Consider the following 144,179-nt stretch of genomic DNA (forward strand, 5'->3'; position numbering starts at 1 on the left):
GGTAGCTAAACACCAAGTTAGGGCCCCTACCTTACTAAAAAAAAATTACTCCCAATATCCTGACTAACCTTTTTAAAACACTATGATGGAATTTTTGTTTCTATCTTTTCACAGGTGGATCTCTCCTTTTTCTAAGGACAGCAGCATGTCAGATCTCTAAAAGTAATACTGCCATTCAATTGGGAGGAAGAGGGCCTTGGAGTGGATTTATTAGCATTGCCTGTGACAACTGATATTTTACAACTGGTTTCCTGGCACCAAAGGGGCCTGGAGAGCCCCTCACCTTTTGTGGGGAATGTTTATGATGGCCATGTGGAACGTTTCACTTTAATGTCTAACGGAAGATAGCCATGGGAATCTATGTTTATTCAGCTCTCAGGGCAGTTGATAAAGGAAACATCATCACACTTGTGTATTGGCTAAAATCTGCATTCTAACCAATGGGAGGGTCTCTACTGCTTTAATTCTACTTGCATTGCCTAAGGGGATTCAGATGTTGCCTTGAATTCAATGGCTGCCATTCTACTTAATAAAAGGTTCCTTTTGAAATACTCAGTTTCAAGAGTCTTCACTTTCTTAAGTTAGGAGAGGAGCCCTTATAGGGACCCACCTAGATTTACAGGTGAAACTCGAAAAATTAGAATATCGTGCAAAAGTTCATTTGTTTCAGTAATGCAGCTTAAAAGGTGAAACTAATATATGAGATAAGACTTATTCCATGCAAAACAAGATAATTCAAGCCATGATTTGTCATAATTGTGATGATTATGGCATACAGTCATGAAAACCCCAAATCCACCATCTCAGAATATTACATGCAATCAATAAAACAAGGATTGTACATAGCACAATATCGGACCTCTGAAAAGTATAAGTATGCATATGTACTCAGTACTTGGTTTGGGCCCCTTTTGCAGCAATTACTGCCTCAATGCGGCGTGGCATGGAAGCTATCAGCTTGTGGCACTGCTGAGGTGTTATAGAAGACCAGGAAGTTTCAATAGCGGCCTTCAGCTCTTCTGCATTGTTTGGTCTCATGTCTCTCATCTTTCTCTTTCTCTATGGGGTTCATTTCAGACAAGTTTGCTGGCCAATCAAGCATAGTAATCCCACAGTCAGTGAACCAGGTTTTGGTGCTTTTTACAGTGTGGGCAGCTGGAAAATGAAGTCAGCATCCCCATAAAGCTCGTCTACAAAAGGAAGCATGAAGTGCTTCAAAATCTCCTGGTAGATGGCTGTGTAGGCCCTGGTCTTAATGAAGCACAGTGGTCCAAAGTCCTGTTGCTCAGTGGTCCAAAGTCCTCTTTTCTGATGAGAGCAACTTTTGGCAAAAGCACCAAAAACTGGTTCAATGACCATAGGATTACTGTGCTTGATTGACCTCTCCATTCTTCCTCCATACTCTGGGTCCTTGGTTTCCAAATGAGATGCAAAAGTTGCTCTCATCAGAAAAGAGGACTTTGGACCACTGAGCAACAGGACTTTGGACCACTGTGCTTCATTAAGACCAGGGTCAACGCAATTATGGCCATTTGCAATGTCCCATGGTCACATGACAACAATTTATAAAGTTTTCGCTGAAAACCAGCACTTACTTCCAGTTTGAGGCAAAAACATCCCATTTGTTTAACAAGCACTGTAAAAAGGCTTGTAAAATTAGGTTGGTCACATGATAATCTACTTTAGGGCTGTCATAACTTACAACCATAAAAGGAAGATTACATTATGGTCATAAATTGAAGACTACCTGTACAAATACATTTCACATTGATCCGGTGGACTAAGTGTACACATTACATTAGTGAAAGTTGCTTGGCCATGCTGATGTCAGCTGTTCAGCAACAGCATCAAGTGGCCTCTTTCTAAGTCGCTCAGCAAGGGAAGAGCCTGTTCTGGAGCAGCAACAGCCACACTCAGCTGGGCTGCAAAGTGGTGCCAGGGATAAGCTGTTCAGCAGTGGTATCAGGGCAATGCTATCACCTTAGGAAATGCAATCAGGCTGAGTCTGGGGTGGCCAAAAGTAGTGGCAACAGCAGCGGACACACTTAGCTCAGCTGCTTGGCAGTGCTGAAGGTCAGCTATTCAATGGCAGCATCAAGCTGAAGCTACACCCCTGATGTTCAATGGCAATATCAAGCCGAAGCTGGCTCCCAAGAAAACTGAGGGAAACCAGGAACAGAAGGGAAACTAAACCCGGAGCAAGGATTGTGGAGGCAGGACAAGACTACGATAGCAACAGTGAGAATTGGGCTGTGTATCTGAGTGGAAGGTAGTATTGAGACTAGATCTAAGGCAATGGGGTTTGAGACAGTGGCTGAAGTAGCAAAACACATGGAGTCAAACCCTGTGGTTGAGCACAAGGCCAATGGCTATCAGGGTTGCATGCTGCAACATTCCACTCAGAGTAAGAATTGGGTACAAGGCAGTGGTGGGTTTTAAATTTTTTTTACTACCGGTTCTGTGGGTGTGGCTTGTTTTGTGGGTGTGGCTTGGTGGTCATATGACTGGGTGGGCTTGGTCAACTCAATGTCACTCACATCAAAGGGAGCCTCACCTGGGCCCTCCCCTCACAGCCATTCTTTGTCACACCCAGTATCAACATATCTATAGTTGTAAAAATGTTCACCTTTTTTCGATTTTATTATCTACATACTATAGATGTACTTTCATGGACCACTGAAAGGAGGAAATGGCTCATATGCTTTGCCCAAAAGTGTGATAGGCAACAGGCTTTTAAGAGCCGAGGTGGCGCAGTGGTTAAATGCAGCACTGCAGGCTACTTCAGCTGACTGCAGTTCGGCTGTTCAAATCCCACCAGGCTCAAGGTTGACTCAGCCTTCCATCCTTCCGAGGTGGGTAAAATGAGGACCCGGATTGTTGTTGGGGGCAATATGCTGACTCTGTAAACCGCTTAGAGAGGGCTGAAAGCCCTATGAAGCGGTATATAAGTCTAACTGCTATTTTAAGGGGTTGCCACAAAGAGGGGGGGGGCAATGTATTTTCTAAAGCAGCAGAAGGCAAAACAAGAAACTGAACAAAGAGAGAAGCAACCTAAAACTAAGGAGGAATTTCCTGACAGTAAGAGCAATTAACCAGTGGAACTGCTTATCTCCAGAAGTTCTGGGTGCTCCAACACTGGAGATGTTCAAGAAGAGACTGGACAGCCTCTCCCTCCCTCCCTCCCCCCTCTCTCTAACACAGACACAGAAGTTGAATTGGGTATCTCGCACCCTCCTTTCCTCCCTCCCTCCCTCCCTCCGTGTTTCTCTCTCTCTCTCTCTTTCTCTCTCTCTCTCTCTCTCTCTCTCTCTCAAACACACACAAACACACACACACAGAGAAGTTGGATTGGATGTATCTTCCACCCTTCTTTTCTCCCTCCCTCTGTCTCTCTCTCAAACACACACACACACACACATTCATGCACAGGATTGAATATCTCTCTCCTACCGCCCTTCCCCCCCCTCCTTCCCCCCCCCTCTCTCACACACACACAAAGTTGGATTGGATATCTCTCCCAATAGCTTGAAAGCAGCTCCTCCGCCACCCCCCATTCCCTGCTGCCTTCCCCAAACACTTCCCCCATTGCAAATTCAGTGTGCTATTCAGGTGGGAAATGCCATAAAACCCATGCACTCACCTCCTGCTGACAGGCTGGGGAGAGAGGAGAGGCAAAGAAGCGAGAGGGGAGCTGATCGGAACCCTCCAAAAGAAGAGGTGAGGGAAGTGTGTGTGCTACAGCATACCTCTTTGCCTGGCTTCCCTCTTTCTGGGATCTCCCCTGTGCTTGCTCTTGCTCCCACTCTCCAGCCTAACTTGATTGCAGGTGGAACCACATTGCTTTTTGCAAGCCTGCAGTCTGTGAAGCTGGGAGCCGGTGAGGGCTGGCTTTTTGTATAGCTTTAGCCAGCTGTCGGGGGGGGGGGGGAGGGGGAATGACTCCCTCCCCATGCCCCTGTCACTTGAAGTGTTGTCAAATGGACCGTAACAAATGTCAATAAGTAAGACAAAAAATCTGAATGGTGAATATGGCAGTACCTGGAGACAGCAAAAGAGAAGAGAAAAAAACTAGAGAAGATAACAAAATACAGAGGTCTGCAAATAGAAACAAAATGACTGTAGCAAAAGAAAGCAAATAGGCACCTTGGGTGCAATTGCAAAACAACTGGAGCACTACTTGAATACTATTGGTATTGACAAAATGACCATTGGACAATTCCAAAAGGCAGTTTTACTTGGAACAACCAATGGTGGTGATTTAATTGTGCATTGCTGCCACTAAATTCCATATGGAAATATCTGTAATCACTAGGGGTGGAGTATAATTCACAGTAATATCTTTTGTATCTTAGCATATGGCATACCATTTTACTAGTTGATAAACACATAGGCTGTGGAATGTGTTGTACCAAAGGGGGAAAAATACTGCATATAAAGTTTAAAACAAACTTTAAATGGCCACTTTTTAAAAAACTGTCTCAGTTAGAGGTGATCATAATAAAAGGCGGTATTTCTAACCTGTACTTTCCTGTTCTTCAAAGAGAAATAATTCCAACTAATATTTCTTGCTCTTCTCGGAAAATGCTCCATTAAGTCTTCAATGATCCATGTATCACATAATTCAGGGCCATTGTGTTTTTCAAGAAGTGAAGCAGCCTTACACTGTGTTCGCAATTGAATTACAGATCTGATTTTTTTTTAATGGCACTATGCAGAAGGATGGCAGAATCAATAGACCTAGAATTTTTTTTCTTATATAATTAGCAATCATTCTCAAAAACAGAAAATAAACTGTCATTCCAAAATATCATTGGACCTAATCATTTATTGCTTGATCTTCAAGAACTCTAGACAAAAAATATTTTTCTATCATAGCTTCATTCTATATTCCCTTTTTTATTGCAAAAACCTCCATATGTATGGCAAACTTTTGCCCACTTAATCATGGTTACTGAAAGAAACAATCAGCTGAGTACACATTGCTAAACGATAAATAATGGTTATATTCTATAATGTCTGGGGTCATTCAATGTGCTAGATAAAGTTATTACAACTGCAACTATGTCTGCACAAAATACAAAACTTTGGTTAATTAATCACAATCGCTGGATGCACAGGAAGCTAAATTTAACTACCACATTTTGTAATCAGAATCTACGAACTATGCACTTTTTTTCTACACACACATCCTCCTCCATATATAAAACAACTTAAATTATTGTTCTATGCAGACATAACATTCCTAAAAAAATAGTTGCTGGAATATTTTTATTTCCTTTTTATTTTTCCCTTTAGCCAGGAAATACTTCTATTTAAACTTCCTCATAATTCCTGAATCTTACTTATGTTCTCTCTAAGTGGTATATCTTTTGAACTTTCCTCCCTATTTCTGCTTATTCAACTTACACATCAAATACACATCTCACCATTAGAAAGTACAAAGTCTGAACCCTAGCCCTTTGCTGACTCTCCTCTCTCTATCCACTTACTTGGGTGTGTCATTGAATTTGCTAAATTGAGATGTTGCGCTAACACTTACTGTATTTTATTGCATTTGGCAGAGTTGGTATGTGAATCCAACCTCTGAATTAGAAACTTGGTTTTATCAGTGACCCAGATCTCCATGTATTTTTCAACAGAGCATGATTAGGATAAACCATACTTACCATAGAGTTTTAACGGAAGTAGTTCAATAGGACTTAGGATCCAATAAGTAAACATGCATAAACTGTAACTGCACTTGCTCAATTGATAATCAAAGACCTTCTCTTTTGGCAAAATTATTGTGACTTACAGAAGGAGATCAATGCAGAGGTACTTCTAGCACCTTCAATTGTTGTAAAACTTAAAAGCTAGTTTGTTTAACAGTACTTTAACGAAATTGCATAAACAGTGAATGTTTTTGGTGGTATCTAAAAGAGAATACGAAGAGAATTGCATCCACACCTATTCAGACATTGTACTGAATACAGTGCGGTTTATACTCAGATAAATTGAAACAATTGCAGGAAGTTAAATCCCCTGGACTTCTGGATTCGCCATGAATTGGATTGTATGTCTAGTCCATACTCAAGAGCAACAACCAACCCAGGCTGCAAGATGAAATATTCTGCAAATTCCAAAAAGTGCAGATGGAAAAGAAACAAGTGTCGGTTACTTATCGACGTCGACTACAATTCCCAGCAAGCCCCGGAGGAGGGAGTTTTTTGGCTGTTTGTGGAGGCGGGTTTGGAGGCGGGTTTGATTGCTTCGCCTATGTCAGTGCTTCATGGCCGCTGGAGGTTTCTTTGCCGCGGCCAATTGGGGGGATTCCTGAGCTCCTTTGCTCTGGGCTCTTTTTCGGCAGGAGCGCGCCCTCAGCGACTTCCAATGGCTGGAGCTTCGGCACCCTTGAAAGTGTGCATCGTGGGGTCGGGAAACTGGTGAGTGAGAAATGCCATTCGCCTCGGAGTTGGTAGGACGTCATCAGAGTTTGCACTTTGCTATGGCTGGTTTTTATGGGGAGAAATCCCCGCATATTTCATCCTTCCACGAAAACTGACAGCCTCCCTAAACTGGGCGTGGACAGATTTCCAACTAAACCCTCCTCGGGTGCTGCTTTGTCGGGCAGGTGGGACTTTTGCACTTCAGTCTTTTGCAGACGGCTTTATGGGTTGAAGGTTGCCCTTTCCCAGCTTAATTTGGAGATGTGGTTGTTCCAAGTCAGTCTCTTCGTTAGGAAAGGGGCGCTGAGCTCAATTCTCTAGTGATGGCGATGGCATTTCGCCTCCCAAGAGTTTAAACCTAATCCAGTTATCGACTATGACATTCTCTCTGTCCGATCCTCCACCTGGGCATGCTGGGTCCGGGAATGATTGTACATACTGATTGTACATAATGATTGTCTAACAGGGCCTGACCGGAGGGGGGGGGGGTTAAAAGCATTTCTCTTGCAGTGCAAAAAAGGGTTTCCTTGTTGTATGGCACAGTAATGTATTCATTGTAGTTACAGACCAATAACTCCAGAGGATACAGCCAATTACAGAATTGGAAGGGGCCTTTGGCTATAACACAGGCAAATCCCATTTTGATAACCATAAAAATGAACATAAAAAATTAACCTGTGTGCCCTATATAAATGTAAGTTATCATTTCCATCTGGAGCCCAATGTACTCATGTGGCACTGTGCTGAAATAATTCTTGGAAAATTTGCAATAGATTTTGGAAAAGATGCAAAAGTCAAAATTATTAGGAGTCTTGAACACTTTCCCTATAAATATTTTGATGTTTTAGCCTATAAAAATGTGATTATGGGAAAAATGCAATTGAGGTAGAAAAATCATGGGTGGCAACAAAAAAGAAAGGCTTCTCTCAAAACTTTAGGGCCCGAAGGCATCAAATGAAGCTGTTTGGAAAGGAAGCACTTCTTCAGGCAGGAATTCATTGCCACATAAGAGACATGATGATGGCAATAAACCTGGACAACTTTAAAAATGGATTGAATAACTTTGTGGAGTACAATTCTATCAAGGACTGTCACTTGTGCATACTCAGTTTAGTTTCCGGTGGAGCAACATCCCTTCAGATATCAGGAGCAATAAGCATTGGTGGAAGAGAGATGTGTCTGTGTTTCACAAGCATTGCAGAGACCTGCACTGGTTGGTCCCAGTAAGATACAGAGGATTTAGGCCTGGGACCAGTCTTTTCCTCACATATAAAAACTGTTCTTTTGTTCATCAAACTTCCTGTTAGAAATGAGGATGCTTGTTATCGAACACCACTTATCTTTTGGTGTTTTTCCCCAAAACTAAAAGCCTAATTGCTCCCTGTATCTCCTAAATCTGTAATATTTAAATTAACAGGATCAAACATTTGTTTCAAAAACCTTCAAAAGTTTTCCATTCTGCTTTTTCTCCAGCAACATTCTAAATGATGTTAAGAATACTTATTTTAGGAACAGTAAAACTTTCTATTCTTTCTTCCCCATTCTTTAAAGGAAGAGAAAAATATCTTAGCAGCTCATTCCATTCTCTTTTGTGTAGTTGGCGGAAGATAAGAATGGCCTGAACATACACAGGCATTTATATGGATAATACAGATAGATCTGAATTTCCATCGCTAAGCCATGCATTCATAAAGTACAACATCTTATAGTCCATTGAGCCACATAAATCAAGAAATATAATCCTAAAATATAAAGAGATGATTATTATTAATGCAGAATACAGAAAGCTCATACCAAATATGGTAGTTCTCTTGAAAGTATCAAAGGCAAGTTTAGTTGATTTAGAATCTGAACTATGAATTGTTTTGGAATACTTTTTGATCTAATTTTCCTTCAATCAGTCTTAATGAACCAACAAGTACTGAATATAGAAATAATAAGCCTAAAATTCTAAAAAAAATGATATCAATCAAAATATTTCTAGACAGTATTGGGGAAACTATAATCAGATTGATCATCTTGATAATCCCCATTTAGTTGTTTGGGTCTAATATATTTGATGAAATTGGAAAAATTGAGTAATTTTTAAAGTTAATTTTGTTGTCAGTTTATTTTCTATATATCACAAAAATTAAAAACAATTGTAACAGCCTAATGTTTTTGTTAAGGGCCTAATTGCCCTTTCAATATATGGAAATATATATTGTTTTCAAAGATGTATTGAACATCTTTTGTTCAGTAAAATGTTTGGGAAATTGTACCGATAGATCTCCACTTACGACTAGTTGTTTAGTGACTGTTCAAAGTTATTACTGATCTCCCCCTGGACTACTTATCATCCGGATTCAAAGTTAGCTCCCCTGCAGTCATGTGATCCAATTTAGGTTCTTGGCAAATGCCCCACATTTATAGCTGTTTCCATGTCCCATAATCTACTTTTGGTTTCCAGCAAAAATTACCCATTGTGGACAATGGATTGCCTTAATGACTGCAGCATTCACTTAACCAATGTGATGATTCACTTAACAACTGCTGCAGTCATAAAACCAGGCACAGTCAAGTGTGGACCCCCTTAAAATTCAGGGTCAGCAATCTTAGTCCTGTAATTCCAGGCTCAATTACAGTCATAAATCAAGGACTTTCTACTGTGTTCAGTGGAAATGAGAGAGAAATTAGGATTGCCTATGGTACTTTGGGAGATTAGTAAAAAGGGGTTTAGTTTACCTGCTTAAGCCTCCATTGGTTGAATATGTCAACACTTTTCTAAACATTTGATAACATAAGAGGCAGGTTCAGTCTTCCTAATGAATAAACATTCTGTCACCAGAGTAGACTGCCAGATGTTGAGCAAATCTAATATCCAATGCTAATCATTGGTGAAAGGAGTTCCAAAATGTACTTAAATTTATATTTTTGCATTTATTAGATTTTTCCCCATGGAAAAATTGATATTTAATTGTGTTGATTAATGTATTATCAGAAAGAGAAACACATAATATTTGAATAAATTGAGCAATTAATAGAAAGATTTTTTTGGTCTGTCTTTCTGACATTTCTATTCAAATGCTATTACAAAATATTTAAAACTTCACTATTGTCTTATTTGGGGACAAACTGAGGATGATAATGTAAACTGTTTAATATAATCAGTGGTTTGTTAGTTCTGACTTTGCTGCTTCAAAGACATAACATTATGTGAGTCCATTTACACATTTGAGGGCGGGGGGGGGGAGGAAGTATCTATATCAGTGTTTCTCAACCTTGGCAACTTGAAGATGTCCGGACTTCAACTCCCAGAATTCCCCAGCCAGCATTCGCTGGCTGGGGAATTCTGGGAGTTGAAGTCCGGACATCTTCAAGTTGCCAAGGTTGAGAAACACTGATCTATATGTTGCTATTTAGATCTTCCTGGAAGTAAAACTAGCAGAATACTTTCAACACTCAGGAAATGGAACAATCAGTTATTTTGCAATTCAGGTTCCCTTTGCTAGCTGTTAATTAGATCGTGGAATACAATAAATTACTTTACAAGGGAAGCACCAGTGTAGTGACTAAGAGACTAGGCTGGAAACCAGGAGACTGAGTTCTAATTCTGCCTAAGACACAAAGGCAGCTAAGTGATCTTAGGCCAGGGAAGGAGGCAATATTTCCAAGAAAATCAGAGACTAGACTAGGGAGTCACCAAGAGTCAACACTGGACAGAATTGTACTGTACTGCACAGAACAAAATAGGGGAGCTTTTTCTGCAAAAAGAGAGGTGAAAGAGTTGCAAATACTTGAAATCTAGGGCCCCTATATTGTGAGTGAGCCCATTTTTTATTATGTTGTGAGGTTTTTATTGTTCTTAGCTGCTATTTTATGCAGTCATATTGTTTATATTGTGAATTATTGGATATGCTTTTGTTAGCCATCCAGAATCATTATATGAGATGGATAACCACCAGGGGGCAGTATACACTCTTTCCTTCTGTTCAATTATGTTTGATTCTCAGAGACTGTCCCAACAAGTCCCTGAAGTTTTCTTGACTAGATTTTTCAGAATTAGTTTGAAACTCCTTTCTAGGCCTCAGAGATGGTGACTGGCCTAAAGTCACCCACTGTGCTCAAGATGGGACTGGAACTCATGGTTTCTCGATATCTAGCCTAATGTCTAAACCACTACACCAAACTGGCTGTAACATACATTCACTTTCATTCTATTTAAAACTTGTTGAAGTTAAATGGCCATTGATCTCACTGTGGTGCTGAAACACTCTATCAGGAATGGGACTGTGGCATTTGAGATGTCTATAAACAATGCATTAATTTTAAGAGCTTTCTTGGCCCTGGAGCTTAATGGTGTTATCCAGAGTTCAGTTCCCAACATAGAAATTATGTAAAACCTCATAAAATAAAAGTATGACATAAGATAATCTCTTTAAAAGGAAGATAGACAATGTACATCCTTATAAAGATAGACTCTACTATAAACCATGTGATTATTTGTAGATAGAAAACATGAAAAGGAGATGTGTGTCACAAGATTAAGGGGACGCGATGGCTCAATGGCTAAGATGCTGAGAAAGGATGGCAGATTGGCAGTTCGAATCCCTAGCACCGTGTAAGAGTGAGCTCCCATTACTTGTCCCAGCTTCTGCCAACCTAGCAGTTCAAAAGCATATAAAAATGCAAGTAGAAAAATAGGAACCACCTTTGGTGGGAAGGTAACAGCGCTCCGTGCACCTTCAGTGTTTATTCATGCTGGCCACATGACCACTTTTCTTCAGACAACACTGGCTCTTCGGTTTTGAAATGGAGATGAGCACCGCCCTCTAGAGTTGGGAACGACTGGTACATGTGTGTGAAGGGAACCTTTACCTTTTTATAACAAGATTAATGCATATTCAGCACAGCATAGGACATTTGCCTTGTGAATTTTTTGAATTTATATGTTGCTTCATAGCCTCAGAGAAATACTCTATGTGCTTAGCAAAGTAGTTTGAATCAGCACTACCACCAGGACATTTCTCTTTCAATGATAGCCCTACAATTGAAAATTATATGAATTAATTGGAGCTATTATCTGATAATTACATTTCTTTCTTCCTCATTCTTAAATTGCATATTTTATAGTTTGCATATTTTATAAAATGTATATTTTATAAAGCATATAATTATTATTTTTCAGGGGGTCTGCTGTGGCTAAAATAATAGGCAACAATGTAAAGACAATTCAGAAGTTTGCTTCTACGGTGAAAATGTGGGTTTTTGAAGAAACTATTAATGGGAGGAAACTTACAGATATCATAAATAATGATCATGAAAATGTGAAATATCTTCCTGGATATAAACTACCAGAAAATGTGGTAAATATTGGAACGGATATAAATCAATACACTTTCTCTTGATATCTTGTGACATACAATTTCTGAAAATAAGAAAAATTGAAAAATTTTGATCTTTCATGAATGTCTACCACCAAACCAATTATGGGGAAATTGGCTACCTATTCCCTCACTGAATTTCAGACTTGGCTTATGATTTTACCTCATGGGTATAAATTAGATATCATTCCAGAGATTAAAGAAAACAAAGCAGTTTCCATTGACATGTATATATGTTAAATTTCAAAAGAACAATTGCCATCTACCACAAAAAGTCAAACTTAAGGTTTCTTCCTCTGAAGAGATTTTTTAATAATTCAATTAGAATGTTGCGGTTATACTTTTAGTATAGCTTTTATTAAAATACTTTAAATCTATAATAAATACATTGAGGAAAAGATATAGTAAATGTCAAAGAGAAAAGAAAGGAAAAGAAAAAAGAGAAAAAAAAGAGAAAACAGAACAGAAAACATGAAAAATGTACAAAAGAAATAGTTTTGAAGCATCCTCTTTTTCCCCCGTGTCAGCTGCCTTTTTTAAAAATTTAATATAAATATCAAGGGCAACGTATTCAAAATCTATATAGGATTGAAACTCAAAAAATTAGAATATCATGCAAAAGTTCATTTATTTCAGTAATGCAACTTAAAAGGTGAAACTAATATATGAGATAAGACTCATTCCATGCAAAGCAAGATAGTTCAAGCCATGATTTGTCATAATTGTGATGATTATGGCTTACAGCTCATGAAAACCCCAAATCCACAATCTCAGAAGATTAGAATATCATGAAAAGTTGCAATATTCTAGGCTCAAAGTATCCCACTCTAATCATCTAATTAAGCCAAAGGAGTCTGGTTCAGTAGGAATCCCAATCATGGGAAAGACTGCTGACCTGACAGTTGTGCAGAAAACCATTGACACTCTCCATAAGGAGGGAAAGCCTCAAAAGGTAATTGCAAGAAAAGTTGGATGTTCCCAAAGTACTGTATCAAAGCACATTAATAGAAGGTTATGTGGAAGGAAAAAATTTGGAAGAAAAAGGTGCATAGCAGCAGGGACTACGGCGGCCTGGAAAGGATTGTCAGGAAAAAGCTATTCAAAAGTGTTGGGGACTTTCACAAGGAGTGGACTGAGGCTGGAATCAGTGCAAGAGCCACCACACACAGACGGATCCTGGACAAGGACTTCAAATGTCGTATTCCTTTTGTCAAGCCGCTCCTGAACAACAAACAACATCAGAAGCGTCATATCTGGGCTAAAGAAAAACAGACCTGGTCCATTGCTGAAAGCTACTATTGAAGCATCCTGGTCTTCCATAACACCTCAGCAGTGCCACAGGCTGATAGCTTCCATGCCATGCCTCATTGAGGCAGTAATTGCTTCAAAAGGGGCCCAAACCAAGTACTGAGTACATGTGCAAGCTTATACTTTTCAGAAGTCCGATATTATTCTATGTACAATCCTTGTTTTATTGATTGCATGTAATATTATAATTTTCTGAGATTGTGGATTTGGGGTTTTCATGAGCTGTAGCCATAATTATCACAATTATGACAAATCATGGCTTGAACTATTTTGCTTTGCATGGAATAAGTCTATCTCATATATTTCACTTTTAAGTTGCATTACTGAAATAAATGAACTTTTGTACGATATTCTAATTTTTTGAGTATCACCTGTAAATAGTATGTTGTCTAGTTAAAATTCTTTTCAGTAATATTCATCATAGTAATAATAATAATGTTCTCTCATAATGATAATTCTTTTCCTTCATAATGTTAATACATATTTATTATTAATACTAATCAAAATTAATAAGTTATAATAATCAACCCTATTAGTAAAATTAATTGTTTTCTTGTGATTTTAGAAGTTCTAAATTCTGTTTCTTTTATTTAATCATTGATAGAACAGATTGCATATCTCAAAATATTCAGTGTCTTCCTTTTCTTTAATTTCTTCTTCTTTTTTCTTTCCCAATTTTTTTTCCAGGTTGCAGTCCCAAATCTGACTGAAGCTGTGAAAGATGCAGACTTGTTGGTTTTTGTCATTCCCCATCAGTTCATTTATAAAATCTGTGATGCAATTACTGGGCATTTAACAAAGCAAGCTGTTGGTATAAGTCTTATTAAGGTACAGCAAATAAGATACAAATGTTTCTTTTTGTGTACAAAATAATACCCTAAATTATTTACTTATGTATTCAATTTCTGTAACTGCTCTTAACTGAATTATGGAGTGCAACTCAACTAAAGTCATTCTAGGCGACTTATTAAATAACAATTCAATAAAGGTGCAGATAAAAGAATTCTATAGAAATATAAACTAGGGAATCTTGGTGGGGAAATGTTAGGAGTAGCCTCAGGAATGCCCTTTGGCCATAATGATTCAGACTATGAGTTGAAGTCTCATTCACCCAGCCCACAGAAGCACCAAAGGGCAGCCCTTCCATGTTAAGAGTAGGAAGGTGGAAGGTAGAATATATTCAGGAGCAGCCAGATGCAGGGTAATAGACAAGGTGGGTTCCTACCAGTTCGCACCAATTTGGTAGAACCGGTTCGTCAAATCTACCAAACCGGTTAGAAGAGGTTCCACCAGTGGACCCGGAAAGCAGGCCACAACTACAGAAGAGGTTCAAAATTTTTTTGAAACCCACCACTGGTAATAGATCAATCCAACATATGCTCAGGAAAAGGCTGACATTCCTATAGTTATATTCCCACTTGTTTATAATTTATTTATTTAAAACATTGCTATAGTCACCCATCTTATATTCATCTCTGGGCGGCTCCTAATCACACCAAAACAACATTAAAAAAACCATACTATAATTACAATAACTAAATGCAATAAAAACAACAGAAGCCCTATTCTGTTGTGTGGTCATTGGTTATTGGAATTGCTGTCCTTGACAGCCAAACCTTAAATGCTTGGCTGTGAAATGTTCTATATTTTTACTGTACATTTAACTTTCCTTTTACTCAGATAATGAATTGTCCAATGCACTAGGGCTACTGATATGAACTCTGTTCCTTTTGGGCTTGGACTGTAAACATTTTCTGCTGAATTTACAACTTTAATGTTGCTTAGCTAACTGATTTCATCCCGAGGGATTCAAGACAAGACATATCTAAGTTTTATTTGAAATTGAAATTGAAATTGAAATTGGAATTGAAATTGAAATTGAAATTGAAATTGAAATTGAATTGAATTGAATTGATTGAAAAGTTTATTTATAGGCCGCCCTTTTCCCTGGGGGGACTCAGGGTGGCTTACAATTCATGGGGAGGGGAATACAAACAGTGACATAAAACAATACATAATTAAAAATAGAACACAACATTCATCATTCGGGTGGGGACGGATTACAATCTAACCCCAGGCCTGACGGGATAGCCAGATCTTAAGGGCTGTGCGGAAGGTCTGGAGGGTGGTGAGGGTACGGATCTCCACGGGGAGATCGTTCCAAAGGGTCGGAGCTACTACCGAGAAGGCTCTCCTCCGCGTAGTCGCCAGTCGACACTGACTAGCAGATGGGATTCGGAGGAGGCCTAATCTGTGTGATCTAATTGGTCGCGAGGAGGTGATTGGCAGGAGGCGGTCTCTCAAGTACCCAGATCCACTACCATGAAGGGCTTTATAGGTGGTAAGTAGCACCTTGAAGCGCACCCGGAGATCAACAGGTAGCCAGCGCAGCTCGCGGAGGATAGGTGTTATGTGGGTGAACCGAGGTGCACCCACAATCGCTCGCGCGGCCGCATTCTGGACTAGCTGAAGTCGCCGGATGCTCTTCAAGGGCAGCCCCATGTAGAGCACGTTGCAGTATTCCAGCCTTGAGGTCACAAGGGCACGAGTGACTGTTGTGAGAGCCTCCCGGTTCAGGTAGGGTCGCAACTGGTGCACCAGGCGAACCTGGGCAAATGCCCCCCTGGTCACAGCTGACAGGTGGTAATCAAAGGTCAGCTGTGGGTCCAGGAGAACTCCCAAGTTGCGAACCCTGTCTGAGGGGTATAGTGTTTGACCCCCCAGCCTGAGTGATGGAACACTTGCCAAATTATTGGGAGGGAAACACAACAGCCACTCGGTCTTATCCGGGTTGAGTACCAGTTTGTTAGCCCTCATCCAGTCCCCAACGGCTTCAAGGCCCCGGCTCATCACATCCACCGCTTCATTGAGTTGGCACGGGGCGGACAGATACAACTGGGTATCGTACGCGTATTGATGGTATCTTATCCCGTGCCTCCGAATGATCTCGCCCAGCGGTTTCATGTAGATGTTGAATAGTAGGGGGGATAAGACCGAACCCTGTGGCACCCCATATGTTAGGGGCCTAGGGGTCGATCTCTGCCCTCCAACTAACACCGACTGCGACCTGTCCGAGAGGTAGGAAGAGAACCACTGCAAGACAGTGCCTCCCACCCCCACCTCCCACAGTCGTCGCAGAAGGATACCATGGTCGATGGTATCGAAAGCCGCCGAGAGGTCAAGGAGAACCAGGATGGAGGCATGGCCTCCATCCCTGGCTCTCCAGAGGTCATCGGTCAATGCAACCAAAGCGGTTTCTGTGCTGTAACCAGGCCTGAAGCCGGACTGAAATGGGTCAAGGTAACTAGTTTCCTCCAAGGTCCGCTGAAGCTGGGAGGCCACCACCTTCTCAACAACCTTCCCCACAAAGGGGAGGTTGGAGACTGGACGGTAATTGTTGAGAACGGCTGGATCCAAGGATGGTTTCTTCAGGAGGGGTCTCACCACCGCCGCTTTAAGTGCGGAGGGGAAGAGTCCCTCCCGAAGAGAGGCGGTAACAACCACCTGGATCCAGCCCCGTGTCACCTCTCTGCTGTTGGCAACCAGCCAGGAGGGGCACGGGTCCAGTACACAAGTGGACTGGGCTTCGGTTTTGGAGCTACATGTAAAATCATCAACTACTTCTCCAATGTACAGTATATGTGGATTCCTTTTAATCTCATCACTGGATTCTAAACAATTTCTAAAGAAAAAAAATCATAGTTTTGCCAAGTCTCCCTCGAATCATGAGAATCTACTTCAGAAAGGAAAAATTGGCTCCCACCTGCTATCGTATTTCCCTGAAAATAAGACAGGGTCTTATTTTCTTTCGACCCTAGAAATAAGCATGTGACCATATTTTGGGGAAGGTCTTATATTGTGTTGCAATATTTTCAGGGAGGGCTTATTTCCGGGGAGGGCTTATTTTGGGGGGGGAAGGGTACAAGGCAGGTTGCACAAATTTCCTCTGATCAGATTCCTTTGATTCAACCTAAAGTGGAAGATGTGATAAATTATTGGTACAGCAAAGCAAGATCTAGATGTTAATTAAATTTAATTAACACTAAATATAGTCAGTTTGATTATTCTCAATCATATATTTAAGAATATTTTTATGCTAAAAGTTTACTAGTAGCTCCTTGAAGTTTCTAGAGCCATAACTTTCAGAAACCTTAAATGTTCCTCTATGCCCTGAATATTGTACACCTCTTTATTTCACTTATTCAATAGACTTGTTTAGATTTTGGTTTTTATTATATCATGGTGACAACTTTGCATTTATTTTAAAAATCATATTAATGGGTTTTGGGAAAGATCAGTATAAAACCTGGTTATAGTTTTCCAATCTCTATTTTTTAACTAAAATAAATAATGTGGAAAATATTTTTTCTTTCTATGTTTTGCTGCCTTTCACTAGACTTTAATATATGCCCTAACTGATAAATTAGATAGGCTCAGAAATAGCTATACTTTTGCCAGCCTTTCTAGTAAAATAATGCAATACGCTTCACCTTGTTTTTGAATAGTGATTTTAAAATGTTGAAAGGAAAACATGCTAAATGTTGATTTAGTACAGGACAGAAAGATATGTAAATCAGGATCTAAATTCTAAAGACTGTGCTTAAAATATATCATAAACTGAACATGTCTGATTGTAAGCAGACACTGCATCAACTGAACATGTCTGATTGTAAGCAGACACTGCATCAACTGAACATGTCTGATTGTAAGCAGACACTGCATCAATAAAGATTAAATAACTCTGTATGGCATGAAAATGCCATTGTAAAGACCATCCAAATCAACTGTAATCTCTGCCTTCCTATGTTTCTTGTAGGGTATAGATGAAAGCCCTGAAGGACTCAGACTCATCTCTGATGTAATCCGAGAAAAAATGGGGATAGATATCAGTGTGTTGATGGGAGCAAACATTGCCAATGAAGTAGCTGCGGAGAAATTCTGTGAAACCACAATAGGTAAATTTCAAAAAATAACATGATGCTTTTCAATAAATGCCTTCATTTCAGTTTTTCCCAATCCTCAGTATCTCCTGAATTTGTTCATATTTGATCTGTAATTCTATCCATGGATTAGTAGGTATCATTGAACCTAGTGATGCTGAAATTTATAATATGATATTGCATACAATCCTCTGTAACAAAAAAAAGTAGCAAACATTTCCTTCGTGAGGAAAGAAAGGATACCCATCTGTTATTCTCCTTTTAAAAAAAAAATCCTAAATTTTGAGCTGTGGTTTTAAAAATATCAGCAGAGTTGCTGTTCATAATATTTGGTGGATTAAGGAATATCTATAGCAACAATCATTGGCTTCAAAATGATAAATGCAGCCGGGTAATCAAAGCTCTGTTTCTTATAACTGACCATTGCATACAATATATATGTATAAAGAGAATCAGCGTTTTGATTGCCAAATCATGCCTCCCATTTTAAAGCCAATGATTATTGCTGCAGATGTCTCTTTCACTGCTCTTCCCTGCCACTGCAATAACCTTTTGTTCTCAATAAAGTTGCATTTTGTTTTTCATTTCAGTAACATTGTAAAGCTAGGGAAATGATTGAAGACTGGAAAAGGGCCCCTTGTCGGTTAACAAGAGTGCTGATTTACTACCAGCTTATCAAGTACTTAGGAGTCAAGGGCCAATCACCAGCCACCAACAACCAATCAACCAATAGGAAGGCACCACATAAATATGACTCACAGAATAGCCGAAAACACATATTCCAATAGAAAGCAGTTCCCTGAAGATGGGCATGTAGTCCAAAAGCTCGGCAGAGTAAATCTCTGTCCCAGTGACCAACCCAGATTGTGTCTTAAAACAGATTTCTTCAAGCAGAAGCCCTCCAAGTATTTTGCGAATTCTAGAATATTCAATTTCAGGATTGAAATCTTAGAAGTTGTTGGACCAAGGCATCCAGAGAATATCAGATTGAATTATATGAGGAATAGTGTAATCCAAAATATATCTACTTAAAAAGAAATTGTATAGAGGCTCAATGAGTCTAACTATCAGACAAGCAGTAGCAATACTATACAATAGCTTGACATATATCAAGGCCTTCCAAATTCTGCATGTGTTTTTTGTCTTATAGCTGAGAAATAATGTCTTATGTATTGCCATTGTATCTCAAGTTTGCCTGTTTTGTCAGTAGTATGATTCTTTGATAAGATAAATCAGGATGCTAGAGATATGCCTTGGCTGTTTCCGTATTAGCCAAAGGGTAAATTGGTTTTCTCTGTATTTTATTCACCATAATATGCAGATACAAAATAAAGAGGCCTTTATTAGTAAGAACCTACATCAGATGTAACTAACAAATAAAGTATGACTAGACAGCATAGAATTGAACATATATACAAGAATCATCAGGTGCTAATCTCTATACTGTATTTTTGGGATTATAAATCGCTCCTGACTATAAAATGTACCTAGCTTTTGGGGAGGAAAACAAAGGGGAAAAAATCTGCCTCTGCCTCCCAGCAGCCATCCAGTATTCATCTGACTTATTTGCAGTAGCCTGTTCGCCACTGCCCATTCGCCACCACCTGTTCACCACCACCACTGCCCGTTCACCAAAGCATGTTCACCACTGCCCATTTGCCACCCCTGTTAGCCATCCCCCATTCACCACTGTCTGTTCGCCACCCCCCATTGCTGCCGCCTGTTTGCGTGCACCTCCGCCAACCGCCACAGTCCATTCTAGAACAGCTGATTGGCGCCACACCAACCCGTCTGCAATATTGAGAGTATAATGCACAGACATTTCCACCCATTTTTGGGGGGAGGAAAAGTGCGTCATATACTCCAAAAAATGTGGTAGATTTTCCCCAAAGATGCTTTTCCAAAAGGCAACTGGACATTTTTGGTTTTTTTCCTTGAAAACATTCCATTTGTTATCCAAAAAACCTTTTCAGTTCTGACTCGTCTGAACCCCCTTGGATAAGAAGTGAAATATTTTCAAGGGAAAAACCAAGAAAGTCCAGTCCAGTTACTTTTTGGAAAAGCACCTTTGGAATAACCATGACCTGAATGATTGAGAATCTCCATAGACCTCTAGAGATTTCTTGGTTCATTTCTCATCTCTCAGTAGAATCCTATCTTAACCATTCTGGTATGAAATAACAATTGCTCTGGAATCAGGAAGGATTTTGAAATACAGCATGCTAAAGATTCAGTAGATTCATTTTTTATTGTGTTGTGCAAGTTTTCTTTTGTTACTTGCTTGGAAATGCTGAGATGATAACTAAATGATATTGGCACTTTTCCCCCCTTTCCTCTCCCTACTTCCCAACAAAAACAGGGTGCAAAATCTCGGAAAATGGCCTCCTTTTCAAAGAACTTCTACAGACCCCAAACTTCAGAATAACTGTTGTGGATGATGCTGATACAGTTGAGATTTGTGGTGCTCTTAAGGTACTTTTTATTTTATTTTTTTATTGGCATTTAAATAATAAATTGCCTACGACCAAAGACTAGAGAAACACTTGCTGAGGAGTTTGTTACCAGAACTGATTTTAGTGTTTGCTTCCTCTGCAATCTTCAGTAACACGTTGGTGCCAAAATTGCCTTATTGAATTAATGCAAAATTTCTCTCAGTACACAGGCACTTACATCTTCTTGTTTCAAAAGCATTTTGAAATAGGAGTTTTAGATTGTAATTGTTGGTTGGTTAAATGGTAAGCAACAAGAACTAGGGCAGCATTTCCCTTTCATGGATAAAGTTGAAATTGTACTGAATTCATGCAAGATTCACATAGAATTAAGACAGGTAGCCAAGATTTGTAAACATGGTGAATTAAGATTTTTTATATCTTGGTTTATAATCATCTCTGAATGGGTTTCTAGACAAGATACAAGGCACTGAAACTTATCATTCTTAAAATTTCAGCCAACATGGCCACTGGGATATAATTCACTACATAAAGATGATAGACAACTACGGCAGGTTGTGGCCCTATTTAAATGCATTTCCATCACAGCAGAGTGCTGGTAAAATGTAAAATTAATCTGGAAACTGGTAATTGTTTAAAGACTCTTCACTATTATCATACAAATCAAACTTACTTTCAGAAATCAGAATTTACTTTCTTCAAGATAATTTGGCTGCTTTACTACCAGGTAATGCTAGTGATTTATGCCTAAGGACATACATAAGGGACAGCTTGATTTAGAAATGTGCCTGCTCAGAAAAAAAAATGGAGTGGGCATCAGTTAAAGAGGATGATATGAACAAACGTAACAGGGTTCCTTTATGGCACAGGTGTCAAACTTGATTGCATCACATAACTTGTGATGTATCATGATTTTTTTTGCCTTTACGGACTTGGGGTGGGTGTGGCTTGGGCTTGATGCATCCAGCCCATGGGCCGCCAGTCTGACACCCCTACTTTAGGGAATGGTTTTGCCCAGCAGAGTATTAATGAAATATATCAATGATATTAATATCATTTTGTGCTTGTAACACGTTTTCAAAATTCCAAATTTGCTTGTTAGCACCCAGTCACCTTTTGTGACTTTCTGATAAACAAAGTCAATGGGGAAGTCACATTCTCTTAACAACCATTTTACTAACTTAACAATTGCAATGATTCATTTAACAACTGTGGCAAAAAAAAGTTCATTTAACAAATATCTTAACTTAGATATAGAAATTTTAGGTTCAGTTGGTTTTGGTTTTGGTTTTGGTTTTATTTGTATTTGTAGGCCGCCCTTTTCCCTGAGGGGACTCAGGGCGGCTCACAGAAAACCAAGGGAGGGGGGAATACAACATTGAGATTACAACACATAATAAAATAGCAAACAACATGCATACTACATTCGGGCGGGGTAACAGTCCTTATCCCCAGGCCTGACGGGCGAGCCAGTTCTTCAAGGCTATGCGGAAGGCCTGGACGGTGGAGAGAGTACGAATCTCTACGGGGAGCTCGTTCCAAAGGGTCGGGGCCAGTTGTGGTTGTAAGTTGACTTGTGTGTGTGTTTGTGTGTTGAGATGTATATATGTTTAAATTTATGTGGCATGCATGTAACTTGTAAGTGTAAATGAGTTCTTCCATCATCCTGCAGTCTCTTTTTCTTTTCCATGTCATTTATATAGAACATAGTGGCAGTGGGAGCTGGCTTCTGTGATGGTCTTCGCTGTGGAGATAATACCAAAGCAGCTGTCATAAGACTTGGATTAATGGAAATGATAGCTTTTGCCAAAATCTTCTGCAAGGGGCAGGTCTCAATTGCTACTTTCCTGGAGAGCTGTGGAGTTGCAGATTTAATCACAACTTGTTATGGTGGCCGAAATCGGAGAGTGGCTGAAGCGTTTGTTAAAACAGGAAAGGTATATTACTTTTAGTGTCAGGGATACTTTCTCTCAAACCAGGAAGGTAACATATTTGGAATGATTATTTTGTGACTGTGTTAGAGGATAATAAGGTACATTTTTGCACTTAGTTAGAACTTATATTATAGAAACATAAACCCAATAACTGCAAACTTACATTTTTAAAATTTATTTCTAAACAGTACTGAAATTACTGAGTGGCCAAAAGAGGCCAGGTCCTTTATTTTTATGATGAATTTCTTAGTAAATATTTTAAGAGGACTCTTAAATTGTGTTAAAACAAAAATAAGAAGAAAATAAATCCCACCCAAGGTTAGTGACCATCCTGAATCAGAATTTCTAAAAATGCTTCAGGCAATAACTACTTTATTAAGAGTAATAGTAGAGCTAAGTGAAGTCCTAACCACAATGCCAGTGTATTCACTGTGTTAATAGCAGATTCGCTGTTAATTGTAATAAGAGTAGGACTTGCTAATTCTTTGCCTTGGTAGATTGGTAAAGGACTAATCAACTAGGAAGTAGGATTTCTATCTGAAACTGTTAGCAAACAGTTGATATGAGGAGTACTAGTCATCTTACATTCTTATCTATATTAGTGAAACTTAGAAATACTTTTTTTAACATTCAGAGTATTAAAGAACTGGAGCAAGAGATGCTGAATGGGCAGAAACTTCAAGGACCACAGACTTCTGCAGAAGTGTATCACATTCTTCAGCAGAAAGGTTTGGTGGAAAAGTAAGTGAGCCACTAATCTACTGATTTCTTCCCCCTATTTTCAACCCCAAATACCTCCCAAATCTTCTATAAAAACATTTGGATCTTTTGAGATTGTATTAGAAAGTAAGGAATCTCTTCTACTCAGAGAGTCTGCTAAGACTGAGGTACTAATGATTACTGAGCTATATATTTAAATGATCTCCCAATAATAATATTAAAATACAAATAGTCTCATTCTGCTTGTTTTGACAAAAAATCAAACCATCATTTTATCTATCATGTTTCCTCAAAAATAAGACAGGGCCTTATTTTCTTTTGATCCCCGAAATAAGTACTAGGCCTTATTTTCAGGAAGGTCTTATTATTTTTGAGGTGCAGGAGGCAGTGAGCATGGCACCTCATGGCTGCTGCTGTGTTGCAATATTTGGGGGGGGGTTATTTGGGGGGAGGGCTTATTTCAGTGCATGCGCTCAAATGCCTGATTGGGCTTATTATCTGGGGAGGTCTTATTTTTGGGAAAACAGGGTAGTACCTTTAAAATTGTGTGCATGCTTAAAAATGTTTGCACAGCTGATTTCTTGAAAATTCAAAAATAGAATAGAATAAAAAGTGTTTATCTTAACATTCATCTGGCTTCCATGCTGAAGGGAGCACCAGAATCTGGTTCTCCCCATTCCCAACATATTGGCACTCAATGAATACATTTTAAACTTATCGGGTAATCTTTTCCCACAGTGAAGGAAAAAGAAGATACATTTATCCTCTAAATTTGGGGGGGAGGGGGGATTTTATTTTTTTATGCATTGTACTTTGTTAATTTAGGGGCCAGTCCATTTAAATATGTATAAATCTGTTGTGTCAACAGAAAAAGGAGATACAAATCAAATAAATAAATAAATGGTATCTCAGATTTACTTTGGTCATCAGAACATTAAAAAAGTTGAACACCAATAACTTGATTGACTTCCCTAGTAAGATGATTGCTTGTCTTATTTTTTAGGTTTCCACTATTTACTGCTGTTTATAAAATCTGCTATGAAGGAAAGCCTGTCCAAGAAATGATCTCCTGCCTCCAAAGCCATCCAGAGCATATATAAAGTATGCTTTGCCATTGTCACATTTCTTGCCTTTTCATACTCATTCATGAGTCCAAAGTAATGTCATTGGCTTGCCTACTCCATGAAGAAATTGCAGAAATATGTGTGTCTTTGGATTTCTCTTAATTATGTATTATACAGCTCCTAGAATACTAGTTGTTTTTAGTGGCTACGATTTAGTTGGCTTTCAAATATACTGTGCAGAACTAACACACTCCTCAAACTTCCTAATCCTTTTGCCCTATTTGAAACATTTGATGTTCTTTTCTAATGCTTCCTTTTCAAAGGGACCGTCTAGACTTCCCAATGATTCAAGGGGAAGATGCAATTAGGGCAAAAATAAGGTACTACAGTACTCTAAAAGCTTATTGGACTAAAGATCCTATCAGTGCCAGATGCAGTAATAGCATCAAGGAGAGCTTTACTTGTTGATTTCTGGAGACCTATAAATTGAGCACATCATATCAATTTCACCTAGAAACTGGTTCCTAAAGTATAGTAAGCTTCAAGACCCTGCATTCAGATTTTTTTTGAGTCAGATTTGCACATCTTGTATGGCATAGATTGCCATTTAATGAAAAGTACTTTGGTATCATTTAATTAGTGGGAAGTGGCATTAAGATTTTTAAATCTTAGATTTTAAAAATAATTTATTCTTAAAAGTAATTTGAAGAAATGAAGATTTTTCAAATGCGCTTTTAAAGTGACTGTGGCCTCTTTTTTAAAAAAAAATATTGGCTTGCCAATCCAGTAAGCGTATGGAAGTACATTTCCTAAGGACTCCCGCTCTATCAGGATATGACGGGAATTGTAGTCCTAAGTGATAAGGTTGCTGTTAAAGCAAAATTTGCCATCCAATATTTATCCCTTCTCTAATTCAGCTTTCTCCATTTTCTCTACCTAAGCTAAAAATTTAAGGGAACAAATCAAAGCTTTTTTTATCTAGCTTGATGCTTAACATCACATATTTTTAAACAATGCATAATCCTGTGGATTTATATATGCAGCTTCAAAGCTGCTCTTACCCTAGCTGAATATTAAGGTGATAATATAGGCACATACATGAAGATGAAGCATAGCTGTGTGGAAGTTTTTACATAATATGTGATAGTTCTTTCTGGTGGCATTTAACAAGTAATCTGCTGTCATACTCTGTGTCAAAACTGTTAAGATCAATTGAGGTTGGTGTAGAATTTCTATTTCCTCAGCATGTTGTTTGTCCATTTGTGGGATTAAATTCGAAAGAGCCAAAGAGTTCCAGCAAGTTTCTGATATGGGAGTGTACAGCTTTTTCACTGAACTAACAATGGCATGTGTGCTTTGTGTTTACACTACCCAGCAGTCCAGTACTTAAGACACAGAATTGACATACACCAGCCTTTAACAACCTGGAGAGTGACAGGTCAGTAAAAATCTGGAATGCGTGGTCTTCACACATTTTAATTCTACCCACTTGGGAAGGCTAGTGCAGATAACTTAAGATGATTATATCCAAAGTGAATATACTTGTGGTTCCCATTACTCTGCAAATGCTCATTACTACAAAACATTACTATTTTAGCTGTTTTTATTTTGGTGCCTTTTTTTGTTTCTGTTCCAACTATTATTTGAGTTGCCTTTGGAAATCCATTTAGCAGGAGGCCCACTTGTTAGTTAAGACTGTTTAGAATGGGAATAAGAAAAATGACAAAAATCATGTTGGTTAAATAAGTAATAGTCTGATTAACAAATTATGTAAAGCTATCCTCTCAATTGCTGCCTTTACATCTATGGAATTACTGTACCTGTCATTTGTGACCAATATGGGTAGTCTACTACTTCTGGAAGACATTTGATTGGGGGAAGCTGATCTAACGTATATGAAATTAATCGTGTGTGAATACTAGTTGTCTTGATTATTATTAAGCTAAAATTAATACCTTATCTTAGAATAATAGAATGAAAGGGTGGAAGGGATCTTGGAGGTCTTCTAGTCCAGCCTCCTGCCTTAGACAGATCTCCTTATCCCATCCCAGACAAATGGTTGTTCAATTTTTTAAAAAAATCTCCAGCAATGGAGCTCTTACAACTCCAGGAGGCAAGCTATTCCATTGATTAATCATTTTCACTGTCAGAAAATTCCTTAATCCCAAGTTGGAACTTCCTTTGAGGAGCTCCTACTCATTCTTTTGTGCTCTGCTCCCAGGTGTTATGAATAATAAATTGAAGCCCTCTTCCCTATGACAGTCCTTGAAGTATTGGAAGATTGCTATCATTCACTAGGCCAAATCATGCCTTATTCCCTTAGCCATTTATCACACTTTAGTTTCCAAACTCCTTATCATCTTTGTTGCTCTTCTTTACACTCTTTCTGTCTATTCTTTGAAAAGCAGAGTGGCAGAGTGGTTCCTCTCCAATTTATCCTTTTAATAACATTAGCTGAGGACAATGACCAGAAAGTTATTCAGTTTGCTAATAGATTGACTGGCAGGATTTGAATAAAAAATTCCATTCATAGCTTCAAATGTTCATTGTAATACTAAATTGGACTACATTTATTTTACATATACTCCCTGGCCTCAGAGCATTAATTTAGCATGGTTTATTCTCCTGTTGAGCTCGTTCATTTCCACAGTCACTTTTATTATGAATTGTCTGTTTTAAGTGGCCTGAATAAGATTATTGCATGATTTTTGAGATAGAAGAGGCTGACTGAGCACAATCATTTCACAGCTGGGATCACATTTAAAATTAGGAAATCAAGATTTTTTTAAAAAACTTTCTATACCATTGTTTTTCTTCCCTTACAGAAAATGTTAGAAATTTATTTTGAGATACAAACCTCTGAGTTTTCCATGGGTGGCAGTCACAATTGACTATATATGGCAAGCATTATTCTTGTCTCTTTTTCCTCTAATTTTTTTCTGTAACACAGGAAGTAGATTCTAGAATGGTAATTTGGTAGACTGGAGAACTCAGGATCCTGCAAATGTTGCAAGATCCCGCTTCTCATTAACTCCAATCAGGTGGTTAGTGATCAGAGGATTGAGAGCTGTAGTTCTGAAATGTCTGAAGGATACCGAATTTTCACTCTGAATGTAAAAGGAAAGTAGTTCCTTCTTGAAACACCCCAAATAATGCCCGGAATGTGACCCAAATCTTTCTCAATTTGGATGCTTCCACATGTGTTGAAACTGATTGTAGTCCCAACACATTTAGAAAGTTATCAGTTGGGTGTAGCTATTCTACCCCAATGAAAATCTGATAGACTTTTCTTTAAGCAGTTAAAGCAATTTTTCTGTTGCTGATGTTCATAACTTAGAATGACTTGAATACAACATGGTGATGAAAAAAATGTTTATATATTTGGAAAGGCACGATTGAGAAAAGGCTAATATCATAATAGAAAACACTCTCTTTATAGTATCAAAGCCTCCCAGCCCTAATATGAAGTGACTGCTTTTCTTTTAATATTGAATCTAAACTAATATTTCTTCTTTTAATTCTAACATTCAATATGTATAGTCATTTTGTATATGTATTTGTAATACGTAAAGGGTTCTGTAAACTGAATGTGATGAATTATGCATATTGTCAAATTGTTTAAAACTATTTACTCCTATTTTACTCCTTTTTCCCCACTTGATTTTTAAAATCATATAGAAGGGTTAGTAAAAGATTTATCTATGTCACTCATTGTTTTCAATAAAACATAATATTCTGTGTTTCTTACTTGTACATTCAGTGCTTAGGATTTGTTTCTCTCTCAATTGTATTTGCTACACTAATTTCTTCAGAAAGGGAACAGGAAATCAAAAGGTTAGAAACTGCTCATGCCTCTATGATTAATATAACAGCCACTTACAAACAGAAATTCAGGTAACACAGGAGTTGACCTAATAGTATTTAATAGTAGTATTTTTATTTGGTATGTACATATTTAATAAGTACAAAAAATATTTTCCCTACAACTTGTATCAATGCAACTTTTATTAATGACAGATAAAATGTGAAAAAGTAGAATAAGTTGGGGAAAAGATATAAGGACATCTGCACATTCGTGATCAAATGTAGCATATCAAAGTATATCTCCAAAACTACAACACAAAGTACACTTACTTTTGTAATGGTTCTTATTTCTGAGTAAACATACATAATGTAAGGAGTATATTCCAGTTACAGCACGGAAACCGCTTTGGTCGCATTGATCGATGATCTCTGGAGAGCCAGGGATGGAGGTCATGCCTCCATCCTGGTACTCCTTGACCTCTCTGCGGCTTTCGATACCATCGACCATGGTATCCTTCTGCGACGACTGCGGGAGGTGGGGGTGGGAGGCACTGTTTTACGGTGGTTCTCCTCTTACCTCTCGGACAGGTCAAAGTCGGTGTTGGTCGGAGGGCAGAGATCGACCCCTAGGCCCCTAACATATGGGGTGCTGCACGGTTCGGTCCTGTCCCCCCTCCTCTTTAATATCTACATGAAACCGCTGGGTGAGATCATTCAACGGCACGGGATAAAATACCACCAGTATGCGGAAGATACACAGCTGTATCTGTCCGCCCCGTGCCAACTCAATGAAGCGATTGACGTGATGTGCCAGGGCCTCGAGGCTGTTAGGGACTGGATGGGGGTTAACAAGCTTGTACTCAATCTAGATAAGACCGAGTGGCTGCTGTGCTTCCCTCCTACAAATTGGTCAAGTGTTCTATCTCTCAGGCTGGGGGATCAATCAGTACGCCCCTCAGACAGGGTCCGCAACTTGGGAGTCCTCCTGGACCCACAGCTGACTTTTGAACACCATTTGTCAGCTGTGACCAGGGGGGAATTTGCCTAGGTTCGCCTGGTGCACCAGTTGCGTCCCTACCTGAACCGGGAGGCTCTCACAACAGTCACTCGTGCCCTTGTGACCTCTAGACTGGATTACTGCAACGTGCTCTACATGGGGCAGCCCTTGAAGAGTATTCGGCGACTTCAGCTTGTCCAGAATGCAGCCGCGCGAGCGATCGTGGGTGCGCCTCGGTTCGCCCACGTAACACCTATCCTCCGCAAGCTGCACTGGCTGCCTGTTGATCTCCGGGTACGCTTCAAGGTGCTAGTTGTCACCTACAAAGCCCTTCATGGTATTGGATCTGGGTACTTGAGAGACCGCCTGCTGCCAATTACCTCCACTAGACCAATTAGATCCCACAGACTAGGCCTCCTCCGAATTCCATCAGCCAGCCAGTGTCGACTGGCGACTACCCGGAGGAGAGCCTTCTCTGTGGCTGCTCCGACCCTCTGGAACGAACTCTCCGTGGAGATTCGTACCCTCACCACCCTCCAGGCCTTCCGCATAGCCCTTAAAACCTGGCTGTTCCGACAGGCCTGGGGCTAAAGACTCGCTGCCCCACTTCGAATGGTATGATTGTTGTGCTTTTTAACTATGCATGGTTTCTATGTTTTTGTAACTCTGTTTGTATTTCCCCTCCCTTTTTGAGTTGTGAGCTGCCCTGAGTCCCTTCAGGGAAAAGGGCAGCATACAAATAAATTAAACCATAAACCATAAACTTTACTTACCTTTTATCATGAGAAAGTGTAGAAATTCAAAATTAGTAGCAGCTTTTTACAGGTAGTCCTCGATTTACAAACACAATCGAGCCCAATGTCTGTTGCTAAGCAAGGCAGAATTTAAGTGAGTTTTGCCCCTTTTATGACTTTTTGCCATAATTGTGAAGTGAATCACTTAAGCTGTTAAGTGAATCATGGTCGTTAAGCAAACCTGGCTTCCTCCATTGACTTTGCTTGTTAGAAGCCAGCTGGGAAGGTTACAAGTGATCACATGACCCTGAGACAGTGCAATTGTCATAAATAAATGCCAGTTGCCACGTGCCTGAATTTTGGTCATGTGACTATGAAGATGCTGCAATTATCGTAAGTGTGAAAAACGATTGTATGTTTCTTTTTTCAGTGCTGTTGAATGGTCACTAAAAATGGTTGTAGGTCAACGACTATATATATCACTTTCTAAATTGCATGTCTGCTTTTAATGCATTTGAGACTCCTAGAGATAGTAGATACTATCTATTTCCAATTAAACAAGTGACTGTATATATGCCTGCTATAAGTACCTTGAAGTAAAAAAGAGCTCCATACAAGAAGTAAAACATCCATGTGGGAAACAAGCTGCAAATCAGTCAGAGTATTGGAAAGGGCTATTTTTCATAAAAGGTATTTTTTAGGTATTTAGGTATTTATTGGGATTTATATGCCGCCCTTTTCCCTGAGGGGACTCAGGGCGGCTTACAACCACAAGGAAGGGGAGGTGCAAGGTCAAAACAAAACAATATGTGAACAACAGAAAAGTAATAAAAACCCAACTTTCATTCAACAGTCAAACACTCGGGCGGGTAATTAGGAGCCTATCCCCAGGCCTGCTGGGAGAGCCAGATCTTGAGGGCTGCGCGGAAGGTCTGGATAGTGGTGAGGGTGCGGATCTCCATGGGGAGCTCGTTCCACAGGGTCGGGGCAGCAACAGAAAAGGCTCTCCTCCGCGTGGTCGTCAGTCGGTATTGACTGGCGGATGGGATTCGGAGGAGGCCCAGTCTGTGCGATCTAATTGGTCGATTTAGGGAGGTAATCGGCAGAAGGCGGTCTCTCAAGTACCCAGATCCACTACCATGGAGTGCTTTAAAGATGGTCATCAGTATCCTGAAGCGCACCCGGAGACCAACAGGTAGCCAGTGCAGCTCGCGGAGGACAGGTGTAACGTGGGCGAACCGTGGTGCGCCCACTATCACTCGCGCGGCTGCATTTTGGACTAACTGTAGTCGCCGGATGCACTTCAGGGGCAACCCCATGTAGAGCCCATTGCAGTATTCCAGTCTAGAGATCACAAGGGCTCGAGTGACTGCTGTGAGAGCCCCCCGATCTAAGTAGGGCCGCAACTGGCGGACCAGGCGAACCTGGGCAAATGCCCCCCTGGTCACAGCCGACAGCTGGTGATCAAAAGGGAAATATGAACAATCGTATATGGACTGCTTTAAGCCAGGCTTTTGCCCAACACCTCACTGAATAAAGACAGTGGTGGGATTCATATAGTTTAACAAACGGTTCTTCCTAATGACCGGCTGGGGGTATGTGGCTAGGGGGGATGTCATCTGACTGAATGAGTGTGGTTAACAACATCATTTACGCAAGGCCCACTGCCACTGCCTTATTGCCTACCTGCCTGCAAACAATAAATGCTGCAGAGACAGGGCAATTTTCTATGTACAGTTCTGAGCCTCTTTCCCTCTGCCCTTGGGCTGATAAAATAAAAGCACATCTAAAGATCGTGATTGCCTGCCAAGCCTGCCTAGCGCATGCTGGCAAAAGGAGGCTGGGTGGGGAACCAAAGGGAAAACAGAAACCCCCCATTTTCTGCCTCCATTGGGTTGTCTGCGCTGTGCTGGATCTGGATGGGGAAGTGGGGTGAGAAGCAAAAAGCCTACTCAGCCCACACTCACCAGCACGACAGTGAATCTCTCTTCCACCTTGCTCGGTTTGGGCATTGGGAGCCTGAGGGGTAGATTGTGCACCCTGAGTTCTATCTGCTGAGAGTCCATGCTTCCTGCATTGCCCATGTTGATGGCCCTTCCTCAAAGAAGGGGAGTGGGAGAGATCAGTCCACCTCTGTGCCCAGGTTTCTCCTGCCAGATTTCAAATTCCAAATCATTGCTGTTCTTCCACCAAGCCCAGCTTTGGCTACAGCTGATTGTCCAGACCCCAGGGCCACCAGTGGCCTTGTTAAGGAGGACCGTTCCACCCCAGCCATGCGTTTTCCAGCCCGGGTTGCTAGAAGTGGAAAGCATGCTACAGCTAAGCTCCCAGGTTCCTTGCATGAGCAATGGAAGCCAAGTTGTTCCCTGCCTGTTCCGGTACTCCTTCCCCACCCATTCAGCCCACATTCTCCTCCCACTCCAAGCACAGGTTCCCCCAGCGCCCCATGCATGCAACCTCCCAAAATGAACGGTCACCAAGCCAGGCTTCGTAGAAGAGCTTTTTGCTTTTTCCCACCTACCCATCCTGATCCAGCGCAGAGCAGATAGCCCAATGGGAGCAGAAAATGGAGGATCTCTGTTGGCCCTTTTCTTTTTTCTCCCCAGCCTCCTTTTACCAGCATGCACCAGGCAGGCTCCACAGGAAGGCATGATCTTTAGATGGGCTTTTATTTTGTCAGCCCCAAGGAGGGGAAGGGGCTCGTATTGGTACATAGGAAATCACCCTATCTCTATAGCAGTCTGCCAATGGGCAGACAATGGGGAAGTTTGAGTTTGAGTTTAATGAAATTTGTATGCCGCCCACTCCCATTGGGGCTCTGGGCAGCTCACAAGCAAGATAAAAAAGCTTAATTAAAAATTATAAAATAAGAAATACAGTATTAAAATTGACACACCATACAACCAGTCCAGTGGGGCTGGATATAATCAACAGCCCCAGGCCTGCCGGAACAGCCAGGTCTTAATGGCTTTACAAAAGGCCAGGAGAGTGGTAAGGGTCTGGATTTCTACGGGTAGTTCGTTCCACAGGGCCGACAGGGCAGCAACAGAGAAGGCCCTCCCCCAAGGGGCCGCCAGCCAGCATTGTCCGGTCGACAGCACTCGGAGGAGGCCCAACCTGTGTGATCTTGTTGGCCGTTGGGAGGTATGTGGCAGGAGGCGGTCTCTCAGGTAGCCAGGTCCTAAACCATGTTGGGCTTTAAAAGTAACGACTAGCACCTTGAAGCGCGTCCAGAGACCAATGGGGGGGCCAGTGCAGCTCGCGGAGGATAGGTGTGACATGGGTGTACCTAGGTACACCCATTATCGCTCGTGCGGCTGCATTCTGGACCAGCTGCAGTCTTCAAACACTCTTCAGGGGCGGCCCCATGTAGAGCGCGTTACAGTAATCCAGTCTTGAGGTGACGAGGGCATGAGTGACCATTTGAAGTGCCTCCCGGTCCAGATAGGGCCGCAACTGGTGCACCAGGCGAACCTGGGCAAAAGCCCCCCTGGTCACAGCTGACAAATGGTGTTCTAACGTCAGCTGCGGGTCCAGGAGGACACCCAAATTGCGGGCCCTCTCTAAGGGGTGTATAATTTCACCCCCCAGGCTCAGAGATGGAATGTCTGGACTATCTTTGGGAGGCAACATCAATAGCCACTCGGTCTTGTCTGGATTGAGTGCAAGCTTGTTCGCTCCCATCCAGACCCTGACAGCCTCCAGACACTGGCACATCACTTCCACCGCTTCGCTGAGTTGGCACGGGCGGACAGATACAATTGAGTATCGTCCACATATTGGTGATATTTGATCCCGTGCCGGCATATGATCTCATCTAGCAGCTTCATGTAGATATTAAATAGGAGGGGGGACAGGACTGAACTCTGTGGCACCCCATATTTGAGGGGCCTAGGGGTCAATCTCTGCCCCCCAACCAACACCGACTGCGACCTGTCCGAGAGGTAGGAGGAGAACCACCTTAAGACGGTGCCTCCCACTCCCACCTCCCGCAACCGTCGCTTAAGGATACCATGGTCGATGGTATCGAAGGCCGCTGAGAAGTCAAGAAGCACTAGGCTAGAGGAACGTCCTCTATCCCTGGCCTGCCAGAAATCATCGATCAGCGCGACCAAAGCAGTTTTGGTGCTGTAACCAGGCCTGAAAACAGACTGAAAGGGATCCAGATAATCTGTTTCAGATCTGTGTCAGTGGTGGTGGCTGGCCAGTGTCTTGGGGTGGAGAGCAGGTCACTCCCCAAGTGACTGAATCGTGGCCAGCTGCACCAACAAAGGCCAGAAGTAGCTGCCCATTTCCTGCTGCAAAAATATTTTTAAAAACCCTGACTGTCAGGCAGTGAGACCCAGCAAGACATGAGGCACTGGAGAATCAGCCCTGGCTACTTGTCTCAGTCACAGTGCTTTCCGGGCACAGTTTAAAGTTACAGCTCCGAGCCCAAAGTGGTGGAAGGCAAGGGCTGCCTTGAGCGCAAATATACCGTGATGAAGGCAGAATGCTGTTGCGCAAAAGCTCAGAGGGCAGGGAGCTGGGCTGTGTGGGATGCAGCAGAGATCGGCGAAGGAAGGCACACCAGGCAGGCAAGGAGCTGGGCTGTGGGGCTATGTGGTTGAGGTAAGTGAACTAGAGAGCAGCAGCAGCTATGCCACAGGCGTGAATGGCTGGGACTCCTGGGATGGGAGGGCCAGCCAGTGGTAGGATTATCCAGTTCTCCAAACTTCACAAAAAGTTAACAACCAGTTCGCCTGAACCAGTGCAAACCAGCTGAATCCCACCTCTGAATATAGATCATTCTAATTACCAGCAATTAACATGCTTTTTCATATTTTGTTGCATAGTGCGACTGTCAGAGCCCATTGCTGGACAAATCACTGTTTTCCATACTGGAGTAGTGATGATAGCATTTTTCTTCCATTTTGTGTTCCATTTTAGATTTCCTACTAAGCTGTTGTTCTAGAATAAACATACTTTTAACCCAGATCTAAGTAAAATAGGTTTCTCCAATTTTATGTCTGTGAATTACAAGGGTCATAACTCAATGCATTTGGTGAGTATCTGATGGGGAGAGCTGATATAATATTTAAAAGAAGTGTAAATCAGATTGTTTTCCTAGTCACAAAACTGTGAAATAATAGCAAGTCTTATCATCCCAAGAGAATTTTGGTAGTCTATGCTTTTTAAAAGTTTTTTTTTTTTTGCAAAAATATTTGTGTGCTAAACTCTTACTGCAAGCACGAAACAATGGAGTACTAGAACTTAAAAATCTAATATTCCAATTGGACCTCAGTAAAAAAAAAATGGACATGATTCATGCTCTGTGGAGCTCAAAGCAGACATTCTACTTTGTTCTACTCTCAAAACCATCCGGCAAGTACAAGTCAGTTTAAGAATTAAGAATAAACAACCAACAGCTGCCAAATACAAGCCCTATGATAATAGTTCTTATCAAAAGCATATAGAAAAACACAAGTTAACACCATGAGATAAGACAGGTTGAACCATGGACCATATGCTTTTTTAGCTGTAGGTCCCCTGACTACTTGAATTCGGGATGAGCCATATTATATCAGCTATTAGCAACACATAATTTTTTGGGACAGCCCTAGAAAATAGCCTTAACTATTCAAAATTAGTCAAATATGTACAGTTCCACGTTTAATACACAGTAATTCAGGTTGTAGAAATCCCTAGTAATCTACACTATATTGATCAGAAAGTTACGTTATGTATATTTACTGTATCTACAGAAAGCCCTCAAGTTACAACAATTCATTTAGTGATCATTCTAAGTTACGGCACTGAAAAAAGTGACTTATGACTGTTTATCACACAATTGTTGCAATATCCCCAATGATCACATGATCAAAGTTTGAGCACTTGCCAAGTGGCGAGAATTTATGACTGTTGCATTGTCCCGGGATAATCTGCTCACCATTTGTAACCTTCTCAGCTGACTTCCAACAAAGCAAAATCAATATGGGAAACCAGTTTTGCTTAATCACTACATGATTCACTTAACAACTGCAGTCATTTGCTCAACAGCCGTGACAAAAAGATTGGGGCAGAACTCACTAAACAATTGCCTTCCATAGCAATGGAAATTTTGGGCTTAATTGTGGTTGTAAATTAAAGACTAGTTGCAGCTTTATATATTTTCAGATTAATTTAGGTCTTTCACCACAGCTTTAAAACAGAGAAGTAAAGCCAGCGAGTTCTTTTTGTTTTACAAGATGACATTTTTAATTTTAACTTTGAAATCCAAAGAGAATTTGCTTTGGGAAGTTTTGTTGTTGAATTGATAAAATAGATACATTAGAAAACTCCCTTTTCACGATCCCTTAATTTGGACAGAGTTGGGGCAAGTGGATGGATCTGAGCATTTACTGGAGAGATGCCTTTCCTGATGCCATGTTGAATTTGCAGAAGGTATTTTTTCTTTGTGCCCTAGGAGAGAAACATCTGCCGATATTTAGAATTGAATTCTCAACCTTCCTAATTAGAGGTGAGCACATTTACCACTAGGCTACCACGTCGCTCATAATAAAATAGATACATAAATGACTAAATAATATAAGCAGCAGCTAATTCAGTTTAACAATTACTTTCTTTTGTGCATTATAAAGGAATACTACTATAAAATATCTAATTTAAATTATATTTGCTGTGATATCAGTTTAAATTACTTAATATGAGAATGTTTCCTCCTCAAAGAACCATAAGCATTTCATTCCTTTAGACAGTAATGGAATTTAAGGCAGCTATTAATGAATGTTTTACAATATTCAACAATTTAAAGCAAGAATTGACACATTTGAAATTTTGAGAACATAAAGGGGCTCAACAAATCACAAAGACTCTTCTACCAGAATTGGTTAAATTGATTTCCTTTTAGTCATCCATGATGCTCTTTCCCACCCATGGTGTCTACAGGGTGCTCAAAGAAATAACAACGGCACCCGCAATGCATATAAAAAAGGGACAGAGCTTTAGTTGAGCAGTCACAGACTTCCTATTGACTTTTTTTTTACCCATGTTGCCACTCACGTTTAATTAGGGGAGAAGGATGGGATATACTTCAAATAAAGCACTGGGTTGCAGTTTCTCATTGCTGCTATTTTCCAAAAATACCTGATATGGTATAATGGTAAAGCAGTCCCTATGGATTTTTACTTCGCTAGTCACTGCTGACTATAGGAGGGGTGTTCACCTATTTCAAGGCCACTGAGTCAGCGCTGTCTGAAGACATTTCCATGGTCTTGTGGCCAGTGCAATCACAGAGCGCTGTTACCTTCCCAGCAAAGTAGTACCTATTTATCTACTTGCATTTGCATGCTTTTGAACTGCTAGGTTGGCAGGAGCAGGTGTTAGGATGTGAGCTCACTCCATTACATGGCGCTCAGGTCTTTAACTTGGGCAGCTAACTTTCCAGCCAGCAAGCCTAACGTATTAAGCACTGAGTCTCCATGCCTCCTGAAGAGGTGTGGGTGAAGCTTAAAACATTTTTGTAAATGAAGATACTAGAAGCTTATGCTTTGTTTTCTATTAGTTAAATAGTTTTTAAAATTAAGTTAGGTGAAGAAGAAGGCAAGAAATTGTCTTCAGACACATTAAGGCCAGGATGTGCTATTGTTCCTAATAACTAAATTGAATCCAGAGGAAAAAGATTTCCTTATCTGGATTTTATGAAGATTCTATCTTTCTTTCCACAATGCGGGAATCTTAAGAGTCTTTTCAGCATTCCTCATTCTTTACACATCAGAAGTAATTCTTTTCCTATATTGACTGACAGAAAGTAATGAAGATACTGGAATAAGCTGCAATGAAATACTCCAGTGCACCGTCAAAAGTCACATGTGTTTTTGACATGGTGATTTAGTTAGCTGCTATACGGCTCTTAACTTTCCATACTAAAGCTGTTGCTAAGTGCTTTGGGCCAATGTTAGCTTTGTTTAGAAAGTTTCCATTATATTGAAATCATTCTTCTTAGTGATAACATAATATTGGTTACTATTTGTTATTACTGCCTGATGTATACATATATTCAGTTGCCTGCAAATGTTTCAGTAACTGAGTCAAATTGTATGTTTCAAGGGTTCTCTTCATGACAGAAATTTTTGCTGACACAACTTCTGCCCAGGAAAGAGTTAAATATAACACATTTGGCAAAGATGCATGCAGACTTTTATTTTATTGCAGCTGTTCATAGAATGAGAATAAGAAAAGTCAACATAACAGATGTAAAAGTTTGGATATTTCCCGACGATTCAATACAATTTAAAAACAAAAACATCTCAGTTGTTAATAAGGCCCAAATAATAATGGTTGATTACTTTGCCAGGCAAAAGGAATTCTGACACTTCTCACCTATCAAATTGTGGTACTTCCGTAATTTTCCACATGTATTGGCTCCTCTTAGCAGCTGACTGTACATTTGAAAATGAATATTATTCATGATTATAAAGTAGGGGAGGCTATTATCACAGGTTGTCATCTATTATACTATTAAATATGGATGGTTTTATTATGTTTTCCGGGGAGAAGTGGCAGTCAGTGACAAAAGAAATTTTGTGGGTAAAAAGAATAAAGATTTAACCAAAATCAATTCACTCCAGTAACTAATATCCCAGAAAAAAATAATACAATATAATAAGTGATTCTTAAGAGAATAGTTAAGGAACAAAGTTGCTATTCTGTAGGAGATATGTTGCTATTTATGTTGATGAAGGGGATGTTTTAGAACAGTGGTAGTCAACCTGGTCCCAACTGCCCACTAGTGGGCATTCCAGCTTTCATGGTTGGCGATAGGGGTTTGCTGCAACTCTGCTTTATAAATTTTATAAAGTTACTTCCCTACTTTGTAAATCACCATTACTGTGGAACCAGTGGGTGGTTAGGAAATTTTACTACTAACAGAGATACAAAAGTGGGCAGTAGGTATAAAAAGGTTGAAATTTTAGAATTTCATTAGCACAGTTCAGATCATGTTTTAGAGGCTGCAAAAGTAGTGCAGAGAGTCTGCATTAAGCTTATATTTATATTTCCATTAATTCCAAGAAAAATCAAGGAGGATTGAAAGTGATACATAAATGAATTTAAAACATCATGTTGGCAACCAAATAGAAACAGTTTAAGTGGCTTTCTATACAGGTAGTCCTCGAGGTATGATAGCTCATTTAATGACTGTTTAAAATTACAACAAGCCACCCGAAAGCTACACATGATCCATTTTAAAGTTATGATGTGTGCAATGTACCCGTAGTCATTTCTTCTTACAACCAACTGCATCTGCCCACTTATTTTCACTCCATCCTGCCCCACCAGGTTCCCACAGGCACTGGGCCTACTTTGCCACTCCACCGGATTCCACACACTCCTCCCCATCACCATTCACTCATTTACCTTTTGAAGGTATCCAGAGCTCAGAAGTCAGGATAGGGAAGGAAGACAGACCGCTCTGTTGCTGGACTTTTGTTGGGCCACATGACATGGGAGAATGAATTATGCTGGTTTTCCTTTTATCACTAATCTTATCTCCCTCGGTATTAGCTTTGCTAGCTTTACACTGCTAACATTTGGGAAGCGAATGCTGACAATGAGAAAAAAAGCTAGCACCAGCTTTAGCTCCCCAGCATTAGCAGTGCTAGCACAGATGTCCTATCCTCATTCCCTACCTAGACCTCCTGAACTCCGAGGAGCTTCAAAAAATAAGGGCACAATTGCGGCAGGATAGGATAGAGAGAGGCGTATAAGCCTATGGGCTGGGAAGCAAAGCATGGGATATCTCAGGGCACATGTATTTTTATGCCTGCATTAGGCTTCCCAGACACATTTCCCACTCCTGAGGCATTCCATGTTCCATTTAACAACTCCTGAATTCATTTAACAAATGCATTGGTGAAGCAGGGGTAGTGAGGTTGTTAATGAGGTGATTCACTTTAACTTCTGACAATCATGGTCAGGCTTCATTACTGTCATAATAACTCAAGTATTAAATGTAGGAGATGACTGGATAGAGCAGTGTTTCTCAACCTTGGCTACTTGAAGATGTCTGGACTTCAACTCCCAGAATTCCCCAGCCAGCATTTCTGACAGTTGAAGTCCAGACATCTTCAAGTTGCCAAGGTTGAGAAACACTGGGATAGAGCCTGAAGAAGGGCTCTCCTACCTTTTCCTGCAGTGGCAAGTTGTCCATGATGAGTCGGCTGGGACCAGCAGGGTGGAGTGGCAGCATGAGTTGTCTTAGGCCTTGTGGACCATATTCTTTTTTTTTTTATGTTTCAAAAGTTTTATTTTCTTTTAAAACAAACATTTCATCATTCCTCAATCAGTGAGACATGGGAGTACAATTTTTTTTGTGTGTGTCAAAATAGTTCTAGTTTACTACCAAATTCTTGTCTAGCCTAATGTATACCCCTCCCTCCCTCCTCCCTCCCCTCCTCCCCCCCCAACTTCCCAGAACCTGTACACGGTATTGATTTTTAACAAACACAGTCTAAAATCTGTTGAGAAAAAAGAAATAAAGAAATTAATGACATCTCTACATTGATCTTAGCTTCTTCTAGCTGAGCTAACTTTAAACAATTTAAATCATTTCTGATCTTAAGCATAGGCTAACTGGAATTTCTTGGTCCCGTATTTATTTTGTATATACTGTATATACTCGAGTATAAGCCTAGTTTTTCAGCCCACTTTTTGGGCTGAAAAAAGCCGCCTCGGCTTATACTCGAGTCAGTGAAAAATTTGCCCGAAATGGAGGAGAAAAAGGGGCGGGGCCATGCCGCTGGGTGACACTCGTGAATGGCCCAGTGCCCCTGTGAGTTTCCCCTCCCTCTGTGTCAGTTTGCCGCGCAGCGCGCACCGCACCATCCCCCCTCCTCACGTTCTAATGTAATGCAGGGCTGTCTTAAGATTCCCCTTCCTCCCCCTCCTGCCGCTCTGCAACGATGTCCCACCTCCTCCTTGTTATGGCAAGCAGCCACATAGCGATGTCCCACCTCCTCTGGTACAGTGATCCAATGATAGGAATCACTGTGCTGTGTGTCATAGGAGGCGGGACATCGCTCCCGCGGCTGCACGGGACATCATCATCACAGCGGGACATCAGCATCATGAGGTGAGTGAAGTATTTCATTGAATACACCGCTAGTTTACTGTTTTTCTTTGAAATAAATATTCAAAAACATTATTGGTATCTATTTTTATTTTTGAAATTTACCGGTAGCTGCTGCATTTCCCACCCTAGGCTTATACTCGAGTCAATAACTTTTCCATTTTTTTGTGGTAAAATTAGGTGCCTCGGCTTATATTCGGGTCGGCCTATACTCGAGTATATACGGTAGTCAATCCATTTTTTCCAGTCTCGTTTATATCTCTCATTTGAGTGATCTTTAAGATATACCAATATTTTAGCCATCTTGGCTAAGTTTGTAACTTTCAATGTCCATTCTTGAATTGTAGGCAAGTCTTCCTTCTTCCAGTATTGCGCCACCAACAGTCTTGCTGCCTTTATTAGGTGCAGAATCAAGTTAGTCTCTACCACTGTAAAGTCAATACTTATACCTAGTAAAAATAACTGAGGAGTAAACTTTATCCTTCTTGATAATCATATTCTTGATTATCAGTAAGATTTGTCTTGAATCAAATAGAAATGTTATGAAAATATAACAATTTCGATGTAAGTGATATTAGATTGTTAGCAGCTTGCTTGATATGATCCCTGGTGCTTCTCTGATCTTAACAGTATGTTTACCTATAAATAAAGTTATTTTCAGAAACTGACATTTCTCCGTGCAGCTGTTTGTCAAACACATTACCGTATAATAAATATTACAAATTCTTCTGATGTCTATTTGTAATGAAGAAAACTGGCTGATTCATATTTTTACAGCAGCTACTTACTGCTAGTATTTGTGTTATAGTAAGTAAGTATAATCTTTATTGTCCTTGTACTTAAATACAACGAAATTAGTTAAAATTGGTTGAAATTGGTTGAAAACCTTTATTGATACAGGGCCTATAAATATGGGTTTGTATGTCAGAGTTTCCAGGCTTGACAACCTTCAAAAATGTAGGACTGGAATTGTCATCCTTGCCAAATGTTTTTGTTTTATTTTTCAACATACATCATGAACACAGGTTAGAAAGGAGTATTACACATTTGGTAATGGAAAACAAAGCCATTGTGCATTTTGTTCATTTTTAATATATTTTTTTCAACTATGTTCTGCCCTATAGTCTTTAGAAAACCTTCTTAAATTGTAACCTCTGGTTTTATGTATACATTTGACAAAGTATTACAATAATACCATTTCCACTTACAAGTTGGATCAAATGTAGATATTGGAACATTGTGAGGGATATTTCAAATATTATGTACTTCACTTTCTCCAATGATAGAAAGTGCAGAAGACATAGCAATCTTCAGCATCAACATATTTCCAATTACCAATTCAATCCAGTGGTATAGTCTTCCTTGAATATTTCATAATAATACCTCTTTTACAAATTGTGAAACTGATTTTGATATTTTAAAATAATTCAATTTTAAATTGATTTTGTAATAAAGATTGATCTTCACTGATCAAGAAGATATAAAGGGAGTGAAAAGGACAATACCTGGGATTTTATGTTTAGATCCTCAAGAAAGGATCAAAAGCTATAATCTTGGACCATTGCAAGATTGTCAAGTTATAGTCATAAAAATGAACATTATTCTAATTTTTCAAAATGAATCTTACTAACCAAAGCTGTGCAGGATACTGGGCTTTAGTGTTCGTGCATGCTCATGTATATATCTTGGAGAACTAGAATCAAAGTACACATAATCCTAGAGTAAAGTCTAACAGTTAAAGTTAAAACTGGAAAAAACTGGAAAAAGGTGACAAACAGATTGTGGGTGCATACATAAATTCACTTAATTTAAAAATGCATTTTTACTATTTCTATAGGGCACAGACAATAAAAGGGGAGAAATTCCAAAACAGCAATCAGAAAATTAAAACATAGGAAAATAAAAATAATTGGCTGGGGTATACAATATATTTATATTTTCGCATGTCTTTTCAGTACACATCAGCATTTCAAGTAAAGTTGTTATATACAATGGCACCTCTGTACTGATCATTAACTGGTTCCAGGAGGCCTGACGAGTACCAAAAATGATGAGTACCAAATGAATTATTCCCATAAGGAATAATGTAGTGAGTCACAAGGTAGCCAACACAAACAATTTTAAGCTTGTGCAATGAGTACCAAACAAACAATGAGTACCTGGACAACATTTTCCCATCAATGTGCATTGAATACCAAATTCTATGTGTTTCAAAGCAGTTAAGTACTAAGGTACCACTGTATCAGTGGTGGGTTCCAGGTGGTACGGCCCGGTACGGGCATACTGGTGGCAGTTGGGAGCAGCAACCACTGTACTGGAATGGTGTTTCGGCCCAACCGCCAGCGTTCCTTACCTCTTTTTGAGGTAAACGGGATAATTGCACATGTGCACACAGCATTCTGCACCTGTGCAACCTCGCCGAGCAGCTGGGCATCGCAGGGCAGTTGTGTGTGCACAGCGCACATGCCTGTGGTGGACGACTGGCCCTGTCACAGCATACCGATTGCGACGGGATCAGAAAGCCATCACTGCACTGTATAATAATTCTGAAGGATTGATAATGAATGATTCTGTTTTAGTACAGATTAAAGGTACAAGTATTATCAGTTTTTGTATTCCTTCAGTTAAATTCTGTAGATTTACACAATCATTGTTCACACTTACTAGTTCCAGTTTTAACTTAACTTCCAGTTTTATCAAAAGATAGCATATTTGCTTGCTTTTAAAATGTTACCAGAGATTAGATCACCAGAAGTAAGCTTGAGGTTGTTGTTGTTTGCTCTGTATTATACCAGCCACTTTTAAATCTCTGCTAAAAGTACTTTCCTTGCTGTTTCATATTTGTCACATTTATAAATAGATACATCTATTTAATGGAAGATGCTGAGAATATATTAAAAATGTGATCAAAATTTCAACATAAAGATCTTATATGCTTTGTAAATATAGCAGATTGAGATTTAGTCTGTACTACTTCTCTTTCTCTCTCTCTTTTCAGGAAGATGCAAGTCTAGATGTATTTGCTTCTTGAAGCAGAGTCTGGTTTAAGATTTCTTCCAAAAGAACCAAGGTAGAAAGGGATAGAACAGGATAGGGGTGGAACCAAAATGGAATCTGGAAGAGCAGAATGAAGCCAGAACAAATCTTAGCCAGTTGCAAAATATAGTTTAGCAGATTCTAAAAATCACTAGTTTTTGTACATTATTGCCAGTTATTTTTTGGGGGGAGGAGAAGTGTTTCATAGCCATGTTAAGCAATTTATATTCACTTTTTTCTTTTAATCCATTTGGTAACAAAGCTTGTACGATTTTGCTAAAATTATATGATTGCTGGTAATAGTTGGCTGGCTTAGCTCTCTCTCCTTTTCATGGTCATGTAAAGGAATGATTTCCCCTTTCCAGAAACATCCAAGTCTAGGAGGCAGTGTTCATTTCCATTTCTTGGCCAGTGGAGCCAGTGTCACCCAAAGACATTTCCATGTCATGTGGCCAGAATGATTGTATACCAAAGCATATGGAATGGAGTTACCTTCCCACCAAAGTGGTACCTATTTATCTACTCACATTTACATGTTTTCGAACTGCAAAGTTGGCAAACTGGGGCAAGTAACAGCAGCTCGCCCCATCACATGGCACCTGGGTCTCAAATCCAGGTTGTCAGCTTTCCCACTGGCAATGTCAGTGTCTTTAACCACTAAGCCATCATGCCTCTCATGGTCATGTATAGCTTGGTAATCATCTGGGAAGAATATTAAAATGCTGCCAATAAGAGCTTTATTGGGATTAATTTTGAGTTATATCTGTCTTTTTTCATGACTATTATTTATATTGCAAACTAATAATATATAATTTTGCCTCTGTTGTTTTAGTGTTCTCTTCCTTCACTTTTGTCTTTTAGAAAATTTTATACTAATTTCTTAGTATTCTAGTCTACAGCCAGCAGGTTTCTTTTAATAACAGCTTCCAACTGGTTGTCTAGATGTAATGGAATACAATGCTCATCAATTGCTAACTAGAATGACAATAATTTATGATTTTATACATATGGATGGAATCAGGTTGGAAAAGGCCAACATATGTAACTCTACAATACTTAATATGGAATCATTTGTGCTGAATTTGGTTGTTTATTTGCAGACATTTCATTATCCAACTAACATCATCAATGTGAGTGGGTGTGGGGCTCGCTCTCTGTTTATATACATTAACTTGCCCTGCCAGTTTTGATGAGTTTAGTAGTTTCTTGTTTAGTGTACAGTATACAAGGAACATGAAATTGGAAAACTTCATGAGACAGTGGAGGAGAGGGTGGTGGAGAGGCTGCTGTCTATGGACCGTAAAGTTGCAAAGACTCAGACACAAATCAGTCACTGAACAACAACAAATATAGTTTCTTTCAATGTGTCTGTTAATGGCTGATTTGTCTGAATGCCAAGCTCCAGGAATATTCTGGTATTTTTGTACAGGATTATTATCAACATAATGTACTTGCATTAAAATATTTAAAATACATTCTGCAGGGAATACAACTAATTCCTATAAAAAGTTATGGAACTTGTACTTTTCAAACCAGGAATTTTTCATGTTCCTTCTCATCATACATACAGGTAAAACTTGAAAAATTAGAATATCATGCAAAAGTTCATTTATTTCAGTAATGCAACTTAAAAGGTGAAACTAATATATGAGATAGACTCATTACATGCAAAGCAAGATAGTTCAAACCGTGATTTGTCATAATTGTGATGATTATTTCTTACAGCTCATGAAAACCCCAAATCCACAATCTCAGAAGATTAGAATATCGTGAAAAGTTGCAATATTCTAGGCTCAAAGTGTCCCACTCTAATCATCAAATTAAGCCAAAGGAGTCTGGTTCAGTAGGAATCATAATCATGGGAAACCTGACCTGACAGTTGTGCAGAAAACCATTGACACTTTCCATAAGGAGGGAAAGCCTCAAAAGGTAATTGCAAAAGAACTTGGACGTTCCCAAAGTGCTGTATCAAAGCACATTAATAGAAAGTTATGTGGAAGGGAAAAATGTGGAAGAAAAAGGTGCATAAGCAGCAGGGATGACCGCAGCCTGGAGGGGATTGTCAGAAAAAGGCCATTCAAAAGTGTTGGGGACTTTTACAAGGAGTGGACTGAGGCTGGAGTCAGTGCATCAAGAGCCACCAGACACAGATGGTTCCTGGACATAGGTTTATAAGTTTATTGGACTTATATGCCACCCTTCTCCCAAAGGACTCGGGGCAGCGTACGACATAAAAACACATATTACAAAAGTTTAAAAAAAGATTAAATAGAATATCCAAAAAACCCAATAGACATTTACAATGAATTTAGAAATTAAATTATCAATTAAAATTAATAATTTATTTTATTCAGGCCAGGCCGGCTTGCTGGAAAAGCCAACGTTTTAGGGCACGCCGGAAGGACCAGAGGTCGGGAATTATGCAAAGCTCCGGGGGCAGCTCATTCCAAAGGGAAGGTGCTCCCACAGAGAAGGCTCTCCCCCTGGGGGTCGCCAGCTGACACTGCCTGGCTGATGGCACTCTGAGGAGGCCAACTCTGTGAGATCGTACTGGATGGTGGGAGGCTACCGGTGGCAGTAGGTGGTCTCACAAGTACCCTGGGCCTAAGCCATGGAGTACTTTAAACATCATAATTAACACCTTGAATCACACCCGGAAAAACAACCAGCAACTAGTGCAGGCTGCCTAGAAGGAGTGTAACATGGGAGCACCTAGGTACCCCCATGACAACCTGCGCAACTGCATTCTGGACCAACTGAAGCCTCCGGGTGATTTCAAGGGCAGTCCCATGTAGAGAGTGTTACAGTAGTCCAGGCAAGAAAGGTAAAAGCCCCCCCTGGTCATGGCCGTCAGGTGTTCTTCTAAACTAAGCCACTTATCCAGGAGGACTCCCAGATTGCGGGCCCTCTCTGAGGGGGCTAAAATTTCTCCCCCTATCATCAAAAATGGAACAAGATGCACAAATTGGGATGACGGAAACCACAGCCACTCCGTCTTGGAAGGATTGAGCTTGAGCCGTTCCTCCCCATCCAGATCCGCACAGCCTCCAGGCATCGGGACATCACGTCGAGGGCATCGTTTGGGTGGTTTGGGGTAGAGATGAAAAGTTGAGTATCATCAGCGTATTGATGATACTGTACCCCAAAATCACGGATGATCTCACCTAGCGTTTTCATGTATATGTTGAACAGGAGGGGTGAGAGAACCGACCCCTGGGGCACCCCACAAGTGAGGCGTCTTGGGGTCGATCTCTGCCCTCCAGTCAACACGAACTGTGATCGATCCGACAGGTAGGAGGAGAACCGCAAAACGGTGCCCCCCACTCCCAACCCCCCCAAGTTGTCACATTAGGATATCATGGTCGATGGTATTGAAAGCTGCCGAAAGGTCTAATAGGACCAAGACAGAGGAACAACCCCTGTCCTGGGCCCACCAGAAATCATCAACCAATGCAACCAATGCCGTCTCCGTGCTGTACCCAGGCCTGAAACCTGACTGAAATAGATCCAGATAGGCAGCTTTGTCCAGGTATTGGGGAAGCTGACGTGCCACCATGCTTTCAACAACCTTCGCTACAAGGTGAAGGTTGGAGACTGGACGATAGTTGGCTAAAGAGGCTGGGTCCAGGGAAGGCTTCTTAAGGAAGGGCCTCACCACTGCCTCCTTCAAGGTGGTGGGAAAGAACCCCTCTCTCAATGAAGCGTTGGTAATTGCCTGGAGCCAGCCTCGTGTCACCTCCCGGGAAGCCGAAACTAACCAAGAGGGACATGGATCCAACACACAAGTGGCAGCACTGAGTCTCCCCATAATCCTGTCCATGCCCTCGGGAGTCACAGGGTCAAACTCATCCCAGATATTTTTCACAAGATTCATCCCTGTTGATTCGTCAGAATCTACCAGGTCAGAGTCCAAGCCTGTCCGAAACTGAGCAATTTTATCCTGCAGATACTGAACAAATTCCTCAGCCCTACCCTGCAAGGGGTCTTCGCCAGTTCCTTGATTAAGTAAGGAGCGGATCACCCTAAACAGGGCAGCTGGGCAGTTATCTGTGGACGCGATAAGAGTGGGAAAATGTTGGAGATCCGGGGGGCGGAGCCTGTTGCCGAGGAGGGCTCAACCGAGCTCCTCTCAGAGATCTGGTCTGTATATCTAAATAAGATCATAGATATCACCCCTTTTTGGCTAAGAAAGGGGCAGGGAGTAGCTCTGTGTGCTAGGGTCTATTCGTAATCCACAGCCTTTCTCTTTTTTTTTGGCTGTGGATAGAGATTAGACCCAGCGTGAGCGGAGCTTTTATCTCCAGCCAGTTCTTCTCAGCTGCCTTTTTTTTGCAGCCCCAGACAGGCGAGCCCCCCCCCCCCCCAGGACAAAGCAAAGTTGTTTCAAGCCAGGATTAATACGGGCGGGTCCCACTCCTGTGAGATTTATGCTTTTATTACTATCTTAAATACCAGCACCATTTGTCTTAGAGGCTTCTTTGTTTAAACGGACTTCAAAATGGCGATTTCTCTCCGTTGGTGACTGATAGGGGATGTACTTAGCCGGTTTTACCTTCTTGCAGACCGCTCCTTAACAAAATAAACTCTTTTTTTTTTTTGGGAAACAGAGGGGAGCGAAAGCGCTGTTTATTTGTTTATTTATTATGGCACCCAGGTCAAAATTGAAGCGTCTCTCTACAAATGTGCCTAAAGAATCTAAAGAATTTATACTGGAATCGCAGCCTTTGTCTCCTACGCCCTCTACTGGAGAATTTTTAACACAGGAATCTTTCCTTCAAATGCTTAATGATTTTAAACAAGAAATCAAGGAATTTGTATTGGAGCTATATGATGATTTAAAGTCTAAAATTGACCAAATGAAGGCGAATACGTTTGCAGCCGTGTCTGCCCTGTCAGATTATTCTGCTGAAATAGAGAATAAATTGGAAAGCTTGGAGGAGGCTAATTTTAATTTGACTACTAATATTCAAATATTACAACAAAAAATTAGAGACACTGAAGAACAGCTCGTGATGATAAATTTTAATAGGAAGGCATTTGCAATAAGAGTCAGAGGACTCCGCGAAAAGGAGCGAGAGAATCTGAAACAGACCTTTGTTGAAGCCTTCAGCCATGCGGTGGGAAGCCCGGGGCTTAACTTTGATTGGCAGATTCGGAAAATCTATCGCCAGAACTCGTTGGTAGCGGAACAGCGACAGCTCCCGAGGGACATAATTATATATTTCTCCACAAAAGAATCCAGAAACGCGATTATGCAAAAGTTTCATAATAACAGTCTGCGAGTTGGTGACCAGGACTTGATTGTTTTCAAAGAAATACCTTTCCAGATGTTGAGAGCAAGAAGAGACTATGCTTTTTTAACTAAAGAGCTTAGAAATCAACAAATTCAATATAGATGGGAGGCCCCAGCCGGCATTACGGTCACATTTGAGAATCAAAGATTTCGTCTTAACTCTGTTTCGGAGGCTCGAGATTTCTATTACAAGACTTTGAAGGCGGGACTTCCTGATTCACTTGGAAAAGAGGAGAGACAAGCTGAAGGAGAAGGCAAGCGGCAGGCCGCGTGGCTGCAAGATGGAGGGGGTAGCCTTTCCTCCCTTGGAGAAGCAGAAAAGTGGAGATCGAGGATTTAGACATTTTAAAATATTTGCCAAAGTTGTGGACTGAATGGGGGTTTGCGACCTCTCTCCGGTAGAAAAAGCGGAACTTATTGGTGGGGTGATATTGATTGTATATATGTAAAATGAATGCGGAATGATTTATGTTGTTTAAATTCTGTTAGAAGGGATTACTTTAAAACAGAAGGTTAACTGACTCTTGTTGAAAGTATTATTTGAATATGTGGAATGATCCATGCTATTTAATTCTTATTAGAAGGGAAAGTTGGGTGAAATTACTTTGAGCTAGATCATAAACTAATGTCTGCATAAATTTGATAGTGGTAAATATCAGACAAGCAAGGGATGAAGGTAAAATGCATGCGGAATGATTTACGTTCTTTAAATCCTATTAGAAGAGAAAGCCGGTTGGGATCATCTTAAGATAGAATGTAAATTGATTTTTGTGTAAAGTAATACTTGATCCACGCTGCTTAAACTTTACTAAGAAGGGAAAGTTTGGTTAGATTATTTTGAATTACTGTTTGAAAATAAGGTTAAGAAAGATTATTTATGCTGTTTAAATTTTATTAGAAGGGAAAGTTTGATTATTCTTCTGTAAAGTAATATTTGAATATGTGGCATGATCCACGTTGCTTAAATTTTACCGGAAGGGATTATTTTTGAGCTAGACTGTATATTGATGCCTACACAAATTTGTATAAAAGTTTATCTGAATACAAGGTTAAGGAAGAGGAACGGGAGAGTCTACAGGAGGTTGGGGTAAATAACAAAGAAGTAAGAGACGAGAATAAAATATAGATAGAATGACCTACACTATTTAAGCATAGATAAAGATGGGGGGCTGAGCTCAACACAAAGAGTTCTTTTTCTTTTTTTTCCTTTTGCTTTTTTCTCTTTTCTTTTCTTTCTTTTTTCTTGTTTTTCTTTCCTTTAATATATTACTTTTATTTTTAATCCATACATACACAAGATACTTTAGACAGAAGGCAGTGCCAGGTGTGGGCCCTGGGAGGTCGGGAGGATTAGGGATGGGGATTTATGGGGGGTGGGTGGGTGGGTGCGTGTTAACATAGTCTCAATAAGAACAAGAATGTACTTATATACGGTTGTTGTTTTTTTCTTTTTTCTTTTCTTTCTTTATATTTTTTTTCCTTGGTTTATTTTACTTTTTATCAGATTAAACAACACTTGAATAAAGGCATACACCAAGGAGGGAGGTAGAGGGAAAGAAGAGGGAGGAGTAAGGGGAATGTAAGGAGGGCGTGTTGGGAGTAAGGGGAGAAGGAAGGTTTGAGGGGAAAGGGAAGTAGGAGGGGAGTGTTAGAGGGAGAAAGGAAAGTTGGAGGGGGTGGATGGGGTGTATGGAGGAAGTGTCAGCTGGGGTTGTGAATGATGAGTTGTGTTTTCTTTTTTATTTTTTTTATTTTTTTTTTATCTTTTTCTTTTCTTATAGCAAATACCCTGTATATAAGTGATTGCAAAATGGAATGTGAAAATGAATAAAATATATATATATATAAAAAAAGAGTGGGAAAATGTTGCCAGTTTGCCGCTTTTATCGCCAATAAGTAGGATTTAATATAAATTCTTACTAGTGTTCAGTTGGATTCGGACCGGCTGGCCCTCCAATCACTCTCTAGGTGTCTTTTCCAGCATTTCATCTCCCGGAGCTCCTGGGTAAACCAGGGAGCTACCCAGGAATGGCACTGGGTGAGAGGCCGCAAAGGCACAATGCGGTCCAAGGCCCCAGTGGCCACCCTATCCCAGGTTTCCGCTAGGGCTTCGGTTGAACTGTGAGCAAGGGATTCAGGAAAAGTCCCAAGCTCCATCAGAAACCTTTCCATCAGGTGCCTGGGGTGGAACGATGTAATCGGTTCTACCTCCCTACAGCAAGGGATGGCAGTATGGAAGTCAAGTCTAAGGAGGAAATGATACAACCATGACAAGGGTTGGATAGAAATATCCCCTAAAACTAGATCATTCATCCACTGTCCAGAGATGAAAATCAGGCTGAGTGCATGTCCCCCGTTATGAGTGGGATCTTGAATTAACTGAGTTAGGTCCATAGCCATCATGAAAGCCATGAACTCCCAAGCTGGCTCGGATATCTCACCAATGGAAGGCAGATTGAAATCCCCCAGGACCATGAACCTGGAGAAATCAACCACCAATTCAGCTAACACATTTAGCAGCTCCGCAGGGCCGATGAAACATAGCAGGGAGACAGGTATGTAACAAAAAGACCCACCTGGACTCCAAGGCCTCACTTCACAAAAGAGACTCACACCCACCTATCTGAGGTACAGTGATCTCCTGAGAGCCAAGACTTTCCCTAATAACTACTGCCACCACCATTCTGCCCCTGCCCTGGGCTCTCAGCTGCTGAAAGGCCCGGAAGCCTGGTGGGCATAATTCAATGAGGGGAACACACCCCTCATGGCCCAACCAGGTCTCCATAATGCACGCCAGGTCTGCTCTCCCCTCTTGTATGAGGTCGTAAATGAGAGAAGTCTTATGTACCACGGATCTGGCATTAAGCGATACCAGCCGGAGACACGGGTCCTGTAATCCCGAGCACCCAGGAGTGCAAGAGGGGCAATGAGGGTCAGAACACTCGATCGCTCTTAAACAGCAAACCTGCATCCCCCGGACATAATTTAGCCCTAGGCCCCCAACATATCTACCCCTCCAACATAAAGTAGAGATGGCAACCCCCGCCCCTCAATGGAATGGTCTAATGTCTCCCCCAGAATCCCAACCCTTTCCAGCACTCCTGACCCGCTCCCATTAGTTAGCTCTGGCCTGTGTCCTGGCAGATTCCCCCCCCCCCAAAGTCTGTCTGAGCTATCTGAATCAAACCCCACGCCCACCCCTTAAAATTTGATTTAAAAACCCCTGTGAAAAACCCCTAAGAAGCCTCTTCTTCGCATGCCACCTCTCGGGATCCCAAGTTCCATCATTAAGGAAGCATCTTGATAAGCAAGAAGGCCATGCCCGGAAAAGGGGGAGTTCCTGAAGGGCGTAAAGTTGTATTATATAGAGGAGAGTGTGGCATCTACCAAAATGGAGTGACATCACAGGGAAATGGAACGGGGAGATGACATATCCACTGGGAGGCAGCTGACAGTGTTCAAAGGTTAGCAGGAGGCTTATGTCCAACATAGACATGGTCGATGTTGAAGACAATATGTAAGGGTAACGGTCAGCTATCAAAATCGGAGCAGATGATAAATTGCCGGTTGGTGAAGTGGCCAATAATGGCGGTGGTGAGGACAGCAGTGGCAGCGTTGGCTGCTCCAACAACTGAGCTCCTCAATGTCAGCCACACTCATATCCATTGCCGGGGCTGCATTCCATTAACCCAGTCCATAGTGTCACAAGGGGAGGGGCCAAATGGCCAAATGGCCCAGTATGGTGGCCCAGGCAACATCAGTGATAGCGGGGGGCACAACACAAGAGCCCCCCTCCAACCACGCCCACACCAATTACTGAAGCCATCTTCCACTGGCATCAATGCCCATGCAAGCCGCCTCAGCCACTCCCCACTAATCCAGTCTATCACATAAGCAGCTGGGAGCAACCGGGATTATACCACAGTGTGGGCAGCGGCAGTGACGGCAGCAGAAACCCCAGTAGGGAGCCTCCCGTCACCGCCACCACTGCCAACCACACCCACGCCAGCAGTAGAAAAAGCTCTCCATTCTCCATTCACCACCAACCGCCCCATTTCACTCACAACGTTCTGGCTACAGGACAGGAAATTGCAGCTCAAGAGTACCCCCTGAGGTCCAAGGAAGTTCCCATAGCTGGACCTGAAACCGATGATGGGATAGGGTACCCCCTGCATACCCCGAGAAGGAAAATCATCTCCCCTAAGTTCTCCTCAAACGCGATAGGACACCATCTTGGGCATGCGCAGTCAGGATTGTCAATCATGGGCTTCAAATGTTGTATTCCTCTTGTCAAGCCGCTCCTGAACAACAAGCAACATCAAAAGCGTCTTATCTGAGCTAAAGAAAAACAGACCTGGTCTGTTGCTCAGTGGTCCAAAGTCCTCTTTTCTGATGAGAGCAACTTTTGCATCTCAGTTTGGAAACTAAGGACCCAGAGTATGGAGGAAGAATGGAGAGGCCCACACTGCAAGATGCTTGAAGTCCAGTGTGAAGTTTCCACAGTCTGTTGATTTGGGGAGCCATGTCATCTACTGATGTTGGTCCACTTTGCTTCATTAAGTCCAGGGTCAACACAGCCGTCTACCAGGAGATTTTGGAGCACTTCATGCTTCCTTCCACAGATGAGCTTTATGGGGATGCTTTCCAGCAGGACATGGCACCTGCCCACACTGCCAAAAGCACCAAAACCTTGTTCAATGACAGTGGGATTATTGTGCTTGATTGGCCAGCAAACTCGCCTGACTTGAACCCAGTGGTGAGTTTCAAAAATTGTTCGAACCTACTCTGTGGATTTGGCCTCCTTTGTGGGAGTGGCTTGCCACCCCATGTGACCGGATGGGAGTGGCTTGCCGCCCATGTGACTGGATATGAAGATGCCGACGACACTTGTCAGAACCACCTTAAATTACCTCACACACAGCACTGGCATGCATAAGAATATGATGTAAACTTGTTTTTTAAAAGGCATCTTTGGTTTGCGTTAAAACAACTTCAACACACGCAATGTTCTGATTGCACCACAAACGCAGTAGTCATCCTTACCTTTCACAGAGGCACTGAGTTTTATAAATATGAGCATGATAGTGTAGAATAATCCTATCCAAGGACCAATGGTGGGTTTCAAAAAATTTTGGAACCTCTTCTGTAGGTGTGGGCTGCTTTCCAGGTTCACTGGTGGAACCTCTTCTAACCGGTTCGGTAGATTTGACGAACCAGTTCTACCGAATAGGTGCGAACTGGTAGGAACCCACCTCTGCTTGAACCCCATAGAGAATCTATGGGGCATTGCCAAGAGAAAGATGAGAGACATGAGATCGAACAATGCAGAAGAGCTGAATGCCACTGTTGAAGCATCCTGGTCTTCCATAACACCTCAGCAGTGCCACAGGCTGATAGCTTCCATGCCACGTCATATTGAGGCAGTAATTGCTACAAAAGGGGCTCAAACCAAGTACTGAGTACATATGCATGCTTATATTTTTCAGAGGTCCAATATTGTTCTATGTACAATCCTTGTTTTATTGATTGCATGTAATATTCTAATTTTCTGAGATGGTGGATTTGGGGTTTTTATGAGCTGTAAGACATAATCATCACAATTATGACAAATCACGGCTTGAACTATCTTGCTTTGCATGTAATGAGTCTATCTCATATATTAGTTTCACCTTTTAAGTTGCATTACTGAAATAAATGAACTTTTGCATGATATTCTAATTTTTTTAGTTTCACCTGTATATAAAATCAGTGGTGTGCTATATGAAATACCTCTGCTGAATAAATGAATTCAGGATTATGGTATTGGAAGAAATATTAATCTGGGTTCAGTTCCAAGTGAAAAGACACTGGAAACCCGGAAGCTGTTTGGAAAGATGGTTTAATGGTGAATAGGACCACATGATTTGAGGTCCCGGGCAATCAAGCACATGGGTGAGAGAGAGAGAGATTTATACCCTATTTTGCGCCCCATCTTGGAGTTTCCTATTGCTGTGTAAGAAATCTACTCTGATTGGTTGTCAGACCAGGCTAACTTTATAGGTTGTTTTGAGTCCCAGGCTTGATTGAATCTTGCTCTAATGAAAGGGTTTTGGACAATTCCTATTATGGCTTAATGGCTTTGTCCTGGTTTGGATCTTGAGTGAGGGCTAATCCTATCACCTTAGAGCTGAAGGTCTTTTATAGATAACCTGGCCCAGCCTTTTGTCTTGTAGATAGATTGGCACCAGTGTTTCTGGGGCTATTAACAAAGGTGGCGGATGCTTTCCAAGAGCATGTTTCTCTTTTTCTCATCCAGGGGGGTATAATATTCAGCCTTTTTTATATTTCCTAGAATATTTCATTCTTCTAGGAGAGGGATGGGTGCTAACTTCCTATAACGACAATCACATTTTACAGGTTTATACATAGATCTATACATGTAGAACTCATTTTCCAATGATAGAGGTCTTACTGAAACAAGTATAGGTGAAGCATTGACTGACTTACTATAGCAGTGATGGCTAACCTTCTTGTCCTTGTGTGCCACAATCGGGTGTGTGACAGTGCATGCATGTGTGCCTACACCTGCAATGCAATCAGCCCCCACAACCCTGCACATGTGTGCATGACCCCCATGCTCCCCCTGCCTCCATGCATGCATGTGATCCCTGTGGCTGTTTAGGGCCTAGCAAATCTCCTTGAAGCCTCCTGGGACCAAAAATGGGCCGCAGAGAGGCACCACACACACACCTCACCCCATTTTGGGCCTAGCAGATCTCCCTGAAGCCTTCTGGGACAAAAATGGGGCATGGCGGGGAGTGCTGCACCCTCCTGTGCTCCCTCCCACCCCCACACATGCTCTAGCCTCCCAACATGACCAGGGACCACAAACAGAATGCCAAATCTGTACAGCGGCTTCTCTGCAGAGATTCCAGTGCACAGAGGTGCAAAGTACATGATCTCTGCTCTCTCTGCTTAATATAAAAATTAACCAAGCTTATTGCATCGTTGGTTCAGACACTTAGACCCATATGCAAATCTGGATCCCAACACTGAGGTGACATTTGGACTACAAGTATGACAGAAATAGCAATACCACTTCGCAGTGTTTTACAGCCCACTCTAAATGGTTTACAGAGTCAGCATATTGGCCCCAACAATCTGGATCCTCATTTTACTGATCTCAGAAGGATGGAAAGCTGAGTCAACCTTGAGCCTATGAGACTCGAACTGCCAAATCGCTGGGAGCCAGCAATCAATAGAAGTAGCCTGCAGTACTGTCTTCTAACCATTGTGCCACCACACCTCTTCTTCATGGATACAAACTAAAATTTGCAGAGTGTATGGAGGGCTGATTTAAAAAAAAAATCTGATGCTTTAGAAACAGCATAGTACATTAGACTATCAAAATGGGAATGACATGTTGTTTATCCCCTCATAATAAACTTTCCACATGCACAGGTTTTTTTTTTAATTAAGGCACCAGTCTAGGAAACAGGAGATTGCAAGTTCCAGTCACATTTTATGTGTGAAAAGCTGGTTGAGTGACTTTGGGTCAGTCACACTCTCTCAGTCCAATTCACCAGACATGGTTGTTGTGAGGAAAATAGAAGGAGTATTAGATATGTTATCTACCCTCAGTTGTTTATAAAAATAATATAGGTGGAATTTAAAAAATCTTTATTTCCCCCTTCCACTCAATAATTCCTAGCCAGCAGTGGGCAGGAAACTGCAAATCCTTGAAGGATTATAATATGTGCCTTTTAAATATTAGTCATGAGATAAGCAACAATGAACTGCAATTGCTGTGACGTAAACATTATAGGCTGGATTCAAGCCAAAATACAGTATGTTTGCTTGTCTGAACCAATGTTATCCATTCAATCTACTGTTGTTGGGCAAATTTAGCTTAGCTTATTGTAGGATTTTCATATGTAAAGATATTTGATTGAAAACCATCCAATGTGAAAATTGCTACATATTGCAAGTAAAGTTTATTTTTATTTAAACCCAACTCTTGCTGACTGCATGGCAGGATCATGTAGCTTCAGTGGGAAAAATTAAAGGGATAATTTGCTTTTTCATGAAAATATATATATATAACTTCCAAATATATAGCCATGGAAAAGTAGACTGTTCAAACAAAAAAGTATACATTGGTCATGTAACTCTGTTAAAGTCTACAGTTCTGTTGAATATCAGCCTGTTTTATTATCCATGTACTTAGGAGTGCCACATGATAAATTGGGAGTTGGCATTACATCAGGGGTAATGCATTAGTGTCCATTTTTTATGCTGAGTTTGATCAAGTATGTCTTTGCATTGACTGCTTGATTTGCCAAGCATATAGTACATGCCTGTATTCAAAAGACAATTAATCTGCTTCATTAACTGCTATTGAAATGTGCAACCTGCTTTACAAACTATTTAAAACTCAAAATGGCTCACAAAAATATTCAAACGTTATATTGAAAGTCCCGCTTAGGTTCTGAGGGGCGGTTGTTTTATTAACAAAGCAAAACCAAAAGTACTAAAAATTAAAATGTTTCCCTAGAAAATGAGGGAGCTTGTCTGTATCTGCAAGTGGTTTTGAATTTGTTATTCTCGTCGCTAACAATCATAATGAAGAACAGGAGAAGTAGAAGGTGAAGGAGTTACTGATAACGACAATTATGCATTTTCTGATGCAATCCTTCAAGGTCTCTTGTTCGACCCAACTATATCTCTATTAACCTCTTTCGGAACTGACTTCAGAGGCGCCTACCCAGATAAGTGTTCCCAGTCAAAAGTGAAGTCGGTCAAGATAACGTTTCTTGTTAGCTCGACAAAATTCCAAAACGACCCAATTTGGAGCAGGCAGCAATAGCGCTTGGAACTAGCGTAACCCTCTTTTCCTTTCCCCCGACCCCTCCCCAAACTGTACGGCCCCAGGTGACGGAGGCCTCTCCCCGCCCGCGTGCGTCCCCTTAGCTCTGCCCCCAGTCCCGCCGGCGGGGCTTTTCACAGGCGACTCTTTAAGGAGGCTGCGCCAAAACCTGCACCTTCTTAAGAGCCCTGGGCGTAATTTGCTTCTTCGGACGCCAACCTTCGGCCACAAATCCAGAGCCTTTGGGTTGAAGAGCCTGTCTTTGGCTGCGGCAGCTGGCGGTCAAGCTCCCGACGGTGTCTCTGCTGCCGCTGAAGATGGAACAGATGCCCCGCGAAAGCCATCAGGAGCGTGCTCCTTCGCACATGGTGACCACAACCAGCAGCTCCTTTGCAACGTCCAGATCCAGCACGCTCGCATACGACAAAGAATTTCTGAAGACGATTCCTGGAATCCTCATGATGGTTGAGATAGTAAGTCTAGCACTCCCAAGGGGCGGTCGTAAGCAATGCAAATGTACGTGGGGTAAAAGTAAGTCTCACAAAGTTGGCTTCTGGAGTATACCGTAAACATACACGCCAACAAAAGCCTGAATTCGCACGTTACCTCAAACTCATTTTGCCTTAGGAGGTTTGGGTACACAGTCCACGTGCTCAGCTTACTGGTCTAGCACTCCCAAGGGGCGGTCGTAAGCAATGCAAATGTACGTGGGGTAAAAGTAAGTCTCACAAACTTGGCTTCTGGAGTATACCGTAAACATACACGCCAACAAAAGCCTGAATTCGCACGTTACCTCAAACCTCATTTTGCCTTAGGAGGTTTGGGTACACAGTCCACGTGCTCAGCTTACTGGTCTAGCACTCCCAAGGGGCGGTCGTAAGCAATGCAAATGTACGTGGGGTAAAAGTAAGTCTCACAAACTTGGCTTCTGGAGTATACCGTAAACATAGACGCCAACAAAAGCCTGAATTCGCACGTTACCTCAAACCTCATTTTGCCTTAGGAGGTTTGGGTACACAGTCCACGTGCTCAGCTTACTGGTCAGTATGGCTTGCAATTCGGAAATCTGGTTATTTGTTTTAACCTTGTTAACACAGCTGCTAGGATTTGAGATTTCCACCTTACTCCTACCTTCACTCAAAGCAGACCACAAATACTTCCACCACCAAGATAGTCAGCAAAAAAGGGCATTTGGCTAAAACTCAGGAGAAAGCTTTAAATTTAGTCAGCTTTCTCCCTCTTCATCTAAAACCATTCAAGTTATGTCCTTTCGGTATTTTCATTTCTTTTCACATATCGTTTTTAAGTTTTTTACAGGCGAAGCCTCAAAATTCAGAAGAGTGTTTTAAACATTTAAGCAATTTAATAAGTCAATGTAATGTAATGATACTTTTCTGAAAAACTAGCTATAATTTAAAATTATGAAGGATCTTATTTATTTTGGCATGTGAAATAAGCCAATTTGGTCTAGTAGTTAAGGTGCTAGTCTGGGAGCACCTTACTTGCTAGGAAACCAGCTGGGTGACTTTGGACCAGTTTTGGCTGTCAGCCCTAGGACAAAGACAATAGTCAACCCCTTCAAAAATGTTGCCAAGAATTCTGCAGGAAGTTGTTCATGTAGTCATCAAGATTGACTTGGAGGCAATCCCTTCCCCCAATTTACAGTCAATTCACATTGTGAGTACCCTGAATTTGTGCAAAACTTTTAGATTATTTCAGATCTGTCAGGACTATTGATGGTGAAACCATTTTATACTGCCAAGCCTTGTGCAAATTATATAATCAAGTAACATGTAATTTATTGCTAAATCTTATAAAAAATACAATATTTCCCCCAGAAGAATAGCTTTATTTGTCAGTTACACCAGAGACAACAAAGAATATAGTTATGATGAGCAAATTAATGATTAATAAATTTATTCAAGCCCACTCATATAATTTATTTCCCTGAAATTTTGTAATAGCCAATAGTTTCCTATACATTTGCTTTATGGGCCATTATTGAAAAGCTAGAAGAGTTTTCCTGTCTTCCCATAAGATAAGATCTGTAGGCAGCTACTGTTAAATTTACTCCTTTTCTGAAGTGCTACATCTTTACTCTGAAGTGCTACATTTCTTAATTCTGCAGTTTAGTTCTATTCTATATGTCTAGTTGACACTCTTAGTTGTTGGTTTTCTCCACTTGTTGAGAACCATTCAGGTTCAGGACAGTTGAAAGTCTCTGCAAAGAATACATTCTGCTGGTTGAAGCATGTATAAACAGTGCTGGAATGAAAAAGTTGGAAAATTCCTTGGGTTTCACTTCAGCAGTTTTATTCAACAGAGAATATAGGATGATCAAGTGATTGCTATGGATATTGGATTAATAAAGACTGTTTCTGAAACTCAGCATCAGCTGAATCCTGTTGTTGTTCCTGGAGCAGAATGACACTAGGTACACAGGGCAGGTCTTATTCCTATAAACACTTCAGTATGCTAGTCATACATTATTCTGTTAACATAATGACCATGAAGAGATAAAATGGTGCTAAGGAGTGCAGACTTCAACCTAGAAAACCACTCAGGTAATGTGCATTGTAGAAGAATAGCTGGGAAGAGAAGAGAATGTGGAGATGTTTGGAGTAATTTAATATGAGAATTACAATAGAAAGGGATTGGGGGATTGTTGCACTTTAGCAAAGATTTATGTTATCTACTTACTGGTTTCATACAATATATTAAAAATAATGGTGGGCCTTTTAGCCAGAGCTACACTGTAGCCAGAGCTACATTTTTGAAATATTGGGCCCTCAATGTCAGGGAACATGATGCCAAGTGAGGCAGCTGCATCAACATGTAGATGGAGCTGAATTTTATGGCATTTTGTGCTGGGCTGATGGGTTTTTTGATCCCCTCCCAGCTGTGAAAGTCAATTTAAGAATTTAACTTTCTATGTTCTCTGGGTTAAAATGAGAGGAAAGAATAACATTTTTTTTGTCAGCAGCACTACTGAAATATAGTCCATTCAAGCAGGCTAAAGAAAGATAAATTGGACCTGCAAGGGGAGGAAATGGAATTATAAGATGAAACCATAGAACTCAGGTTATCCACCCCCGATTTAAAATTTTTTCTCCCATAGCCTTAGTATTTGCAACAGGCAACTTAATGACTAATGTAATTTAAAATAGTTATAACATTTAAAAGATCAGCAGATAACAATTGCCTTGTAGTGTGCTATATTTGCATTTATAATTAACAAATGTATTTGACTTTTTTATTTTTAAATATATATATATATTATTTTTAAAATGCATTACCAGTATAAAAATGCTGCACAATATATATTGGTGACTAAAATTGGCAGCAATAAAAATTGTCAAGATAAGATTCTCAAAATCAAATTTACGCTTACCCATGTTTTTGTCTGAAATTTAAATATTATTGCACGCTTTCTTATTACATTTCTGTATTACATAACAGAAGATACCCGCTTCTCTGGGTGGCTTCAAAATAGAATCCATAAACTTCATAAACATACAATAATAAATACAAATTAAGAAAAATTCAACAATAGGAAGAAAAACTAGCAATAAATGATACTAGGAGTGCATGGATTAAAAATATAGAAATTGTAAAAAAAAGAAGAAGAAGAAGAAGAAGAAGGATGAAATAATATCCAACTTTTAGCAAAGATAGGCTTCAAGTGAAAATCAGCCATTCATATAGAGCCCTGAGACATTGAGGTCAAATTTTGTCACTATAAATCAGGCATGGGGGACTATGGCCCTTTTATGACTTGACTTGGAAGCTGGCTCAAGAATTCTGCGAGTTGAAGTGCACATCAAAGGGACCATAGTTCCCCATCTCTGGTATAAATGGGAGGCAAGGCACTTTCTCTGAAACCAGCTCTACATTAATTCTCACTATCTGAATTTGATAAGGTCAAATGAAGTGAGATCTCCACAAGTGATCTGAACAGATGGGAAAAAATCATGTGGAAGCAGGTGATCTTTTTAAATAATCTTGAATACAAGGGTTTTTTCCTCTATATTAAGAAAATATACACAGGATAAATTCAGACATTAATTTTTTTTCACATAGTTAACTAATTATGCTACATTACACAATACATTGGTTTACAAAGAAATCAAGTCCAGTCTTTGAGTTGCATTGTAAACCTGGTGACTTTGTGGTTGTGTTTTCTTTTTTAGTTATAATGCAATGGTTTGTCATTGCATTGTTCCAAGACATTTTTTAAAACATAGTCTAACCTACTGCCCTGTGGGTATCTGATACTGTCCATCCAAATACTATTCAGGTTTAATCCAATTTATTTTATAGGTCCAGACAAGGTGAAGCATAGTATCATAATTTGATAAATCACAACTGGCTGGATTAACGCAGCACATTAAGACATAAATAATTGTTTATGAATAGTTAGAGTTCATAATATACTAATCCATCCCAACCCCATGACACTGTATACCTGGAAATGCATTCCGGTAAACAAAATATAGAAAACCTTTTTTATTTATCTCACTTTTTCTATTACTAAATTTATTTTAGTAAAAGAAATTTATTTAATTTATTTAATTTGCTGAACATATCTAATACTACAGGTAGTCTTCAACTTACAGCCACAATTGAGCCCAAAATTTCAGTTGTTAAGTAAAACGTTTTGGCCCTTTTTGACCTTTCTTGCCACAGTTGTTAAGTGAATCACTGTAGTTGGTAAGTTAGTAACACATTTGTTAAGCGAACCTGGCATCTCCATAGATTTGGCTTGTCAATCTATAAACTTGCAAACAGGTTGCAAAAGGTGTCTCATGACTGGGACACGGCAATGGTCATACATATGAACCAACTGCCAAGCATCTGAATTTTGATCACATGAGCATGGATATGCTATAATGGTTGTAAGTGTGAAAAATGACGATAAGTCACTTTATTCAGTGCTGTTACAACTTTGAACAGTCACTAAATGAACTGTTGTAAGTCAAGGTCTATCTATATTTCTTGTTTCTATTTTCCGCATAACCACCTGTAGGTGAGATTGACTAAGAGTGAGTGACTAGCCAAAATCACCCAGCTGGCTTTCATGGCTAAAGTGGTACTAGAACTCACGGTCTCTGGCTTTCTCCTGGTGCTTGAACCACCAGATCACTGACTCTTTGTTGTTCTGGAAATCTGAAGCTAGAAGTTGAGGTGAAATCATATCATAAATACAATCCAATTTGAACTTACTAAAGACATACAGAACCAGGTCATATACAGCACCATATCCCAATCTTATTTGTTTGAAGTTTATGTGTTAGCCCTCATGTAGTTTGTTAACTGTAGCTTATAGTTAATTCAGTTTATCTATCCAATCAATTGGAGCATATTCAGCAAAATAACTGAACCAATCTTGAGTTAATGTGTTATGTGAACTTAGTTGTTTGTTGATTGGGTTGTCTGAAGCAGTTTTATAATTTCATTTTATATTAAGAAACTGAATGATGGTGTCCTTTGGATAGTAAGACTGAAAATAAAACATTTGACTCATCCTTAGTAGAACAAAGACAGTTTTAAAGTTCAACCTTGTACTTATTTATTTAGAATTAACTAATAAATTTGCATTAATTTGCAATGAGTCCAAAGTGGTTGGATAATGAAAACTGTTCTTTTACAGAAGTTTAGTGTAGTCACACAATCAAGTTCCAACTGTACTGTTCCTGCTTCAGCTGCCTCTGGGGAAGAGGTTCGAGACATAGTCAATGAGTGGAGTTGTTCTCTCCTGAAACACTCATTAGCTGCCACACCCTTAGTGTAGTGTTTTGCCAAAGTTCCTGTAAGTGATTGTGGTTGTGTTTTCTTTTTTAGTTATAATGCAGTGGTTAGTCATTGCATTGTTCCAAGACATTTTTTTTAAACATAGTCTAACCTACTGCCCTGAGGGTATCTGATACTGTCCATCCAAATATTATTTAGGTTTAATCCAATTTATTTTACAGGTCCAGACAAGGTGAAGCATAGTATCATAATTTGATAAATCACAACTGGCTGGATTAACGCAGCACATTAAGACATAAATAATTGTTTATGAATAGTTAGAGTCCATAATTTACTAATCCATCCCAACCCCATGATACTGTATGCCATAAAGTTCAACCTTGTATTTATTTATTTAGAATTAACTAATAGATTTGCATTAATTTGCAATGAGTCCAAAGTGGTTGGATAATGAAAACTGTTCTTTTACAGAAGTTTAGTGTAGTCACACAATCAATTTCCAACTGTACTGTTCCTGCTTCAGCTGCCTCTGGGGAAGAGGTTCGAGACATAGTCAATGAGTGGGGTTGTTCTCGCCTGAAACACTCATTAGCTGCCACACCCTTAGTGTAGTGTTCTGCCAAAGTTCCTGTAAGTTATTGAAACTGAGAGATTATTGTTGTGCTGCTAATATAATCTTAACATCTAGTATGTACAATGGAAACATTATTTATTTATTTATTTAACCTTGCCTCCATTGTATTTTTATATGAAAAAACTCAAGGCAGCAAACATATAATAATACTCTTTCCTCTTATTTTCCTCACTACAACAACCCTGTGAGGTGGGGTCAGCTGAGAGAAAGTGACTACCCCAGCTAGCTTTCATACCTAAAGCAAGAATAAAACTCGCATTCTGTTGGCACCTTAAATTCTAAACCACACTGGGTCTCTTTTTAACTTGTAATATATTTGATGGTATTGGCATATTAACATATATTAAATATTTTTAATAACAATATACTCTTCTTGACCAATGGTGATCTAGCTATTTACATATAAAATAGAAATGTCATTTATCACGTTGATGATGAATTTTGTTTCGAAGGATTATAAAAATACCATTGTAATTTTTGGGTGGGTGAGTATGTGCATATCTTTCCCTAGTACCATTTGCTGTTAAGTAATTAATGATTACAAGAACCTAAACACTTTGTACCACTTGTTTTCCGTTGGGCACTTTGCCCTACCTTTATAAATTACTCTGGGTTGATGTAAAAACTATTTCATTAGTTTGTCAACATCTTGAGAATAAAAATATAATTTTTATTCAATTCATCCTTTTGTCATTGTTTGCAAGAATAACTAGAAACAAGAAGTCATCATAGATTTGGGGGAAATAGCTTCATATTGCAGGAAGAGCATTCTTATAAATGTTAACTCCTTTTATAGGGAGTTACCAAAGAATGTTGGTAAAAACTGGTAATGGCAATTTAGAATTATCTTTTGTATACATATTGTATGCTGCATTAAAGATAAATGTTTTTGGCTAGAATTCACTTTTCCTGTTATTTGAGAGTAAATCTTATGCAATATTATAGAACAGTGATGGCAAACCTTTTTTGACTGCCATGCCAAAAAGGTGGGGAGCACAGGGGGGGTTGTGTGTTGGTGTGCCACACCCATAATGCCAAACGTGTGCGCACACACACCGCACAGTGTGCGTGCATGCGTGCAATCAGCAACATCACCCCTGGCTTTTGCCGTATTTTTTTCACCTTCCCCAGGCTCCTGAGGCTTTCTAAGAGCCTGGGGAGGGCAAAAGCAGCCTCCCTGGCCCCCCTGGATGCCCTCCGGGGCCTTCAGGAAGCTTCCCTGAAGGCTCCGAAGGGCGAAAAATGGACCTATGGACAAACTGGAAGTCACTTCCGGTTTGCTCATATTTATTTTTTTTAAACACGGCTATTTGGTGATATTTTTTTTAAATTTTTTAAAACACGGCTATTTGGTGATTTTTATTTTATTTTTTTAAACACGGCTATTTGGTGATATATTTATTTATTTATTTTTTTAAACACGGCTATTTGGTGATATTACTTCCAGTTTGCTCATAGTGGTGGTTTTTGCCCTCCGGAGCCTTCAGGGAAGCCTCCTGAAGGCCCCTGAAGGCTCCGGATGTGGAAAATCGGCCCTACGGACAAACAAGAAGCCACCATTCTTGAATTTCCAGTTTGCCCATAAGGCCGGTTTTTCACGCTTTGGAGGTTTGAGCCTCGTGTGCCCCGACAAATGGCTCCGTGTGCCACCTGTGGTTCGCCATCACAGCTATAGAACATACCATATTTTTTGGAGTATAAGACACACCTTTTTCCCTCAAAAAGAGGAGGCTTCACTTCTACAGGGAGGGGAGGAGCCAGCATTCTTATCAATGGGAAGGACTGTTGCTTCTAACAATGAAGTATTCTCATTTTCCTGATCCAAAATTTCAGTCACAGTGATTCCATTCACAGTGAACTGAGCTGTATGTAAGATGGAGACAATGGCATGAATTAAATGCTACTGATACTGAAGTTCAAATGCGATATGTAGTGATACTTTTATCTGATTGAAGATTAGCAGAAAAACAAGAAAAACATAAACTCAATGCTTTAAGCAATTCTCTTTTGTCTTTAAAAAAATGTTTCCTTCATATAAAAGTATCAATTAAGCTCTGTGAGCTTAGAAAAGTTTACTAAGATTTTTTTTTAATTCTATTCCATTATATATTTGTTTCTCTTAGTACTGTATTTGTTTTATACAGTGCTTCCTGTCATTTGGGAGTGATGTTTGCTTTGTATTCTATATTTATTTTTCCTATGCATTGACTTTTAAAGAGTAATAATCCTGCATATTCCCCGCGCTCAGTGCTTCCAAGTTTTATATTAATGCAAATACTTATTACAGCTATTTCAATGTTTCTAGTTCACTGGACTTAGAGCAAAGTATGAACCCAGCTAATTGCATTTTATTCACTAAATTAGTACTAATAACATACAGCTTAGTGCAGGAATCAGCAATTTTTGATGATAGAGAAACATTTTGGTGAGAGGATTAATCAGGGCCCCAATGAATAGACCAGAGTTGGCAAACCTTTTTGGCCTCAAGTGCCAAAATGGGAATGCCCATGTGCATGTCAGAAACCAGAAGAGCAGCCGCCCAGCATGCACATCTTCTGGTTTCTGGCACGCACATGCACACTGGCCTACTGGTCTTCCAGTTTCTGGCATGCATCCATGCACAAAGACCAGATGGCAGGTGTGCATGCACACACCAGAAAATGGAAGCGTGTCAATGACCCCCCCCCAACCTGCCACCGAGAACAAGCCAGCACAGCCCCCCTCTTGCCACTTCTGTCAAGGGAGTGCAACCACTTCCTGGCCAATGCGCTTCTTACCCTAGTGCCGGACATACGTTCCTCCCACATGGACTTATCTCCTGTACAGCCCCGTTGCCCCTGAAGAGTAGCAGCAGCAGTAGGGCAATGGGCAAGAGCAACTGGCCAGCTCCCACCGCCGCTCCCCCATTGGAGAGCTGGGCCCTCAGTACCATCTCCATGCATGTGGAGCTTCACTCTCCTCTGGCCCTCCTGGGACAGCTTGCCTCCACGATGGTGGCTTCTCCAGCATCCCAGGCAGTAGTGGCAGTGCAAGAGCCACCCTTGCCCCAGCAGTGGCAGGAGAGTAGGCAGGGCAGCCAGCCAGCCAGGGGCGAAGGAGCAGTGATGGTTCTTGCACTGCTGTGTCCAGCTGGGATGCTGGAGGAGGAGGAGCCGCCAGAGGAGAGGGCAGCTTCTCATGCATGGAGACGCCACCGAGGGCCCAGCTCGCTGGTAGGGGAGTGGCTGTGGGGAGCCAGCCAGTCACTCCTGCCTCTTGTCCTGCCACTGTCACTCTGCTACTGCTCTTCTGGGGTGCCCAAGCTGGCCAGGCCCTCCAGACCATCGACAGACATTGGTGTTGATGGCTGGGGCCACACAAGAAGCCCACTCGGGTGGGGAGGTTGGAAAGCCCCAGGCCGTCCTGGTTGACAGCTCTAGTCCCCTAGAAAGCGACCACCCCTCAGTATTCCCTCTGCAGATCTTTGGGCATGCAAGCCATTGCCTGTTGCTCTTCCAGGTTCCAGCATGCCTGCCAGCTGGTCTTCACCTGCACATGCACGCCAGAAACCCAAAAAACAGATGGCACACTTGGTGGCTGCCCTTCTGGAGCTCACATGCACGTGAAGACCAGCTGGCTGGTGCTCCGGAACCCAGAAGATTAACGGGCGATGGCTCACGTGCCTGGAAAGATGGCTCGGCATGCCACTTCCAGAACACCATAGGTTCGCCATCATGGGAATAGACCAATTATGATATGTAAGTAGAGCTGAATTTCCTTGTTTTAACAGAGAATTTTGGTTAAAGTTAGGGCTATTCATTTTTTTAAAATGTCTTTAAGTCTTGAATGTTTAAAAATGGCAAGAAATTATGCAATGGGTAGTAGTGGAGGAGTAATTGCTTGTATCCTGGGCCTCAAAGTATTCATGTCTGATTAAATATAATATGTGAATCAGGACATGCCTTTCCCTGCTAATTCTAATTCACCTTGCAGGGTAAGCAAAAACTGTAACCGTGGTTTATTGTTGATATTGGCACAACTCACTGGGAAGTGAATTCATGTGTTACTTTAATGGTCACTGACATGGACACCTCACATAGCAAGTTTGTGAAAGATGTGTCTATATCAGGGGTGAAATTCAGCAGGTTCTGACAGGTTCTGGAGAACCGGTAGTGGAAATTTTGAGTAGTTCAGAGAACCAGCAAATACCACCTCTGGCTGGCCCCAGAGTGGGGAGGGAATGGAGATTTTGCAGTAACCTTTCCCTGCCATGCCCACCAAGCCACGCCCTCAGAACCAGTAGTAAAAAAATTGAATTTCACCACTTGTCTATATGTCATAAAGGCAGTTTTAATTTCAGTTGACTTTAGTAAACTGAAAACTTTAGTAAACTTTACCCCATAAAGGCTGAAAATTGAGCCCTAACCAGGAATATCCCAGACCCAGGAATGGAATCAGCTTCTGGGACTCTGCTTCCCACAATTCTGGGGAGAAACCCTGAAAATAATTCAGATGGATTCCAAGGAATTCGCAGAGAAGGCAGTGAAAATGGGATACTTAACATTTAAGTCATGATTAATATTGTAAAATTGCTTCGCACTTCAGTGCGATTAATGTTGTCATGCAAATGCATGTAAATAAGTGCACATAAAGTATCTCCAAGTGAGTATGCGTTGATTGCCATTTTAAATTGTTAATTCCATCATTAGTCTGGTAAAACCTAAGGATTTTATCAAGTGTCAGATAGTCTAACAAAGCACTGGTAGTTAGACACCTATGATACCATAGAGAAGAAAACAGAAGCAAATAAGCAGTTGTTCATGGTACATTTTAAACCAGTACTTGAATTTATTACTGTGTTTCCACTAAGCAGTCTGTGGAAAAAAACAGTATCATATCATGAAATAATTATCGATGATCCAACAACCACAAAATTTATTGCCATGTATGTTATATTGTTTTGTCACAACCAATTGTGTCACAACCATTTTTTAGGAAGTTTGGATATTTATATAAATTACTGATTGTGAAGCTTCTTTTCACCTATCTCTGTGTATGAGCCAGACATTTTTATTAAAGTTCATATTTAATGTTAAGCTATAGTGTGATTAATTCACCTTTAGATTAATATAAAATGTGAACAAATACCCTTATTTTCCTTTCTGGATTAATTGAATTACAATAAGACAAAAATCCAAACTAACTACATTAAACATAGCCAGTATGTTCAGAGATAATAGTACACTTGTAAATTCATCTCAATGAAGAAATTGGAAATATTAAGCAATGAAGCAATTAGAACAGAGTTTCCTGCATCTGTTGCAATTTCTATATATTCTATACATTCAAGAGAATTTTGGGATCTCCTTTAGGCAGCAAGAGTATGTATCTTATGATCCTGAAGCTTTAAATCTTTTGTTAGCCTGCATACTTTATAATCCCCCATAATTGGTGTTGCTAGGACTGATTGGAGTTATATGTCATGATCAATGATATCTGACTATTGAGAGATCAGCGAGGGTTGATTTGAATTCAGCACCTCCATTGCAGTTCTTCCACAAGTTTTCAACAACCATGACCAATCCTGTTCTGGACATTGCCAGCTCTGAAACAGTGGAAAGGGATCCAAATAATTTGCTTCATCTAGGGCTCTTTAAAGCTTCAGTACAAGTTTTTTAATAACCTTCCTTGAAAAGAATATATTAGAAACAGATCAGAAATTATCCCACAATGACTACTTAAGAAGGGGTTATGTTACTATTTCCTTAAGAACAAATGAGACCATCTTGTCTCTCTGGGAAGATTGCCACCATTTGGAGCCAACTACACATTCCCAACAAGTCTAAAATGCAGGTATATCCACTCACAGCTCCAAAGAGCCAGTGTACTTCAGACCCAACAACATCAAATTATTTCCAGATAATTAGATCATGCCTTAACTGCCACAGGATCTGCACAATCAGAGTGCCTATTCAAACTGTTTTAAATTAATAGATTTATTTTAAAAAATCATCACAGCTTGCAGGAGATCTTACAGCCCAGTCCACCCCAGTAAGGATCAAATCACGTTTTAAAAGGCCATTGAATGGCAGTCCACTGGTATCATAAAACTAGCAAAGTTTATATTCTTATTACTGCAGTTTGCAGTTTGTTTTCCTGCAGCATAGTTCTTGCTGCCTCATTGTGCTGCCCCCTCCCCAACATGTAAGTGTGGTTTTGAGGGTTTTTGAATGTTCCCCAACAATTCCCTTCAGCCAGCCTCAGAACTGTCCCAAATAAATCCAGCTACAAGCAATGGCCAATAAACAATGGAAAGTCGCTCCAACAAATAAGTCCACCAAAAAACTTAATCTATCAGGCCAAATTGAAATATACCCACAAGAACTCCCTTGGCAAGAGAAATTCAGAGTCTCCAAAGTCCAGCAGGAAACATGAGAAACAAAGACAGCCAGAAACTAAGCACGTTGTTCCCAGCAACTCCGCCTCCTGCCTCTTATGAAAAATAGCTTTCTGGTGCAGCCCATCAAGAAGAGTTAGGCCTTCTCCTGAGTAATTTTGCAGATCTCCATTGCTCTTGCGTTTGCCCTGCACTGCATGCTCTCGGATCCACAATGGAAGGCAGCTCCTCCTCCTCGTCATCACTGACCATCCGCCCTGCAACCTGTCCCCAGCAACTGTCCCCCTGTAAATGTCTTTCGGCTGGCCATTCAGTCATTAATTAACCCAGTTCTAGATGTGCCAGGAATGACCTCATTCTCCCTTGAGCCGACCTCTGAGGAAGAATCTGAGGATTGTCCAAGGGAGACATCACACTCTTCTACCATTTCATTTCCCAGATCCCCTCTAAAAACCTGGGATTCTCCAGGATCCACTGAGACAAACCATGCAAGCACAATCAAGACTGTCACCAACCTTTTGTCTTAATCTCTGAAAGGTGTTAAAATGTCTGAGATAATAACAGCCATTTCTCTTAGTTCTCAGCTGTGCCATTCAAAGCCAAAGAGAGCATATTCCTGAAAGGCTCCTGAGTTCCCTCTCTGTGCTGCACACAGGCTTCAATAATACAAGCCCTCCAAAATATACTCTTGCATGAGAAGAGTCTTATTACAAGTGGAGTGGAACAGAATGACCAGGAGAAATCATTGCTGTCCTTCTCTGCCTCTCACACAAGTAATAAAACTGTTTCCTTTAGCCCTCTACTTCTACTCATCTAGCTCCACAATCAAAAGCCCTTGACTTCCAAAATTCAGTTCTCTGGCAAACACAGCATTGATAAGCATAAAAGGTTCACAAAAACCCTAGTAGGTCAGCTAAGACATTGATGTTACATCACCTTGTGGTCCTAATTGTCAGTGAAGGAGAAATGATGACAGCCACTTAAGATCATAAGCCCTGCAGAAGCCATGGGACTTTTACTAGCATTAATATTAGTCATTGTATTGATCCCATTCCTACACCTCACCTGATGAAACACCCAGGAAATACTGATCTATGTACAAGTGCTATTATCTCATCACAATGATGTAGTTTCTTTGAATATAGCCAAATTTTGTTACTATATGCAAAATTACACAGTCTCAACTACTCATTGACAATCTACCACTAATCATAATATATTATCTTGTTTGTTTTTAATTTTGTAATTATTTTGTGCTTTTATTTGTAATTATGAAATCTGATCCCACTACTGCTATTACCTGCTCGCATCATCCAGATATCACCAGTGAATGCAAAATATTTGGGGTGGTTGCCACCAATGTTATCAAACAGCAGGCAGGAGGAACAAACTCCAAGGAATCACTTGTCCCCTCCTCAGAGCAAATTTATATTTATCGACAAAGAAAGGTATGGAAGCAGTATGGTCCATCCCATATATGGGTAGACTAGGTTGCCCTGATAGAAAAACACTCCACAGAGCAAGTTCACATTTTTGCTGCCCCCATTGCTAACAGCAAGCCAGGTGTCTCCCTTTGCATTCTTCTCAGCTGATTACTGGCATTCAGAAACAAATGCAGACCATTCTTCAGTTGATCTTCAGATGTTTAGACCAAATTCAAGCATCCTTGTGTCCAGCACCTCTGGCTCTTTGCTACTGTCTGCTCCCCTTCCAATGGTCTCATCCAAGAAGTAGCCCATTACTACTACCGCATCAAAGTACCAGTCCCTGTAGCTCTTGGATGCCAAAATCAGAATCCTTAGCACAGAATATAGACAGAATCTTCCATTTGCACAAACTGAACACCACCTCCAACAACCTCTATGATTCAGCAATACTGTCCTCTTATTGCAACTCTGAGCCAGTGACGTGCAGTCACCAGAGGCAGGGGAGGCAGGGCCTCACCAGTCTCCTGAGGAAAAGGAAACTATTTTTAAAATAATTAAAAAGGCCAAGGTAGTTGCTCCCAGACTCTTAAGTCACAGTGACTCTGAATCTGCTTAGTGCAGTTAGTAGGAGGAGGCTAGAGAACTATGGGCCTCCTTTGCATAAGGAATTTTTCGCCTTTTAAGAGTTAACCAAAGGTTAAAAAGCAAAAAAATCCGTATGCAAATGAGGCATGTGATTCTCCCGCCTCCTCCTGCAGAGGGCACCTTGTTTAGAGCCTATTTTAAAACACTTAAGCAGAGTCATCCACGTGGTGACTCTAGCAGCAACTAGGCTAGCCTGCCTGGCTCTGGCTAGACCAAATCTAGCATTTTTGACGCAGCTGGAAGGTATGTGGGCCAGAGGGAGGGGACAGGGGGGAGAAATTCAATTTATTTGTAATGTAAGTAATTGTAATTTGTTTTTATTATATGTATGTACGTGTGTGTGTGGTTTTTTTTTTACCCACCTCTGCTGGCCCGCGGGCAAGCACATCTATTTTTATTTTTATTTTATTTTTATTTTTTTTAAAGCCATGCCGCCTCGGCGCACCATAGAGAGAAACATGTCCTGGTTTGTGGCTGAGCAGCATGCACTTTAAAGTGCAAGCGTGCTCCCGGCCACAAACCAAGACATGTTTCACTGAATGGCGACTGAGCCCTGCCGGTACTCTAAAGTGCCGGCATGCCTTCCGGGCCGGCCGGCCATTCATACAACCAGGGTTTTCAATGGGGCTGAGGGGGATTGCACAACTAGCAATCCTAAGCAAGCCAGCCTATGGGTCATTTCTCTCTCTATAGCAACCCCACAGCTGCAGAGAGAATAAGCAAACACAGTGGCGGGGCAGAAAGGCGACTGCGGCCAAGGCGTGCGATTTATTCATCTGGCACATGCGGAGGGGCCCAGGCCAGATCAGCTGTATTTGTTTAATGAAAGGGGCAAAGAGAAAGGAGGTAAGCAGGTGAGTTGTGCCAGAGAGCGAGAGAAATTGGGGGCGGAGAAAGACTTAAATGCCGCACGCCAGAAAAGAAAGCTGCAGGTGTCTGCAAGGTGGAGACCACTGACTGCCCTGGAGCCACGAAACCCAGAATTAGCAAGGAAGGGTGCATTGAAAAAGCCGGGGCGAGGCCGCTTTGCCACAGCAGAGGCGCACATGGTGGCTGCTCCAGAGGGAAAGTGGTGTGGGAAGAACCTGAGGAAGGCCCTCGGTGGCCGACAGGCCCTTTGCTTCCCACCCTCAGGCGCAGCTAAAGGCCGGAGGCAGCGGTAGTTCTCTTATTTCTTCCCTCCCACTTTTTCTGGGACGCGAGTGAGCCCTCGGACCCCAGTTCCTCTCCCCAAGAGTTTTCCACATTTGAAGCCCTCCAGTTCTCTTGCGCTGGTTTGGGACTGGCGTCAGAGGCAGGTCTCCTTAATACGAGAGCAAAAAGAAGGCCAATGCTATTCTCGGCTCCTCCCCTTGAAGAGGCTCCCATTTCCCCTGTTGGATTAGAATAACCATATTGGAGTCTTGGTATGATATTTTTCATTAGCGCTTTTTGCATCAAACCTTAGTCCTGAGCCTACTCAGTTGAATGGAAAATGAAGCCTCCAGTCACCACTCTTGTCAAAGTTTTTAAAAAGGGGAAATTGGGTTAGATTTGTTGAGAGGTTGATCATAAATGGTTGGGTGGAAGTGTTGCCCTAATTTTTTTGGGGGGTGTGTCTTAATTTCAGTGTCATCTTCCTTTGTGTGTGTGTGTGTGTGTGTGTGTGTGTGTGTGTGTGTGTGTGTGTGACATCAGTGCCTCACCAGCCATAAACCTCACCGCACGTCACTGCTCTGAGCTATGACAAAAAGTCTCTGTGATGCTTGTCAGGGCTATTGAGTTAATGCAAAAGTCTGCTTTAAAGTACAATTTTAATGAGAGAAGAATAGAAATTCTTTTCAACTTTCATTTTGTTTCATTTTGAGGATTTGCACAAGTCCTCTTATTTGAAATGATTTATTATGTGAATTTCTGCCTCAAATTCCAATATGGTATTTGCCCAGTTTTCACACTGTAGAAAGAAGAGAGCACTGTCATATCACTGCTTTTGGAAAAGGCATACATCTATCAAAATAATTTAGATAGAAAAATATTACCAAGGAAAAATATAGGGAGTACAAAATACATCTGATAGATGCACTTTTTGTTCTTGTTTTTTGCTTTTGTTTAACCCAAGATCTATACTCTTTTAATATATTATCACCATAAAGATCATGCTTTCTAAAAAGTTGTATCTTTCTGAAGTTGTAACAAAAGAATAGTCAATAATTTCCACATTTATAAAGGAATTGTCCTGCATTCAAATATAATAACAAATACAAAATTATCTTTATTTTATGATTTATGGTAGTCCAAGATATATCTATATATTTTAAGTTTCTTTCCTCAAAACAAAAAATTTACTGATAAAAAGTAACTGTTCTAATGAATCACTCTGTCTTATTAAAATTTTATATGAAATAAGAACAGATCTTTATACTGGTTTTAGTAAAAGTCAGTTTTAATCATATATTTTAAATGACAAATTATTTGATAATATCAATAATGTGTTAACATTTATATTCTTTATTTTGAAATAAGGAACACTTGATTAATTATTACAATTTGAAGATTTCTTTCCAGAGTCTAGTTATATTAAAAGTGTACAGATACATTGTGCTAATGTAATTTCTTGCCCCTTTGTCCTGAAGAAGCAGGCTTTAGGGACAAATATTTGCAGAGCAAGATGAACCTTTAGAAGGTCAAAAGTCTGCTTAGAAAGTGCCATTGTTGAGGCCAATTTAAAAACTTTTCATAGCACTCAGTTGATGAATGAGGTTGAATTTTTTCAGTTAGTTACATTTTGTCATTTACATTTTCCTTAGAAGACTGAATTTTAAACCCATACAATTGATTTTAATATGTGGCATTTTTTTCCTGATCAAGTATTTCAAGCAAGAGATGTTGCTAAAGGGCTTTCACAATATATTGGAAAGTTATACCATATTTTTGGAGTATAAAATGCACCTCTTTTCCTCAAAAAAGAGGCTGAAAATCTGCTGTATTTTACACTGAATACAACATTTTTTGCTTCCCCCAACCCCGCCCCTTCACCAAAATGGCCGTGCATGGCTTTAGGAGGTTTCCAGAGAGCTCCTGGGGGCTGGAGAGGGCAGAAATGAACAAAAGACTGGCTGTTTTTTGCTCAAATTTGCCCCCCCCCCTTCGGCCCTAGAAACACTCTATAAGCTTCCTAAAGGTTATCCATGTCCTCTTTTTTTGACAAAAAATGGGCCTGTTTTCACGAAGAACGGCCCATTTTTTTCTCAACCCCCCCATTCTCCCCCAAGAGCACTCTGTAAGCCTCCTAAGAGCTATTCATGTCCTTTTTTTTTTTTTTTTTGAAAAAAAAACAGGTCATTTTTGGATGGTTTGCAGAGTGCAAACCTTTTTAATTTGCCTCTTCAAAACCTTGGTGCATCTTTTACTCCGGTGCATTTTATACTCTGAAAAATATGGGAATTCTTACTTCAATTGTCAGATTGAGAAGATTTCCTATCCTTCATCTGGGGCATAAAGGGAAGAATAAATGTATCAAAATTCTCAAAATCTAGGTAAACAAGATATAGCCTAAACTCTTTCCATAAAATATAAAACTCAAATGGATGTTCAATATATCAGGTTTATGCATAGATTTTTAGATGTTACAGAAACCAATTTCTGTAGTTACTATTGAGCAGTTTCCTTTATTGCTCTCCACCTATAGACATAAGAGACGTGGTGACTCAGTGGTTTAATGACACTGGAGATGGTCTTTGCTGCAACTTTTTGAATTCCAGCACAGAGTGGCAGGCTGTTTTGTCACCCACTAGCAGTTTGAAAGCATGTTCTATTCAAGTACATAAATAGGTACCACTTTGGTGGGGTGATGAGCTGGTGCTTCATGCAGGAATCAGATTCCTGCTGGTTCTGAAACTTCCTGGTTGCAAATCCCATTCGCAAGGTAGTTTTTGTGGAAGGAAGGGGCCTGGCTGCTGCTTTCTGGTGCAAAGCTAGCTCTCCCCCCTTTGATACACCTTGGGAAGTGAATGAGCATGTATTACAAAAGAGCTAGTAAATTGGCAGCCAAGCTACTACTTTGATTAACATTGTACTCTCCTGGCTAATTTAAACAATGCCATACAATAATAACAACAACAACATCAACATATAGACAGAATCTTGCCAGACTGTTTGCATAAACTGCCTCTTTGTCCTCTGAAAAGCAGTCCTTCATCCTGGGAATCCAGACTACATTCCACCACAATAACAGATCATTAAAAGGTAAAGGTTCCCCCCACACATATGTGCTAGTCGTTCCCAATTCTAGGGGGCAGTGCTTATCTCCATTTCAAAGCCGAAGAGCCAGCACTGTCTGCAGTCATCTCCATGGTCATGTGGTCAGCATGACTAAACACCAAAGGTTCACAGAACGTGTTACCTTCCCACCAAAGGTGATCCCTATTTTTCTATTTGCATTTTTACATGCTTTCAAACTGCTAGGTTGGCAGAAGCTGAGACAAGTAAAGGAAACTCACTCCATTACGCGGTACTAGAGATTCAAACCGCCAAATTGTCGACCTTTCTGATCGACAAGCTCAGCATCAACCACTGAACTAACAGATCATTACGGTTATGCAAATTATTCAGGCATAATTGCCATTTCAGGTGTTCTAAACTTGCACCAAAGTCTGCTTCCAAAAGTTTTATTCTGAGGCAATAATAGAGCCTGCTTAAGCTAGTGTTGATTTGGTTGACTACAGATGATGTGATAATCCAGGTGGGGCTGCTTTTCTCTGAGCTAAAAAGAAAAAAGAAAAAGGAGAATTCCATTTAGGAAGCAAAAAAAGGGGGGGGGAGGAAATCTCTGAAATACTCTAGTGATTTGTTTTCTGATTTCTGCTGGATTTGAGAAGCTATGAATGAAAAAAAATTGTTTGTTACTATAGAATTCCTTTCTTTTCTGTTCACCAGACCTCCTTAAGCTATAGTGTCCACTTTCTGAATATTTCTAAATGGGATGTGATTGAAAGGAAATATTCTTGTTGGGCAATATTAGAAGAGCCACACGCTGCCAAGCAGCACTTAAGAACCATAGTCTAAAATTGGCTAATGTTGCATTGATGGACTATTGCCAATTAATACAAATGAAGAACTACATTCAAACATGCATGATATAAAAATGTAGATGACTTTATTGCTTCAATAGGGAAAAATTCAAAATGCAAAGGTCAGATAAGGTAATCACTTAAAGACCAATGAAATGTAACACAATTCTGAGCAAGCTTCTGGTTCACAAGAATTTCTCTTTATGGTAAAGTTTAAACAAAATATGGAGAAAGAAAGGGATTTAACCTCTAAATATGTCATCTGTAGTACCCTTACAGTAGAAGGCAGGAGTAGTGCAGGCTCAATGGGATCAGTTGTTGCTAAGTGCTAATTTTAAATTGTGCTAATTAGATGAAGTGATAGAAAGTGTAATTCAGATCTGTTTCCACTTGAATGGCTATGACAGAAATAAAAGTCAGGAAAATTGCTATCAAGGGCTAACAATTTTAAAAAGCATTAATTTGGTCTTGAGAACTTCAGGTAGGGTTAGTAATTTTATAATGTTGCCTGACTGATTTAGAAGGTTTTATATAAGCATTAAGGTACCAATTTTGGTCACTAATACATTGGGCCTGTCAACTCTATGGTTATATGTGGGTGGGGGTGGAGATACAAAAGGATACTGGACAGAGATGGGTTCCTACCAGTTTGAACCGGTTCAGCTGAGTAGGTAGTAACTTGGCCTGCCACACCCCCGCACTGGTTCTCACAGCGGTGCCATAGGCGCAACCATGTTGTTGGTTTTTTTTTTAGTACTGCGCATGCACGCGTGCAGTGCATCCCTGAGCAGCAGCCGGAACCCACCCCTGATACTGGATGAGTTTTTAGTTATTCTGCCTACTTTATACCATATAAAGACATATAGTTTGAGGTTCATGGACAAACCCTCATCACAAAGAACTACAGTTCTGATCTTTGTTAGGAGTCCGATGTAAGCATTTGAAGTTTCTGTCAATGTGAATTAATAATACTTAAATTCTGGAATGATAAAGATGAGCTTAGATATTTAGATAATGTACATTATGTTTAATAATATGTATTTGACTACTTTTCTAGAGTTTTTTTTAATGCCAGATGCGGTCTGGGATGAATAGTCAATATAATTGACTAAATGCCTTGTTTATGCTGCGTTTATTTCTTTTTCCTATTGGATAAACTTCCTACAATGGCAACTAGAAATGTGTTTTAATATAACAGAGTATTAGTTCTCATTTTAGAGAAATGATGGAACATTTTTTAAAATTTTTGTACCACATTCTATTGTTAATTTATGACATGCACTTTTATAGATGTATAGTATTGAATATTCTATTTTAATACCATATTGGCTTTTATTCTTGCTAACAAAATTGTGTATTAAATGTACTACTGAAATGTTTTCTTGTATGATCAGTGAAATAGTCAGATGTGAGTATATGGACTTTGGAGATTGCCCATCCAGCTATATTCTAAAAGCAGACTGAAATTCTAGAATGTTCATTTTCATAAGCTAACTAAACAATTTGACCCATCTATTCTAGTACCATTTAAATCAGTTTTGATGTCAACTTATTGACATCAATAATTATCTTAATATTGCATAAATAAAATGATCATAATTATTAGATTTATAATAATTGGACTAATATAGCCTTGGCCTGATTTGGCATTGCTGTTCTCATGAGAACTTGAACTTGGATGTCTTTGGTCCAGTAGAAAACTTAAATAACTAAACTCAACTGCCTTTTAGTTGTTTACATGCATGTTATCAAAGCTGACTAAAACAGGAAGGCCCCAATGGCTGTTTCTTTTCATGCCTGCTGTCAATTGTATCATTGTTTACTATAGTTATTTCCTGTCTTTTCTCTTGAAAGCTTAAGGAGCAACACCTGAGAATCTCCTCTATTTTAATGCCTACAGTAACTATGAAGTGGGTGAATTTAGTTTTAAAAGAGTAATCTACCCAAATACATGTAATGAATTCTGTGGACATGACCAGCTTTTCAACTTTCTTCTTGGTATCTGTTAGAGATGGAAGTTACAATAATTGCAGTCTAAAAGAGCTTGATGTCAACAAGTTGAAGATATTTTAGTGGCCCAAGTAGGCTAACAGAAGATGTATTGGACATTTTATGCATCTTCTCAACACCAATTTTGCCATTAGCTGGTTCACACATCAAGCCCTTTTTTTTGTTTTAACTAAGAGTTATGGAATAGTGACTGGGTTGACCCATTATGCTAAATTATAAGATAGTGTGAAACAAATCAGTTTGATTGGAAATGCCTGAATATATGAGAAGAATGCAGTTGTGATTTATTAACCATGCACTGTCCAAATATATGTTGTTATTCTTAAAATACTCTGTCTTTTGACATAACTGGGCACTCCCTTAGACTCAATATTTTTTTTTCATTTCAGTTCATGAATATATGGACTTAATTTTGCAATATATTTTAAAACTTTGAATGCTGATATGCTGCTAATTGTCAAGGAAGAATTTTCCATGTTTTATGTTGTTTTGCTTTTATTATGTGAAAATTCTCTACAGTAATTGATAAGCATCCATGAAGGGTCCATTCCTCTAGTCAAAATCATATTATTGCATAAAAGTAGGAACATGGGAAATAACATTCCAAATTATTTTTAAACTGCTATTTCCCATAGGAAAACAGGATATGCCTTTTCTGTTGTCCAATCTTGATCTTTCTTTGAGACAGTAAAATTTTATTATAAAATTTTATTATATTATAATAGGGGCCATTGCAATTTTCATTTGTTATTTGCATTAGGGAGACAGTTTCCTATATTTTAAAAAAAGATTCACAGAACAATACTGCTGCTATCTATAAATAGAGGGAGTACAACCATAACAGGAAGATGGAGATTTTAAAACAACAAAGAAGAAGAAGAAGCTATATACAGCATTGTTCTTTTGAAGCAATTAGAAATTCTTTAAACAAACTGGCTTATGTAAATAAGAGTTTTGGTCAAGATGTCATAGCCATTGTTTAGTGTTCTTTAATCATGACAGCAACAACAAGGATTATTCAGGCATTGCATTGACTAAGCAAATAACATGCCATTAGAAGTTTAATTGGAGATATTGCAGTATTTATTCTTAACTTAAAATATTTTCACTAACGGGCTAATTTTCCACCTGAAAATTGCATTGAACTTTCTATTTCAAGGGAAATATTTATGAAGTTGCTTTATGATAGAGGAGCTTTTCCCATCTGCACATGTGTCATGGTACAATTGGTAAAATTTGCAACCCAATTTTCTGCCTTTTTAAGGCTTAAAATACAAAAGCTATCCTGTAAGCTATTAAATATGATTAGCACAGATTTTAAAAATGAAACATTCAGTTCTTCTCAAAACTTGGAAAAAGAAATGTATCTGTGTGAAAGACCTGTCCATTGTGCATTATAACCTGCCTACTGCAGCTCTAAAATCTTCCAAATTATCTACCTAGGTTTATCCAAAGCCCATATTTTAAATATTTTTCAATGACCCCCAACTTAGAATAAAAAAAGAAGTAAAATTCAGATGCCCACAATAAACCTCTTGATCCAGAACCTTTTCATCCACGCTGCTGGAATCTAAACCAGAGCAAAGGGGAGAGAATGCTGAATTGGTTTGAATGCTGAAGAAGTGCCTTAGGAGTAATTGTTTGTCAGCAGCAAGTTAATTATACAACTGTTAAGCTCAGAGGGTGCTTGGCTATCTAGAGCTTAAGTAGGCACATGACTCAGTGAGCAAACAGAATGTATAGTTTCCCACAAAACTGCTGTGTTCTTATAAACTTATGGGAGTTAGCTAAACTCTTACATTTTTAAGAGTCTACTGACTGTACTTTAATTTGGCAATATAGTGCTGGCCTCAACTGGCCAAGACCTGACTTACACTTTTGCTTATTTCTTTTGTTGTAGCCCAATTGCTGTTCTTTGAATTTAGGTCTGTCTGATTGCCCCCAATACATGGTGGAGCTACCCAGCCTGAAATATCTTCAACATGTTGGGAGAGGCTCCAAGGTTGTTCAGACTCCAGAATTCCATGTGGATTGTTTCCAGTATGCACCAGATCCATCTTGCCTGGGAGATCTTAGGTGTCTTACACTTTGGGCAAGTAGTTGGGAATGGGTTTCATATTAGACATATTTGGTGCCCACCAGCAGAAAGTCTGCATAGCACACCCAAAGGCTACAGGATGGTCAATTCTGGCAAATTCTAAGGAGTTTTCTGCACCATTTTCCAAAGCTACCTAGCTTTATTTTCTGCCAATGATTCTTAAGGCTTCTTATTTCTTCTACATAATAATTCAAAACCACATTAGTATGGTTCAATGCTATTTCTTTGTGAATTCTAGGCAATAACCTCTTTACATGCATCCTTTTCTTTCTTACTATGTCAGAGAAGATTACAATAAGAAACTAAACAGATCCCACAAACTATCAAAGAAACCATGTGCTTCAACACAAAGAACAATTGGGTTATTATGAGACAAGCTTATATAATTGTGGTAGGTAGTTCTTCAACATACCTACCAAGCAGTGGCTAAGAATGAAAGGATTGTTCTATTGTGTGTCCTAGATACCTGTGGTATTAGAGCCGAATATATTTCCTACGTTAGCTGGGCCTGTGAATCTTAAATCAATTTGCAAGAGACATTTAAACTCTGTGGAAATCTGTTCACTGTATTACCTACTTATTCACAGCTATGGATTGGACATAATTTATCCGAGAATATCCAGTCTGACCTTTTAAATTCTAATCAAGAAATGTGTAATGTTATTTTGAAGTTTGTCAGGCTCAGTAAAATGTAGTCCTTCATTTTCCTGAGCAAGCTGAAAATGTCAACTATCTCTTACTCCATTATATCTCAACATTGACCAAAATAAATGAACAGTGCCTCAGACCACATACCATGCCTAAAGTGATATTATCTGGGTGTTTTTCTTAGGAGGGGAAAACACATTTTTGTCACTGATGAGAATCAGACAGGAGAACTGAAACCTTAATACTACTCAGTCCCTCCTATCCTTTAGCATAGCAAAACATACTGTGGTATTTTAATATATTAATACATTTAATATGCCCTTTGTGATTGCACCTAGTTTCATTTCATGCATAGAGAATATCAATTAATTAAGCTAATAAAAAGTTATATAAAACATTAATAACAAAATTATTTTATTCTGGCAATTTTAACTTTTTATGTCTATAGCCTTTCCTGAAGATGAGAGATTAAATAACTAGGATATGTGGACATGTGCTGTTAAATAAAAAAGAAATAGTTTATTATTAGCAGGGTGGATCTGCTTTCCTGACTTCCACTTAGAACTTCCAAATGATAATGTTGCAGAGAACCAGAATTATAACCATGGATGAATTAATAAATCTAGCAATTCAGAAAAAAATGCAGATAAACATACTGAGCGCAATCACTAAACTGACTGAGCTCAGTGATGTAAAATGGAGAGAGACAATTGTAGTTATGTGTGCTTGGGACTATACTTCAAACTGTGCATTGTTATGGATTAAGTAGAAAACTAAAAATTATTTTATGTCCAATATTATTTATCATTTTCAACATAAAATCATGCAGAAATACTTAAAATATTAAATAACTTAATTGCTGTTATTTACAGCACAGAAATTAAAATATTAACCCAATTTCATCAAAGGATATTTTAGAAATTACTGTAGTGACACAAAACAAATATCTCTGTGGATCAGTGGTGATCTCCAGTGGCTGCAATTGCTATTTGGTATGAATTTGTAGTCAAGCTGTAGTCTACCCAAATCCAATTCTGCTTAGCGTTCTCATGATCAGCTAAGATCACTATAGGATGTATCTTATTTGATAGAGGATGAGATTTTATTTTAATGGAGCAGGGAGAAGAAAAAAGAAAAATCAAACCTGAAAATTTGTATTCTGGAATCAGATTTTATTAAAGTTTTTTTAAACAATTCTTAGATATTTTACTTATACATACCATAATAATATCTTTCTCCATATATTTGTATGCTTTCAATAATAATATATTATTTTTCTTATATTTGTAGGTATTAGGCTTCCTAGTGTGGATGTTGATTGCTGGAACTGACTATTTCCTGTATCCTGTCTTTGGATGGATAATGTTTGTGGCTGTGTTTTACTGGGTTCTTACACTCTTTTTTTTGATCATTTTTTTGACAATGACTTATACGAGGATACCTCAAGTGCCATGGACCATAGTCGTGAGTACACATTCATATTTTTTACAGGAAACTCAAATATACTGTATACTACAGAAAAGAGGGCCCTGTGACCTTCATACAGACCTATAGCAGCCTTTTGACATTTCCCAGAACAAGTGCATTGGATGAGGCCATAATAATTGGCTTGGCATTGTTAGATTAAGAAGATGGATGCAGAAACTAATACAGTTCCCTTAAGTAAATGCACAATACATTTTAAGTGGAGCTGTATTTCCCAGGGAGAATCCCAAGCATCTTTTATTGGCTTGACCAACTTATGTCAAAAGTTCTGCTGGCATAGCATCATTTTATGAAACACTCCATACCACCTGAGCCAAGTTTTTTTTAAATCAGCATACTAGTTTGACAAGGGGGGGATTAGTTAAATGGAGATAAACCTTTCCCTTGTATTAGCCACCAAAAGAATATCTGCAAGAAGCTTGACTTCCTCTCCCTTTTCTGCTAAATTACTCTGTAATTTCCTTGGCACTAGAGGGTTGAAAGGCAGCATACTTGAATTTGATACAGTTTTGCATGCCAAATGTTACTCACTCAAAATCACCGTCAAGGCACTGGCTGAAGCAGGATATATACACAGAAAAATTGAGATTTTGCATACCTGCATACTGGACCCGTGTCCCTCCTGGCTGGTTGCCAACAGCAGTGAGGTGACACGAGGCTGGATCCAGGCGGTTGTTACCGCTTCTCTTCGGGAGGGGTACTTTCCCACCGCGCTTAAGACAGCGGTGGTAAGACCCCTCCTGAAGAAGCCGTCTCTGGATCCAGCTGTTCTTAATAACTATCGTCCAGTCTCCAACCTCCCCTTTGTAGGGAAGGTTGTTGAGAAGGTGGTGGCTCTCCAGCTTCAGCGTACCTTGGAGGAAGCTAACTATCTTGACCCCTTCCAGTCTGGCTTCAGACCCGGTTACAGCACAGAAACCGCTTTGGTCGCATTGACTGATGATCTCTGGAGAGCTGGGGACGGAGGCCATGCTTCCATCCTAGTTCTCCTGGACCTCTCAGCGGCTTTCGATACCATCGACCATGGTATCCTTCTGCGACGACTGCGGGAGATAGGGGTGGGCGGCACTGTCTTGCAGTGGTTCTCCTCCTATCTCTCGGACAGGTCGCAGTCGGTGTTAGTGGGGGGGCAGAGATCGTCCACATATATCTTCTGCCTCATTCAGTTTGACTTATCTTGGCCATTGTTATCTTCATCCTTGCCAGAAATCTTTAATTCATGGGTGTCAAACTCCATGGTGGTGTCATGTGATGTATTGTGACTTTTTTACCTTTCATTAAAACAGAGGTGGGAGTGGCCAGTGTGTGACGCATCTGGCCTGCTGGCCCAGAGTTTGACAGTCTTGCTTTAATTGTTTTTCTTAGTCAGCTCTTGACTCAATTATATCAGGGTTACCATTTGACTGTTCCGCTGCAATCACCAGTGTCTTAGGACATCCTGGTATCACATGAAGCTGTGTACACAACAGTGGTGGGTTGCAGGCGGTATGTCCTGGTACGGGCATACCGATGCCTGCTGGGAGCACCGGGTACTGTTCCGGTACGGTGCTCCAGAGGGCCCACTCTCCCACCCGAGCTTCTTACCTGTGAGCTCTTCAGTGCTTCCGCACATGAGTACAGAGCGTATGGCGCCTGCGCGACATTTTACCAAGCAGCTGGAGCATTGCAGAGGCATCACAGAGGTACTGCGCAGTGTATGTGGGAGACGCTGGGCCCCGTTGCACCATACCGGTTGCACTGGGATCTGGAACCTACCACTGGTACACAATAATGTGAAGGGTACAGCTTGTACAGTAAATCTTTTGTAAGAGAAAGGTTTTCCTCTTCTTTTACATAAGTAGGTTGGAAGCTTTTCTCACCAGCAAATCTACTTTGAGAAATTATGTTCCTTCAAGTTCAGACAAATATTTAGCCACAGTGGCTTTCTCATTTGGACAGTGAAGAGGTTGGGGAGGAACATGGGCCAGTCCTGTAATTTGGGGAAAGCTCTGATGAGGGCTCTGTCTTGGAGGCAAAATTGAAATTGAAATTTAATGAATTTATATGCTGCCCAATCCCAAAGGACTCCGTCCGGCTTACAAAATACAATTCTAAAAAAGATAAAAATTAAAAATAGGGAGGAGAGACAGATTAAAAAAGAAACATGTCATGCACTTAATCTAGGCGGGGCTGGACCTCATTCATGAGGTCAACAGCCCCAGGCCTGCCGGAATAGCCAGGTTTTAGTAGCCTTTCGGAAGGCCGAGAGTGGGAAGGGTCCGGATCTCTGGGGGTAGATCGTTCCATATGGTCGGAGCAGCTACAGAGAAGGCTCTCCCCCGAGAAGTCTCCAGATGGCATTGTCCAGTCGACGGCACCCAGCGAAGGCCCATCCTGTGAGATCTTATCGGCCGTTGGGAGATATGTGGCAGAAGACAATCTCGCAGATATCTGGGTCCTAGGCCATGTAGGGCTTTAAAGGTGATAACCAGCACCTTGAAGCGTGTTCGGAGACCGATGGGGAGCCAGTGCAGCTCGCGGAGGATAGGTGTAACATGGGTGTATCTGGGTATACCCGATATCGCTCTCGCGGCTGCATTCTGGACCAGTTGTAGTCTCCGAACACTTTTAAGGGGCAGCCCCATGTAGAGCACGTTACAGTAGTCAAGTCTTGAGGTGACAAGGGCGTGAGTGACCATTTGAAGTGCCTCCCGGTCCAGATAGGGCCGCAACTGGTGCACCAGGCGAACCTGGGCAAAAGCCCCCCTGGTCACAGCTGACAAATGATGTTCTAGTGTCAGCTGCGAGTCCAGGAGGACACCCAAGTTGCAGACCCTCTCTGAGGGGTGTAAGATTTCACCTCCCAGGCTTAGAGAATATCTGGACTGTCCTTGGGGGGGCAACATCCATAGCCACTCGGTCTTGTCAGGATTGAGTGCAAGCTTGTTCACTCCCATCCAAGCCCTGATAGCTTCCAGGCACTGGCACATCACTTCCACCGCTACACTGAGAGAGGGGGCCAGAGCCATAAGCCAGATATCAGCTGCCTTCAGAGTCAGATATCAGTGAGGCAGATGAACAGCTGGAGCCTGTTACCATGTACGCATGCACAGAGTTGCCAGATGAAGGAAACAGCTTAAAAACGGGTCAACTTGGGAGTAAAGCCATTTCCTCCCAGAGGAAATAAAAGAGGAACAAAAGGGGAGTGGAGTTTGCAGGAGACAATTAGTTCACTTAATTGGCTCTGAGATTCCAAGTTTTTCAGATATTGGCGTGGCAGCTTTCCAAGCCAGACAAGGTCTGTGATTGTAAATCCTCCCTTGAAAGACTTTGCTGTATGTGAATGTGCAGAATTCATAGTAAATTAATAAAAAGGTTTTTGTCAAGACCAGGAGTTTGCTTCATGCTCTTGGGAAGCCTAGGTCAGAATACAGCCAGACTGTCTGAAACTAGGAAATGATACAATTGTGCATAGAATGATGTTTGCAGGGGGGGGGGATAAATGCTGATCTTTTTATTTCTTAAATCCTGTAGGGTCTGTATTTTAATGGGAGTGCCCTTCTCTTGTACTTAATTGCTGCTATTTCAGAGGCAAATGCAGTCACCAAAGAACTTGACCACCACAATTACAATAGTTGGGCAGCATCTTCGGTAAGATCACATTTAAATTTAATATCAGCAGTGAGGGAATAATGTGTTTTTGCTTTGGTTCATTTACCTCCAAAATATAAGATAATTAATAATAATTAGACATTCTTAAAATTGTTCTTAACTTTTGTTTAAAATATTACTTATTATCTCCATAGAGAGCCAGCTTAGTGTTAAAGCATCAGGTTAGAAACCAGGAAATAGTTATAGTTCTGCCTTAGTGACTGGTCAATAATTCTCATGGCCCTAGAAAGGAAACCACCTCCAAAATATCTGGCCAATAAAACTGCAGTAATAGTCTAGGCAGTTGCCAAGAGTCAAAAACTGACTCAAAAGCATTTTAAAAATTGCCTTCACTTAAGCAAACAGCCTACAGCCCTGTGATTTTTAGCTAGTCTCCTATTCAAGTATGGATCGTGCCTGAGTTTGTAATCTTAGCATTATCAACCTAGGTTAGGTATATGCTAAGATATAAAGTGGCTGATTTGATCTTGCCCAGCAAATATTATGATTTATGGTAGAATATTAACTAAGCCACTATGGCTTGTGCAACAAATTGTGATATAGAATGATGGAAGAAAACAAGTGTGATCTTACTTTCCTCCCCTTATCTTTGCCTGGAGCCAAATATTAAGATGTTAGTTTTACACAATTATGTCCCTGTGGCAGATATGTATGCACAAGTCATTACTGTTTTCAATAAGTTATGCTCGAGAATAATAAAAATGTTGTCATCTCATTGATGTATTTCGTTTTCCAACTCCCATTCATCTCTTTCTTTTATTCCAAGGCAGAAAATGTTCTTACTTATATTGTTATTTCTCCCAAAGTAACTTCCAAAACTAAAACTGCCTAGAAAGGCCAAATTCTTATGTTGAAGTTATACATGAAATTTAGCATTTGGAAAATGCTTCAATCACATGGCAATTAGGCAGCTTTGGAAAGCAAATAAAATCCATTGTTTTCTTCTTGAGAAAAAAACATTGTTTTAGCCTTTCATGGTATAAATATATGGCTGAGAGTGTGTGGAAAACTCTTGGTAAAATTTAAGAATCTATGTATAATGGAAGAATGATAAACACTGTAGATGACATTTATTTGCTGAGAATATTGGTTCCCTAATCTATGTTAGATACAAGACAATTTAATAAACATTTATTTCCTTTTCCCATGCAAATGAAATCAGCATTTGTAGTGCTATTAAGCAACGCTTTGGTGCACTTTTATGGAATAAAGCACCATGGAAACAAACTTGTCAAATACATACAAAACAGTAAAGAAGCAATATTATTTAACTAATTATCCTCCACTTAACAGCAATAAAAAATGTCACTTGTTTTCACTAATGTCACCATGAAATTGCTTCTTGCAAGGATTATCCTAATATTATGAATATATTAAAGTCCAATATTTCTTCCACATAATTTAGTGTCCTGCTAGGAATGAAAACAATGTGATTTTAAATTTATTTTTGTACTATCTCCTCTATTATATTTTGAATATAAAAAAATTTGAATATTAAAAATTTTGAATATTAAAAAAATTGACTGAAGATTTTTACTGTTTCCTAATCATTTTGTTTCTCTCCCCTCCCCCTTTCCCCCATGTAGTTCTTTGCCTTCGTTGTTGCTTCCTGCTATGGTGGAAATACCTACTTTAGTTTTCTATCTTGGAGATCACAGACCTTGCAATAAGTATTATCTTCTAATAAAACAGCGCAGTGTGTAAATGTATATAATTTTGATGAAAATATTTACGTAATATGGTTTTCACTCAAAAGTAAAAACAAATATTTTTTTTTACAAATTATGGAAAGGATAGTTCACCTGACAGAAAAGGTTTTACACACTGTTCTCTTATTTACGTCATTTGAATTAATCGTGACATAGGTCAGTTACCACAAACAGGAAGCAGAAGGAAGAATTGATGATATAGGAGGGAAGAGAAGAAAGCAATGGAAGCGGTTCAATGTTGTTTGCACTGGGGGCACTTCCATACACTATTGTGCTCCTTTGAAAGCTGCTCCAGATCTCAGGATTCTTGTCAGTAGTGTTACAGAGCATTGTACAATCAGAGGCACTATCTGATGGAATTGATTTAAAATCTGAAAACGTTTGTAACATGAAAAGCATGTATTCTCAGATAAAATACTGTAACTAGAACATGTTACTCTTTGTATCAATTCATATTATTTCCTTGTATATTGTTGTTGTAACAAAATCTGTGGACTTCACAGTTGTTTTCTTCATAAATGTTTTTGTTTAAGCATGCACTTATTTATTAGAAAAATCTATTATTTTGTAGAACCATCTATTTTTTGCAAATGTGTGTAACCTTTCAAGGCTGTAGATCTATTACAGTTATAGATGGGAATGGTTAATAATTCATTTGGGTACATACATTTAGGGAAGCAACTGAATAAAAATGCATTACTATAATAATCTTGCACAAGTCTGTAGTATGATTGCTCTTAAAATACTGTGTTCCATTCTAATAACTGGACCTCACTTTAGATCTGGAAAAGATACAGAAAAAAAGAATTAAAATGATCAGGGACATGAATAATTTCATTTAAAAATGTTTTTTAATCATTTTTCTTAAATGATAAGAATGTGGTACATGATTCAATACTGAAAAAGCAGGTAATAATTTTTCTGTTTCCTACAATGCTAGAACTGAAGAGTCATTATTTTATGACTCTGAATGGTATAAGATTTGGGGCTGATAAATAGGAGACACTGTTCCAAAGAGCATAGAGCTTAACTCTGGAATAGTCCTGAAGGATGTGAAGATGAAGACCTTAAACCACTGTATAAGGAATGAAACAAATTCAAAAAGGACTGAGGTGCCCATTAGCCCAGGTGCTGCTGGCAGCATTCCTCGGAAAACTAGTTGCTGAGAAATATCAGTGAAAAAATTAATAAACCACTATAATTTGTGGTTTCTTTAATCAGAACTCTATACTTTAGATTTAATATTGGTTACAACATTAGTGAAAAGATGGCTCCATTTTGAGATCCACCTATGTAGTGCAGTGATTTTAAAATGCCTGGAAGATCAGGACCACTACCAACCCTAGCTGATTTTGGTTCATCTCTTAGGGTTACTGTTATGGAAAAACGTGTAAATTGAACTTGTGTGGGGAAGTTTTGATATGAACAAAAACATGAATAGTGTAAAAAGTTTTAAAATGCCATTGTGCATGCCCACTTCCCAAGGTTCTTTACCATGTTGTATAAAAATTATTTGCTGCTGAACTACCTTCCCTTAAAAGCAGAAATCTTATATATATAGGCTTAAGTTCTTGGAGCTTTTTACATGCAATCATCTTAAGATAGAGAAACAAATATCTACATTCTCTGAGGAACTGAACAAACACAATTCCACATCAGTGGAACACAATTTGACCACTTAACATTGTCAAAAGTCAGCATTAATATTCCAAAGTTACTGCAACAGAAGCTATGACTAGGGGAAGGGGGAACAAAAAAATTATAATCTTAGAGAAAGTTTTGAATATGAGTGTTTGCTTTCAGCAATAACAACAGTTTTCAAAAAATAATAATGATGTACTCATCCATATTAAGCACAAAATGGTCACTTTTCTTACATATTTCTGGCATATTTATTTAATATAGAATGCTTATAATTTGCCAGTTTAGTGTAATGATTAAGGAGTTCCGCTGGAAACCAGGAGACTGAGTTCTAGTCCCAGTTTATGCATGAAAACCAGCTGGGTGATTTTGGGTCAGTTAATCTCCCTCATCCCAACCCATGTCACAGGGTTATTGATATGGGGTAAATGGCAAGAGGAAAGAAGCATTATATATTTACCCCCCTCATGTTACAAGTAAAATAAAAAGTGGTCAATTAAAAAATCTTTAAAAATAGAAAAATCTTGTCAATCTTTTGATTGATGAATAGCACAACACAAGCACATACACACAAACACATAGAGGTAATCAATCCATAATTGCAGATTACAAAAACAAATTCCTACAATGTGCTTTAATGTTGCATTGGGTAGATTTTACTTGCTCCTGAAAATGCAATAAAAACTATTCATAGGTTGGGGAACATCATGCTATCCCATTGTTGATGTCCAGTATACCTCTCATGGGGGAATCTTTAACAAATCCTTTCTGGATGTCTGAAATTGGATGAGAAGATTTCATTTCGGCAAGCTGTAGCTGTTGATTCCTGTTGTATCCAGAGTTCTATAGATCTCTGATTAACCTGACTTCATGTCTCAAATAGCCAGCAGGCCAGTTCATCCAGATTACGTAAAGTCTATGATGTACATGAAAAATTTAATTCTCACAGTTTAAGATCAACAGGCTATATTTTTTAAGTAGGGCCAGTTTCACAACCAGGACTTACCCCAGAATACTACATTGAGTATTTTGTGGGATACTTAATTTATAACCTATATAAACTTTACCATACCTGTGGTTAAGTTTTTTATAATGGAAATGTTCTTTAATTTTATGAACATTAAAGTAGTAGAATAATTGGATAACCTCACTGAAGCATCATAATTTTTAAAATGAAGGACTAATGCAGTACCATCTGAAAACCTAGTGTAAAAAGAAACTAACCAATTTTCTCATTGGTTTTGTCATCTTCAAACAAATTCAGAATCCCATGAATTTGGAATTTCTTCCCTATTTTTCCCCTAAGAATTTCAGTGTTAGTGTGACAATTATGACAACATACAATTAAATACTTCACAATTTAGCCTGAAGCTGGATTAGTCAGATTCTAAAATTTAACCCAGCCATTGACATTTTTATATATAAAAATGCAGAGTGCATCACATATATTATCTCTAAGCAACTTGAAGGAACAATTGGATTAAAATATATGTGAAATTAATTACATTAAATTGTCTACAAGTAGCAAAATCATTTAGGCTAAAGTAAGCTCATATGAGTTATAGTCAACAGATGATAGTATCTAGCTAACTATGTCTGAATAGAGAATCCAACCAAGATATTTCTGATTATTAGATAATAGAACACGAGACTGTCAGAGAATGCCAAGGTTTCTGGCTGTGGGAAATTGAAAAATATTTTGGAAGGTGATTGTGGCAAATTTTACAGAATATATATGGTATTTCTGAGAAAACTGCATTGGTGTGTCCATAAAGTCACCAGTAGTCAAGCTTGATTGAGTCAAGCATGTCATGCAGAATGCTCTCAAATCAGAGTTAATTACCAGTTAGCAATTCTTTTATTTAATCCTTATAGTTGGGGTAAGGCTCTATAATTTTGGGACACCTTGAGAAATTCATTTCCTGAATTCTCACTTTTAGTTTTAGCTATGTTGGCATTCTGAAGCTTCTTTCAGATGCCAATACAATGTGGTGAATCTCAGTAAGAGAGCATTGCCATTGGATATGGAGTCCTGTGACAGTAAAATGGGTGGGTGAATAAATTTAATAAATAAATAATCCATGCAGTTGACCATACATGTTCATTGCCCTACCTTTCTGCAGACTAGCCACTTCCAAAAGTATGACTGCTATTCCCAGAGTTGGCTGCCATTATGTTCTTTATAACTGGAAAATCCAGAGCTGGATAAGGTCTAATTCACAGTCTATGGGATCAGGCCAAGGATCTGCTTCAACATCGGGTCCTAATTATATAATAAATCTACTTTTAATTTATACTGACTTTTCTTTTAAAATAAAGTGTACTGTTTGAAGTCACTTCTAGATTTCTTGGTATTTGCTTTTGATTTCTATTTGTACTTATATTAAGAACTTCTATAAGGTATTTAGGAGAAAGTTCCTTTTTAACATCTGCATTATGATTAACTTTTATATGAGCTATTCTGGTTTATTTGTCTCAACAGGCTTAAAGATACTCTAATCAGTCTTAAACTTGCAGATTGCCTATAAAAACTTGCAACTCTAACCAGCTGTTTCTTTTGCTCTTCCATTGTTTTGCTTTCTATGATTGAATGAATTGATGAATTCTAAAAATACCTTTTAATATCTTATTTGCCTAATGATGTAGCTCTTGTTTTTATTTTCCCCATTATACTCTAAGATGACCATTTTGCAAAATAATTACCCATCCTCTTTCGAAAAACTTTCGCAGCAGCAGCTCCGAAGCATTTCACCACTTCTTCCCTCGCCACCAATTTAATAGACTTCCTGTTTATCATATATGTGTGCAGAGAGAGGAGGGAGCCCTTTTCTTCCATCTGCCACCTCCTTCCTGTTTTACCTTCTCTCCCTCTTCGCGCGTCGAGCACCGACGCAGCACTGGGTTAAGCGCTCCAGGAGCCCGCTCCCCGACATGATTCCCTTCCCCCAAACCAGTATCTCCCCCCTACCACTTTACTCCCATGGCTTTAGTGGGGCGCTTGGCCGGCTCTTAACTGTACAACAGGCATCCTAGCCAGAGAACTGCTGGGCCCCGCCCCGCACTGTCCCGCCTCTGGTGTTAAGTGTCGCAATAGGGTTTTTTGGGGGGAGGGGGGAGAAATTGAACCCGTTCGTTCTGGAAGGTGTTGGATATATCACGGCATGCGGGTCATCCGTACCGATGCCAGCAGTGGGGGCACTCGCAGCTCTTCTGCTCCGCCGCCACTTTCCTACGGGCCAGACACCGGACTACTCGACAGAGGCTACGCGGGCTCTTGCTCTGCCATGCTGAAAGTGGCCCAAATGGTAAGGATCAGAAGGGACAGGGAGTCCCAGGGAAGCGGGGGGGGAGGGAACGAATGTTTCGCCAAACTGCGGGAGTAACTGCGCTTTCTGACCATTTCAAGTTTTGCTAGGATTTGTTTGCCTGTCGGGTGTTTCCTAGGAAAGGCAGCAAGATTTTGCACCTCCCAGCCAACAACAGCTGGCGCTGCAGGCTGCGTTCATCGGAGTGGCCAACGCCCTGCACGTGTTACCTACCCCAGTTCCCGCCAGGAATTGATTGACGACAAAGAGAGAAACTGAGGCGAAGAGCTGCTCCGAGAGAGCGCCCCGGTTGGGCGATCTGGAAACGATCCCTTGCAGCCGGCGCGCCTTTCCGACTCTTCTGAGGGGAACAGTGGTGCTGTTTCCTGCAGGTTGTGGGCAGAGTCAAGTTCTGTTTTAATAGATTAACAGAGTTGAGTCTCTCTAGGCTGCCCAGAACAGTGTGCCTGATTTAGTTTATACGCTTGAGAAGAGGACCGCATAAAAATTTTAAAACAAAGCTAATTGAGACTTTGAATAAAAAACTAAAAAAAATCGCAGCACTGCGAGGCAGAATACCCTAGTTCGTTAGTACTCTTTCTATTATTGCAGTCCTTTGAATAAGTAATCTCAGTTATTCTTTGTAGCCTGCATACATTTATTTAGTTGACCAATTCAACTTGAGAACTACATTTAAAGACTTGTCTTTCGGGAGTTGAAAATATAATCTCTAGGCTTGAATTAGAAATGCAAACAATTTTGGACAGGTAACTAACCACACAAATTGCAGAATAGGGACTGTTTCAACAGGTGTTCAGCCATCTCTGCTTGATTATTCTTATTTACTACTGTGGATCTTTCATAAAAAGAGCCTTTCATTAACACTTCATTCACTTGCTTGGAGAAAGGGGCCTGTTAAATACTTTCATGCTGCAGCAGAGGCTGTTCCCACTTCTCTCTGGGAAAAGACGGGATCTGCACACCTAGTGGTTAACCAGTATTAACCACTGGCCTTGAACCCATTTCTCCAGTGTATTCTGGAATGTTGGACTATGAATTGTGTCTTCCCTACTAGCCAGCATGGCAGTCTTTGGAATAATAGAAATATGGAGAAATTAGAGAAAATTATTCTAGATCTAGACACTGAACAGTTCATATGTTGTTCATAAATTGTTCATACATAAATGGCTCATACATATATGGACTGTTTAATTATGGTTTATTGAATAAACTTATGCAATATTTCAAGCAGAACCAAATAAATCACACTATAATTTAAATCTGGGGCAGGAAGGAAACTCCAGGGCCACATGTGCCTCTTCACTGCAAGCCAGATAATCTCTTCTGTTCACGACTGCTGAAAATTGATGTCAGTTTCCTACTATTTTGTGATACAGAACTCAGCCTAGAGTTTAATCTATTTTTTAATTGATTAAACATTTAAGAAAGAAATCCTACTTGAAGAAATACTGTAGTAGACAATGGATTAATCTGTCAACAAAATGAATGGACGATAGAGTGTAAGGGGAACAGACGTTAAAGTAAGGATGAGTTTATATCAGACAAGAGATACGCAAACTACACTTTTTGCTTTTCAGGGAATCCCTAAAATATGTACAGGTAGTCCAATTTCTGTTGTTAACTGAAACATTTGTTAAGTGAGTCTTGTTGATTTTATGACCTTTCTTGTCACTGTTGTTAAGTAAATCACTGCAGTTAATAAGTTAGTAAGACAGTTATTAAGTGAATCTGGCCTCCCCATTGACTTTGCTTGTGAGAAGATCCCAAAAGAGGATCACATGACCCCTGGGACACAGCCATAAGTCCCATGCTGACAACTGGAAGTCTTTCTTTTCAAAATTGTTAACTCTGAACATTTTATTATTCTTGTAATGTAGTCTTTCATGCATTCTTCACAGAAATGTTTTGTTTTGTTCTGCTATTTGTCTTACAGTTATTGTTGCTGGTCGGATTCATTTGTGTCAGATCTTCACAGTGGACAGATCACAATGCATACAGCTACTTTGAATTTGTCTGCATATATGACTTAATTATGATCTTCATCTTTTACATTATCTACATCTTTAGAGCCTATCAAAAGTTGACTTGCATCAGCTGGCCACTTGCGGTAAGTTCCTATCTTTGTCAACTTCCAGAAAGGTTACTACTTAAATGGTTTTGTTAGAATTGTAACTGCACATCATCAATTCCTATGTAGCATTTTTATTCCATTTACTTATTATTTAGAACTGCAGTTTCTGATGATACATGTTTTCCTAGATCTTAAGAAAATATTAACAGAGAAACAAGAACTACTGAATGTCTTCTTTCCCTTATAAAGTTAAAATGACCAATTTTTAATCAATCTGTTTGGGAAGATCTGGTTAAACACTTCTGCAACCTGAATTTTTAGCAAGGTATTGGGAATAGATGTATACACTTTACTACTCATAATTTGCTCTGATTTAGTTATCATTCTTGCAGATTATTGACCATAATTGCTTAGATGTGTAATGGTCCCCGTATTTCCTCATTTTAGTTTATTTTTTTCTACTGCTACCTCTATATAGCATCCATTAGGCAAACAAGCCCACCTACCAGTGACAAGAAACATACTCATCAAATAAAGGGGCACTGTATCTTACTTACAGCATATAGAATATCCCAGCCTTACCCCCAGACATCTCTAGATTGAAAAACTTGAAAGGCATCTGACTATGGGGTCTTGAGGCGGTCATGGACTGGATGAGGGTTAACAAGCTTGTGCTCAACCCAGAAAAGACCGAGTGGCTGTTGTGTTTCCCTCCCAAAGATTTGGCCAATATTCCAACACTCAGGCTGGGGGGTCAAATTTTACACCCCTCAGAGAGGGTCCGCAACTTGGGAGTCCTCCTGGACCCACAGCTGTCATTTGACCACCACTTAACGGCTGTGACCAGGGGGGCATTTGCCCAGGTTCGCCTGGTGCGCCAGTTGCGGCCCTACCTGAATCGGGAGGCCCTCACAACAGTCACTCGGGCCCTTGTGACCTCTAGGCTGGAATACTGCAATGTGCTCTACATGGGGCTGCCCTTGAGGAGCATCCGGCGACTTCAGCTAGTGCAGAACGCAGCCGCGCGAGTGATTGCGGGTGCACCTCGATTCACCCGCATAACACCTATCCTCCGCGAGCTGCGCTGGCTGCCTGTCGATCTCCGGATGCGCTTCAAGGTGCTATTAATCACCCATAAAGCCCTACATGGCAGTGGATCTGGATACTTGAGAGACCGCCTTCTGCCAATTACCTCCCTACGACCTATAAGATCTCATAGATTAGGCCTCCTCCGCATTCCATCGGCCAGCCAGTGTCGGCTGGCAACTACAAGGAGGAGGGCCTTCTCAGCAGTAGCCCCGACCCTTTGGAACGAGCTCCCCGTGGAGATTCGTACCCTCTCCACCGTCCGGGCCTTCCGCATAGCCTTGAAGAACTGGCTCGCCCGTCAGGCCTGGGGATAAGGATCGCTACCCCGCCCGAATGATGAATGTATGTTGCTTATTATTTTATTATATGTTGTTATCTTAATGTTGTATTCCCCCCTTCCCTGGTTTTCTGTGAGCCGCCCTGAGTCCCCTCAGGGAAAAGGGCGGCCTACAAATGCTAATAAACCACTAAACCACTAAACCACTATGACTATTAAAGAATGAGGTTAAGTTCTTAGCCAGCCACCCTCAGGGAAAGCAAGATTCTTCCAGAGTATCTTATCCAAGATCTACTGAAAGAGGATAGGAGAGAAATCTCAACACCTGGATTGTTCCACTTCTCTCCCCCCAACCATTCCATTTATTTTCAAGGTTCCTAAAGCATAAACTTACATAGCTGAAAGTTTCTTATGCATGGCTCCTGTGTGAATTATTGAGGAGGCTGGTGTCTTAACTGATATGGGAGGAATATCCTACTTGTCTGAAAGTGAATGTCTATCTTCTTATAAAAATACCATTCTACTCCATCACTGTCAATAGGCTAAGCCAGGTACAACAAGTATAAGGCAACTTCATATTTTCAGAAAGGTCTACCATGCTGAATACATAACTTTTCATTTATATACTACTAAAACTCTCATATCCATACCTTTAGATGAAACATTCTGAACTAATTGAGTAATTACAGAATGCCTCCAAAATCTGGAATTCATGACTCCTGTGGAATTGAAATTTGGCAAATTTTGTAGAACATTTTACAACATAACAGTATCATAAAACAGTTTATGATATAATATAAAAGCTCATAAAACATTTCTTCTCATCAGCTCCTGATGTTTGCTATACAGTTCAACATGGACTATTTCCAAGGTGGTTAGAGAGTGTCAATGAAGCAATGAACGTGGGTTTGGGCAAACTTTGGGAGACAGTGAATGACAGGGAATCCTGGCATCTTCTTCAGAAAGAAGAGGGGATCAACGTATTTTCCAAAGCACCAAAAGGCAAGACAACAAACAATGGATGGAAACTAATCAACGAGAGAAGCAACTTGGAATTAAGGAGAAATCTGACAGTGAGAACAATTAACCAATAAATTTCCGAATATTTCCTTGAATCTTTAAAAAAAAAAAACCTTTTACAGTACATTAGAAGCCATGCCATTTTTGAAGTCATTGAAAAATCTGGTAAGGAAATATCTCTGCAAAGATGAACAAAGGGGTCATGGGTTGTCTGGTGATCTCATAGAGCAGTCATTGGCAAACGATTGATAGAAACTGTCCAAAGAGAGAAAATTGATACATGCTTCCATAATCATTTTTAAACAAGACAGTGGAGTAACAACCATATCCATTTTATTAGAATGGTATTTTTCCCTTCTATCTTTCATTCAGGAAAGGTTATCTAGAGGAAAATGAATAAATACTGAACAATAAAATGTGAATACATCAATATGATAATAAAGAGATGAATGGGCGGAGAGCAAGAGGGGGAGGCAGAATTTGCCACCAATCCAGCAGCAAGCTCCAGCACAGAACTCCCCCATTTGATTCCTTGGACAATTAGCAGAGCCAGATCTTCAGGCTCCTGCAGAAGAATAGAGGATGGGTCAGATATTACCTTAGAGCAGTGTTTCTCAACCTTGGCAATTTGAAGATGTCTGGACTTCAACTCCCAGAATTCCCCAGCCAGCGAACACTGGCTGGGGAATTCTGGGAGTTGAGGTCCAGACATCTTCAAGTTTCCAAGGTTGAGAAACACTACCTTAGAGAGATGGGTTTCCAAAGGGTGAGCACTGCAGCAGAGATGGTGCAGTGTCTGCCCTTCTGGATTCTGATAGTCAAAGTTCTTTGATCAACAGTATCCAAAATAGAATGTCTCTGCCAGCATAAGTAGAACAGGCTTGCCTTAGTTGGATGAGACAGTTCATCAGGGAGTCTGGATCTATGCCATTAAGGATAATCAATACCTTGAACAGTACTCAGAAGCAGACCATTAGCCAATGTAGTTTGGGGAGCAGAGGTATAATATGGATCATCTTAGGATTCCTAAAAACTGGTCTTGCTGCCCCATTTTGCACCAACTAAAGCTTCCAAATAGATTTAAAGGGTAGCACCATGTAGAGTGCATTGCAGTAGTCAGGCTGAGAGATGACTAGGATTTGAATAACTGAGCACAGGGATTCATGATCCAGGAAAGTTTGCAACTGGTGCACAAACTGGAGCTGTACAAAAGGTCTCTTAGACAGGCTTACTACCTGTTCTTTGAGCAGGAAATGTAAATCCTGGAGGACCCCTAAGTTGTAAACTGAGTCTGAATAGATAGTGCAACCCCATCCAGAACTAAGGATGACAAAAACATGGATCCTGAAGGTCACTTCAGGCACTATGAGAGGGGCAGGAACAGCATAATCCGAGTCACCAGGTGTAGAGATGGAGAGCTGGGTATCATCAGCATGTAGATGCTATCTCAGCCCATGGTGACAGATGATATCATCCAATAGCTTCATGCATAGATGTTAAACAGGAGAGGAGAGAGTACTGAACCTTCGGGGCACAGCAAGTGAGCAGTTGGGTGCTGGATTTCTCAATCCTACCTACATCAATTGGGACTAACCTTGGAGAAAGGAGTTGAGCCAGCACAAAAGTACTACCCAGCCCCAGCTTATGTGGATGTCCCAAAAGAATATCATGGTTGATATCAAATGCCACTTAAGAGTTCAAGTAAAGCAAGAATGGTTACAATACTCCCATCCCACCCCCGCCAGAGATTGTCCATGACTGTGGCCAAAACTGTCTCTGTGTCAGAGCCAAGCCTGACTGAAGGGAGTCCAGGAAATTTGTTTCATCCAGGACCCCCCAGTGATGTCAAGCAACCACCTTTTCCACCACCTTCCCCCCAAAAAAGAATATGGGAAATAAAAATTATTCAAGCAGATGAGTTCAACTGAAGGTTTTTTTAAAGGAAGGGAAAAACCAGGGCATCCAAAATGTCCTGAGAATGTTTGTTCTTGCAGTGAGGAATTTGCACTGCATGAACCCATCTGCTGTTCACCGTCCTGCATGCTTTCACCAACCAGGAGGACAAGAGTCTAATTGACAGGTGGTTGCACTGAGAGTACAGAGGATCACATGGAGAATGATTGCAGTAATTGGGTATGTCTAGTTTAATGAAAAGAAACATTAAGAGTAATATAACAGCAGTGTTCCAACACCTAAGGCGCTGCCACAAAGATGATAGAGGTCAATCTATTTTACAAAGCACCAGGAGGCAAGACGAGAAACAATGGATGGAAACTAATCAAGAAAAGAACCAACCTAGAACTAGGGAGAAATTTCCTGATAATGAGAACAATTAATCAGTGGAATTATTTGCCTCCAGAAGATATGGGTGCTCCAAAATCAAGGTTTTTAAGAACAGATTGGACAACCATTTATTTGAAATGGTTTAGGCAGGGGTGTCAAACTCAAAGCCTGAGGGCTGGATCTGGCCTGTGGGATACTTAGATCTGGCCTACAGGGCCACCCTGGAAACAGTAAAGAACTAGCCTGTGGAGCTTCTGCCAGCAAAAACAGGCTCCTGAGCTCCATTTTCAACTGCTACAGCCTCCTGCAACCCTCTGCCAGCATAAAAGGAATTCGGGAGGGCTGTGCACTGCCCTCCTGAGCTTAGTTTTCACTGGCAGAGAGTTGCAGGAGGCTGTGGCAGCCAAAAAGGGAACTCGGGAGCCTGTTTTCACTGGCAGCACTCAGGCCACTCCAGGTGCCCCTGACAAGTGATGTTGAGCTGGCCACACCCATCCTGATCACGCCCACCCTGACCCCCAGAGGTCAAACAGCCCTGATGTGGCCCTCAATGAAATCGAGTTTCACTCCTGGTATAGGGTCTCCTGCTTGAGCAGGGGTTTGAACTAGAAGATCTCCAAGGTCCCTTCCAGCTTTCTTATTCTGTTACATAAAGTCATTAGCTACACCTGGGGCTTCAATCACACTGAAATGTTCCTTTGATAAGCCTCTGATGTAAAGTACAGAATCTTGGTAGCTTTTCTTCTAAACTATATTGTCTTTGTTTCATTTTAGGAGTTTCTTCATTACCTAATAGGTACTATTCTGCTTCTTATTGCATCCATTGTGGCAGTTGCAAAAAGCTCCAATTCAGCAGGCCTGGTAGCTGGAGCGGTAAGGCTGTTTGCCATTTTTTGTTATATATAAGCAACTTTATTTATTAGATCTTAAAATATATGTCAAGTTTTTCCCCATAATAAACACACTTAAAGAAAGGAGAGTCCATATAAACATATTGATTGTGGATTGGGTGTGTTTGATCTTAAAAAATACTGGCAAAGATATTTAACATTGTTTTTCCCCACTATTGCTCTAATCCTCCATTATCAAAATCTACACTCTGCACACAATTATTAGGCAAGTTGTATTTTTGAGCATTAATTTTATTATTAAATAACTACAATGCTCTCAGTCAATCCAAAATGTTAAAAACCTCAAACCTGAATATTTAACAAAATAAAAGTGAGGTTTTGGCTTTCTTAGGAGAATATTAATGGGTGCACAGTTATTGGGCAACTATTTGTGTAAAGAATTGTGCAACTAGAAAAAAAATCCCATCACACACATTTATTTGCATCTGTTAAATAAAGAATAATAAACTCAAAATGTACAAATAAACATTTCTGACATTTTTTAAAAAATCAGTGACCAATATAGACCAATTTCATAGACAAAAGCCAGGAAAAGCTCTAGGCCTAGACAAGATAACTCCTTTTTGCTTAAAAGTCTGTGCTGACCAATTGGCCCCCATCTTCACCTGAATCTTCAATAAATCACTAAAGATGTGCTATGTTCTTTCTTGCTTCAAATCCCACTGCCGAAGAAGCCCACTGTCAAGGAGCTGAATGACTACAGAACAGTTACTCTAACATCTGTGGTTATGAAAACCTTTGAAAGGCTAGTGCTGTCTCACTTGAAAACCATCACGGATCCACTGTTAAACCCCCTGCAATTTGCATACCAAGCAAATAGATTGACAGATGATGCTGTTAATATGGCTCTGCACTACATCCTACAACATCTTGAATCTCTAAAGACCTATGCAAGGGTCCTCTTTGTAGACTTTAGTTCAGCATTCAATACCATCATTCCAGACATTCTTCTAACTAAGCTAAACCAGCTAGGGATACCTGAACACACTTGTAAGTGGATCATAACCTTCCTCACAGACAAGTAGCAGCAGGTGAAGCTAAGCAGAATCATATCACTACATCTCAAACAATCCATCTGTTAAACTACTGAAGTTCGCAGATGATACAACAGTGATTGATCTCATTCGAGACAATGATGAATCCACATACAGATGGGAGGTAGAACAACTAGCCTGGTGGTGCGACTGAAACAATCTGGAACTGAACACACTCAAAACCGTAGAAATGGTGGTAGACTTTAGAAGAAATCTCCCATACTACCACCACTCACAATACTAGACAACACAATATGAACAGTAGACACCTTCAAATTTCTAGGTTCTACCATATCTCAAGACCTAAAATGGAACACCTAACATCAAAAATGTCATCAAAAAAGCACAACAAAGAATGTTCTTTAGCGCCAGCTCAGAAAGCTTTTGCCCAAGGAGCTGCTGATTCAGTTCTACAGAGGAATTATTGAGTCTGTCATCTGCACCTCTATAACTCTCTGGTTTGGGTCTGCAAAGAGACAGACACAGACTTCAGAGGATAATTTACAACTTTTTGCTCTAGTTGCAGGGTTCTCATACCCTCAATTTCTCAATCTCATCACAGATAATAGAAACAGATTAAGAGAAAGATGTCTTTTCCCATCCCTTTCGATCACTGTATTTTCATTACAATTATACTGAAAATGCATTCTGCTGTGGTTTACATGGAAGAAAAAAGAAAATCTTTCTTGGAAAGGTGATAGTGGACAAAGCTCACTCTTTCCAATTACTACTGTATCTAAAATCATTTGTTACAAATTGCAAATAGTAATTTGCAAGCAGATTTCTGCTGGTTGGAATAATAGAGAGTGGGAGGACAAAAATGTATGCATTTGACAGTACTTGAAGTAAATGTCTATTTCCGTGTTTATTACTAACCTCTGGACACAATTGATACATTCTTTGAAATGTTAAAGGCTGTTTAATATTATTTAGAATCTATGGAAATTTAATGTAAAATATTTTATGTATGGCTGCTTTGCTGATACTTTTTTTATATATTTTTTTTAAAAATAGATCTTCGGATTCTTAACTACATTTATGTGCCTCCTAAGTATATCGCTCTCTTACAAAATCTCTTGTAACACTCAGTCAGCAGGTAAGATCCTAATTCATCAGTTTGACCAATCAGCTCTATGTTTTTCCTTTTTCCTTGCACTATTTAGTCCATAGACAAATCCATTACGTTATTTTTTCAGACTCTATAATCTATTTATGTTTATTATTTAATCTGGGGAATGATGGGGAATTGATAGTGATCTGTTCCACTTATTTGTCTTAGAGAGAGAGCAAATGAAAGGGACCTATTCTTCACTCAAGCAGCTTAGAGCAACATGCACAGTATTTTCCCTAAAACAATTTTATCCCTAAAACAATCTAATGGGAAATATTGAGCAAAAAGACAATGACATCCTTTTTCCTCACTACAGTTGTAGGAAGAATCTTGTGTCCAACTGTGTGATGAAGTCATATTCAGATCTGAATTTTTTATTATGTATTTACAGCCAACCAATCCCTTCCATCTTGATTATGTGTGATATGAATCTGGGCTTCTTAAATTCTGTCTTGGGTCCTAATCATTATTCCAGTTTTGCTCTTGAAATAATATTCAATGAAGGAAGAAATACTTTGGGAATTTTACACATATTGTCATTGCTGATTTGGCTTGCGTAGAGAATAGCAGAAATTAGAGTTTTCTTTCTTGGTTATACTATAGTCTGGTCCTAAGAAATTTGTTCTTATTTCCTTCTGCTCTGTGCAGAATTCTGCAGCTTACTTGTATATACAAAATTTATGAAACAAGACTAAAATAGGCATTCCATGTTTGATGGCTGAAGAATTCAAGAAGTAGCCCTATTGCCAAGTAATTTATACTTCATTTGTTGGTTGTTCAAAACATTTGCAGTTTCTTCACTGATCTCCTTTAGTTTAAGATTTTCTTGACTGATCAAGATAAACTCCTATCCCAAATTTCCCATCTCACATACCGTATAGGCAGTTGATTTTTATTATTTGCAATATTTCAATAAGTAATTGTTTTATTTTATCAATTAAAGTATGTTTATTTGTCAGTTGCTATGAGCCAGGACAAGTAGTCTAAAATATTTATTTAAAAATTAATTTACAACTTACTGGGTAATCTTGATTTTTTCAAAGCATTGAGAACTTTAAGATTACTTCTCGTAATAATAGAGAAAAGGCACCAATATGCTTTTCTAGTTAAATACGGTAAATACTTAAGATACAGCAGATTTCTTTCATGTGTTTATGGGCTCATCACTCTCCATATTTTAATGCAGGCAACAATCATATTTGGCTGATTATTTTGCCCCCCACCCCGGATTTGATGGAAGGCACTCTGTGCTACTCTAAAGTTTTGCTATTTGAGATATTTTGCAAACTTAAATTTAATGAGACCATTAAAATTGCAGTAAGTTGATTTTGTCTTTTCTCTTCTCCCCTATTTTTTAGATGCTACCGTGTAAATCTTTTGCTACTTCAAAATGTGTACACCTCTTGAGGGAAGAGCTTAGAAAAACATGCAAGATGGAATGGTGTACTAAGATGACTCTGAAAAGCATTCTTACTGGGCCTAGAGTGCCATCTTGTGGCACTTTTGAGCTACTTCTGCGGCTACTGTACAGCAGCCTGTTTCATCCGGTCAAATTTTTGGATCCTGGGAGACAAGAATGGCTGCAGTAAAAGATCCTTTGGGAAGGAAAGAGTCCGTATTTTAAAACAAAGAGAAATTATCCTCTTTTAATTCCAGCTGCCAATACTTCACAGATTGAAGACCAATCTTTATGACCTAGACCACTAAGGAGAATCCAAATTAAAATTCCATTAAAATGGAAAATATATTCTGCATCAACCCAGCTACGACTGGCAAAAATTGGAAATATTCATCATGAACCAACAACCGTTGCATCTCAGAAATCACCTTCTTACCTCTCTGCATTTCCTGCCTTCGGGTTCTAGCTCTTAAAATAGGCATCTTGTTTAACCTGTGTGAATATGAGGCTGCCTTAATAGGATGGTTTAAGATGGTTCCACCCCAATTTTTGGATTGTGCTCCCTTTAATTAGTATGAATTTCTTTTGGGGGACAAAATTTTAAATGGATTTGTTCAATGATACAGTTTAAATTTTATATTCTTTTGATTTCTTTTTGTTAGTTTTTATTTCTCTTGCCATGTATTTTTATTATATTTTTATATATTATAACTGTATACCTATCAATATAAGATCCATTAAGAATGAAGAATGTTTACTAAAAATCCACTGCATTTTGTTGTTCCTTTCTCATGTTGTGATACGCTACAATTAATTTACACTTATTAGTAATTTACATGGAAAATACAATTCACCAGGGACGTGCAGTCAGGGGAGGCAGAGCCTCACCACTGCCATCATGAAAAGAAAAAAAATGTAAAAATGCCTCCTCCTGTAGATGGCTTTTTTAAACAGTTAAGCAGAGTCATCCATGGTGACTTTGGCAGCAACTAGCCCAGTCTGACTTCAGCTCTTGTCTTTTTCCTTTACGTTTTTTTTTTCTTTTCATGATGGCAGGCAAAAGCAGAGTTGAAATCCTCTCTGAAACAGCTGGAAAAGGTCCGTGTGGGTCGGAGGGAGGGGGAGGAATTCAAACTTCATCCTCCTGGTGCAACTTTGTGTGTGTGTTTGTGTGTGTGTGTGTTTATTTGTTTGTTTGTTTGAGAGAGTTTGTTTGAAGAGAGGGAAGGGGGTAGGAGAGGCAGGGAGGGCAGCTTGCCTTACCCGGCTGGAGGGGAGTCACCTCCGGCTTCAGTCCAGCCAGCGGCACTTGCAGCCCCCTCCCAGGCTCGGCGCCGCGAGGCTGGCCAGGTTGCCCAGGCGGCGGCAGAGGTTCTCTTTGTTCTTTCAGGTGGGGGAAGGGGGGGAGAGGCTTCCTCCGCTCCATCCGCACCCCTCACCGAACAAGCGCGCCCCGGATGCCGCGCAGCTCTGGCATGCGCTTTAGTCAGTGAAGCACTTTCTTTCACCAGCCTGAGCCTAAAGCGCTTTCCTTCGCTCACCTGTGCCCATGAAAGATACTTTCTTTCACCTGTGTCCGTGGCAGCTTGCCAGCAAAGGCAGGCAAAAGTCACTTTCTTTCACCTGCCTGTGCCTGCGGCAGCCCGTCAACACAGGCAAGCAAAAGAGACTTTCTTTCGCCCATCTGTGCTTGCGGCAGAGCTCAGGCGGGCTGCCACAAGCACAGGCAGGCGAAAGAAAGTGCTTTAGTCAGTGGGGTGTCGGGGGAGAGGACTGCCTCACCAGCCATAAACCTCACCGCACGTCACTGCAATTCACTGTAAGGATCCACAGAAGGAGTATCAAATTATCTACAATGGGTGAAATACAAATTCTCTGCAAAATACAGTTTTACCAAGGATTTTTTTAAATAATGGTAACAGTTTCCCCTCTGCAGTCATATCCAATTGTAGTGGGTGGTGTTCATCATTTCTTAGAGAAGGGAGCCAGGATAGTTTGAAGATGCTTCCATGGTCATATGGATGCTATGACTGTATGCTGAAACACACAGAATGCAGTTAACTTCCCGCTGAAGGGCTACTGATTTATCTACTCATATTTGCAAGCTTTTGAAGTGCTGGATGTACAGGAGCTGGGGCAAATATTAGGAGCTACCCCCTGAAACAGTGCTGCTAGACTATTACATGAGCGCATGAATGACTATCCTTGGCATTAAAATGTATAAATAAATCTATTTTCTTTTTCTAATGATGAAATACATTAGCTATAGAATAGCACAATATAAAGGAAAGAATGGATAAATGAAAGTCTACAATATGATGGGAGCATTTTTTTTCAGTAGATATTAACTCCACAAAATAAAGAGAGCAATTTCATGAAAAAAGAGCCGTACATAAAACAACTCCTGTCCCAGAGAACAGAAGCAATGTTCCACCGTTCCTTCCACTAAAAAGGGCCTGCCCAGCCTCAAGGCTTGGGGGAAGAGTCATTTAAAGAATGATTAAAGGCAGGCAAGGTGGGACCCATAGGAATATCCAGGGGATGATGTTCCAAAGTTGGGAGCAGCACAACAGCATCCTTGTGGCAAGTCTAGTCCAAACCCAAGGAACTGCAGTGCATCCAAAGCTATATTATATCTTGCCTCAATAGTCTCAGGCTGAGGAAAGGCATCAAAACTAGCCTGCACCAGTGCAGCCAATTCCCTATTTCCACTCAATATACTTGGCATTTTTACTTTGAATGGCTTGACTTCTGTAGAGTAAAAATCCCAATTCATATTTTTATTAATGCAATTAAAAAATTACTGCTTAGTTGAAAGCCATTTAAAGTTTAGACCTGCCGAGCAAGCAGGGTTCAAAAGGAAACTTGAAATGGATGGATATCCTTTTCAAATTAGTTCCAAGATACCTAAGCTCAAAACTTATATGTTAATAATGTGATAAACCAAAGCTCAGGAATATAGATTAGTAATGTTACATCCTGAGGAGAAATTCACTCAGTATTAAATACATAGCAGTTACATCAAGCAGAACAGCAAAGTAATTATTTTCAGGGTGAATCTGGCCTATGCAAGCAACTAACAAATAAAAGCAATATTTTAAAAATGCTAGTGTTTCTTCTGCTTATGAAACAATGAATTGTCTTGAAGCAGATAAATGTTACATGTCGACATTTGTTGCTCTTTGGGTTTTGTCAATTTCACAATTGAGGCTTATTGGCAATGACAGACAAAATAAAAAGGTTTAAATTGCTTAGAACCACTTGCACCTCATACAAAGCCAGTGAAGGAACTTGCCGAATCCCCAGAAAAAAAAGCACAGCTCTGGACGATAGATGGCAGCAAAACACTAGGTGGTTCAGATCCTGGAAAACTGAGTCAATAAGAGAGAATAGCAAACTGTAACATCTGGGCAGGCAAAGATGAATGTATTTCTTGGAGGATGGAAGAAACCAGCAGCTAAGCATGTTACGTTATCCTAATTCAATTGGATATTATTTAAGGTATCCCAAAGTGGGTGGAAATCCATATAGTTTCTGCCAAACAAATTGAGCAGCCTTCTACTGGAGAGCTTGGAGTCCAATTTTTACAAGCTGAATAAATTTTCACCAACCAATCAGCATGGCCTATGGCAGTGTTGGCAAACCTTTTTGGCACCAAGTGCCAAAAGTTGAGTGCGTGCATGTGGGAGCGCTGGAAACCAGAAGAGCAGCCGCTTGGTGTACATGCGTGTACCAGGAAGATGATCTTTCAGTTTCCGGCATGCATGCCACCTGGTCTGGTTTCTGGCACGCATGCGTGTGCAAAGCCCAGCTGGCCAGTGCGCATGCATGTGCTGGAAACAGAAAGCAACCACCGGGTGCGTATGTGCATGCCAGGAACATGATTTTCTAGTTTCCGGTGTGCACATGCATGCTGCTCAGTTGGTTTTCATGCGTGCATGCTCACCAGAAACTGGAGGAGCAGATGGCTGGTGCACATGCTGGAAACTGAAATGCATGCTCACTGGGCGGTTGCTCTTCCGGTTTCCGGTGCTCCTGCACACGTGAAGACCAGCTGGCCGGTGCGCAAACCACAGAAGAGAAATGGCCGATGGCTCACATGCCCAGAGAGATGAGGTTTGCCATCATGGGCTTATAGTGAACATTCTGGAAATTGTACCTCAGCAATTTCAGCTGGTTGCAGCTCGGACATATCTATCTTAGAGCTTATTTGATTCCTGACATTCTCTGTTCACTTTTAAAAGCAATGAAGTAGAAGAGCTAAGCATCCTTGAAGAGTTTGTGCAGAACAGTTACTGATCTACACCTTTGCTTGTTCTTGAATGCATTTAGGAGGCATCATTTGGTATTTATCGTAGACGCTCCCCCAGATTTTTAGAATTGTATTTCCCAAGATTCCCATGATCTTCCAGCAATTCTCAGAGCATCATTGATCTGAAAATTCCATCTAGAATGACTACAAAATATAATTTTGTTTAAATGTTTTAAAAAATATCATAAAAGAGCTGCATAAATCAGTTAAAATTAAATGGAACAGTATAAATGTTACTAGGTTTTTAAAGGTCACAATTCTGTTTGCATGTGTTAATTGTGTTGGAAAAAATACAAGATCCTAACAGGTAACATACTGCACTTTAATTGTCTACTTATGGCAACAGCATACAGTATATTGTCTTATAAACAACTCTGAGTCATTTTTAAGAACTTTTATCAAATTAAAATAGTTTTTAATTACGGTAACTCTATTGATTCCAGTTCGAATTAATATCATTATTGTGACTGGTTGTTTGAAGTGTAGTTTGGTCTAGTGCAGTGTTTCTCAACCTTGGCAACTTGAAGATGTCTGGACTTCAACTCCCAGAATTCCCCAGCTAGCATTCGCTAGCTGGGGAATTCTGGGACTTGAAGTCCTGACATCTTCAAGTTGCCAAGGTTGAGAAACACTGGTCTAGTGGTTAAAACTACAAACCAGGCAATGAATTCTATTCCTCCCTTAAGGCATGGAAGCAGCTATTGTCTTTGAGCCAGTCACTCTTAGTCCATGACAGCAGACTTTGGCAACAAGCCAATAAGTCAATTCCTGCTACCATCAAATATTTGATTAAAAAAAAAAAAATGCCCAGTGCGTTTAAGAAAAAATGCTAAGGGAAAAAAAACGTGGCTAATTGTTTATTCTCAATATTTTTAAGCAGTTCTTCCTGTAGGCTGGAATGAACCAATGTAGAAAGAAGCATGCGTGTTTCAGTTTTGGCACTTGGTGCCGAAAAGGTTTGCCATCACTGCTCTATGATATTCCAAATTTTCCATTGCAGAATTATTTTTAAACTTGAAAATGAGGTAAAAACAAAGAATATTGGAGTGATCATGGATGTATATGCTGAACTCTGCAATGTATCTTTTCCTCCACAGTTTAAACCAGGTGTTCCTAAAGCTTTTGCCATCAGATTTTTTTCTAGTGCAATCTTAATATACATAGTACGCACAAAATTCCAAACAACAAAATGAACACAAGTGAACAATGAAGACAAATCAATGAAATTTTCATAAAGGTGGATTTATTATAACAATGTTTAATACAATTAAAAGTTTCTTCACACCATCACTGGATTCTGTCTGCACTTCCCCAGAGGAGAAAGATTTCTCAGTTTCAATATTAAATCCATAAATATTTAATTGCAGAAATAGCAATAGCACTTAGTCTTATATACCGCTTTACAGTGCTTTACAGCTCTCTAAGCGATTTACAGTGTCAGGATATTGCCCCCAACAATCTGGGTCCTAATTTTACCCACATAGGAAGGACGGAAGGCTGAGTCAACCTTCAGCTGGTAAGAATCTAACTGCCAAACTGCTGGCAGCCCATAGTCAGCAGAAGTAGCCTTCAGTACTGCGTTTTAACAACCACACTACCACGGCTCAAATAAAAGTTGTTGTAGAATAATGAAATATGTATTAAAATGTATCATCATAAAAATGAAAAAACTAAAAAAGTACAATATTGGATTCATTTATGGATAAGTATTTGATTCCAAACACATATATTGAACCGATAGAATTAACATATAATCTGAAAGCCCATACTACAGTCACTCAAGGTCTAATGATTCTTGTGCACAACATGTATATCTAAAAAAGCCATCAATGGGCCTCTGTATGTCGTGCCACCAAATACAGCTGGCATGCCACCAAATATGGCTCTGTGTGCCACCTGTGGCACGTGTGCCATAGGTTCGCCATCACGGTTCTAGACAGACTCAAGTTCAGTTCCCAGCTGAGTTATGGACTGCGAGCCAGAAATCATTGTCCTTTCTACAATACTTATCCCATATCTTTTTGGATGACAAAAGGAACAAGGAAAATAACCAAATATATTTAAAAACATTCCACCAAATCAGCAAGAATGCATTGTGTATGTTTTAAGAAGTGAATAAAAATAACTGTATTGATCAATGATGAACAAAAACCTATAACTCTATTTTTCCCAACTTTAACATTTTAATATGTTGTTTGTGATGTTACAGTTCTGCAGTTATTGTTTTTATTGCATATTTTTAAAATCTTAAATTCTATCCTGCAATGCATTATGGTTATATAAAAAGTGGGTTAAAATTATAAGCATACTGAAAAGCAGCTAAAAGCACAAACAGATAGATATAATGCATGCATGAATTAGAATGCTATAGGAATAGTTTTAAAAAATCTATCATAAATTATAAAACTATTTTGCAAAGAAGTAAAAGAAGACATAATTATAAAATAAGGTGGAAGAAAATGAAATAAATGAGTAAAATTGTCAATTTATGTCCTTTATTTTGAGCCAAATTGCATAACAACAGTGTTGTTTTTTCCATCTGCTTCCTACTAATGCAAACCCTGAAACAAAATTTGGCAACTTTAAAAGTGACACCATTATTATGGTTTGTAAAAAGAAATAAAAGTTAGAACGATAGGAGTGCAACAACAAATAAGACACAATTTTAATGTTTCCTAACAAAAGCTTTCTAGATATTTGGTACCTCCAAAGAGGGCTAGGACACTGTACAGTATTAGTATATGTTAAGGTCTTCCAATATTTTATAATAGGAAGATTATAGATAACCAGGACATTATGGTTATATGGGTTCCTTCTCTCCAAAAACAAGGGGAGCTGCAAGAATTATATCTTTGAAATCAATAACCATTATTTACTTCTGACAATTTCTTTTAGCTTTGGTAAAATCCCAAAGAGCAGGGCTGATCAATATGTTCCAATTTTAGATGGAACTGCCTCCAAATGTTAGAAATCCTTGAAGTTATTAGAGCTTATTAATAAAGTTGCTTAAAATGTTTCTTGCATTATGATGAAATTAAGAAAATTATAATTGTGACAAACATCTATGGCACAGCAAATTCTGTTTGCTCTAGAGATCTTGCCTAAATTATAGTCCTAAACTTATTTCAAACCAATTTTTAACTATTTTGGAAATAAAATGATAGGCTTTCTGACAATATACAATAAATCATCTAGTAGTGCAAAGCTGAAAGTGTTAACTCAGGATTAAGACCTACCAGATTCCTGCAGATCCAATGCATCTTTGTTCTTTGGAACAAATGTTCTTCAAATTGTTGAAATCCAAATTCTTATATATACAATCTCTAGAATTCCCAGCCAGTACTAACACCGGAATATAACTGAAATTTAATATGAGGTTGAAAGTCTGCTAATTACACATCTGCACAAATATACCTTATGATAAACTCCTTCCAGAAGGCCACATTTTACATATAGATTTACAATTTTTTCAGATTGGTGACATTACTTGTAACGTTGGCAATTTCCATCAAATTTTCCATTAAATACTTTAATCCTATGATACATATTGTATCTCCTGCTTTGCTATGTAATTAGTAAGTCTGTTCATTTGGAAGATTATCAGCCTTTTGAATAGTAGCTGTTGGAGGAAATAGGAAACCACTATTTTATGAATGCATCTATTTTTAATAAAATATAATAAAATAGATTATTTTAAAAATAAAGAAAAATCAAATAAATGAAATACCCTTTTGGGAGTGTTAGAAGGTAAGTATTCATTGGAACAAAGTCTCATACCTAACAAGTGAATATTATTTATTATAATGTATTGTTATACAAGCATAGTGCAAAATGTATTTATAATAAATCGATCACAGGGTGTTTATATTTATTTATCTATATATGAAATGACCAAGCACTTGATGGAGCAGTGGTTACAGGCAAACCCTGTCCACAACCTGGAGTTTGATCCTGATGGGGCTCAAATTTGACTCAGTCTTCCATCCTTCTAAGGTCAGTAATATGAGGACCAAGATTGTTGGGGGCAATATGCTGACTCTGTAAACTGCCCAGGGAGTGCTGTAAAACACTAAGAAAATCCAGCTATAATAACAGGATTTTTAACCAAACTTTTTTCTCCCTTTTTATGTTAATTTGGATACCCATCTTTTTTCTTTATAAAGTTTCAGTTTGCTTGCAAATTATGCTTACATAATACTTGCTTGACAGGTGTGAAGCTTAAATACATAGGAGGTTCCTGGCCAATCAAATCATTAACAAGCTGTATATAATTTTTGAGTTTTTGAGTTTGTTGCCCCCGTCTCGAATGGTATGACTGTTGTGAGTTTTAAATTATATATTGTTATGTTGTTGTTTTTAAATCTTTTGTCTGTATCCCCCTCCCTGGTTCGAGTTGTGAGTCGCCCTGAGTCCCCTTCGGGGGGAAAGGGCGGCATAGAAATTTAATAAACTGAACTGAACTGAACTGAGTTTAGGTAATTTAATAGTTTAGTATAAGTTATTAAACCTTGTAATGAAGGGATAGGTCATTTTGTTATTTCCTTTATTATATTATTTTTTATTTGCTTTTCCATTTTCCTTTTCTGTGGTAGTTTTTTTCTTTCTGATCATTTATTTCATAATCTGTAGTTTTTATTTTTTCACTGATAATGTCTAATAAAATTAATATCAAAAAGTGTTTAAAGATATTTGAAGCTGAAATAATATTTATCTTTGAAATACTCTTGGGCTCCAATTTGATCCTCTTCTATAATTATGCAATGTAGCATCTGGAAAGCACATCTTTCCCAGAGATAGACATGTTGACTTTCCCTTCATATCTGTAGGGTTTTTTTTTAGTATGTATAAATAAAACCGTTAGTCCCATTACCAGTTTTCCGGAATCCTAATCTGGCATCCAGTTCTACAGCATATAACCGGGATGGTGAACCTATGGCATGCGTGGCACAGGTGGCACACGGAGCCATTTGTTAGGGCACATGAGGCGTTGCCCTGTCAGCTGGCCAGCGCACATACGCTTGCTGGCCAACTGACTTCAGATTTTTTTTGAGGCCATTTTTCGCCCTCCCCAAGCTTCTGAAGCCACCAGAGAGCCTCGGGTGGGGGGGAGAGGAGGCTGTTTTTGCTCTCTCCAGGCTCCTATAAAGCCACTGGAGTTAAAGCATGGAAAAAATGGGGGGGGGAGCACTGGTCATGCACACATGTGCGCTGGGGTTGTGCATTGCATTATGGGTGTGGCATGCCCGTGCATGACCCCCATGTGCTCCCCCCGCTTTTGGCATGTGAGCCAAAAAAGGTTCGCCATCACTGGCCTATAATATAATTTCATCCAAGTTAAACTAACTTGTAAATCACCAGGAGGACCTTTGTTGTCTGCTTTGAATAGCATTTGGCTTACTGACAATATGCGACAGCACTTGGCCAGTTAACTATTTTTTTAAAAAAAAATATTTTTTATTATTTACATATGAGTATATCGAACACAGTGTGACTGTCCTGGTATTTCATCTGCCTTAGAAACCAAAGTGAAAGACAAATAACATATATACTCCTTACACAATGCTAGTCTTATATAATTATTTTTGATCAACGTATTCATTCTGATACATATATAATATCTCATTTCAGGTCTGCTTAGCCTAATTTTTTCATGTTCCGACTCCAACCTCATGTTTCCAGCCATTGATAAAATCTATTCCATGTGTTATAATATTCTGTCTCTCCTTTGTTTTTTAATTCTAATGTTAGCCTGCAATTTCTTTGCATGTTAATATCTTCCTTATTATCTCCTTTTCTGAAAGGGTATTTTCACTTTTCTATTGCTGTGTACACACTATTCTCGCTGTTATTAGGATATGAAGCATTAGCTAACTTGGCCAGTGTACTATTAATCAATAAAGTTAGCACCATAAAATTGAATAAACAATTTTATACATTTTGCATTGCGTATTACTTATGCAGCCACAAAAAAAGAGATCTTATATTCAGTTAAGTCACCTGGTGCTTAGATTTTTGATCTACAGAAATTTTTTGACCTGCATAAAAATATTAACTGTGATTTTTGCCATTCAAAATCAAAAGGCTAACTATATTGAGTGGAGGTAAGCCAATGAGTTGACTCTGCTGGTGCAGATTATCACTTTTTAAAAGCCTGACTCTTTCCCCAAGCCATGAAGTGGCTAGGTCCTTTTAAGTTGGAAGAAAGGGTGGAAGGTTGCTTCTGTTCCCTCAGACAGTAGTTGTTTTATGTATGCTTTTTTTTTCATGTATTGTTCTCTAAATCAGTGTTTCTCAACCTTGGCAACTTGAAGATGTCCGGATTTCAACTCCCAGAATTCCCCAGCCAGCATTCGCTGGCTGGGGAATTCTGAGAGTTGAAGTCCGGACATCTTCAAGTTGCCAAGGTTGAGAAACACTGCTCTAAATTTTGTGGATACCTACCTACCTGAAAAATTGCTCCCAGTATATTGCGAGCTGTAATGTTCCAAATCTTCCCTATATATTGTGCTGTTTTATTCCAAACTAAAGCATTTCTTCATTAGTATTCATTAGGAAAAAGAAAATAAATAAATGTATCTACACATCCTAATGCCAAGGATAATCATTCATGCATTCATATAATAGTACAGCATCACTTGTAAACGTGTATTTTGCTGAAGAGTTACCATTTTTAGAATAGGTGTACTAGAAATTTATCTAAGCATTATGAGTATATTTATAAATGCATAGTAGACTCAAATCAATTAATGTAGCTGCTTTTTTATTCTTCCCATTAATATATATTGGATTCTTATTTCACCCAGTGTAGATAATTTGATGCTGCTTCTGTGGATCCTTACAGAAAATTGTATTTTCCATGTAAATTAGTAATAAGTGTAAATTCATTGTAGTGTATCACAACATGAAAAAGGAACAGCAAAATGCAGTGGATTTTTAGTAAACATTCTTCATTCTTAATGTATCTTATATTGATAGGTATACAGTTATAAAACATAAAAATATAATAAAAATACATGGCAAGAGAAATAAAAACTAAGCAAAAGAAATCAAAAGAATATAAAATTTAAACTGTATCATTGAACAAATCAATTTAAAATTTTGTCCCCAAAAAGAAATTCATACTAATTAAAGGGAGCACAATCCAAAAATTGAGGTGGAACCATCTTAAACCATCCTATTAAGGCAGCCTCATATTCACACAGGTTAAACGAGATGCCTATTTTAAGAGCTAGAACCCGAAGGCAGGAAATGCAGAGAGGTAAGAAGGTGATTTCTGAGATGCAACGGTTGTTGGTTCATGATGAATGTTTCCAATTTTTGCCTGTCGTAGCTGGGTTGATGCAGAATATATTTTCCATTTTAATGGAATTTTAATTTGGATTCTCCTTAGTAGTCTAGGTCATAAAGATTGGTCTTCAATCTGTGAAGTATTGGCAGCTGGAATTAAAAGAGGATAATTTCTCTTTGTTTAAAATACAGATTCTTTCCTTCCCAAAGGATCTTTTACTGCAGCCATTCTTGTCTCCCAGGATCCAAAAATTTGACCGGATGAAACAGGCTGCTGTACAGTAGCCACAGAAGTAGCTCAAAAGTGCCACAAGATGGCACTCTAGGCCCAGTAAGAATGCTTTTCAGAGTCATCTCAGTACACCATTCCATCTTGCATGTTTTTCTAAGCTCTTCCCTCCAGAGGTGTGCACATTTTGAAGTAGCAAAAGATTTACACGGTAGCATCTAAAAAATAGGGGAGAAGAGAAAAGACTAAAATCAACTTACTGCAATTTTAATGGTCTCATTAAATTTAAGTTTGCAAAATATCTCAAATAGCCAAAGTTTAGAGTAGCACAGAGTGCCTTCCTTCAAATCCGGGGTGGGGCAGAATAATCAGCCAAATATGATTGTTGCCTGCATTAAAATATGGACATGTGATAAAAATGTGACAAAATGCACCTGAAATGGTTAAATTTTTTTTTTAGAGTACTTGTCCTGGATTAAAGCAACTGATATGTAAACATACTTTAATTGACTCATTTATATTATTTTTCTAAGGGCAAATAAATAAAACTCACTGAAATATGGAAAACATTTCCCAACTTTACATGCCAGATGGGAAATTTGGGATATGACTTTATCCTGGATGGTCAAGAAATTATTAAACTGAAGGAGATCAGTGAAGAAACTGCAATTGTTTTGAATAACCAATAAATAAAGTATAAATTATATGGCAATATGGCTACTTCTTGAATTTTACAGCCATCAAACATAGAATGCCTATTTCGATCTTATTTCATAAATTTTGTATATACAAGTAAGCTGCAGAAGTAAATAAAATCCAATTTCAGATTCCAGATTTCAGGTATCACTGGTAGACTAAAGGTATAACCTAGATGGAAAAAAATCCATATTTCTGGTTATTCTCTACACAGGCTAAATCAACTATGATGATGTGTGTAAAATTTAAAAAAATCTTCTTTCATTAAATATTATTTTAAGAGCAAAGCTGCAATATGATTAGGATCCTAAACCACAACCCAGATATAAATCTCACAGAGTGATGATGGAGGTAGTTGGGTGACTTTATATCTAGCACTGCCTTTTAGCATGATTTCTCCCATCAGGCTGTTGTAGGGGTAACAGTGACAGGACAAATATTATTTATGCTCCTATGACTTCCTAACTGATCAAATGAAGAAATCTTTTGCTGCACATACCTTTACTGATGATCAGTATTTCTTCCCATATGCATATCCCCTTCAGATACTAATATGTTTGAGTGCCTGAAAAGGACAAGCTAGCATATTTTGAAAGTTTATATTCTCATTTTCACTTTGATTCAAATAATGCCCACTGAAAGGAAAAAGTAATGGCTGTAGTTTGCTAATAACAGAAGGAACACATGAAGTTCAGCAAATAAATTTATAATTCAGTCATTAAAGCTCTGGGTCAAATTTTGACATAAACTTGAACTCTCAATAAATGTGCAATTTCTTTCTTGAAACCCGGGATCTAAAACAAAGTACTTCTTTAAAAGAGTATGCCTTCTAAGATAAGAAAGAAGAATTTGTTTCATAGAATTGAATCACCCAATACATAATTGAGTGCTTGATCATCTTTATTCTTTACCAACAGGTCTGTATGAAGATTCTTAGTCATCCAGGTCATGGTTGTCACAAAGAGAGGACCACTGGTTTGAAAGAGGAGTTAAAGAGGCCATCTATGTCAACATTGAACAACCTTCTCAAAACAGAGGGGTGGGGGATAGGGCATCATCTATCTCTAATCTACAACACATCCTTTCAACAGTTCCAAAAAGGTTCCACACCAATTTGTACCACTCAGGTGACCCTGATGACATAGATAAATCTCTAGGTGACTCTAGGTAACACACTAAAAGAATGCAAATGCCCAGCTATCTGCAAAAAGTACAAATCCTTCCATTCCTCAGTCAGAGCTGAAGAAGCTTCTTAGATGAAAAACTAAATGTCTTCAAAAGAAAAAGCAGAAAGTCCAATTACCTCTTGAAAAAGCCCCTTTGGGATTACCAACAGGTGCTATGCTTCCTAGCCTTTGTTTCTGCAGTGGTGCAGTCTGGACTTTGAATTTGCCAGGTGCAGTGCCTTTATTTTAAGTATCTCAATCCTGATTGTGTACTGCACTGCTCTTTATGAAAAACCTGAAAAGTGAAAGTGGCACATTTGATAAAGAGGCGTCTTTTCATTTTTGTAAGAAAATAAACTGCAGGCATGAAATTTGGACTGGTCAACAAAAGACAATTTTCAGAACTCTATTTCTGACACCTATCTTTCTTTCCATTTCTTTTCTATAACTGTATGGTATTAAGACTAAATTTCCAGAAGACTAGCCAGTTCATTTTATTTTGATTACTGAGACCTCCAAAAAGTTATAGAAATGACTCAATATTCCTATTAAAACTTTGTAATCCATTGCAAAATTTCAAGTGACCTTACAACCCATTTGAGGCAGTTGTTTTCCTTCAATGCAGCTTCCACCCAAGGATGCTTCGTAACACTGGCTCACTTGTTGTGTCTTCTCCCTTTCAGCAGTCGTCACGTTATCTTCCTTTGATGGCTGTGTCCTTCTTCTTGCTTTTTAAACATTTTCTTCCAATGAAGTTTCATAAAGAAAATATTTATGATGTATTATTATTATATGAATTTAGATATTCTGAAATTATACAGTATATGAACAAGAAATTAAGCAAGTAGAAAACTGAAATAAAATACAATAATTGAGATTCAAAAAGATCAAATCTCTTGAACTATGGTCAGTATGTAGTAAAAAAAAAATCATTGAGATTTACAGTTTAAACCAGCTAATTATTTAATGGCTGAATATCTTTTTGATTTCATGGGTTGCTTTCTAGCTGTTTCTGTTCAAATAATTGCTTCATAATTATTTGGCCAGAATCCATAAGAAATGTTGTAGTTATATAAGGACTGGTTGCTTAGTGGCCACTTAAAATTGTGACAGACTCAGACAAGCTACTTTCATACTTGTTTCAAAATGGACACTCGAGTGTCCTTATTTTCATTTGCCTTTACCATTGACTGCAGAATGCTGCAGCATGTCACATCCCCGTCCCTCTACCTATCCTGTCACACCTATTCCTCACAGACCTTGAAATTTCCCCACATGCAATTTAAACCCATTGCATACCACCACCTATTGCACATTGCCCAGAGGCTACCATATGAGGACAAATCCTACATTGCAAAGATGACATGGAAGTAGAATCAGGCAGATTTCTAACATAATCTACCTGATTCCTGCATAGTTTGCCCCTGTGATTACGTAGGACAAACAGGGAGGAAGCTAACCATCAGATTACACGTGAGCAGTCAGACGAGGGGACCAAACTCATTGGTAGTCTCACATTATAATGAACAAGGACAAACATTCAATTTTTCACCTAGTAAGAATTTGATCCAACAAGTACAAAATTAGCCAAGGCAATAGCAATAGCAATAGCAGTTAGATTTATATACCACTTCATAGGGCTTTCAGCCCTCTCTAAGTGGTTTACAGAGTCAGCATATTGCCCCCAACAATCCGGGTCCTCATTTTACCCACCTCGGAAGGATGGAAGGCTGAGTCAACCTTGAGCCGGTCAGATTTGAACAGCCGAACTGCAGAACTGCAGTCAGCTGAAGTAGCCTGCAGTGCTGCACTCTAACCACTGCGCCACCTCAGCTCAATGACTGAAGCCTGGTAAATGGACCTCTTGTCAGTCTACAGGAGAGCTGATTTACCACCAGAAGTCAAGGACTTGGCAGCCATCGATTTAATAGCTGGCCATCAATACCCCAACAACAAGCACCACATAAATACTATGCATAGAATAACCCAAACCGCACATTCTGGTAGAGAGAGGATCCCTGAGGATGGGTTAGGATTAGAGTTGAATTCAAAAAATAGCTTTATTGCCAAGCAATTTGTGTTTAATTTATTGCTTCTCAAATCAGGAATTGAAGTAAGAGAAAGACCTGCAACTTGTCTTTCTTTCCTACTTCAATAAGAATCATGGCAATCTGTCAAAGAGCTGGTTAATAGGTAAAAAAATCTGCAATGGGTTCAGGAAGATGGGTTCCTGAGTACACACCAGTTATAGAATGCTAATAAAGAAATTAAAATTAATTTGAATTTACAATTGCAACATTTTCAATTAGTGTCCTGTCACTCACTGCAGAAAAAGAAATGCAGTTAGTAGAAAGATTAACCCTACTGCTAATAGAACTAAGAAATCCCGAATGTGAAGTAAAATATCGAAAATTTTATCCTTCATTTCTGGCACATTAATTGTTCAAATAACATTGTTATAATCTAAATTAATCAGCAATATACACTTATTGTAGATTGGAAAGTCAAAAAAATAAATCTAATCATTTGCCTCAATTGAAATCTTTATTGTGTCTTTTAAGGTAAAAGATCCATATTTATGATCAGAATTTCTAATTTTTCCTTCCCTCTCACCCACTTTCTATTCTGTATCTTTTTCCTTGGCACATGAGATAAACTGAGCATAGTGGCAAAGGAATACATTCCCCACAAGCAAAAAAATAAAATAAAATAAACTTGCTATCTGTAAGGCTAGCCTTGGTGCTGTAAAGTTATCAAAAGAATGGAGGGAAGAGTGGATGTTTGAAATCAACAGGGTCACCCAAACTCTTCCCTCCTGACTATTCCAAATGTCATGGCTCTAGGTTTTCTTTTTCTACAAAAATGAAAAGATGCCGCTTTCCCTTTTGCACAAAGAACATTACAGTACCCAAACAGAATGGGAATGTTTAAAATAAAGGCACAACACCTGGCAAATTCAAAGTCCAGGACAGGAGCTGCACCTTTTCACCCCTTCTTCAGAAATAAAGGCTAGGAAGGACAGGATCTGTTGGTAAAGAATAAAGATGATCAAGCACTCATTCATTTATTGGAGGATTCAAATCTATGTAACAAATCTTTCCTTCTTAGCTTTAGAAAACATGGTCTTTTAAAGGAGTACATTGTTTTAGATCCTGGGCTTCAAAATCGGAATTTGCACATACTGCTAGTCCTTGACAGGTGACTACAATTGAGCCCAAAATTTCCATTGCCAAGAAAGACAGTTGTTAAGGGAGTTTTGCCCTAACAGTTGTTTCTTTCTTGCCACAGTTCTTGCATCAGGTGTACTAGGATTCAGAGTGTGCCAATTTGAAGCCTGATGTTCAAGCAGTAGAAAAAAGCGTTCTGTTTTTTTTTAATAGATAGACCATAAAATTAGCAAAACAATATTTTGAAACATAAATATATTTCTTTATGAAATTTCATTGGAAGAAAATGTGTAAAAAGCAAAAACATTACAGGAAGATAAAATGACAACTACTGAGAGTATCAAGATACAACAAGCGGGCCAGTGTTACAAAGCATCCTTAGCGGGAAGCTGTAATCAAGGAAATCAACTGCCTCAAATGGAGTTAAAAATCAAGGTTTTGCAATGTGTCACAAAGTTTTAGTAGCAAAACTGTCTTTTCCATAAACTTTCATAGGTCTGGGTAATTAAAGTTCAAACTTGAAGCAACTGTCCATTAATATCCTACGTAAAAGATACACATACCGATACATGCAAATAAAGAGCAGAAAATGGATATGAATTTACAATTGTAGCCATTTACAATTAGTGTCTTATCATTAGTTGCAGAAAAAAATGTGAATATGGTAGAAAGATTAACATGACTGTTAAAACAACTAAAACTAACAAATGAAATAAAATATCAAATGTGTCACCTTTCATCCTTCATATCTAGCATTTTAATTATTCATATAATATTTTTATAATCTAAGTCAGGGGTATCAAACTCAAGGCTTATGATGTGGATGGATCTAGACCATATGGCTGTCCTGGAAACTGCAGGGTGCTGGCCTCCATTGCTTCAGTCCAGTCCATGCCATCCTGGCGGGCAAGTGTGCTCCCTGTTCTCTGCCTCACCTCACATTATCCTGTGGGATGAGCCTCCAGCCCACTTCACCACCCACCAGAGATCCCAGGATTCCCTCCCCAACCCCGCCAGGCCCATACAGGAATCACCCATGTGAGCAGCGTTAAATTGGCCATACCACCGGGCCACACGCAGTTGGCCATGACCATCCCGGCCATGCCCCCTCCTCTTCCTTTCCGGCCCCCGGGGAACAAACACAATACTGATCTGGCCCTCAATTAAATCAATTTTGATACTTCTGATCTAAGTTAACCACCAACATCTAGATGTTATATGTTGGAAAGTAAAAATACAGATGTAATTATTTGACACAGCTCAATGTCATTATTCTAAGTACATTCTAAACACTAACTTTTAAAGTAAAAAAAATCATTTAGATGGTCAGAATGTCTAATTTTTCCTTCCCTCTCACCCACTTTCTATACTGTATCTTTTTCCTTGGCACATGAGATAAACTGAGCATAGTGGCAAAGGAATACATTCCCCAGCAAAAAATAAAATAAAATAAACTTGCTATCTGTAAGGCTAGCCTTGGTGCTGTAAAGTTATCAAAAGAATGGAGGGAAGAGTGGTTGTTTCAAATCAACAGGGTCACCCAAACTCTTCCCTCCTGACTATTCCAAATGTCATGGCTCTAGGTTTTCTTTTTCTACAAAAATGAAAAGATGCCGCTTTCCCTTTTGCAGTTTTTCACAAGGAGCATTACAGTACCCAAACAGAATGGGAATGTTTAAAATAAAGGCACAACACCTGGCAAATTCAAAGTCCAGGACAGGAGCTGCACCTTTTCATCCCTTCTTCAGAAATAAAGGTTAGGAAGGACAGGATCTGTTGGTAAAGAATAAAGATGATCAAGCACTCATTCATTTATTGGAGGATTCAAATCTATGCAACAAATCTTTCCTTCTTAGCTTTAGAAAACATGGTCTTTTAAAGGAGTACATTGTTTTAAATCCTGGGCTTCAAGATAGGAATTTGCACATACTGGTAGTCCTTGACTTGTGACTACAATTGAGCTCAAAATTTCCATTGCTAAGTAAAACAGTTGGTAAGTGAATTTTGCCTCACTTCACCATAATTGTTTTTTCTTGCAATAGTTGTTAAATGAATCAATGCAGTTGTTAAGTTGGTAACATAACATGGTTTATAAGTGAATCTTCCCCATTGACTTTGCTGGTGGCAAAAGTTGGTCACATGACCCCAGAACCGTCCTAATAGAGGCCAGTTACCTAGTATCCAAATTTTGATCACATGACTATCAGGATACTGCAACAGACACAAACATAAGAAATGGTCAAAAGTTATTTTCTTCAGTGTCATTGTAATGTTGAACACCAAATGAATGCTATAAGTTAAGGACTATCTGCATTTACTGAGAGTTTACGATTATGTCAGAATTCGAACTCAATGTTTGAATGAATGAAGTATAAATATATCTACTCAACTTCTTTTACTATGCAAATAAATACTGTTTATTAAAATATACCTGCACAGCAAAAATATATTTTATTGTCAGTTAGGCAGCTAGAAAGGCATAAACAATATTTATCCCTTCAATTTTACAACAGCTTGAGAAAAGAGACTGGGCTAAAAGGCAGTGGCAGATGTAAAGTCACCCATCCACGTTAATCATCACTGTGTGAGATGTGAATCCGGGCTTTTTAGACTGTAGTTTAGGATTATAACAATATTCCAGCTTTATTCTTAAAACAATATTTAATGAAGGAAGAAATACTTTGGAAATTTTAAGACACACAAACAAATTAGTTTTTGAAGGGGATATGAGATACAGGAAGAAATCCTGCTCATCAAAATAGGCCTATACAGCAAAAGATTTCTTCATTTGATCAGTTAGGAAGTCATAAAAAATATTGGTCCTTTCAGTGTTATACCTATAACAGCCTGACGGGATAGGTTGGGCTGAAAGGATGTAGTAAAGTCACCCAGTCACTTCCTTCATCACTGTGTGAGATGTGAATCTGGGCTTTTTAGATTGTGGCTTAGAAACCTAACCATATTCCAGCTTTGCTCTTAAAATGACATTTAATGAAGGAAGAAACACTTTAGGAATTTTATACAAGTCATCATAACTGATTTAGCCTAGGTAGAAACTATCCAGAAAAATGAAGGCCCTTTATTCAATATATACCTGAAGTATGAAAGTAACACTGGAACCTGTTCTATCACTAAGAACTTCAATTTTATTTCCTTTTGCTCTGTGCAGGATTCTTCAGCCTTCTTCTATATACAAAGTTTATGAAACAAGACTGAAGTAGGCATTGTATATTTGATGGCTGCACAATTCAAGAAGTAGCTTTATTGCCAAGCAATTTGTGTTTCCTTTGTTGCTTTCTCAAATCAGGAATTGAAGCAAGGGAAAGATATGTAACCTCTCTTTCTTTTCTGCTTCAATAACCATCCTGGCAAATGGTTGTTAGGTAGAAAAATCTGAAATGGTTCAGGAAGATGGTTTCCTGAGATGATTGATCCCATTCACCATCCACCCAATAAGAGCTCCAGCATGGAACAAATGCTGCAGGGGCTTTGCTGCACTCACCACCCTCCAGACCTTCCGCACAGCCCTTAAGATCTGGCTATCCCGCCAGGCCTGGGGTTAAAGATTGGGATCCGTCCCCATCTGAATGATGAATGAATGTTGCTTCTATTTTTAATTGTGTATTGTCTGTATATGTCATTACGTGTATCCCCTCCCTATAGGTTGTAAGCCGCCCTGAGTCCCCTCAGGGAAAAGGGCGGCCTATAAATAAAAGCAATCTAAAATCTAAATCTAAATCTCAGTTGACCATACAAAGGGCCAGAGCAGGTAGCAAGTGGCTTGTGAGATGGCCATGGTGTCAAAATGCTGTAATATGGATTATTTGCACGAATGTATATGTTTGTGCCTTCAAAATTTTTTTGACTCCTAGCAGCTATGTTTACTAAACCTTGCAGGTGTTTTAGCAAGGTTCCAGAAGTAGGGGCTGTCATTGCCTGCTTCCTAGGCTGAGATTAACTGGCCCAAGGTCACACAGCTGCCTTTGTGCACAGGTGTGCTAGGACTCACAGTGCCTTTATTTCTAGTCTGATGCTAAAGCAGTAGAAAAAAATGGGTATTAGAAATTTTTTTTAATGGTTTCGATTTCACCTTTTAAATTTATAGGGCAAAATAAATTTGAAGAATAGTATTCTGAAGCATGACCATTTTTTCTTTTTAAAACATAATTAGAAGAAAATGTGTAAAAGGCAGGAAGAAGGACACGGCCGTCAAAGGAAGATAAGATGGCGACTGCTGTAAGGGAGAAGACACAACAAGTGAGCCAGTGTTATGAAGCATCCTTGGGTGGAAGCTGCATTGAATGAAAACAACTGCCTCAAATGGGTTGTTAAGTAAGGTACTTGAGATTTTGCAATGGATCCTATTGTTTTAATAGCAATATTGAGTTTTTTCATAACTTTTTGCAAGTCTGGATGATTAAGGTACAAAATTTGAATCAATTGTCCATAAAGAGATTCTACTTAAAAGTAAACTGGTGTGCATACCAGTTATAGAATGCAAATAAAGAAACTAAAAATAATTTGAATTTACAACTGCAACATTTTCAATTAGTGTCCTGTCACTCACTGCAGAAAAAGAAATGCAGTTAGTAGAAAGATTAACCCTACTACTAATACAACTAAGAAATCCCACATGTGAAGTAAAATATCAAACATTTCATCCTTCATTTCTGGCACATTAATTATTCAAATAACAATGTTATAATGTAAATTAATCATTAATATACACTTATTGTAGATTGGAAAATCAAAATACAAATCTAATCATTTGCCTCACCTGAAGTCTTTATTCTAAGTGGTTTTTAAGGTAAAAGATCCATATAAATGATCAGAATGTCTAATTTTTCCTTCCCTCTCACCCACTTTCTATTCTGTATCTTTTTCCTTGGCACATGAGATAAACTGAGCATAGTGGCAAAGGAATACATTCCCCACAAGCAAAAAAATAAAATAAAATAAACTTGCTATCTGTAAGGCTAGCCTTGGTGCTGTAAAGTTATCAAAAGAATGGAGGGAAGAGTGGTTGTTTGAAATCAACAGGGTCACCCAAACTCTTCCCTCCTGACTATTCCAAATGTCATGGCTCTAGGTTTTCTTTTTCTACAAAAATGAAAAGATGCCGCTTTCCCTTTTGCAGTTTTTCACAAGGAGCATTACAGTACCCAATCAGAATGGGAATGTTTAAAATAAAGGCACAACACCTGGCAAATTCAAAGTCCAGGACAGGAGCTGCACCTTTTCGCCCCTTCTTCAGAAATAAAGGTTAGGAAGGACAGGATCTGTTGGTAAAGAATAAAGATGATCAAGCACTCATTCATTTATTCAACAGTGAATCTATTTTTCCCATTGATTCTGATAGTCAGAATGTTGCAAAGGTTGTAAATCGAACGCAGGAGTGCATCTATCTTAAATAGAGGCCAGCTGCCATGTGCCCAAAGTTTGATAACATGACTTTTGGATGCTGCAATGGTCGTAAGTGTGAAAATCATTTTCTTTAGTGCCATTGTTTTATTTTTATTTATTTTTATTTATTTTATTTATTTGTCAACATGTACAAGGAAACAAGTATGAAAACACATTAAGAATGACACAAATAAATAGATATAAATAAACAAAACATAGCCATAAACACAGAAAAAGAGTATATATAAATGGGACCGTAGGACAGGGATGGTAGGCACGGTGGTGCGTTTATGCACACCCCCTCAGGGAGATCTTAAGAAATGTGTAAGGTCCACGGTAGACTACTTAAGGTAAAAGGTATGAGGGTTAGAGGAACTAACAACAGGATCAATACAATACAATACAATACAATAGCAGAGTTGGAAGGGACCTTGGAGGTCTTCTAGTCCAACCCCCTGCCTAAGCAGGAAACCCTATACCATTTCAGACAAATGGCTATCCAACATCTTCTTAAAGACTTGGGGCATTCACAACTTCTGGAGGCAAGTTGTTCCACTGATTAATTGTTCTGTCAGGAAATTTCTCCTCAGTTCTAAGTTGCTTCTCTCCTTCATTAGTTTCCACCCATTTCTTCTTGTTCTGCCCTCAGGTGCCCTGGAGAATAGTTTCACTTCCTCTTCTTTGTGGCAACCCCTGAGATATTGGAACACTGGATCAGGTAGCTGAAATCTGGGCTTTTTAGATTGTGGCTTAGAATCCTAACCATATTCCAGCTTTGCTCTTAAAATGACATTTAATGAAGGAAGAAACACCTTAGGAATTTTATACAAGTCATCATAACTGATTTAGCCTAGGTAGAAACTATCCAGAAAGATGAGGGTTTTTAAATTAATTTATACCTGGAGTTTAACAGTAATACTGGAAACTGTTCTGACCCTAAGAAATTGAGTTTTATGTGGATTCTTTGTGTTTTCGTGTCTGTGGGTTTTCCTATTTGTGTTTGACCCCTACGTGGACAAGTTAATGCAGGTGTTTTAGCAAGGTTGTGAAAGAGGGTTGCCATTGCCTGCTTCCTAGGTTGAGAGTAACTGGCCCAAGGCCAAAATTTACAAAACAAGACTGAGGTAGGCACTATGTTGGTGGCTGCAGAATTCAAGGAGTACCTTTATTCCCAAGCAATTTTTTACTTCATTTGTTGGTTGTTCAAAACAATTGCAGTTTTTTCAGTGATCTCTTTTAGGAAAAGATTTTCTTGAGTGACCAAGATAAACTCATACCCCAAATTCCCCATCACACATGTAGATAGCTGGTTTTCCTTTTTGCATATTTCAGTAAGTGATTATTTATTTGCTCTTACAAAAATAATATAAAAGAGTCAATTAAAATATGTTTACTCACTGTTGTTTTCAGCACCAGTAGTCTAAAAAGATTGATTTTTAAAAATGAATTATTAAAAAATGATTTACACCTGGTTAATCTTGATTTCTAATAACTTCTTAAAATACTTTAAAACCTATTATTTGTCTTCTCATAATATTAGACAAAATGCCCCAGCATGCTGTTTATTGTTTATTAAATTTATAGGCCGCCCAATCCCGGCGGCTTACAGAAACAAAAATTAAGAAAGATTAAAAATAGATAAAACACGACAAATTTAAAAAAAGACACAACATGCACCCAATCTAAGCGTGGCTGGACCTCAATCCAGAGGTCAACAGCCCCAGGCCTGCTGGAATAGCCAAGTTTTAATAGCTTTTTGGAAGGCCATGAGAGTGGGTAGGGTCCGGATCTCTTGGGGTAGCTCATTCCATAGAGCCGGAGCAGCAACAGAGAAGGCCCTACTCCGAGGCGTCGCCAGCCAGCATTGTCCAGCTGATGGCACCTGGAAAAGGCCCATCCTGTGCAATCTTATCGGTCTTAGGGAGGTGTGCGGCAGAGACGGTCTCGTAGATATCCGGGTCCTAGGCCATGTAGGGCTTTAAAGGTGATAACCAGCACCTTGAATCGTGCTCAGAGACCAATAGGAAGCCACTGCAGTTCGCGGAGGATAGGTGTAGTGTGGGTGTACCTAGGTACACCCAGTATCGCTCGTGCTGCTGCATTCTGGACTAATTGTAGTCTCCGAACACTTTTCAGGGGCAGCCCCATGTAGAGTGCATTACAGTAATCCAGTCTTGAGGTGACAAGGGCGTGAGTGACTGTTTGCACTGCCTCCCAGTCCAAATAGGGCCGCAACTGGTGCACCAGGCGAACCTGGGCAAAGGGCCCCTGGTCACAGATGATAGATGATGTTCCAACGTCAGCTGCGGATCCAGGAGGAAACCCAAGTTGCGGACCCTCTCTGAGGGGAGCAAATTTTCTCCTCCCAGGCTTAGGGATGGTCTAGTTGGACTGTCCTTAGGAGGCAACATCCACAGCTACTCGGTCTTGTCAGGATTGAGTGCAAGTTTGTTCACTCCCATCCAGACCCTAACAGCTTCCAGGCACTGGCACATCACTTCCACCGCTACGCTGAGTTGGCACGGGGCGGACAAATACAACTGTGTATCGTCCGCATATTTGTGGTATTTGATCCCGTGCCAGCGAATGATCTCACTCAGTGGCTTCATGTAGATATTAAATAGGAGGGGGGACAGGACTGACCCCTGCGGCACCCCATAATTAAGGGGCCTAGGAGTCGACCTCTGCCATCGCTCCCATGGCCTTGTCCACTTCATCAGGGGTGACAAGCTGGAACTCATTCCAGGAAATCTGAGCAAGACCCTCCCCCGGCATCTCCGCTGGTTCTGTCCAAGTGGAGTCAAGGTCTGTCCGAATCTGAGTGATTTTGTCCGATAGAAACTGGGCAAACTCCTTAGCCGTCCCTGTAAGGCATCCCCCGCTTCCCCCCCTTTCAGGAGGGAATGGGTTATCCTAAACAGGGCGGCTGGGCGAGATTCTGCGGATGCAATAAGAGCGGAAAAATGTACACTAAATAAGTCCTAGTAAAGACTCTTAGTAGTGTTCGATCGGATTCAGAGTTGCTAGCCCTCCAGCGCCGCTCTAGGCATCTCTTTTGGCACTTCATCTCCCGGAGTTCCTCGGTGAACCAAGGTGCCCTCCTGGATCCACTGCCGCAGAGAGGCCGCAAAGGCGCAATCCAGTCTAGCACCTCAGTCGCCGCTGTATTCCAGGCGGCGACCAAGGACTCCGTCGGATTGTGGGCAAGAGAGTCAGGTATCTCCCCAAGCTCCTTCTGAAATCCCAGAGGGTCCATCAGGTGCCTGGGGCAGAACCACTTAATCGGTTCCACCTCCCTGCAGTGGGGGAGTAGCTTTGCTAGTTAAATACAGTAAACATTTCAGGTGCAGCACATCTGTGTTTTTATCGGTACATCACTCTCCTGATTTTAATACAGACAAAATTCATATTTGGTTGATTATCCACCACCCCAAGGGTTTGATGGGAGGCATCTATGCTACCTCTGAAGTTTTGCTATTTGAGATATTTTGGAAGCCTTAAATTTAATGAGACATTTATCATTAAAACTGCAGTAAGATGATCGTAGTCTTTCCTTTTCTTATCTATTTTAGATGCTACTATGTGAGTCTTTTGCTACTTTAAAATGTGCACAGCTGTTGAGAGAAGAGCTAACAAAAACATGCAAGGTGGAACTATATCCGGGGAAGTCATTGCTTAATAACTGGTCACATAGCAAGTGTTCTAAGTTCAGATAGATCCTGGAACAGTTATTTATGACCAGTGCCCTCCTCCACTATCTACCCCCATCCCTAAAAAGTATGTAGAGATTCTCACTCATCCAGGTCATGGTTGTCCCAAATGTGTTTTTTTCAGGAGGCAACTGGACTTTCTGGTTTTTTCTTTGAAGATGTTTTGCTTCTCATTCAAGAAGGTTTTTCAGCTCTGACCAGCTGTCTGCAAGGAATATAAATCCTTCCATTCCATCACTATCATGTCAAAACTGAAGAAACTTCTTGGATGAGAAGTGAAACATCATCAAAGAAAAAAACAGAAAGTCCAGTTACCTCCTGAAAAATATTTGGGTACCCCCATCCCTCTTCACCAGATCCCTGCAGACTTGTGCCTGCTTTCCACTCTGCCAGACTCCACACCTATGTCCTTACTTACCTTTTGAAGATCTGCAGAACTCCATGGCTTGGGTTAGGGAAGTGAATTGTCACTTGAAAAATGGCTTCTGCCTTCCGAATTGCATGACATGGCTATACAACAAAGTAATCCATTCTACTTTCTCAAGGCATTCTGTGCAGCACTGTGATATGCTCCTGAGCTCTAGAAATCTTCAAAAAATATATGTGTGATGGGGGTTGGGAAGGAGGCTTAAACCCTGCAGGAACTTGCTGGGGGCAAAAGGACCTGCAGGAACCCTTGCAGTGGGGTCGATGGGTGGGTAGAAAGTCGGCCCAAGGGCAGTGAAGATCTCAAGGTATAGGAAGTCTCAAGAGATGGGAGAGGTCTTGTGAGGCCTCTGACAGGCAGGTATGCCTGGGCCTGTGCTAGGCTGTCCAGGTTCTTCCTATTCTTGAGATATCCCATACAAAGCTTAATGACCCAAAAGATCATTTAACAACTGCATCAAACAGAGCAGAGTGTGTAGGTCATCAACCAAGACCATCTTGCTTAATGGACATACCATTTGCGACCATAATTGGCAGGCTTCTTTGTTTAAGTTTAGACTATCTGGTAAGATAGGGTCCTTCTTTTAAAGATAGATTATTCTCTTTTAATTATAAATGCCAACTGTTTAACAACTACATCAGGCAGTGGGTGGGGTCATTAAGCAAAATTGTCTCATTTAACTGCCATCACGTGATTGCAATGGGCAGACTCAATTTTGGCCATAAGTTGAGGACTATCAGTGGTGAGAAAAAGTTCTTCTTTTAAACAAAGAGGAATATTATCTTTTAAGATTTATAATAAAATATAATCCAATATTCCTTGGATTATACTCTCAAGAAATATTGGATTACATCTTATTTTTTAAATAAGCATTTAAGAAAAATTATATGTTATTGATCATATTGAGTACTTCAGAGAAATATTGGATTATATCTTATTGTTGAAATAAGCATTTAAGAGAATCTAAATTAAGATTCCAAATGGAACATATATCTGCATCAAACTAGCTATGACTGGCAAATGTTGCAAACATTCACCATAAACCAACAATTGTTGCATTTGAGAAATCTTTTTCTTACCTTTTTGTATTTTCTGCCTCTGCCATTCGTAAAATGGACATCTTATTTAAGTTATTGTGACTATAACAGTGCTTTTTATGCTTAATAATACTGTTTAATACGGTTGCATCCCAATTTTTGGATTGTGCTGTCCATAGTTAGTATGAATTTCTTTTTTGGTATGAAACCATGCAATTTAAACAAATTTTGATTTGTTTGATTAGTTTTCATTTCTCTTATCATTATTATACTTTTATAACTATATACCTATTGATGTAAGATCCATTGAGAATGAAGAATATTTATCTTAGGATTCCTTTTTCATTTTGATTTCATTTCATGAATGTTGCCATTTTTCAATAGATATTAGCTCCACAAAATAAAGAGAGCAATTTCATGAAAAAAGAACCGTACATAAAACAACTTCTGTCCCAGAGAACAAAAGCAACCTTGCACCCTTCCTTCCACTTAAAAGGGCCTGCCCAGCCTCAAGGCTTGGGGGAAGAGTCATTTAAAGAATGATTCAGCAGGTTCTGACCAGTTCTGGAGAACCGGTAGCAGAAATTTTGAGTAGTTCAGAGAACCGGAAAATATCATCTCTAATTAGTCCTACTGCATCTATTCTCTGCCTCCCGAGTCTCAGCTGATCAGGAGGAAATGGAGATTTTACAGTATCCTTCCCCTGCCACACCCACCAAGGCACACCACACCCAGCAATCCATGCCCACAGAGCCGGTAATAAACTTTTTTGAATCCCACCACTGACAACACCATCCCTGTGGCCAATCTAGCCCAAAGCCAAGGAGTGCAGTGCATCCAAAGCTATAGTATACATCTCCTAAATAGTCTCAGGCTGAGGAAAAGCATCAAAACTAGCCTGCACCAGTGCAGCCAATTCCCTATTTCTACTCAATATACTTATGATTTGATTTTGAATGGCTTGACTTTTGTATAGCAAACATCTTAATTAAGAATTTATGTGGATCAAAACATTTCTAGTATTCTAAGTACCAGAGGTCTTAATTGAATATAAGATCTGGTTTTTTTTCTGCCTGCAAAAGTAATGATAATCTAAAGTATCTAAAATTGATTATCCAGTTTTATGCTGCTAACTGTATTGGTGTAGTTAACTGGCCAAGTGCTATTACATATTGCCAGTAGGCCATATTCCATGCAAAGCAGATTAGATAGGTATGCTTTTAGATAGCTATCTAAAAGCAAATATAACTTTGATGAAGCTCATATAATGTCATGTCATATTAATGCAGGATTCAGGATAGTTTTAACAGCTTAAATTGTGATTAATGGAAGTTGAAGGTTGTCAAGAACTGGATCCCTAGTGATTAGCATTCCAAAAAACTGATAAGAGAACCAAAAATTTAGATGTATACAGTAAAAAAAACCTATAAGTGTGAAAAAGTCCATCTATTAGAAAGGTAAAGTGAACATAGTTTCTGGAATGCTGAACAGGACATACCCTGCAATTTTTGATGCAGCTTCCATTTGTATTATAGAAACCTTAATTTTCAAAATATTGACAATAAAACCCTATGACTTTTTTTAAAAGTTTAAGATGACTGATTTGATTTAAGAAGGAATAACAAAATGTTAAGTGGGAAAATGTGGAAATATCTACAGGTATACACAGTAAGATTAATTAAAAGAATAAAAATCTAAATTTGAATATGAATGACCACATCAAACTGTTTAATGCTCCATTCTCTCTATTTATTCTGAAAAATAATGCATGAGGATTTAACAATCTCAGATAAAATTGTTATCCTCAAAGAAATGCTGCCTGTTTATTACTCATATATATATGAAAAATAAAACAAGTGCAAACATTAAGAAATTAAGAAATGATATAATATATGAATAGAATATAGTATATAGTTTGTTGAATAAGAATTGTAGATTAAAAAGTAGAAAGTTGAAATAAAATTCAATAATCTAGATACAAGTAGTCCTCAATTTACAACCTCAATTGAGCCCAAAATTTCCATTGTTAAGCAAGACAGTTGTTAAGTGAGCCTTGCCCCATTTTGATCTTTTTGTCACAGTTGTTAAGTGAAATATTGTAGTTAAGTTAATAACACCATTGTTGAGTGAATCTGGTTTCCCCATTGACTTTGCTTGTTGGAAGATAGCAAAAGGGAATCACGCACAAGCATCACAAATACTTTTTTTCAATGGTGTTGTAACTTTGAATGGTTATTAAACAAATGGTTATACATTGAGGACTGCATTTATACCTTAAAGGATAGTATCTCTTCAGCTATGATCAGCATGCATTGAAAAAACATTGTGGTTTACAGTTTAGACTCGGTGATTATTTAACATCCGCATGCCAAGCTGTTCACGATCGCGACGATCACGACGATCACGACGATCACGACGATTGAGGCGAAGAGTTGGGATGCTCTCTAGCAGTTTCTCCTCCACAATACGTTTCATGATGATTTGTGCAGCATCCACAATAAACAATGTACTTGCGCAGAAACCAAAGGTCTGTTGAATGAAAAAAAAACACAGTCACCTATGCGTCATCCCCTTATATTGGCTTGCACTTACATAGAAACAACCCATACATGCATACATGTTTGAAACAGAAAAATCCTGAAATGTTTGTCATTAATAAAATAATTTTGAACCATGGATGGCAGGCAATTTAAAGAAGGAGATAAAAAGTCTCTGAAGAGTTTCAATCATCCAGGTTATGGTTGTCTCAAAGTTGCTTTTCACAAAGGCAACTGAACTCATTTGGGTTTTATATTATATGGGGCAAGTTTACATTTTAAATCAGGTGAAGATTTTTTTTTTATAGTGTCAATTTTATACAAAGTAAGATATGTTCACGTTAATTTAAATGTTAGGTTCTCTCTTAGTGTGTGCAATAGCATTATAGACCGGCAACTTGTCCTTCCTTTCTTTAAAAAGAATCCTGGCAATCCTAGCAATCTGTCAAATATGAACTCACAATTGCAGTATTTTCAATCAGTTGCTTCTCAGCGGTTACAGTAAATATAATTGAAGCCAGGAAGAACAGGAATCCTACTATTGCAGCAACAAAGAAATCCTACAAAAGAAGAAAAAGTAAAAGTATCATACATGTCATTTTTATCCTTCATTTCTATCACATTAATTACAAGTAGTTCTCAACTGACTACAGTCCGCTAAGTGACCATTTAGTTAAGATGAGAAAAGTCAGTTATGACTGTTTTTCACACTTACAACCATTGCAGTATCCTCATGGTCACATAGTCAAAATTCAGATGCTTGGCAACTGACTCATATGTATGATGGTATTGTTTCCTGTGGGTCATGTGATCACTTTTTGTGCCTTTCTGACTAGCAAAATCAATGGGGAAGCCAGATTCATTTAACTGAGTTATTAATTTAACAATTGCAGTGATTCACTTAACAACTGTGGCAAGACAGGTCGGAAAATAGAACAAAATTAACTTAACAAATGTCTTATTTAGTAACACAAATTTTTGGCTCAGTTGTGGTCGTACATTGAGGAGTACCTATATCAAATAACATTTTTATAATCTGAATTAATCTTCAACATATATTGCTGGTCGGAAAGTTAAAATAATGATATTTGTCTTAGCTCAAAATCACATCTCACCCATTTTTTACTGAGTAACTTTTTAAATGGCATGTGAAATAAGTTGAATATAGAGACAAAGCAACAATTCCGCACAAGCAAAATAAAATAATCTTCTGTAGGTTGAGCCTTGGTGCTACATAGTTATGAAAGAAATGGAAGGAAAGACAGTTTATGAAATCTTTAAAATGGAGTCACCAAAACTCTTCTTTGTTGACCATATTAAATTTTGTGCTTCCAGGTTTTTTTTTCAAAAATGAAAAGATCCCTCTTTACCACACAAGTCACTCTCTCTTCTCCAGCCTTTTGATAAACAGCAGTACAGTATAAAACCAGGATTAAGATGCTTAAAATAAAGGCACTGCAGCTGGCAAACTCAAAGATGTAAAGTCCAGGACAGGAGTCAGTTCTCTTCACAGCTTCTTCAGCCATAAAGGCTAGGAAGGATACCATCTGTTGATAAAGAATAAAGATGATTAAGCAAGCAATCATTTATTGGATGATTCAATTCTATGTAACAAACCTTTCTTTCTTATCTTAAAAGACACATTCTTTTAAATAAATGCCTTGTTTTAGATCTCAGGCTTCAAGAAAGGAATCTGCATTTATTGAGAATACAAGATTATGTCAAAATTTGAACAAAGCTTGAATGACTGAGTTATCTACTAAATTATATTTATCTCTTCTATTAATATCAAACTACAGCCATTATCTTTTTCTTTTAATGTGCATTATTTGAATCAAATAGAAAGATAAATGCGTCTTACCTATTTTTGCTTATCTATTTTATTCACACAAACAAATATTTGAAAGTGATATGATATGGGAAGAAATACTGCTCAGCAAAAAAACACAGCACAGCAAATGATATCTTTACTTAATCCATTTATTATTGATAATCAATCACTGAAGCCACTCTATGTAACATGCAGGGTAATAACCAGTTAAAAGTAAAGCAAAATCTGCACAATAATAATTATAAATATAAAAATTATTATTAGAGAACGAATGCAACCTAACATTCACCAACTGTGGATGACAGAGTCAGCACGATATACTACTTAACAGGACTCTGCAATGCTTTGGTTTATTTCAGAAATGGAGCTGCTGTTGTAGGTATGACATAGTATTTAGCTACTACTCTTTAAAACAGTTGTGTCTTTACAAAGTCTGCACAGCTGGTTTAAGAAATAGCAGGCAGCTGCTGTGAACACACCTTTCTGCATTCTGAAACACTTTTCCTGTGTATTGCAGAGATCTATGGTTTATATTACTGGTGAAAAGCTGACATTGTACCGAATGCCTATGAAATTTATAGAATGTGTGACTTTTTAGGCAAAGGGTGAAATGTCTGTGTTATTTTAACATGCTATATACTTTCCCTAGGCATTGAATAGAATACTTAGGTATTATGCAGAGTGATAAATACTATTTAGGCCAAGTATGAAAAGAGAGTCATGAAAAGGGTTTGGGTTATCCCTAATCCTTTATTGAAAAGATGTATATGAAAATGAAAGAAGAAATGCAAAATAAAGTACAGGACTTTCCTACCAGAAAAAAAACAAGAGAAAAAGTCTAGTATTGTTATACTTATTGCAACAAGGAGGATTAGAACGGCATTTTAGCAGGAGTATTTATATTTTGCTGGTTTATTTTTGGTATTGCACAGAATGTCTAGGATATGTGTGAAATGTTAAAATCAAATTACTTTGACCTCCCATTGTTGGCATTCTATAGATTTTCTAGGCATTCTACAAAATGCCTAATTTCCCTCATTTATTACATAATGACCAATTCAATAGCCAAGACATTTGTCACTTCTCCAGATCTCCAAATTTAAAGTATTTAAAGATTATAGCATTATCCTAAAGAGACTTGGGTGTGAGATAATAAAACTCTTAAAAGATCTGATTATTTCATGAAAATAATGTGTGGATAAATTAAGTTATTAAGTGCAATTGTAAGATGAATTCTGAAAAGACTGTCAAAATTTGATTAAGAATGTCAAAAATAGGAATGAGAAAACCAAATTTCAAATCTCCACTTAGCTATGAAACTTGTATGGATTTAGACCATACATGTCTGGTCTAAAGTTATAGTTACTTAGACTCTGGGGGAAAATATTTGCTAGCTGCTTAACACAAAATACTATGGGTTGAAGCAAACAAGAGATAAAATACCAGACTATCATATTATAAAGTTTTATAAAATATGGGGAAAGTTGTAGCAAAATATTATAGAATTAATTTTCTAGATGGGCTTAATCAAGTAAGTGTAAAGCAGGCTTCAATTATTTTTCCTTTAACACTTCCTTTCCAAAGAGGAATTCATAATTATCCCATAATCAATTTCCTGACTGGAAAACTTAACACATTTGAGTGACATCCTGGTAATGTGCTTCTTCATTTGTTAGCACTATTTTGGTATTGAAATGCTTTTAAACTAATGTCTTTCTCACCATACTTTAAAGGCTCTCATATCAAAGTTAAAGAAATAATTATGGAGCCATAAACTACAAAAAGCAAATAGAGGGACAGTATGTTAGAAAAACGGTACCTGATACAATAATGTAATGAAAAAGAAATACTGCCAATAAATGGATTGGTCAGTAGTTCACCAGAAAGCAGTGGAATCAAGTGGGAACTTGAATCTAGATCACCCGGTTTCCCCCCCAACCTTTAACCACGAGGGTAGTGAAAGTAGTCGAACAATTCCTTTATTTCCATGCAAAAACTGCTCGAATCGAGAAGCTGTCCTCTCTAAATTTTAGCGAGCCGCTTGTAATACGGACAAAGATTAGAATTAATCTACCGTCTAAGCGCAGCTTCTCAGAATGATGTGAAAACAACCCCAAATAAGCCGCACGAACAGCGGCTTCAGACCCGTAAGACAAGCGACTGCAAAAATGGCCCAGAAAATAAGTCACTTTCTCAGAAAAAAAGCTATCCAGAAGCTGACCGAGTTTGCAATTTTGCAATTTTGCAAGAGTTTGCAATTTTACGTGTTTATTGCGTTCGATGAGGTGCCAACAGGGTAGTTCCCCCTTCTCTCCCGGACCCTCCGTGTAAACATCGGTAGTGAGACAGTGGGCTTCACTAGAATTAGAGACGGTTTAAAAGACACAAAAGGGCCAGTTTGGTCTAGTAGTTAAAGCACCGGGCTAGAACTGAAGATCGTGAGTTTAGTGCCTAGTCAGCTGAGGGACTTTTGGATCAGCCACTCTCTCAACCCAACCCATCTCATAGGGTTGTTGTGGGTAAAGTAGGAGGAGGAAGGTGGGTTACATGCGTTCACCGCTTTGAGATATTTGTAAAAATATTAAAAGCAGAATGCAAATAAGTAACAAATGTAAAATAAATAAAATTTCGAACTCTTCTACGCCTAAGAACTGCTGAAAACGAATACAAGATAAACGCAAAGAATGGAAGACGGCGCCGAAGTCGGCTGTGCCACCTGCTTGCTTCCTTCCTCTCCTACCTATTCATAAAACCCAACTTACCAGTTGCGCAAACTTGAGGGATAGTCGCCAGTTGCTCAAGTTCTTGAGGGTGCAGCCCTTCAAGAAACGCCACTTGTTCGGTTCGGTTATTGCGCCGGGTTGCTCGAAAAACGGCACTCCGTTCTCCATGGCCACGAAGTAATAGAACGGTCAGACGAAAGCAAGTTCTGTAAGAAAATAGAAAGAAAAGGAGTCGCGGTTTCAGCCCAGAGGACCCCAACTGCCCTTTGGCTGCCCCGAACCTAGAGGAGGAGGAAGAGAAAGCGGAGTGGATTGCACCTCTGTCTCCAAACTGAGCGAATAGCCCTGAATTTCTCCGCGCGTATGATAAAAAAGCACCGCATTTTTTCCCCCAGCCAATCAAAGCAGCAGGGAGGTCCCAGAAAGTTTGGCTCAGGACCAAATGCTCCCCGCAAAGTTTACAGCGTTGAAGCATCAGTTTGGGAAAGGGGTTATGCCCAGAGAAAGAGGATGAACTGTGTCCCTCTCCTCCTCCCTCCTATTTTGCAAATTTCTGGATTTTTAATTATCTTCCCTGTTGAATAGCCCTTGAAACTGAAGGCACACAACTATTAACAGTTTTTTTTAACTAGGGCAAAGGATATTTTGTACAAGTCTAAAGGGGTATAAACACTCTCATTGTAGACATTAATATAGATGAATTAATACACAAGAATTTAAAAGGCTAACAAAAGCAGCAATTCTTTATTGTGGTCATACAAAATTGCACCTTATAGTGGCTTTCCATTTTCCATCCCCTTTTCAGCATTTGAAATATTCATATATGATTGGCAAGTTTACATTTGAATTACAACCTTGGAAAAATGCAAAAAATAATCATGCTCTTTGCTTTAAACAGCTTTTAAGGGGCAGCTCATTTACATGAGTATAATATTCACTATGAAAATGACTAGAAAAGATATATTATCAAGGTACACTTGGTTTAACAAGAATCAGTAGTACTACTTAACATTGAAAAAATCAGAATAAAAGATGCAATTAACTAATGTAGAATTATTTCCAATCAAGAACATGTTTGTATTATTCATGCATCACTATAGTTCCATTGTTCTTTATTTAAAATATGACACTTCATATTTCCATTTTAGTTTTATTTCTAAGCTATCCTTTCTACATTGTATAATTATATCACATCCCTGCTGCTTCATTTTTTAAGCAGAAATGGAAGTGTAGCAAACATCTCTAATTAGCAAAAGTATACAGATAGTAAACAATTCTTGTATACATATTAGTATCTGACAAACAACTCCCATAATAACTTTGAAAGATTACAGATTCAATTTAATTTGTCATATTAATCTTTAAAACTGTATTTTTCATGAATTCCTTACAGCACTGAGAATGAGTTGAACAGAGCTTTATTTGTTGGTCTTTCAGAAAGTACTACAGTGACTTAACTACACAGTTTTATTCAAAGCATACTCCATTGAACTGCAGTGTAATTCATTGTAAAGCAAATATATATGTAGAACATAGTATTATTTAGCATCTTTGAAGCTAAAGAAAGGTATTCTACAATGGTTTCATCATTAATATTCCATACAAAGCAGTGGGAATTTGCTATTTAAATGTTGTTTTAATACATATTGTGCTAAATCAGGATTTTAAAATAATGGTTTATTGAATTATCTGTAATTAGTTTATATATTCTTAAGTTTCAATGTCTCTGTTCATACCTTGTACTAAGCTAAAAATAAACTTTATACAATATGTGAATCTAAACAATTAATATGATTTTGTTCCATGCTGCAGTAGATTGTAATCTGAACTACACTTGTCTATTTAACATGAGGTACAGATTGTATTTATATGAAAAAAATGGCAATAGTTTTCTGGTGGCAAATTGGGGTCAGTCTTACAGTGCTTACAGACTTAATAGCTAGATGGGTAATTCCTCTGTAAAGCATATACAAGGCTATGTGTGAAGATAAGTTATTAAACTTTATGTATTACTGCCCTCTAGTGGTGCTTACTTTGGAAGATTGCAGGGAAGCTCCAGAGTGCTTACAACTTTTCAGGAATAGATGTAACACCAGTAACTAATTAATGAATGCATTAATCACTTTCAATTATTTTTTTTTCATACAGTTGCATTTGATTTTTGGAGATTGCTTGCACAGGTCCCTGCAGTTTTTCTTGGCAAGATTTTTTCATAAGTGGTTTGCCATTGCCTTTTCCAAGGGCAGAAAGGAAGTGATTGGCCCAAGATCATCCAGCTGGCTTTGTACCCAAGACAGGACCAGAATTCACAGTCTCCCAATTTTTACATCAAATTGGCTCTAAATGTCTGTTTACTTGTTTTTTAAAGAAAATCCCTTATATTTGGGAATTGTTACTTTTTAAAAATGAAATTGTTAATTAAAGTTCAAAATGTGCTTTTAAGCTCCAATAAATAATAATCTGCAACAATTAAAATGAAAAATGCTGATCCAGATAGTCATTTGTGCCACTTACCAAGTCTCACCTTTTAATTCTGCATATTTGTTTGTTTTGGGAACTTTTACTTGATGTAACTGCACCACGAAGTAAAAGCTGCCAAATATTATTCTAATATTTTTTAGAATAATAACCTAAGGCCACTTAAGTTACCTCAGAAAGGTTACTTCTGCTCTTAAATCTCACAGGAAGCTTTGATTATCAGACATAAACCACGTGTCAAATTGAAAGGAATAGAGAATGACATTTGCAGTAGTAGCTATACAAATAACACATTTCCCCAAAGGGCAAGCAGAACACATAAATGTCCATGTAGTTGGTTTCAAGCAAATACAGTGCATTCAGAAAGTATTCAGGCCTCCTTCATTTTTGTCACTTTGTTATGCTGCAGCCTGATTCTACAGTTGTTGAAAGTCATATTTTAATTTAATTTACACTCAGTACCCCACAATGACAAAGTGAAGACATTTTAGAAATGTCTGTAAACTTATTAAAAAGAAAAAAAAAACCCTGAAATATCACATTGACATAAGTATTCAGATCCTTCACTCAGTACTTCGTTGAAGCACCTTTGGCATCAATTACAATTTTGAGTCTTTTTGGGTGAGACATGACACACCTGGATTGGGGGATTTTCTGCCATTCTTCCTTGTAAATTCTCTAATGCTCAGTTAGATTGGATAGCGACAGCCGATGGATAGTCATTTCCAGGTCTCTCCAGAGATGTTCAGTAAAGTTCAAGCCAGGGCTCTGGCTGGACCACTCTAGCACATTCTTGTCCCTAAGCTACTCCTGTGCTGTCTTGATTGTGTGCTTAGGATTGTTGTCATGTTGGAAAGTGAACCTTTGACCCAGTCTGAGATCCCGAGCATTGTGGAACAGGTTTTCATTAAGGATATCCCTGTACTTTGCTCCATTTAAGTTTTCTCTTAGGCCTCACCAGTCTCCCAATCCCTGCTGCTGAAAAACACTCTCACAGCATAATGCTGCCACCACCATGCTTGGGATGATATTAGGCATGTGATGAGCAGTGCTTGTTTCTCCAGATGTTTAGAATTGAGGCCAAACAGTTCAATCTTGGTTTTATCAGACCAGAGAACAGTCTGAGAATCTTTCAGTTGCTTTTTTTGCAGTGTCCAATTGGGTTTTCATGTTTTTTGCAGAGGAGAGGCTTCCATCTAACCCACTGGTTTCCCAACGTGAGGCCCATGCCCCACAGGGGGACAATTTGATTTTTAATGTGGGCAATTTAAACCTTGCTTAAACCAAATTGTCTTTTAGGCTTCCTCCATGTGAGTAGAGTTCACTTTTTGAATAAAGTAAGAATTATATGTCATGGGCAGGGGCATCAGGATTTTATAGATCCTTAGGTCGGCCATGGCAAAAAAAAAAGGTTGGGAACCACTGATCTAGTCACTCTGCCCTAAAGCCCAGATCAGTGGAGGGCTGCAATGATGGTTCTCCTTCTGTAACTGTTCCATCTTAACACAGGAT

General features: G+C 39.3%; 4 protein-coding genes and 1 long non-coding RNA gene across 7 annotated transcripts; 3 read left to right on the forward strand and 2 right to left on the reverse strand.

Annotated features, from left to right (window-relative positions):
- The first annotated feature begins 6,099 nt into the window (after positions 1-6,099).
- On the forward strand, positions 6,100-27,957 carry GPD1L (glycerol-3-phosphate dehydrogenase 1 like). The gene is made up of 8 exons (XM_014052804.2): positions 6,100-6,422; positions 11,593-11,770; positions 13,784-13,924; positions 17,913-18,051; positions 20,396-20,508; positions 22,190-22,423; positions 23,055-23,161; positions 24,144-27,957. Exons 1-8 carry the CDS (start codon positions 6,100-6,102, stop codon positions 24,238-24,240), a joined length of 1,332 nt encoding a protein of 443 aa, XP_013908279.2. The 3' UTR covers positions 24,241-27,957.
- A 29,945-nt stretch (positions 27,958-57,902) lies between these two features.
- Positions 57,903-89,979, forward strand: CMTM8 (CKLF like MARVEL transmembrane domain containing 8). The gene is made up of 4 exons (XM_014052805.2): positions 57,903-58,493; positions 83,948-84,121; positions 87,656-87,772; positions 89,380-89,979. The coding sequence occupies exons 1-4, from the start codon at positions 58,338-58,340 to the stop codon at positions 89,461-89,463; spliced, it is 531 nt and encodes a 176-aa protein (XP_013908280.2). The 5' UTR covers positions 57,903-58,337; the 3' UTR covers positions 89,464-89,979.
- Positions 88,840-93,959, reverse strand: LOC148045842 (uncharacterized). Its single transcript, XR_015696368.1, has 2 exons — positions 93,847-93,959; positions 88,840-90,284 (listed from the first exon to the last, which is right to left on the reverse strand). It is a non-coding gene; the product is annotated as an uncharacterized LOC148045842 (long non-coding RNA).
- A 310-nt stretch (positions 93,960-94,269) lies between these two features.
- On the forward strand, positions 94,270-106,428 carry CMTM7 (CKLF like MARVEL transmembrane domain containing 7). 3 transcript variants are annotated; one of them, XM_014052806.2, is made up of 5 exons: positions 94,270-94,448; positions 96,403-96,576; positions 101,984-102,082; positions 104,169-104,250; positions 105,624-106,428. In XM_014052806.2, the coding sequence occupies exons 1-5, from the start codon at positions 94,305-94,307 to the stop codon at positions 105,635-105,637; spliced, it is 513 nt and encodes a 170-aa protein (XP_013908281.2). In that variant the 5' UTR covers positions 94,270-94,304; the 3' UTR covers positions 105,638-106,428. The 3 variants fall into 3 exon arrangements, 1 of the variants encoding a protein (XP_013908281.2); XR_015696367.1 differs by lacking the exons at positions 104,169-104,250; positions 105,624-106,428 and adding an exon at positions 98,869-99,091 and having other exon boundaries at positions 94,280-94,448; XR_015696366.1 differs by lacking the exons at positions 101,984-102,082; positions 104,169-104,250; positions 105,624-106,428 and adding exons at positions 98,869-99,091; positions 100,921-101,057 and having other exon boundaries at positions 94,280-94,448.
- A 28,497-nt stretch (positions 106,429-134,925) lies between these two features.
- On the reverse strand, positions 134,926-140,357 carry CMTM6 (CKLF like MARVEL transmembrane domain containing 6). Its single transcript, XM_014052790.2, has 4 exons — positions 140,229-140,357; positions 137,006-137,182; positions 136,097-136,195; positions 134,926-135,627 (listed from the first exon to the last, which is right to left on the reverse strand). The coding sequence occupies exons 1-4, from the start codon at positions 140,355-140,357 to the stop codon at positions 135,436-135,438; spliced, it is 597 nt and encodes a 198-aa protein (XP_013908265.2). The 3' UTR covers positions 134,926-135,435.
- Positions 140,358-144,179: the final 3,822 nt, after the last annotated feature.

This window comes from Thamnophis sirtalis, unplaced genomic scaffold, assembly GCF_051295495.1.
Source record: "Thamnophis sirtalis isolate CommonGarterSnake01/CBP01778 unplaced genomic scaffold, rThaSir2_p1.2 scaffold_4, whole genome shotgun sequence".
NCBI lineage: Eukaryota > Metazoa > Chordata > Lepidosauria > Squamata > Natricidae > Thamnophis > Thamnophis sirtalis.

Coding starts and splice junctions, on each gene's coding strand:
- GPD1L (XM_014052804.2), top strand. CDS start 6,100: ATGAAATATTCTGCAAATTCCAAAAAGTGCAGATGGAAAAGAAACAAG. Junction 18,052..20,395: donor ATTCTGTGAAACCACAATAG/GTAAATTTCAAA, acceptor CAACAAAAACAG/GGTGCAAAATCTCGGAAAAT. Junction 23,162..24,143: donor CAGAAAGGTTTGGTGGAAAA/GTAAGTGAGCCA, acceptor CTTATTTTTTAG/GTTTCCACTATTTACTGCTG.
- CMTM8 (XM_014052805.2), top strand. CDS start 58,338: ATGGAACAGATGCCCCGCGAAAGCCATCAGGAGCGTGCTCCTTCGCAC. Junction 58,494..83,947: donor TCCTCATGATGGTTGAGATA/GTAAGTCTAGCA, acceptor TTATATTTGTAG/GTATTAGGCTTCCTAGTGTG. Junction 84,122..87,655: donor AAGTGCCATGGACCATAGTC/GTGAGTACACAT, acceptor TAAATCCTGTAG/GGTCTGTATTTTAATGGGAG.
- CMTM7 (XM_014052806.2), top strand. CDS start 94,305: ATGCGGGTCATCCGTACCGATGCCAGCAGTGGGGGCACTCGCAGCTCT. Junction 96,577..101,983: donor GCATCAGCTGGCCACTTGCG/GTAAGTTCCTAT, acceptor GTTTCATTTTAG/GAGTTTCTTCATTACCTAAT. Junction 102,083..104,168: donor CAGGCCTGGTAGCTGGAGCG/GTAAGGCTGTTT, acceptor TTTTAAAAATAG/ATCTTCGGATTCTTAACTAC.
- CMTM6 (XM_014052790.2), bottom strand. CDS start 140,357: ATGGAGAACGGAGTGCCGTTTTTCGAGCAACCCGGCGCAATAACCGAA. Junction 136,196..137,005: donor AAGAGAGAGTGACTTGTGTG/GTAAAGAGGGAT, acceptor CTTCTTTTGTAG/GATTTCTTTGTTGCTGCAAT. Junction 135,628..136,096: donor TGATTGAAAATACTGCAATT/GTGAGTTCATAT, acceptor TTCATTCAACAG/ACCTTTGGTTTCTGCGCAAG.